General features: G+C 37.3%; 5 protein-coding genes, 5 long non-coding RNA genes and 1 pseudogene across 25 annotated transcripts in view; all 11 read left to right on the top strand.

The window, feature by feature from the left end:
* The window catches only part of LOC147480885 (uncharacterized), a 2,695-nt gene extending 2,258 nt beyond the window's left edge, over nt 1-437 (top strand). Inside the window, exon 5 of the mRNA XM_086578774.1 lies at nt 1-437. This exon is cut by the window's left edge and continues 146 nt beyond it. Within this exon, the coding sequence (XP_086434900.1) occupies nt 1-437 (437 nt within the window).
* A 1,142-nt stretch (nt 438-1,579) lies between these two features.
* On the top strand, nt 1,580-2,278 carry LOC147480886 (uncharacterized). The gene is made up of 3 exons (XR_015207018.1): nt 1,580-1,806; nt 1,894-1,965; nt 2,054-2,278. It is a non-coding gene; the product is annotated as an uncharacterized LOC147480886 (long non-coding RNA).
* A 1,376-nt stretch (nt 2,279-3,654) lies between these two features.
* LOC147480887 (uncharacterized) lies at nt 3,655-4,898 on the top strand. Its single transcript, XR_015206310.1, has 4 exons — nt 3,655-3,669; nt 4,281-4,415; nt 4,522-4,701; nt 4,805-4,898. It is a non-coding gene; the product is annotated as an uncharacterized LOC147480887 (long non-coding RNA).
* Nucleotides 4,899-4,979: 81 nt separating this feature from the next.
* On the top strand, nt 4,980-9,309 carry LOC147480888 (uncharacterized). Of its 4 annotated transcripts, none has more exons than XR_015206782.1 (6): nt 4,980-5,141; nt 5,290-5,634; nt 6,349-6,556; nt 6,729-7,230; nt 8,467-8,625; nt 8,823-9,172. It is a non-coding gene; the product is annotated as an uncharacterized LOC147480888 (long non-coding RNA). The 4 variants fall into 4 exon arrangements; XR_015206781.1 differs by lacking the exons at nt 4,980-5,141; nt 5,290-5,634 and adding exons at nt 5,661-6,256; nt 9,219-9,309 and having other exon boundaries at nt 8,823-8,969; XR_015206783.1 differs by lacking the exons at nt 4,980-5,141; nt 5,290-5,634 and adding an exon at nt 5,659-5,841 and having other exon boundaries at nt 8,823-9,154.
* Nucleotides 9,310-21,379: 12,070 nt separating this feature from the next.
* Nucleotides 21,380-33,907, top strand: LOC147480889 (putative general negative regulator of transcription C16C9.04c). 12 transcript variants are annotated; one of them, XM_086580566.1, is made up of 14 exons: nt 21,380-21,564; nt 21,695-21,724; nt 22,511-22,735; nt 23,245-23,325; nt 23,503-23,586; nt 23,678-23,726; nt 23,821-23,912; nt 24,774-24,878; nt 25,335-25,395; nt 25,484-25,539; nt 32,959-33,149; nt 33,301-33,606; nt 33,679-33,780; nt 33,883-33,907. In XM_086580566.1, the coding sequence occupies exons 3-7, from the start codon at nt 22,634-22,636 to the stop codon at nt 23,835-23,837; spliced, it is 333 nt and encodes a 110-aa protein (XP_086436692.1). In that variant the 5' UTR covers nt 21,380-21,564; nt 21,695-21,724; nt 22,511-22,633; the 3' UTR covers nt 23,838-23,912; nt 24,774-24,878; nt 25,335-25,395; nt 25,484-25,539; nt 32,959-33,149; nt 33,301-33,606; nt 33,679-33,780; nt 33,883-33,907. The 12 variants fall into 12 exon arrangements, with proteins under 12 accessions (XP_086436692.1, XP_086436691.1, XP_086436693.1 ...); XM_086580565.1 differs by having other exon boundaries at nt 24,774-25,395; XM_086580567.1 differs by having other exon boundaries at nt 22,526-22,735; nt 24,774-25,395.
* A 1,760-nt stretch (nt 33,908-35,667) lies between these two features.
* Nucleotides 35,668-37,918, top strand: LOC147480890 (uncharacterized). 2 transcript variants are annotated; one of them, XR_015206833.1, is made up of 4 exons: nt 35,668-35,747; nt 36,505-36,717; nt 37,147-37,730; nt 37,845-37,918. It is a non-coding gene; the product is annotated as an uncharacterized LOC147480890 (long non-coding RNA). The 2 variants fall into 2 exon arrangements; XR_015206832.1 differs by having other exon boundaries at nt 37,156-37,730.
* A 2,523-nt stretch (nt 37,919-40,441) lies between these two features.
* Nucleotides 40,442-41,757, top strand: LOC147480891 (uncharacterized). The gene is made up of 2 exons (XR_015204693.1): nt 40,442-40,886; nt 41,550-41,757. It is a non-coding gene; the product is annotated as an uncharacterized LOC147480891 (long non-coding RNA).
* Nucleotides 41,758-44,455: 2,698 nt separating this feature from the next.
* Nucleotides 44,456-46,109, top strand: LOC147480892 (aspartic proteinase nepenthesin-1-like). The gene has a single exon (XM_086580615.1). It carries the CDS (start codon nt 44,674-44,676, stop codon nt 46,072-46,074), a length of 1,401 nt encoding a protein of 466 aa, XP_086436741.1. The 5' UTR covers nt 44,456-44,673; the 3' UTR covers nt 46,075-46,109.
* Nucleotides 46,110-56,139: 10,030 nt separating this feature from the next.
* On the top strand, nt 56,140-58,459 carry LOC147480893 (putative aspartic protease At2g35615). Its single transcript, XM_086578775.1, has 2 exons — nt 56,140-57,463; nt 58,074-58,459. Exons 1-2 carry the CDS (start codon nt 56,140-56,142, stop codon nt 58,457-58,459), a joined length of 1,710 nt encoding a protein of 569 aa, XP_086434901.1.
* A 5,706-nt stretch (nt 58,460-64,165) lies between these two features.
* On the top strand, nt 64,166-74,281 carry LOC147480894 (exportin-2 pseudogene; annotated as a pseudogene).
* Nucleotides 74,282-75,870: 1,589 nt separating this feature from the next.
* LOC147480895 (uncharacterized) lies at nt 75,871-81,099 on the top strand. The gene is made up of 5 exons (XM_086578776.1): nt 75,871-75,943; nt 77,873-78,330; nt 78,525-78,770; nt 79,510-79,925; nt 80,301-81,099. Exons 1-5 carry the CDS (start codon nt 75,871-75,873, stop codon nt 81,097-81,099), a joined length of 1,992 nt encoding a protein of 663 aa, XP_086434902.1.
* Nucleotides 81,100-144,179: the final 63,080 nt, after the last annotated feature.

A 144,179-nucleotide genomic window follows, 5' to 3' on the forward strand; every position in this document is an offset into this window, starting at 1 on the left:
ATTTAGTTAGGGGACCTACACGCTTTGCTACAAAGTACCATAAGTATTGTGTTAATGGGTTTCTCTTCATCACCAAAGACTATCAGAAAAATAAAAGGAACCAAAACAGCGGTGTTACCACAAGTTGCCCTACAACTTTCCGTTCTAGTTCTAAGGATAAAAATCCAATTGATGAAGATGCAGATTACTATGGTGTTCTAACAAACATTGTTCAACTAAATTATCGTGAAGACTACAAGACTGTTTTGTTCAAGTATGATTGGGCTAAGTGCACACAACTTGGTGTGAAAGTGGATGAGGAAGCAAAGTTGAGGTTGGTCAACTTATCCAATCAACTCAGTTCGGACCATATATGTGATGAACCATTTATTCTTCTTGAGAGAAGGCTACTCAGGTTTTCTATTCCCAAGATCCCAAGAATCTTGAATGACATGTAGTGCTGGAGGTTCCAAGAAAAGTGTATTTTGATGAAGATGGACCGTGTCTCTCAGAGGAAAGAGTGGTGAATGATTCAAATATAGGGCCTAACAACCTCGACATTTCTATGGTGGATGAACCGATATTCAAATCGACCCGCATTTACATGTTTGAAGTTGTTGAGAGTAGTAGAAAAAGAAAGAGATCTAGAACATAGTCCATTTATATTTTGTGTTGACTTAGTGGTGGAGTTTTGTGGTATTAAAATTTTGGTAGTTCTTTGATTAAGTGCAACTTTTTGTTTGAAAAGGGTATGCCTGTACTTGAATCTTTTTATTTTCCGGCTGTATTTTTCATGTGTGCATAATAGGTCTTTTATGGAATGCTTTCTCTTGCTTGTTAAATAGAAATTTAAATAAAAAATTAACTGATCTTGATCTCTGCACCATGGACATGCATACTTGTTGTATTGTATTACATCTCTTTGCACATGGACGAGAGACAAACACATAGTAGCTCACATTTACTAAGTGACAGCCTTGGTGATGACTTAGGTAATGGAGATAAGTTTTAGTTTTCAGTTTTCCATACCATTGTTTTGATCTTACTAACAAATTTGGTTGATATATGCAGGTGAGACACACATTTCTGGTGCATCAACTTCCTCTTATAAGGAAACAAGAGGTCCTTCGATAGGTGTTTCGGAGGAGCTGCCCGAAGGCTATGAGAAGGTAATCATTAAGCTTAATGAGTGGGGTCAACCAGATGAGCCCAAAGAAGAGGTTGACCATTTCATCACCAAGCTTGGTCACATTGCTCGCCGTGACATCCCAATTCACTATGATAGCTGGAAACCAATTCGTTCGCATGAGATCATCATACCCAAAGCAATTAAAACTTTAGGAAGAATGTATGTGTTTGAAAACATTGATACTATTAACACGGATTGGACAATAAGCAAATTCCAGAAAGCGTGGAAGGAGTACAAGCATGAGTTGTTCAAAAAATACGTCAAAGATCAACCTCTTTCCTTTGTGAGGGAACATCCCAAACAAGGAATTTCTCTGCAAGATTGGCGACAATTTGTGGATAATTGCAATTCCGAGAAATTCAAGGTTAATGGGTTTTCTGTTTTATTTCATGGTGATTAAGTATATGTGTTTTGATATAAATTAAAGTGCACTATTACTAACTTTAACATGTGCAGGCTTCTAGTTTGAGGAACACAGAAAATCGTAAGCAACAAAAAAACTCTTCGTGTCTTGGGAGGAAATCTGCAGCTGTAGCTAAAGTTGAAATGGGGTCCCTGTGTCATCTATCACTAGGTTGGACCAATATATGCACAATCATAAAAGAAAGAATGGGGAACACCAAGACCCGGAGCTAGTTGTTAGTGTACTGACTTAATAAGAATTGAGATACTAAATTATTTTTAAGATAGTAATTTGAGATATTTTTGTTTATCCGATTTACTAGGAAAAGCTTAATGACTACACTGCTTTGCACCCGGAGTCACGAGAGACGTCGGTGAATGATGCCCTCACAAAGGTCTCATATTATTGAATCATAGTTATTGTAATTAATTGTTGTTTGACATGATTTTAAGGGTATTAAATCGATTGTCCATTAAGTACAGGTTCTTGGGCCAGATAGTAGGGGCTGTTTTCGAGGCTTGGGTGAAGGGGTCTGCAAAACATCGGTGAAGAAGATGAAAGTTGTGGCACAACAGAATTTAGCTTTGAAAGAGATGAACACGGACCTTGTGAAGAGGGTAGATGTGCTTCAGAATACAGTGTTGGAGAATTCAGCTTTGTTGAGAGAATTTATGAGCCAAGGAAGAATGCCTATGGCAGATGTTGAATCGCCACGTTCTAGTCAACTTCCCGGTAATTATTCGAGTTATTTTTGAAAAACATCTCTTATAAGGAAAGACCCGATAGCACAATTTAAATTTGTAGGTTGTCAATGAATATATTGGTAAAGAATGTGATCTGCGTGGTGGTTGGCCACTTAGAGTCGCGGGCGGCGAGAGGTATCGTGCAAGATATTGATCCTAATACCGAGTTTGGTAACGGGGAGATTGGAAGAGGGAAACTTCAAAGTTCATGTGAACGTGGTTTATGACGGAGGTGCTTGTACTACCATTACCTCATGATGATTGGAGATCAAAGCTTGGCGAGGTCGCTCAAGGGAGTGTTATCTGGCCCAAAGAACTGCTAATGTTGTAATCATTAGGTCACCTTCTTGAAACACTGCTCATTTACTTAAATGTTTTTATTGGCTTTTACCAGTGCCAAGTACTAAGTAAACTACTAGCTTTTTGTTATTTCCTTTTGGGTTTCGTGGTTGTGATGTATATTTTTTATCACTATTTAATATGGTTCTTAGGAAAGCAATAATTGAGTTGTGTTCTACCAACCCCCTTGGTAACTCCGCCTGTGCAAACTTATGGTCCCAAGCCCAGATAAAGGAGGAGGGAGAAGGATGGCAGATGTTTTGTTTTCTGGATTCACATACGTTAACTGAAGCTGCTGGTGCTATTATAGGTGTAAGTAATTCTTTTTCTTTCTTCTACGATTTCTACTTGTTTCTATTCATGGCGAGAAACTCATATTTTACTCCATCCTGTTTCTTAGGGCAATATGGAGCTTTTATATGTTTTGCATGGACAAGAAGGTGGAGTTACACATGTAAGTGAATATTATCATCCTTTCCCCCCTGATATTCATCATATATGTGTTGCCTATGTTTTTCTCTCTTCTGGTGGATGCATTTTTGAAATTTGATTGTAAAGTTTAGATTTCGTCTCAAATGTACTATTTCCACTTTTTCTGCATGGAATCTTACACGACTCTTATATCCTATGCAATTCTGCCACATGGGCATCCCATACCACCCACCAAGTTGGAAAGACAACATTTGGTATGAGAAAAGTGTACAGATGGTAGAGCAGAAGCCAAGTTTTAAGTGAATAGCTTACAAGGAGTGATTTGGACCTCATAAAATGTCTGGTCAGTGTGTTGACAGACCCTCAAAACCCTCTAAGAAGCTGCTTTGGATTCACTTTGTTGTAGTACTTGATTCAGTCTGGTCCACCCCGATTCCAGGAAAAGGCGAGAACTTCTTCTACAGTGTTTACCTGGGACGTTAGTGGTCACCATTAAGTGTGGAAACAATTTGAAGCAATCTGTTGGCAATGCTAGTGTCTACTGCAAAATCACACTTGGAAATACTCCGCCCAGGCAGACGCAGGTAAGAAAAAGTGCCAAGTCAATCTATTATTTTCTGTTGACATAAGCTTCTTTACAAACTTGCATTTTTAATATAGAAGGCCCTAGGACCATGCTTCCATGGTTTTGATTATGTTTGAAACTGAACTGTTGCTTAACAAGTCAAACCCCTAAGGCTAAGGTACTAGATTGAACAGATTTTGCTTATACAGGTTTTCTGTTTGCATTTAGTTGTTTTCTTCACTGATCTGTTTTAATTTTAAGCTGCATCTGATAATTATAGCTGTTGTTTAGAATCTATTTTAAAGAAGTTATGAACACCATTGGTTTTAAAAAGGCTTTTTTCAAGCCGAAATCTGCTTTTGGAAGCCGACTTTAGTTGTTTGGAGTTGGTATAGTTTTCAGTATTATGCCTAATGATGAGAAATTGAGTGTTGGGTTTAGATAAAGAATAAACTAGAATTTGAGTGATGGGGTCATTTAGGTGAAAATAATGATATTTTAGGCTTGATAGTAGTAAGTCAGTGATATTCTAAGTGAAGAGTAAAAATGATAAGTTGAGTGACGTTTTTCGAATTTGTTTCATTTCCATGTGGTATCTAAAATTGTTATGGGTTCATGAAACTAAAATAGGTACTTCGAGATGGAAAGTGGAACAAAGAAGATGCAGCAGTTCTTGTTCCTGGAGATGTCATCAGTATAAAACTTGGAGACATAGTACCAGCCGATGCTCGTCTCCTCGAGGGAGACCCGTTAAAAATTGACCAGGTGACTCTACTATCTAATGATCGTCCCTTTTTAAAACTCATTATGCAATCGAGAATACCCCTCCACCCTCTTAAAATTCTGATCTGTTCTCCTTTTGAATTTTCAGTCTTCTCTAACAGGGGAGTCCCTTCCTGTAACAAAGGGCCCAGGAGATGGTGTTTACTCTGGCTCTACATGCAAACAAGGTGAGCTTGAAGCTGTTGTGATCGCCACTGGTGTTCATACCTTCTTCGGAAAAGCTGCCCATCTTGTAGACTCCACAAATCAAGTTGGCCATTTCCAAAAGGTAAGTAATACAGAAAAAGAAAATTTCTTGTTGAAGTGATTTATTTATATTCCTATTCACTTTTCTGTGCTAGTTTTATATCTGTATATACACTACTTCTTAGGTCTTAACTGCTATTGGGAACTTCTGCATATGTTCCATTGCCGTGGGAATGATTATAGAGATCATCGTCATGTATCCCATACAAGACCGGAAGTCTACTTGATTTTATCGCTATCTGGATCAATTACTTGATTTTATTTATTTATTTTTGTTCTTTTTTTGACTTGTGTCAGGTGATCAGTTGGCAATAGCAAAGGAAACAGGTCGCCATCTGGGAATGGGAACGAATATGTACCCTTCATCTGCTCTACTAGGTCAGAACAAGGATGAATCAATTGCAGCCTTGCCTATTGATGATCTAATAGAGAAAGCTGATGGTTTTGCTGGTGTCTTCCCTGGTATTTTTATGCCATAGATAACATGTTAACTGCGGCATTCAAAGTTGAACGAGTTTAGGATGAAATTCCAACTGTTTATGATAAAAGTTGTACTTAATCACATACTAATAGTAGTTTCTCAATTTTATGTGTGGATTATTTGCATCAGGGCAGCAGGACTTGCCAAGTTGCGTTTTTTTGCCACATGTGGAGATTCTGAGATGAAAAGCTACACCAGATTCTCAGCTTATAATGCATTCTACTTTTTGGATGAAAAGGTCAGGTTGCATCGATGTGTTTTCCTTTTCCATCTATCCCAGTTTAACTCCTCATGGACAAATAAAATAAATTAAGAAAAAGAGAAAACTCGTCAAGACACCTCTGCACCATTTTCCCAACAGTAACCTCTGGAAAAACTTTGTTTCTACTACTTTCTTAGCAGTTATTTGGCTTTGTTTCATGTACATGGGTCCTGTCCTGCTCCAACAATTCGTTGCTTTCTCGTCCGACAAAGGTAATTCACCTTACGGAGGCTTCTATTCTTGTTGGTGCTCTCTTGGTAGCCAAAATCATTGAATTCCTATATTTCTTATTTAAAAAAATAAGAAGCTTCTTAAGTCGATCTATGAATTCCTGTTTTTGTTGGATGTGAAAAGACTGATTGGAGTCAACTTGCCCAAGCGAAGCTGTCCTTTCATCTACGCAGCATTTCTTTTAGAAGGTCTGGTAACATACAAAGGCCATTTGAAAGCTAGAACAACTAGAACTTAAACCTCATGAGTGTTAGTTTTCTCTGTTACTACCCTTTATTAGTTTTACTTCTTGTTTTGCTACTTCAAGGAAATTTTGCCCCAGGGTGAATAATGAAATATTTCCCTTGGTGGTTCTGAAGAGTAAGAGATTGTTTTGTGATTGGATTTCAAGCACAGTAGACTTTGGGGTGGTCATCTAATTCATACTTTGTACCCAGTAGGAATCAATTGGAAGAGGCCATGATATGGGCCAGCGTACACCGGGTCTAATATGGACTGTAGTAGTATAGGTAATGGTGATGGCAGTAGTAATACTGGTGGAATGGTGGTACTAGCAGTTAGGAAACTAAGATATTTATCGAAAGGGAGCACCACTTAAACTTGGTAACCAGGACTACTTTACTTCTTTTAAAGGTATTGTATCTCCATAGAAGCTTTCCACATGAATCTAACTGTAATACATGTTTGCTTTGTAGGAATGCGTGGTCTGGCTGCTTGTGTTGGTTTTTAATATTTTGTGAGTTCTGGTCATGTATTAGCTAGCTTGTTGGTCAGCTTGCTAAATAGAGCTTATGCATACATTTCTCCCCAAATGAAAAGACTAAGACTCCAAGAAAGCAAAACTGAGAAAATTTCAATATTGTTTGTCAAAGCTGAACGATGCTAGCAAAGCGCCACAGAAAGGTAGGCAGGTTTCCTCTATATCATATCAGTTTTGTTATATTTGCAATTAGCATTAGGTTCTGCTGCACAACTGTTAATATTGATATTATATCTAAACAATGTTATATAGATCATATGCATGCATTTCTTCCCAAATGTTAATGGAGGATTAAGACTCATATTGTTTGTTCAGGTTTGTTGCTGTCCGGATTCCAGCAAAGCAAAACTGAGCGGATTTCAATATGTCAGGATGATGCTGGCCATAGAAGATGAATCGAGTGAGAAAACTGAGAGCTATAAAGAAGAGACGGATAATGACTCAAGTGGGGGAGAAGTAGTATAGAGCAATACTAGGACTGCAAAGAGTGCCCCTGCAACTAGGCACTATGATGGAAAGATAAAAAAGCACCCACAAGTAAAACTCTCGTCGAAAGCGAGTCCTAACATCTTTGAATGGTCCTTTTTCCAAATTGGATGGTGTCCGACTTTGAGCATATCTGAAACTTTAATTAACTGCAGTTATAATCTGGATGCAAGTAAAATTGTTGGGTTCCCTGGGATGCATCAGTCTTGCGTAGCTTCAAAACAAATCCTTTTTCTTTCTTAGTGTTGCGTAGCTCCTGGTCTAGCATCCAAGTTCAATTCACCTGACACAATCCCAGCCATTGCACCACGCCCTCTTCTAATTTTGAATGGTATGACTTTCTCTTGTTTGTTTTTCTTTTTGTATCAAGCTTCAGTCATCAACATACATTTAGCTATATAATTAATCTGTCCTCATATCAAATTTTAACCATAAAAACATGATTATGCTCTCATATCAAATTTCAAATGGTTGATAACCATGGGAACTTTAGCCCCAATGGATTGTAGCTGCAACATCAGAACCGTGCATACTTTTTTCATTAGCCTGGTTATCTGTTGTTGCTCCATAGTTCGTGAGTCGTATGTTTGTAATTAAATTCCTGCGAAGGAAATTGAATATTGTTGTATAATACCCAGTTATCATAGTATAATTGCAATTAGGAAAATGCTACTGAGTATTGACTTTAAAGAGAACACTCACTATATATATACAACTGAGAAGATATTACTGGAAACATTTGTGATTATTATTTTCTTGCTGTGAAGTCGTAAATCAAAAGAGATGGTCAAGTGAGCTGTTACATCTTACATGTCCTCATGAACAGTACAACTTACTTGGTCTCGTAATTATTTCTAAAGGATTTCCTCTTGACCAACACTCTTTTGTATGCTGCCTTGAATGTTACTATGACTGTGCTGTTATTACTGAGTTTTTTTTTTTGAATTCTGAGTGTTGTATGTATTGGTCAGTGTGAAAGAGAAATTACAATTGTTTGCATGTTGAAACTTGTGTTGGGTTATCCCTATTTGCAGGGCTAATGCACAGCAACCAAAGCTCTTTGTGGGAATGATTCTCATCCTCATTTTTGCTGAAGCTCTTGCTCTTTATGGCCTCATTGTGGGTATCATTCTCTCATCCCGGGCTGGCCAATCTCGAGCTGACTGAAAGAAGACAGAGTTGAGGCATACTTGAACACTAATTATAGATTCGATTGGAAGTGGATGAACTGGATCAGTTGGTGTGCTTGAGAATGCTGCTCAGGTTTGTGCAATACTTGTAAATGATAAAGATAGCTTCATATGTTCTATGCAAATCTTATCTACTTCCCTTTTTGTACCAAACTGAATTCTCCATATACTTATATCTGAATTTTACTAAATTAGGTAATCATGTCTGGTCCTGTGTTAAATGAAAGGGAACTCGAGTCTTTGATGAAGGACCCCCGTTTGAATCCTCAAATATTGCCGACATTTTTTGATATTCGGAAAGGGGTTAATATAGTAATTCCATGAGCATTTCATTGAGCTGGTGATATAGCATTAACATTCTCCTTGTTTTGTTTCAGGAACCAACTCGACCTGCTATCCCAATACTGCTTGCTGTCGGTGCTGTTCACCAACATCTAATTCAAAACGGCTTGCGAATATCAGCTTCCATTGTAGCAGATACTGCTCAGTGCTTCAGCGACCCATCAGTTTGCTTGCCTGATTGGATATGGTGCCAGGTCTTTCCTTCAATCTTTTAAAAGATGACCTAGTTTTAGTTTCTTCTAATATATCTCCATTCCACTTTATTCTCTAGATCTTTCAATTCCATTTCACTCACATATCAGCAGAAAAAGCATTATACTGGCACCGTATCAACTTCATGATCATTCTTAAAAAATATTTAATGAATTTATTTCTATGGTATTTTTTTCAGTGCTGTATGTCCACACTTGGCACTTGAAACATGTCGGCAGTGGCGATTAAGCAACAAAACTGTGAATCTAATGCGGAATGGAAAAATGCCTACGGTCACAATTGAACAAGCACAAAGGAACTTTTCTAAGGTCAAAATGGCTGCTGTGTAAGATTAGATGTATATGTTATTATTGATACTCTACTTCGAACATCCATTTGAGGTTTTCAGCAGAAATTCTTGCAAGATTAACTTCTACTATCCAATATAAGTTTCATGAAGATTGCTCTCTTTAAAGTCTTACGATTTGATACAATTTCAGGCTGTAAAATCTGGTCTTAAAATACTTTCAAAAATGGGCATCTCATTATTTTGGCACCCTTCGATGTTCTTCTCTGACAAATTTGTTTTTATTAGTTATTGTGGAGCAGAAATATTTGAGATTTATGGTATAGGAAGAGACATTGTTGATCTTGCATTCTGTGGAAGTGTATCCAAGATTGGTGGGCTAAGTCTTGATGAGGTACAAAACACAGGAAAGCTGCTCCTTTCGATATCTTATTTTGTGGCATTATTTTTGTTTTTGGTATTTACAAAACAATGAGCTGCTTATTATCAATAGTTTTGTTGGCTTTCTTTAGCATGAGATTAGTCTTTTATCATACTAGATGAATTGTTTGTTGAAATTATAAATTTAAACATGAGAAAAAGTTATTACAACCGTTATGCGAAAAGGTTTGGACAAAAGAAAATTTCCGAAAGAAAGCTGTTATTGACGAGTAATGCCATATAATTGGTCTTACATTATTTGTAACTATTTACTCAACCATTTAACGGATGACCCTCTTCAGAGCTTTACCCTTGACTTCTCAATACTATAACCGGTCGAACCCTATTTTTTTCTTGCAAATGGCAAGGGAAACCATGTCTTTTTTTAGGTGAAAGCTTTCTCGGAGGACACAACAAAAAGAAAAGAAAACTTTGGGTTCATCCAGTTCGGACACTGAGGTAGCATTTCAAGTTGTTAAGCGTGTTTAGACTTTGGATTTTCTATTGCCATCACACTTAAATCAGCATTCCCTAGAGTTTATGATGCATAGTTTTCCCCAATTGAAAATTTCTTGGCGACTTTACCAACTTTATTACATCTATTTTATGTGGAGTATCTCTGTGACTAATGATTCTTCTTATTTTCCATAGGTGAATACCATGGAAATAATCCCGAAATGTCAAAACTGCTCCATAAAGCGGTTAAGCCAAAAGAATGAAAGTGCATTCACGGTTTATCGGCAGACACTTGGCTAATCGACTGTGAATGTGAGTTATCAAAGCTTCTTGTTTGACTGGCACATCATAGTATTGAGCTTGTTAAAATTCTCCTAAACTTAATTAAGGAATCTTGATAGATATATATTATCCGTTTTCTATATAGGTTCTTCGAGACTTACTTGAGTTCAAAAGTGACCGGCCTTCAATTCCAGTAGGGAAGGTTGAATCTGCAGCTTCCATTGTTCAACGCTTCTGCACTGGTGGAATGTCACTTGGAGCAATTTCAAGAGAAACTCATGAAGCAATTGCTATTGCAATGAATAGACTACGTGGAAAATCTAATTAACTCTGGAGAAGGTGGTGAGGTGTGTTATTCATTGCCAGAGATGAATGTATATTATGGCCAATTCTTAACTGCACTTCCTGCAGAATAGTGGTTAGCATAAATGTTATATCAAAATCTGAACTTCTTAATTGGCGTTTGTAGCATTTGAGTGGGCATTTGCAAGAATGTAATGTTGGGATACCTGAAACAATTATTATAAGATTTTTTTTTTTTAAAAATAAAGAACTAATACCCGACGGATAACAACTGTCTAGTAGCAAACTACCCGACTAGCTAGAAGTGGGCATATCCGACGGCTGGTGATAGGCTGGTCTAACCGACGGTTCATAACAGCAGAACTATCCGACGGTTTTTAACAGCAGCAACTATCCGACGGTTATTGACAGCCGGCATAACCGACGGTTATTAACAGCAGGAATGTCCGTCGGCAAAGATCCTCAACCCTGACGGCCTGTTTTGACCAATAAAAACCGTCGGAAGCCTATGCCGACCGAGCATTTTCCGACGGTCTTGCGGCAGTTTTGGTCTGTCGGGTAATACCTTTCGCGACAGCCATAGTCAGTCGGGTAAAGTCGTTCTTTTGGTAGTGAGTTGTTGTAGTTTTCTAAATCAATGATTTGAGCCAACATAGCAAGTTTGGCTGGTGGAATCTTGCCTTGATAGTTATGAGACATTCTATAATGACAGTCAATCCCCAAATGGCCAGTTTTACCACAAATCTGACACACAGGTCTATTGCTATGCTGAAATCCACCACCATTCTGATATTCACCACCATTCTGATAACCACCACTATTTTGTTAACCACCACCTCTACTAGCATTATTATAATTTGCTCTGCCTCTCCCTCTATTGGCATTATAATTGGGATCGTAATTGTTTCCTTTGTAGTTTCCACGACTAGTATTACCACATCCACGATTTGAGGTGTAGTTATGATTTGAATCCCTCATTGAAGCAAATGCGTGAACAGTTTGTTCACTGACCAAAATAGTTCTATGCATTTCTTCTATGTTTATTTCTTCACTCATAAGTAAACTATACAACTCATCAGATGAAGCTTCTTCTCTCCTAACTCTTATAGATGTTGCAAATGGTGCATAATCACTTGACAATCCTCTCAATATATGAAAAACAACATCTTGATCAAATAAAGGATTACCTGCAGCTGTAAGTACGTCAGACATTGTTTTAATTGTGTGAAGATATTGAGCCATGGTTTGATTTCCCTTCTTGATTGATTGCAACTGATTCTTCAATTGATTGATGTGAGATCGAGAGATAGTAGCAAAACGTCTTTCTAGCATAATCCAAAGATCCATTGAAGTAGGCATGCCAACAACATAGGCAAGTAAGTCAGGAGATATAGTGGCATTAAGCCAAATGAGAAGTGTTTGATCTCTTTTTATCCATTCTTGATAAGCAGGATTGAGATGAGTACTCAAATTTCCTCTTTCATCTGTGAGAAATTGAGGAGGACATGGTTCTTGACCAGTAACCAAATTGAGAAGATTGAAGCTTCGTAGAATAGGCAGAAAGATTGACTTCCAAAGAATATAATTATCTCTGTTAAGTTTGATTTGAACCAGATTCGTGATATTCTGTATTGCAAGATTTGGTGAATTTGATAAATTTGTCATCGAAGAAGATGAATTTGTTGTTGTTGTTTCAGTATTAATAGTTATTTGATTGAGGTTGTTTGATTGATTTGTAGTTTTAGGTGGTGCCATTTTTGTTTGATTGAAGTTTTGATGTTGGTTTTGAAGCTTTTGAAGAAGGTTTAATGGCGGATTTGAAGGTTTGATTGAAGGTTAATTTAATGGCGGAATTGAAGCTTTTAGCTTCTTGGATCAAGAAATAGATTACAACCGTTTGGTGTAATGCTCTGATACCATAAAGAATTGTGAAATGAGACAATGAAAATATTATTGAATCACTTGATGATTTACACAGTTCATGTTCTATTTATACCAAGTGTTCCTACAGTTAGTTACAGACATAACAGATTCAGTTAGAAACTGTTATAACAAACTTTGCTGACTCAGCAGTCTTCAACAAACTTTGCTGACTCAGCAGTCTTCAGTTTCAGTTCTTCAGTCATGTTGAGTTGTCTCTACCATTATAAAGCACCATTGCTTACCCACAAATAAAATAGTGACCCCACTTGTGATTCTTCAAGTCAATTTCCTGCAAATATATGTATCAGGTCACGTGTCTTCCAAAAAGTAAACAAAAGGATACTTTAAAAAAGAAGATAAAGACTGTACCCATGAATAACATCAAAATATGAAATAATACAGAGTCCAAGTACAAAATTACGCTGAATTAGTGCAAACGCATAACAGTAGAAAGCGTTAGATGGGCAAGCAGGAAGTTCATTTTATATACAGAAAGTTCAGCAAGAAACTTTTCATATCATATTTTGGCTCCAAAACACGGACACCTCTGAAATTCCACTGTGTTCGTATCGGATGCGGACACGGACACGGCTTGGACATATGTCTGACGCGGCACGTACGAGTCCCACGCACTAGGGTAGTTTGGATACGGTTTGGACAACGTTTGGACGCAGACATGACTTATGTAGTTATGTGAGATGTGTTTAAGACACCTTTTGTTGTAACTATGTATAGTTATGACTCTTGAATTATTATGATATGACTTAAAATCTAATGAATTATTTAATATCTGTGTTCTTGCTGTGTCCGCATCCTATTTTTTTAGGATATGATCGTGGTGTCCACATCTGCGTTGGTGTTGGTATCAGTGTCCGTGCTTCATTGTATTTTCTATGTTTACCGCAAAATGCAAGTTAAAAATCCGTGCCCCTGAACATATAGGAACTGAAGTCAACATACTCTCATAACGTGTCAAGTCAAAACAAGCTTAACCCCTCTACTGCATTCATCATTTGGCTGTAACATTAGCTTATGCATTCTCTAGTTACGACACACATGAGTTTTTTTAAACATTGGAAATAAATTATACCTGGGCTGGGTCAGGAGGATAAGTACACAACTTATACTTATCGTTAACATTAGCAATCCTCAAAATTTTAGGCTTTTCCTCAACCAAGGACCAAAATATCGCCGATATATCCTATATATCACCGATATATCAGTATTTTGGTACACCGACATCGATATTTCCGATATATATCCACCGAATATAGAACCTTTTTTTCCCGATATATATTGGAATTTTCGATATAAAACTTTATATCGAATATAATCGATATATCCGATATATATGACTTTTTGACCATTTTTTAATATAAATCCGATATTTCCAATATATTTCCGATATATTTCTGATATTTCCGATATTTTAAATAGTTTGGACTGGTCACCAAAAAAATGGATATATCCGATATATATCGGTTTTTGGATACACCGATATATTCATTGATATCGATATTTTGGGCCTTGTCGTCAACACCATGTTTCCGAATCGCGATAATTGTATCTTGCCTTATTGCCATTGGCAATACAGAATACCCCTCATAATCAATATGCTCTCCAATCAAATTCACTCTCCCTAAACACACATTAAACCAACAAGTCAACAACAACAACAACACCATCATCATCAAAATTTCAATAAAATATCGAAAAAAAATGTACCTGGAGATCTGGCGAAAAGATCAGGTTGGTGACCGAAATTTTTGAGGAATTTGGTTTTTAAAATGTCGAAACGTAATTGAGTTTCTTCTTGTTGTGATCCTTCTCCATACACAGGTTCTAGTGTGGAAAAAAATAGGAATGGGCAATTCATCGTGTGTTGCCATTTTTTCTTTTTAAGTGTTTGTTTTTTAAGGTTTTAAGGTAATAATAATGATAATGATAAGAGAGTGAAACCAAAAAAACACCAATCATATTTAGGAGCAACATCAAATTTTCGACATCAAATGACTTGGTTATAGATAAACCGCGTCATTTGGCTCATGCGGTTTTCGCAAAACTGCGCCATTGAAGCCCATATGACAAGCCCAAGCCCACGCGATTTCCAAAAACCGCGTGCTATAACCATTTAACCCTCTTGATCCTGCGAGGTTCTCTTCATTTTTCATGTTCCCTCTAATCCTAAACTCATCTCCTTAAGCCAAAAAAAAAAAAAAAACTACCAAAACTCTTGACAATTTTTCAATGGATCATTCATCTTCTTATGATTCATCTTCTGATTCTTATTCGAGCTCGAGTTCTTCAAATGATAACACTGCAATTTAAACTCGTAAATTAGTGGCTATTCCTTTACCTTTGGTTCGACATCGTCTGAATTTATTGCGTCAGCAAGAAGCAGAGTCTTCTTATAAACCACATTGTGGTGTGAAGAAAGAAAGAAAATGCAAGAATCGTCAGTACAAGACAGCATTGGCTCGTGTAAATGATAACTACTTTGGCGCAAACCCTATATTTCGTGACCACGACTTTCGACGTTGATTTCGTATAGGTCAGTCATTATTTACTCCTATTTTCAATCATCTCAACCATAATGTACTTTATTTCAACAAAAAGTTAATAGTGCGGGTAAGTTTGGGATTAACCCAAAAATCAAAGTAATTGCTACTATACGAATGCTTACTTATGGGTCTTCAACTGATCTAGTAGATGACATGTTACATGTTGCTGAGCCAACTGTTCATGAATGCATGCGCTATTTCTGTGATGGAATTATTAGAATTTTTGGAGGTGAATACTTGCGCAAACCAAATGCTATAGATATTCAGCGTTTGCTTGAAGAGTCTGAGGAACGTGGATGGCCTGGAATGCTAGGAAGCATTGATTGCATGCACTGGCAATGGAAGAATTGCCCATCCGCGTGGCAAGGGTCACACACTGGCCATGTGCATAAACCAATAGTGATTTTGGAGGCGGTTGCTTCTCGTGACACTTAGATTTGGCATGCTTTTTTTGGAATGGCGGGTTCTCACAATGATATTAATGTGCTTGACCGCTCACCAATATTTGATGATATAGCCAATGATGAAGTTATACCTTGTAACTACACTGTGAATGGCCATCATTATGATATGGGCTATTACTTGGCTAACGGTATTTATCCTAATTATGTCACCTTGATTCAAACGATTGCTAAACCGATTGTTGCACAAGACAAATATTTTGCAAAGAAGCAAGAAGCTGCTAGAAAAGACATAGAACAGGCATTTGGTATATTGAAGTCGCGTTGGGCTATTTTATCCAATTCGTGCAGGTTATGGTATTTGGAGACCATGGCTACTGTTATAAGAGCTTGCATCATTTTACACAATATGATTGTGGAAGATGAACGCGAAAAGGATATCCCGCAGTATATTCCTGAGTATGAAGTGCCATGTAGAAAAGGTGCATATGAAGATCAACACCACTTTGTTCCATCTCGTTGGGCATTTGGCGTCGAGAGGGTTCGTTCAAAAGTTGTTCATGATAGATTGAAGAATGACTTGGTCAAGCATTTGTGGAGTAGGCGTGGGCGGCGTGGTCAGACTTGATTTCTATTTCTATTTGCACTTCATTTGGACTTTGTGTTTATTTATCATTTCAATTTCTATGTATTTGTGTTCCAAGTTTATTTCTATGTATTTGTAGTTTTATGAAAGGATTTGTGTATATGAGAATTTTGAAAATACAAAGTAGACTCTGCCGAATTTTTTTTAGAATGATAAAAAGTATCAAATTAAAAGAAAATATTCAATTAAAGTACATTCTAATTAAAATCAAAATACAAACTCAAATTAAAGTACGTCATAAATTAAAAGACAAATTAAAAAACTCAAATTAAAAGACATACAAACTCAAATTAAAAGACATACAAACTCAAATTTAGACTATGCACTACTTTGACTACTACCAGTGATATTGCCAAGTTGATTATTCATTTTTTGTAAAATTTCTGCCCTTTTGAGTTGCCAAATTTCGTGCTCATCTTCGGATAATCCTTCTAATTTCATTCCTAGTATTTTCGCATCATTTTCATCTTCTCGAACTCGGAGCGCATCTTTCTTCAATTGAAGTTTTTCTTTTTGGATTTGGAGTTTCCAATCCATCGCACTTTTCTTCAACTGAAGGTTTTCGAATTCCATCTCATCTTTCTTCAATTGTTTTTGAGCTTCCAATTCATAGCCTTTTTTGGTGGTTTTAGAAAGTTCCACCAGAAAATCATCAAGTTTCTTAGCGGATTCCTCTACTTTAGAATCACCTTCTTCTTTCTCTTTTTGCCTTCTTATCTTTTCTTCTTTCTTTCCAACAGGCCTATCCTCAAGCCCATCAACTTGGTGTGGATCATAATCTATTGGTTGAGTTGTCGTAGTTGATATTGGAACTGATGAACCTCCTTCCCCACTGTTTGACTTCAACTTTTTGGTGGGTCACAAATCATTTCTCAATTGTAGCCTCTTCCATTTGGGTGAGTCTTTCACCATATTATAGCATTGCATCCACTTCCAAACATTATGCATCACATATGCACTTATTGCTTCCTCAACCTACCAATTAAGAAAAAACTAAATTACAATTGAAAAATGTATTTGTGAATCAAAACAACAAATAAAAAGTAAATACTTACAATCATATTGTCATTATAGCCACTTGGAGGAGATGCTTGAATCTTAGAAAGAATAGCATGAAACTTGTTGATATTAGCTTGAATGAGAGTCCAACGGTGTTTCATGCCCGTCAAGTTGTGTTCGGTCATTCTTCCTAAATTTACATGAAATGCATTTAGAATCCTACTACACCATCTTGACTAACTTGTAGCCAACTATTGGTGAGAGCAACATATTCTTCTTGTATCCATGAAGCCCCTCTAGATTTTGCTTTTGGTTCTTCACTAGCCATTGTTGTTTTAAGAGTAGAGAGTAGAGAATAGAGAGTAGAGAGTAGAAAAAAAGTGAGTGTAAAACTATTGTGTGAGTGTTTCAATTTATAGTGTTAGAAAGATATAGATGTTTTTTGCCCATTTCTTCATTAAGAGCACGCGGTTTTGGAAAAACCGCGCGGTGTTGTCAAAACCACGCCATAGAATCCCAATCAGTAGCCCAAACCCATGCGGTGTTGGAAAAACCGTACAATTTTGCCAAAACCGTGTGAGAGATTTGATATAGCACCAAAGCTGGAACCAAATTTTGGCCGATTTGGTGTTTGGTTTGGTGTTTTCATCAACATGTGTGTCACACCCCGAATTTCGACAAAATTCGGAAAAACAATATTTGTTCCCGACTCTTCGATTTTCAAGATGTGATGCACTCTCAACTTCCAAAAACCCATAAACAGTTTAAATATGCGGATAATTAAAAACCAATAAATTTTTTAACTTAAACAAAAGTCCTCTTCATTACAAAAATTCACAAATAAGATTAGGTTACAAATCTCTTTTCAATAACTCTTTATTTAAAAATTACAAATGAAAATACAAATATCATTGTCTCAACTGAAAATCTATTTCATCTCAAGGGAAAACAAAACCTATCTTGAAATGTGACGCTAACGCAAACCACAAGCAGCAACCAACCTTCTTCAACACTAAACCTGTCAAGACTTATCAACTATGTTCATTTAATGAACACACCCGATAAGCAAACATGCAAATCGGGTTAGCATTATAAACAATGCTGGTGTGAGTAGCCCTAAAATACAATATATACTTATACATATATTTACACACTAAATAAGGTAGTTAGTTCCTCAACCGAGGCGCCTTAACATCCAACGGATAATACAACATCATTAAGTACCATAATTAAGACAGGTAGTTCCTCCACTGAGGCCCTTAGCTTCCCGACAATAATACAAAGGCATTTAGTTCCTCCACGAGGCGGCTTAGGTTCTAACTAAACTAATAACCAGCCAAGCATATTCTATACTTACTGCATTTCATGCTCAACTACAGAGTGGGTCGTCTCTGCACAAGTAATTAGTTTGACCCACCTTTCTGCAAAACCATATACAATCATCTATCTAAAGATATATCATTAACCAACATATTACCATAATTATATTATTTAAGGTTTTCTTTGCGTGTCCCTAAAATCAAGTTGTATCTATGTCTTACCTAGTTTCCCTGGCTACCATAATCGCTTCCCAATGCCGAACATGTACATCCACATGCCTCCCCTCACATAATGAACTACTCCGTGCATAACTACCCTAAGCGGGATGCCGCACACCAGGTAACCCTCACATGAAAGTCATTATATAAGTACTGCCACTATTCGGCATAAAATATCGCGCATCTCGTTCTAATTTTGCAAATGGAATAATCAAGCCACTATTCGGCTACACCAGAGGGCCATTCAGATTCACTGAAACGCTAGAAGGGCCAAGCATATCACATACACCCATCACAAGGGCCAAATCACATGAGTTGTGGTAGCTAGGTTCTAGGATTTTCGTTACGTAATTTATTCAGGTGTCATACCTTCATGTCTCATAATAATTCTTATTCTATCCCATGCCAGTATACTTAATTGTACTGAAGCTCAACGTTTCTCGTTATAATACAATCCACATTATCACGTGCCAATACTATTCATTGCACGATATCCAAATATCTCTATATCAAATCTCGAAACTTATCATTTCACGTGCCAATTATATAGTACACTACACCATATGGAATATCTCAAGCCTTCATAAATACTACCATTCATTTAAGTAGCAACTCCTAATAGTAATCAATCATGTAATGTATTCGTTCCATATATTTATGTGAACTCAATACACCATCAAAGCCCAATACTAAAGTCCATGAATCTAAGTCCGTATATAAATTAATTCTCATAAAAACGTATATATCTAAGTCTTATAAGAATCCCCTTTTATGTACGTGCCAATATTTATATTCTTTACACATTACTCACGTCAAATCTTAATTAGATAATGACAAACAAAATTATACTCTTTTCGACAATATTTTATTACTACATTTGTCCATATTCTTAAATATGTGAAAATCTGGAAAAAGTCAACATTCCACAGTCAACGGTCAACAGTCAAAGTCAACACGTCATTCTCAAAGTCAAACTGTCGTTTCCATGTTCAACAGTTCATGGTCATAGCCATGGTTCATGGCTAAGGTCAAAGTTCATGTCATGGCTAAGGTAAAGGTGCATGGCTCATGGGCTCATGGCTAAAGTCATGGTTAAGGTCATGGTTCGGACCCAACTAGCCAAGCCTATGACTCAACCAAAGGTTCAAATAATGTTAGACGGATCCACATAACAATAATGACCCAGCCCACAAAATAAAAGAAAACCGGCCCATGTATCTAGAATTAGAACTGGCCCAAACAAAACTAAACTAATCTTTAGCCCAAAGCCCAAACACAGCAATAGTGTCATCTTCTCCATCAGCTCCCACCACCACCGGATCAACCACCGTCACTTCCACTCGTCCACCCATTTCAACCAACCGATTTTAATCCCCATAAAAACCCCTACAACTTTACCAAAACCAAAAACCTCAAATCATTCAATCCAAAACTCTTCATCAAATCTAGATCTCGAATTCGAGCCGCCATTAATGGCTTCTACAACTTCGACAGCACCTTACCACCCATCGAAACAACACTAACCAACCTCAAACTAACAAATCTAACATCACAACAAAAAGTTCAATCAAATCAAACAGTTCGAATTGTTTTACTGGAGGATGTCTGGGCGTGTCGCCATTAAAGCTTCTTCAAGCTTCAATCTTACCCCTTTCCAGCACCCACTCAACCATCAATAACCAAACATCAAAACCCACACTCTTCCCATACCACCCAACAGTGTAACATCACAACCAAACAGAGGTTCTGTTCCTTTGGCTGGGCGACGCCATTGACGCCCTTCAGAGCTTGAACAGCTCCCTAACAAGGTACCAAGCCTAAATCAATCTCAACCACGACAATAAAAGTTCAACCCACAACAATTAGGGCAAGGCGACGCCATGAAAAACCTGTTTCATAGCTTCGACAACCCCCACCAAACTTCAATACACGACATCAAACACTTGACCCCGACATCAGCCAACCCACACACAATAGTATAACAATTTCAACGATACTTATTGGGCGATTTCTTTATCTCGGGCTCGTGACGCCATTAACAAGCCCATTAAGCTTCCACACTCTATTTCTCAGAGTTCCCTAGTTCCGACAGTTTCAATAATAGCAAAATAATATACTCATATATAACCAGTTTAACAAATAACGACACATAATAGAACGAAGAAGAATGAATAGTAAAACTGAGTGAAAAGCCTGGACAGTAAAACTGTTTCTGTATACCGGTGAAGTAGAAAAACTAACTACTCACCTGTATTAAAAAAAGCACCACGAATCCCTCGTAGTCTGAACCGTTGCGCTCCACTCTCTAGCAAACGAGCCGCCTCAATTTTTATTTTATTTTTTTATCTCAAAACCCTATTCTCTAGAAAAATATGAATATATACTCGGGTTTGAAACCTAAGCCCAACACAGACTCGGGCCCAGAAATCAAGCCCACATATCCCAAATCCAATCCAATGAATTTTAAATAAATAAATAAAAATAAATAAATACATATTTTAAATACAAGTGTTACAATGTGATTCTCCTGAAGATGAAAAAACACCAAATTTGTTTGATGTTAGGAAAGTGTCTCTCCTAAAGATGTTCTAAGTTTTAAGGTTCTTATTAGTTGGAAGTGAAACACACAGAAGACAAGTGTTTGAAACATATTATCCTACCTACATTAATATCCATTCTGCCAAGATGCTCATAAAGAGCCACCTCAGCATATTTTTTTAAAAAAGTCCCTATTTGAAAAATAATTAATTGATTGATTACCAATTTAACCTTATTATTGGTATATTTTATAATTTTGATAAAAATGTTTTTGTCATTTCAAATATTTAGGAATTAAAAAAACCAAATACAAGCTTTGTTTTAATTATACGCCAGGGTAATTGAGTAATTAACCACCAAAACCCAATTGATCCGTGAAAATGTGAAATACTCCAAACTCTCTCACAAAAAAAAAACCATAGTGACAAAATCTCTCAAATCTATCTCTCTAAAGAAAAGAAGACAAGATCGATGAATCCTCCAATTGGGACAAGAGTATCAAAAGAAAGAAGAGTAATTGATCCCACCAAGCTGCAAAATGCTCAAATGCCCACTCTCTGAACACAGGTAGGACCGATGAATCCCGTGTCAGCTGAAGTTTTCTCATCCACGGTTTGGATGTTTTGTGGTCAATCGCTTGTTACTTTGTTAAATTCTTGGTATACATTTTTTATGCCGCTGCATCATTGTCTTGCAGGTTAAGAAGCGCCATATTCCTCTTCTAAAGGTCTGAATTACTCTCTTAAGTTCATCAGTTTAGCTTTACTTTATGCATAAGATTATCACTTCTACCAGCTTTTGTTATGATGCTTAGCTGCACTTTGCAAAATACTTTGTATTAAGTATTTAGATAGTCTACACCGACTACGCACTTAAATTTAAGTCATTACTGAATTGTGTTTTTACAAGTAGAGTCACCTTTTTTATTTGTCGGGGTTCTTCCTGAGTTCCTGGTACATGGATTCATATTTAGCCTTTAGTTGCTTTCCATTGCTACAAGCGGTAGAAAAGATTGTGTTTCCTGATAAAGTTCATCATCGTGTTCGCCACCTCTGTCAGAATAAATACATTGTATTAATTAATACATAAGGGTAACCGTGGAGACCTAATTCATTCCTTACTATACAATTTTTTTTTTTTAAACATACAAACTAAAATGAGCATTGTATATTGTATGGTATGGTATGGTATGATATAGACTCTGAAGGGAAGTAGCAATAACAATTTAACCAGCCTTACTCTATTTGTATGTGCACTGTGATTTTAATATGTATTTGCCAATTGCCACTGCTCAACTATTTGGTTCAGCAACTTATAACCTGTTTACATATAAGTTAATTGATCAACATGTAAAAGTGCATTATTGATGTATTTGGGCTTGGCTAAGGTGCCAGGAAATGGGGATGCATCTAAAGAATGAAAATCCAATATTCAGAAGTTTAAGTACTCAGTTCCTTTGTTTTTTTCACATGGTAACTCTATCCATATGAGCAATAAACTTGATATCTTCTAGGTATGTATGGTGTAGCCTAAATCAGAAATGGACCTCCAATTTGAGTCTACCAAGCTGATCACTCCATGAGGTTATGTCAGTGTAATACTCTTATCTGTTGCAACTTTTGGAACAATAGCTTTGATGAGTGGCTTCTTTCTAAAGCCAGATGCAACGTTTGATGACTACCTAGCTGATGTTGTCCCTCTCTTCGGTGGTTTTCTTTCGATTTTGGGTGTTTATGAGGTATGTCTCTACTGCATATCTAACAAAGTAGGTATGTAACTCTACTCCATATCTAACAAAATAGGCATGTAAATCTTAAGTGATTATGTCATTTTTTCAATTAGCTCTGATAAGTTTGTACAAGACAATGTGTAGTATCAAACAAGATTGTTGTCCAGTTCTCCGAAAGTTTCAAATATGAGACAATCGCTCAACCTGAAAGTGTTCGGGTGGTTCTAGAATCTAGAAGCTTTTAGGAAAACAACGGGTGATTCTCTCACTCACATATATAATTCTGATTTGTAGATAGTAGGGCATGTTACTGCTGTTGGCATTGTCTTCAGAAGAAACAATCCATTAGACCAAGATGCATTTTCATTTAGTCCAGGAGACTTTTACTTAGATATGTCAAGATGGGTTGATTCTTCATATACAAAAGATGGATTTTTCTTTGTGCTTCCCAATTTTTGAAAATTTCAATGCCCTAATAAATAGCTGAAGAGATACAACCAACTGTTGTATCTGAACAGAGTAGGAAAGCGGTTATCGGATATGTTCAGGGTTTAATTGAATGTGTTCAGAGCTTAACTGGTAGTTATCTCGGTAGTAAGGTGAGATTTTTGACTGCCCAAGTATTTATTTTTGTTTAAATTTGATTCCCACGTTCAACTACATAGCATAGCATAACATGTGTGATTTCGAATATATGTGGTAGAAAGCATGTGTTGTTACCTTTAACATTTCTATTAGTTGTGTAAATCTCAATTCTCTATTTCTTTATTCCGCAGATATATAACGTACTTGAGAGAGGAGGAAGCAGTTCGCTGTATTCAATCCGTACATGGCTACGTTTTAGACGGCAAACCTTTAAGGTAAACCATGTTCCCATTGTTTTTGTTATGAGAGACTCCTTAGTTCTCCCTTTCTTTTGTTTGTAATATTGTTTGTGGATGTCATTTGCAGAGCCTGCTTTGGAACCACAAAATATTGCCATGCGTGGTTGAGAAATATGGTACAGATTATATTTTGATTCTTTTCATTTAGACAAGATTTTTGTTTCTGATAGGCTATAATTTTTTATTAACAAAATGTATTTATTGTTCTAGTCTTGCAGCAATCCTGATTGTCTCTATTTGCATGAATTTGGCTCCCAAGATGATAGTTTTACTAAAGATGAGACAATTTCAAATTATACAAGGTATATCTTCATAGCTTGGGCTACTTTCCTTTCATAATTGTGTTACTGGGTTTTCATTGGATCAATATTAAGATGAGACATATCCTTATAAATTTGCCCACTTATTCATTTGCCCATTTTGCAATCGAACATTTTATTTCCTGAAATCACAAATTGAGTTTTTATAAGTCCCCCACCTACCTAATTTACGTCTTTCGTGATTTAAATATCGATAGTGTTGTTCTAACGTACTCAAATTTCATGGGTACCTAATTTAGTTTTGCATGCATGTCTAATACAATCTGGAACTTGCCCATTCTTAAACTACTTTTGAATGTTAAATGGCTAGAGATTACCCAATCATTTTATTTGAAAAAGTTGTGTGGTGTGATTCTCCAAATAGTTAAAGGTTGTTGTTTCACGTGGTCCTTTCGAATCTTCATTCAACAGTTACTACACTATCCATGTCCCAGTCTCCGTCTTTGTAGATTGTACTACTATCATAATTTTGTTTACATGATATGTACATTTCATTTATACTCCTACTTATTATTTCATTACATTAAATTCTACACTATTGGTATAAATCAATACTATGACACATACCTTTTCCCATTTGTATCTTCTTTTTTTAATAGTGATTTGTTTCAAATATAGATTGATCAAATTGATAGTTCCCTTATGACAAGCATGATTTGTTTTTCTTTATTTGAGTTTTATGTTGAGCTTGAGCATGTTTGTATCTTTGTCCCTGTCTTGAGAAGTCAATATTGTTTCCCTATTCCCACGTCAAAAGCCGTAAGGCTACCACCTTCTTCACCAAAGGCTACCCGCTATATGTTGAAAGAGATTTCTTATATATATATTTTTTAAATTGTGTAGTTGCTTGAGGCGGCTTGGTGCTTGATAGACATAGCGGCTAGAGAGTTCAAGCAAACAAAAGCTTTACTTCCTGCACATTACCTAAGCTTATTGCTCATCTAGGAGGTTTGTGGTTGCTTTTGGATTCTCTTTGAAAATTGCATGTTGTTTTATATAGTTTTAATTGCAAAGTTATTATTTCCTTTACACTACACCAAAACAGGATATTAGTAACGCTCCAGTTTTTTGCTTAGTAACGGTTTTAAAGTGTAACTAGGTTCCTAACGTTTTATAAGCGTTACAATTATATAAAAAGTGTTACCTTAATTTTGCCAAATATGAGAATTAATTTGTTACGTTTTAAAATTGTTTGTTTGGACTAAAAAGCGTAAATAAATCGTGAATATTAAATATAACATTAAAATAATAGCTAAATTAGAATTTAAGATTTCTAAATTAAAATTTTCGGTGAGAAGAAAGAAATTTCGGTGAGAGGGAAATACTAAAATTCTCGCGCTCTTCTCCCCTATTTAAGATTACTAATGAACAGCCCTATTTTCATCGCTTCTCTCGTTCAACAAGTTCATCGAATACCACTGCTGCTGCTGCCGCTGCTGCCGCTCGCCGCTTCTGCCGCTATTAGGTAACGTACTTTATGCGCCTTCTTCTTCTATGATTTTCTATGTTTCATCATCTCATATCTCTTTTTCAATTTTTCACACTACTACTAGGTGATATCACAACTGAAATTAACTTGGGTGTTGGTTGGCTACAGTTATAACCAAAGGTGCGATTTTTATTACTTGTGTTATTCATTAAAAAATTCAATTTTTGTGGTTTGATTTTGCTCTTCTATATGTAATTAGTAATTACTTATTTTAGTTATGTTATGATTTATATTTTTCCTGGTTTGTGGATTGTTAGATTAATATTCATGCTAGCAAACACACACACGGTCCTCATAATGAATACCACCAAATCTGATGATGACAAACCCAAACCCAAACTCAACTTCATACATACGTTTAAATATCAGACCCAAGAAAGATACGGGTGTGGACAAAAAGGCAACTAATAATAATGTTGCTCTTGAGTTGAAATTGTTGGAGAAATTTCGTGAAGATATAAAAAGTTTCCGGATGATAAAGGGTTGGAAGAGTTTATAGGTGTTCGGTTAATGGGTATGGGAAAGCGGTACTTTGCCGGGGTATGGGTGGTATAGGGAGAGGGATTGGGAAGAATGCGAACGAGATGTTAAGGTTGTTCAAGATAGAGGAGTGTTTGAAGGTAAAGCCGGTATAGGTTTTGTTCTTCAAACTAACTAATTAAGGTACAAGTTTACCAAAGAGTTTTATTATAACGCGTTATGAGTGCCAAAATGAACCCGAAAGTAACTCCTTTTCGACTTAAACCCTAGTTTTTGGTTTCTTCCCTCCTCCTCAAACAACGCGACGACAATGAAGCTCGTCGGGTTTTGATGAAGTTGAACAACGAGGCGATTGTCGATCGAGCTTAAGAACGGCACTATTGTTCATGGCACCATCATCGGGGTAGATATCGCGATGAATACTCATTTGAAGACGGTTAAACCGACATTTGAAAGGAAAGAATCCAATGACTCTTGATCATCCGGACCGCGGAGGGGCAGCAGTATTCGCTATTACATTCTCCCCGACAAAGATAAACCTTGAGACTTTACCGGTTGAGGAGACACCTAGGGTCAAGCCAAAGAAACCAACAAATTGGGAGGCCTATGGGGCGGTCGGTCGCGGCCGTGGCGCAGGATGGACGCTTGACGACGTGGCGGTGGTCGCTAGAAATGTTGGACTTCTGCAAATTTTTGCAGGATTTGCTTATGTACAAGAGTGGGCATATGGAGAGATTTGGTGGATGTTAAGGATAGCCAGATTTTCGTTTACCATTCTTACTTTGTTGAAATGTTTTTAGCTTAAGCCTACTTGGATGGATGCTTAGTAGAATTGTAGAATTGTTTGAACTCATTTCATGTGAATGCATAGTACAATTTGGTTCAGTACTGTTTATCTTTTGGCATTTGAGGATTATAACAATTAGAATTGACAGATTGGTGATAACCCACATTTCTCTTTTGGAGGGAAGGTTCATAGAATGGCCACCTTCTTTGTTTAATGACATTAAAATTCAGATTTGAAGAAAATAGGTGGCCATGGAGTTTCATTTTTCAAAAAAAAAAAATGAACCTGAGTAAGTTGTTATACTTTACTATATTGACCAAATGTCATCTGTTAGTGTCCTCCCCTTCACCGGTTGAATGATTCTAACACTGGGTCAATATCTCAGCTCTGTCTTGAGTGATTAACAAGGTATGCTCGAACTGAGCTAACAGACTCCCATCTGATGTAACAACCGGCCCAATTATCGCCTCACATAACAGATTAAAGCTACCCATTGTCGGCATTGGTTTGTGGATTGTTAGATTGTTAGCAAAGTGGTGGAGCTAGGGGGCGAGTGCATACGCTCACCCTCGGATTTTAGCAGAAAAATTAGTGTTATTTTTAGAGAGTACTAACTTTACTTATTTACTTTGTTTGGAGTACTCCTTTCCATATATTCAGCCCTAAAAAGCAGTGATTTGAAAAACAAACCCAGTTTCACCCTCCATAACTTCCCTCACTTATAGATAAGATAATTTTCATTTTCAGCAAAAATTTAATGGCGATATTGTGTTTGAGGGAGTAATTTGGTAGTGAATTAAAATGAACCCAAATGCTTCTCTAATCTAATCTAATTCCATTTCTTTAATTCAAACTCCCTAAACTCAATCAAACCTTACATTGAAATCCGAGAAAACCGGGAGGCATGTTTTAGAAATATTTTTTTCAATCAATCTCTCTCTTTTCTATGGAGTGACAACTGAATAAAAGAAAGAAAAAGATTGGACTGTGGAAATATTAATGAGAGGGGAGAATCAACAAACAAAGTGGTGGGTTATATAAGTATTTTCGTTTTATTTTGGTGGAACTCTCATTAACATCTATGTATTTATTATTTCCATCTTATTCATCCCTCTCAAATTTTTGAAATAATGGCGATAACTTGATTAAAAAGAGGTTGCCTTCGAAATTGAGAAATGTGACCTTTGGATCTTTCTGTGGTCATAGACACACCTTTAATTTCGGGGTTAATTGAGTTTATCATAAGAAGAGATCGAAATGCAAAATTAGAAAGAACTTTCAAAACAAAATAATTTCTTTGAAAAACAGAAAACAAAGATACGACGGAGAGACAGAAGAACGACGAGCTCTCTAATTTTTTGGCATTTTTTCATATTATTTTTGTATTCTTGTTCGTCTAATAGATGTGGTCTCTACGTAGATCGAACTAGCTAATCGTGATGCACACCATCCGACTCTAAACTGAGATAACTAGTAGCTGTGTGTCTATGAATTATGTTTCTACTTTCCTACAAGTTATCATCTCTGAAGTTGTAGCATTCATTGGCTCACCTCGAACAAAATCCCGCTCCGCCAATCGATTGTTAGTAGTATCTAACTCCTTTTTTTTTTAGTTTGATAGCGTGGATATGGTTTTCTAGAGTTCATGCTGGAATGGGTTGAATATTTAAACAAAGAATAACCCATGTCTTGTTTCTGGTAATTGTGGGTTTTAAAAGATAAAATCTGAACTAGTACACAAAGTATCTCTTTTTGAAATTCAGACTTATATTTGAAGCAAGTTCAAAATTTTCAAACTTGTATCGAAGTGATTTGACAGTCCGCATCCTATTGGCTGAGCCTTTGGAATAAAATCTACAATGAACTACATGAGTTTGTATATATGTGCAAACCGATAGCATATATTTATATTTTTTTAAGACTGAATTTCAGGCAATTATCTTGAGTAGAGTGTACGCATGTTGGGGGGAATGAGAAGTCTTTTATTTTGTGCTTATATGTTATAATGCCTTCAAAGTAAAGCATTTGAAATCAGTCCACACTTAATCCTTCCAGTGCCAAGTAGTTCGTATCTAATTGTGTTTACCAATTGAAGTACATCTGATCATGTTTAGCAATTTAATGGTTAAAATGTAGGCACCGTTTAGCTTGTTTACCGAGATAGTTCAATATTTATAGAACGTTATGCATCAAATTTTCATAAACAGATGGTGCTAAAAGCCAGGCTAGTAGGAAATGACATTGACCCTATCACTTGTTCCTTGTGTTTACTTGATGTGCTACTTGCAGAATGTCTCAACCGATTCCAAAAGATTGGATGAATGAAAATGACAGACTTGGGAGTGTGTATAGGTAGGGGTTTCGATTTTATTCTATTAAGCTAGTGGCAAAGACGAAAACGTCGACCACGTGTCCTTGCCCATGTAACAAATGTCGAAATAGGAAAAGGTTTGCATATGATATAGTTAGAAAACATTTGATTCATAATGGTATAGAATCAACATATCGTGTATGGGTTTTACATGGTGAGAACCCATATAAGGATCGAATGGTAAACCGAGTTGAAGAAGAAAATAGTGAGAAAGGACTAGGGATAGGGAATTTTGTTGATGTTGCTTATGGCATGCATGAAGAATTAGTGGGTGATTTGAGTGGAGGCGATGGAAGTCAAGCTGAAGATGTTGAACCACCTATTGTTCTAGAACCTGATTTGGGTAAGAGGTACAATGAATATAAGAAAAAGCGTAAGAAAAATTATTATACCTCATGTGAGGCTCTGTCCTGCCACAACCCTTTCAAAGAGTTGTGGACCTCCATAACTTGAAGAGGCAGATATAATTGGTCGAAATAGTGTGACCGCGCTTTTGTCTTTGTTGAAAACGGTTGCCGGATGGAAACACTTTGCCTTCTAAGTATCCCGCAATGAAGGCAATGTTGAAAGATCCGGGAATGAAAGCCGAAAGTGCATAGATGCATGTGAAAATAATTGTATGCTATATTATAAGATCTGAAGCTGATTTGACAAGCAGGTCCTCAATATGAAACGCCTAGGTACAAAGTAAAGGAGGGGAAATCGGAAAGAAAAAAAAAAAGAGGCGAAAAAGTATTGAGACATTTCCCTTTGATTCCTAGACTTAAAAGGTTGTACACTATATCATGGATGGCACGTGAAATGATGGCGGGCACATGAGAGCGACACCTTCTTGGAATTATATGAGGCATCCAATCGACTCGCTTCAAATGGAAGACATGTAAAGATGATTGGCCATTTTTGCTAAGGAAGGGCGTAATGTTTGGCTTGGAATTGCAACTGATGGATTCAATCCACGTGGTGTTCAATCCACCGGGTTATAGTTGTTGGCCTTGTTTTAAGTGGTGCCTTATAATCTGCCACCGCCTTTGTGCATGAAATCTGAGTTCCATATGATGTCGTTGTTAATACCTGGGCCGAAGGCACCGAGTCAAAACATCGATGTATTCCTTAGACCACTAGTTGATGAGTTACAACAGTTATGGAAAGAAGGGGTGGCGACTTATGACATGCACAAACAGGAGCATTTTACTTTGAGGGCTATGTTGATGTGGGGCATTCATGATTTACCAGCGTATGGCAATTTATCAGGCCGTGTAACACATGGTTTACAAAGCCCGCCCTATTTGTGGTGATGAAACTCCGTCTATGCATCTTCGAAACGCAAGGAAGATCGTTTATACAAATTACCGGATGTTTCTTAAATCTGATCACCCATTTAGGCAAGGCAAGTACTTAGGAGTTAAGACAAAAGAGTTAAACCCTCCTCCGCCAAGGTTAAAGGGAGAAGTAATTGAGAAAATGTTAAGTCGTGTCCATTATGTACCTGGGAAAGTATTAAAAGGTACCAAACGGAGTATAGATGATGTGGATGTGGTTGCTATTGGAGATGATGAAGATGATGAAGATTATGAAGTTACTGAAGCATGGTATAAGAGGTCTATTCTCTTTGAACTGGAATATTGGCCGAAGCATAAAATTCGACATGTTATTGACGTGATGCACGATGAGAAGAACGTGGCAGAACACATAATAAATGCGATTCTTGACAAGAAAGACAAAACAAAGGATACAGTTCAGGCACGAGAGGATTTGAAGAAAATGGGGATTCATAGTGGTCAATGGATGCAAATAGACCCAATCACAGGGAGATCTGTTAAACCAAAGGCCCCATTTGTTTTGAATAAAGATGAGAAGCTAGAGTTCTGCACAATTTTGAAGAATTTGAAGCTTCCTACAGGTTTTTCATCGAACTTAAAAAACATTGTCACTTTGAGTCCTCCTGGTTTGCTTACAATGAAATCACATGACTATCACGTGATTATGTGTTACTTGCTTCCAGTTTTGCTTCAGCACGCTTTTCCAAAACACCGCGATTTATGTAGAGCTATTCATCGATTAGCTTATTTTTAATCTTCTATGTTCGAAAAGTCTTAATCCGAAAGGAAATTCAAGATGCCAAATACATGGTTGCAGAGGCATTGTGTGTATTGGAAAAGTATTTTCCAACCGCTTTTGATTGATATCCGATCCACCTCTTGGTGCATTTGGTGATGAAGGGCTGATTTGTGGACCTGTGGTATCCTAGGTGGATGTATCCATTTGAATGGTATGTAAAATGCCTTTACTTTTTATTTTTATTTAGTGGCAATTATTATCAAATCTAAACTACAAAGTACAATTTTGGTTTTGTTTATTTTAATAGGGCAATGAAGGAGTGTAAAAATATTCCGAGCAATAAACGTTATGTTGAAGGCTCCATTCGGAGTCCTATATTGTTTCGAAGTCCGTTAGGGTATGCTATGGAGTACATGCCAAATTCTCGGGATGGAAATCACAAAGCTACTCGTGAGGCATTTCTAGATGAAGATGGAGAGTATAGTGATGAGGGGCCTATACTTGAGGGTAAAACTGTGATCCTAGGCAAGGAACAATGGATACAAATCCGTAGGTGGGTTCTTTTTTTCGACGACATCGAAAAGCTTGATGAACATTACAGGTTTGATTGTTTTTGATAGATTTGACTCAAACATTTACTAGTCTAAAAAGTCGTAATAAATAGTCATGTCAAACTGTATAAACAAATTGTAGTGAATATCGTGCCTTGCAAGCAACCGCGACGCGCGAGGAAGAAAAAGGTAGCAAAGAGGCGAGATGGAATCTGGTTTATTTTATTGTGTGGTTATATGACAAGGTATTGTTTTATATATAATTTAGTTTAGTAGGATATTACAATTAGTATTTTAATTTTATCTTTCTAATTGTCATTTTTTTTACTTCACAGTTGTTGGTTGCAAAAGACACAGATTGTGACTTATGGCGATTTGTCCAAGGACCATTGTTCAAAGCTAAAACATATAAAAAGTACCGTGTTAATGGTTTTGTGTTCTCTACTAGGTCGCATGACAAAACAGTTTCCACACAAGATAGTGGTGTTTGCATGAAAGCAATCACTACGTTTACGTCGAGTAGGAAAGACAAAAATCCTATTGATGCATCGACTAAGTGGTATGGGGTTATCGAACAGATAATAGAGTTGGACTATACGACCTTCCAGCATGTTGTCTTTTACTGCAATTGGGTGAGGGTGGAGGACAAGACCAATGGTTGTAAACTTTGTCCAGATTCTAATTTGGTGATGGTTAATCTCAATAGGCTAAAGAGTGTTGATCAATACTTTGATGAGCGGTGATTCTTGCTTCCGAGGCTAGTCGGGTGTTTTTACTTCTGAGGATTTGAGAAATCCTAACCGTGGGTAGTCATCATAAATTGCCTAGGCGATTGACAAGTCGAGTTGATGAACTAGATGCACCAACTTACTTCCAATCTATTCTTGAGGACCAACCTAATTTGCAGCCGTTGATGGAAAGTCTAACCTGATTGTAATAGTTGCACTCTCATATTGTGAGATTTTTTTAGTTGCATCACGAACTTCTCATTTTCTACTTTTAAATATATAAACTTTTTCTATTTTGAAGTTTGTCCGTGCAGTTAGGGTGAAAGGTGTGTTTGAGTTGTTTTTATCTTTTTTTTTAATCAGAATAGTCTCTATAAATGTATACTTTTGAACTTTGTCATTTTTTGTGGTATCCTAATTTTACCTATTTGTTCTAACATTTTTTTGTCATATAGTAGGCTATTTAATAATGGCACTAGGTCAATCTCAATCTATTGCTTCCCCACATCGAAGTTCATTCCCTTTCCATCTCATAATTCAACTTCAGACTCTCACACATCTCAGCCTACGGGAAACTCACCAACGATTACCAAGTTACCTATAGAGTTCGATGAGGATAAGCGTCATTGTGGGTCCTAACCATGCCAAATGGAATACCCGTTGGTATTTATGTTCGATCTCAGATTCCAATTCATTACAAGGATTGGAGGAAAATAGATGGAAGCTTCAAGGATAATGTCTGGAATAAATTAATGGTAAGATTTACATGTACTTTAATTTCGATGATAGCATCCATTATTCTTGAATATTAGTATGTTTTTCAAGTCCTATATCTACATGTTGTCCAGCCCTATGAATGGAAATTTACTTAATATGAAATAAACAAAAGTCACTTTGTTTATGTAGGAAGAATTTGAGCCTAATGTTCCCCAAGCAATGGCACGCTGAGAAGTTGAAAAGGACTTTCCCAAAAAGTTCAGATCAGCAAAGTATGCCCTGCGGAAAGAAATTTTGCGTAAGTGCGAGAGTGTGGAAGAAGCTATTGCAACATGCCCAGATGGTAAGGACCCAAATCATTGGGCTGCGTTTGTTAGAAATGAGAGTACCGCTGAAGTGAGAGCTAGAAACGCAAAGAATGCAGAGAATGCCAAAAAGAATATATATCGACATACTAATGGGCGGGACACATATGCCCATAAACTGGATAAAATGGTAGGTGTCTATTCTTGGACTAACGATTTCTTATCATGTTATGCTAACAACTATTAAGGATTTTTTTTGTAGGATAAAGAAGATCCTAGCAGAAAACATGGACGGGTAGATAGTTGGAAAAAAGGACATGAGCGTCGTGATGGAACTATATTAGCGAGTGCTCGGACCTATTATGTAAGTTTTAATAACATTGAAGCTTGAACTTACCTGTGTATTGGTATTGTATATAGACTATGTTGCATATTGTATTACTCATATCGGTGGTTAATATTGTAGGAACAAGTGGAGGCTTCTCATAAAAAGAAGAAAAGAAGCAAGCGGGTGGTGGAGGGGCAGGTAATGGAAGTAGACTTCGATAATGATGAGTTGTCCAAGTCTTTGGGTCCGACAAAGGGAGTAGAACTCGTGGAATCAGCTCCAACAAGTCTAAGAAGCAATTGCAACGTCATGTATTGCCAAGGCATTATTGCAAAGAAGCAAACTCTTCATCCAATTCGAGTTGAAGGGGAAATGAATGAGATGAAGTCTTCCTTAGTTAATGTCATGGGCGTGTTAAAGGTGAGTTTGCAGTTTGCACTTGTGCTTTATTGCATACAATATCATTATGTATAACTAATTGTTACTATAAATTGTGTCGATGTACTTAAAATTGTCAAAAGCAATGGAACACCGATTTGCTTAACCATCGTCGCGACAAACAACACCAGAAACCGAAGTCGGTTCCAGTTCTATTCGTCACTCGACTCAACAAAACTTGATGAATATGTTTGCAAATTTGAATCCTCCTTCTGGGACGCTTGGTTCTTCACCAAATGTATCTTTATTAGATAGGGATGGTGTAGTGGTTGCTAAATGGTATGTCATGACAGAGACAGTTGGAGATTGCAATGGCAGAAAAGTTCTCGCTGGTGAAAAAAAGGTCTACATAGAGGAAGTCTTGGTTGGTGATGCTCTTGTTTACGATGGGCCCCAAGATGGAGTTAGATTTTTGGATGGCTTTAGTGCAGGAGGTCCTTTAATTTGGCTCGAGTCAAGAATGCAGTTTTCTTAATAAGTTGTTTGGGATATGCAAACTTTCTGAACTTGGAATTTTTCAGTATGGTTTGGTTACTTTATGTTTTGAATGTCGTTTGTTTTTTATTTAATATGGATGTCATAGTGACTTGACAAACTTATGGTCTTTTTTTGGTATGGATGAGTATTGACTTTAATATGTTTGTACTATATCTATTTATTAAATTTGATTGCGATATATGTATGCTTGTTTGCTTAGCGAGGTTGAAGAAAGTACTAACCCATTTTTAACTCCTTTGTGCAAATCAATATAATTGGTTTGCACTGCCGGTCCCAAGCCCGGATAAAGGAGGAGGGAGGATGGTGGAGCCTTGGACTGTTTCCTGCAAACGCTATAAAGAGAAGAAGGAAGAAGTGGAGCCAGAGGGGTAGGTCTGATCCGTAACGAGATCAAAGGATCAGTATTTGCGTGTCGTACTTGGTTTATTTTCCAATTCATGTTTATGCTTATTTTTATCATTTTTTCTACTCAATTCTCAGAGTTTAAGCTTTGTTTGACAGATTTCTTTGAAGGCAGATGAAAAATACGTGTTTCAATTCTTTTCAAGGGCTGACAAGGTTAGTAGGGGTGCTCTTTTTTAGCATATCATATTGTGGAGACCTTCTTTCACTTGTGGCCACTTTAACTGGAGACCTTCTTTCACTTGTGGAGAACAACAATTTAACTGGAGACCTTCTTTCACTTGTCAACTGCTTCAGTCTAAATGTTCTGTAAGTTATCTTTTTGTCTGGGAACTCTATCAAATTTATTATTAGGTTGATTATAGGTGAAAATTGCAGTCCTCATAGTATCTTATTTGCATCTAAGCAGAAATGTGTCATACAACAACTTAGCTGGTGATATTCCTTTGGGAAAAAAGTTTTCAATGTTTCCTCCGAAAGCGGTGAGTGATTGTAAACATTTTTTCCTCAGTGGGAGAGCTTACCACTTCACTTTCTTGACATAGATGGTTCCGATTTAAGATTCTAGGTGGACTGCCTTCTCTGCGCAGCTTTGTTGGAAATCCCGGGGCTTTGCGGTCCTTGGGTTGATTCTCCTTGCCACAATTCTCACACTCCTGAATGAGGTACACATAAGTTCTTAGACGGATCTTTCTACTGTCACTATTCTCCAATTCGTTGCTCGTTGTAACAAATCTGTGTGGTCGTTGTGCACATAAATATCATTTTTTATATGGAATAGACGTCCTAGCTAAACTACCAAGGTTAATGAACATCAAAACCTGCAGTTTACACATACATGGTTATCTAATATTCGTCAAAACTGGTTCGTTGTGGGACAACGAATAAAATGGCTTCTGTTGCTCACTTGAGTGTCGTTGCTCAACACCATACGCACTATAAAAAATAGATACTCTTAATGAGTCATGAAAAGCTACATGAAATCCCCATCGTCTATTATCTTAGAAAAAGTAACTTTTACATAAATGACACTAGAATATGATTCATATTTTTGTTCTTGATAGGAACCTGAATGAGCTTCCTCCACCGAAACTTCGAAGGGCTTTAAGCAACACCATATACACGCACTCGGTTTCAACATAATAGCTTACTTGTGCCCTTAATTCAACTTGCCTTGCACACTGCTGAGTTGCACTCACTAGTCACTACATACCTCCATTCTTCTTTTATTGAAAATATGGTAACTTAGTCTACTAATTTTCTACTTGTTGCACTCCTTTTCTACGTTAATCCCAAAACATTTATAATTTTTAAATAGTTCTATACACATAACCATAGGTGATCAACTGATCATAGAGGCAGCATGTATAAAATTTATGTTTGCATAATGTTATGAACAATTAATATTTTTTTTTCCGGCAGAGCAATGAAGCGTCTCAGAAGAAACCAATATCTGTTGGGCCGTGGGGAGGACTAGATGGAGACCGTTGGGACGATGGAGTTTACACAACAATCAGGCAATTGGTTATAGCTCATAGAGCAGGAATTGACTCTTTTCAGGTTGAATATGATAAGAAAGGTAGTTCTATATGGTCGGGGAAGCATGGCGGAAGTGGTGGCATTAAAGTAGACAAGGTAATTAAGTGGTTGCCATGTATAAATTTTTCATGGACGAAGACAAAAAAAATATTTCATGGACGAACTCATTCATTTTCTTGAAAACCAAAATTAATGTGGTTATATTTGCGTTTAATTTTTTTTTTCTAGTTCTTGGTAATTTCATTATTTTCCTCCAATGTGGTCTTTGCAGCCTCAATATATAAAGCAGCTATCCTAGGAATTGCTTTAGGTTTCCTTCTCATGATCTTAGTGGCAGCATGCATACCGCACCCACCTCCAAATACAAACTGTTGTATCTACTCAAATAGTTGTTGTGGCCCAAATGGCTTGTTTACTCTCCGTCACCTAAATATGTTGTCCAATGTTTAGTGCGCACCAAGATGATTAAGAGTCTTAATTAGCTAATTGTCCGAAGCTTGTGGTCCTGCTTTTGATGAATATCAGTAATGGCAGCTTGTGGGTTGACCACTTGGGTAAACAGTGGGAGCTCAATTTGCAATACATATTTCACTGGAAGTAGGGAGCCATCAGCTGGGGTATCCAATGGATTTATTTTGAAAAAAGGAGATGCAGATAATCTATTGGATGCAATGGTTTCATATATGTGTGATGCTTCTGGGGATATTGCATCAGTTAGATCCAATAGTATCAGATCACCTACAAGATCCTCAAGACAGATTGCTGCTTCTTGCCAAACGCAACAGAGTCAATCCGAATGCAGTTAGTTGGGAGAAAATGATTTTAGGTCCATGGAGCTCAGTAAGAACTGGTTTTGTTTCCAGACAGGGGAAAGATCTTACAAAGTGTCCATCTAAATCTTCACTAAAAAGATCGAGAGCTAATTTGATTGCCAAAGAACAAGAAATGGGTTTTGGGTGTATTCTATCTAGGAAGGATACCAAGCCATGTCACATTGGCCAAAAGAAGGCCAAGAATAGTGATGTTCAAAAGCCAAGACCGAGGGACAGACAGTTGATCCAAGATCGAGTTAAGGAGCTACGAGAGCTTGTCCCAAATGGTGGAAAGGTGTATACTTGTTTTATAGTAGTATATCCTCTCGTTCTCTGCTGTGGTTTTACCGACTTTTTCTGCTTTTGCTTTCAAGTAATTCACATTTTTTTTTTCCGTGATGAAACGATTAGTAGCATTGATTCTTTGTTGGATCAAACCATAAAGCACATGTTGTTTCTAAGAAGTGTTACTAACCGAAATGGTAGAAGTTAAAGCGGTGTATATATCTGGATGTGTGTAAGTTGTCACGTCTAAAAAAAGCACTCTTCTTTTTTTCCCACCTAGGTGGAATGTAATTTATTAACTACGTATCAACTCCAAATCTGAAAACAACAATCTCTGCAGGCTTAATGGCAGCATGCAGACTGCACAATCCACCTCCATTTTCTGAAGGAGCTCTGGACAAACCAGGTTGGATATGACCCTGAAATCAACTCCTACCCAAAGTGGCCGGTTTCTCAGCCTTATTCACACATCTTTGCCTTACATGCAGCTCCTAGAACTTCAGTTGGCTCGATGAAAGAGGATGTTAGAGTGCAGTTTGGTATGTTATATGTTTTGAAGGCCGATGATATTGCAATATTCTAATAGAGAAAACTACTTGTCATTTTGAAAGTCATGAAATTAGAGAGTGAACATATTTGAACCAGTTTTCTTGATGCTATTAGGTTCTCTTAAGTGAATTTTGTGAAGCCAGTCATCTTTAGAAGTTTAGCAACTGCGGTCAACGTTACCTGGCGAGTCCTATTCTTTTCACTATTGCCTAAACTGATTTTCCATACCCAACATGGCGGGTTTTCCAAAAGAATGTGTTATCATGACAGGGGACAACAGATAGCATAAGCGCTTTTCTTGCAAAGATGTGCTACCTGACACCCGGGAAAGTCGTAAGACATTTTCAAAACTCATCTTTCTTTGTATTCCTCCTAGAAACTATAATGTATTCTTCAGCGAACATCACGGATATAATATCAACAGATTACACCAAATGCCCATTCCATCTCATTATTTTGGATGTTTTGAAATATTTGACCAACTATTCAAATTTTGTTTATAGAGCAGTTTTCGGGAACATTCATTCTATACTATAAACGTTTAATAGTGTGGGGTATCTTTCCCTTAAGTCCCTTGCATCTGCTTGGTTTTCCTTACGTTATGTAGCTACTAATGAACCATCAGTATACTTTGTTAGGTAACATCGTTAGGCTCAACGCTTTGTTAAACTCCTTAGCACCGGATAGTCGATGATTCACGATACGAGGTGTATAGTCATCGCCTCGATGATAGGTGGCTTGTTGGAGGTGCCTCAAATCTTTGGAGGAGCCGTTCTTAGGCAGATTTTCACGGATGACCAGTTGGGAAAATTGAGTCAGCAAATAGATCCCAAGAGATCTTCTCCTCATGACTACTACCCTCTCCCGCGGTTGGCTTAACGGTTTCTGTGGCGGATCCGAAATGCCACCCGTGGTATTACCCTCCTCCTAATTTGTTGAAAAGTTTTTCAGCTAAGGTTCTAGTTAGCAATCTTTTGGCGGTCGATAATAAAGCTCGAGTATTGTTTTAGCCCCAAGTCTTTGTACGGTTGCAAACAAGGACCGAGACCCCAAAGTGGTCCATGCCAAGGGTAGTCCTCGAAACTAATGAAGATCTAAATTCTCTTTGTTGTAGGTTTTCTATGATCTTTTATCATCGAAGTAAAACAGTTGTTGTTTTTATTAGGTTACATCCAAGACCAGCAAATGATGCAGAGTACCTACATGGCATTCTAGAATCCATTGCTTTCGATTGAGGTGAAAAAGACGCCGCTCTAAATAGTTTGTTTCGATAGCTACTAACAACTAATTTATATACGTTGGGTTTCAAGGTCTTACCAGCCAATGCTCATATCTGCAAAATCATTTCAAATTGCCTATTTACATGTGATTCGGGCAAAGGCTTATGGATTGTTAAAGGATCTAGGTGCAACTCCAGTGGAAAGAAGTGTTCACTTCTTTGGGGGAGCTAAAAATGAGAAATGGACAGCACTCTCTTGTTGGCTAGTACTAATCATACATGCACGTGGAATCATGGGAACAAAGGGTAGTACTCAATATATGGAAAACCTGTTTCCCCTTTATAGGTGACCCTTGATCTAATATTCTTATAAATTCCAATATGTCACACGTGCTCTCTTGAAAAATCGAAGAAATTTTTTTTCCTTGTCTCTTGTTAATCTTGAAATGTAAACTTCCTGCAGTTTATTTGGATTAGTTGTATAACACATGTTCATGTATCTTTGTCAACATATTCTTTTGGAGGCGTTATCGTGTCAATTATCCATTTATATTTGGTTTCAAGCAAGGAACGAGTTAGGATACTGAGAGAAGTCTTCCTCGTCGGCCTGACTTTGGCGACACTTGCTCTCGCAGCTGTGATGTCAAACTTGGACATGGAGATGGACCCCAAAACCAAAGATTACGAGGCGCTTACAGAGTTAATGCCTTTAGGATTAGTTACTGTAAGATTTGGAGCTAGACTTGTGCAGTTTATATAGTCGTTTACAAGTTATATCTTGTCGATATGTGTTACTTAATTAATCGGTGACTTTCCCCTGTGCAACTTGTACTTTTCATAACAATCGCCCATTTAACTTTATATACCGCTCAAGTCGTTTCTTCCTACTCCAATTGTCTATTCCATAGTATCTCATGCTCCTCTCTATAAGGTAAATATTGAACTAAACTTTAAATCAACAATTTCTACAACTCAAGCATTAGAAAGGATAATGAACATTACATTTTCATTTTTCCTTGATTTAGGTTACATTACCAGACTTTTTCTTGGCTGACCAGATTACTAGCTAGGTTCGGTTCAACAAGATGACATTAAATTTTATACACTGTGTTCTTCTCTAACTTGGGTATCTTATACACAGCAATGTGATCATCATCTTTTATGGTGGATAACAACATTACAGGGTCCTCTAGAAACGGAGTAACCAAGTGGCCTTGTGATCATCATCTTTTATGGTGGATAACAACATTACAGGTCCTTTTATGACTTTATTTAATTTGCTTGCAGGTCCTGCTTGGTATTGATTTACACACATGCAATGCTGGTGCATTTGGCTAGTTCGCCGATGGAATTGGAAACACCGATGCGGTTTTGTTATGGGTGCTGGAAAACTCCTTAAGGTATGTTCGTGATTTCTTTGTAGCTTATTCATATTACAATCCCATCCAGTCAAGCTATGTATGAAAGCATAAAAACCGTTTAAACCTAAGTAAGATGGACATTTCATATTCTTGAAACCCCCCCTCCCCCTTAAAAAAAAAATCTTCCCCGCTCCACTCATGCCCCCACTGCAATGCAGTATACTAGTGTATATAGTGTCCTTTTGATTCGAGGATTAGTTATTTGACTTAACTGGCATTGGTTGAGATGGTTAAGTAGCTGGTTCTACGAATCAATATATATTTGAGTAGTTAGGTTTACGACCGAGGTCTGAGGTTTTAATATATGATATGAAAGTATATTATTTGATTTTCAGGTTATGACGGGATTTATGTCTATGAAATGTAGAAAATACAAAGGAGATTTTGCCGAAATTTTTATGTCTTTCGTCAAGGTGTCTGACAAGGTTATAGGGTTTTGGGGCGTTACATAAACTTTCAATACTATGCTTCTGTTGCTACTAGTCTATTACCATTCTCTCTTTTCTGAATTTTGTAGTTTGAGTATAAGGAGCTACTACTTAAGAATAAGATATAATGATATAAGTATATATCTATACATATTTGTTTTATACTAGCCTGACTCCTTTTTATTTATTTCTATTGGTGTATATGATGAAAAAGACTTTTCTGATGATACCATCCCAAAGTCATCCCCTGATGCTTGCAACTATTGAAAGTGGGAGTTCTGTACAAATGACGTGAGAGCTTGAGTTTAGGTACAAGTCCCATTGATTTGGAAAACAATGTATATTTTATTCGTGACAAGTTTTATTTATGAAAAGACGTTTTGGTGATATTATTTTAATAAAAGATTATGTGATTAGATGTACTTGTGAGATTTTTTGTTTATGTTATGGATGATTGTAGAATACCCAATAAGTGGGGACATCTTTATGTAGGTTAGTAGTCTCCCAAAAAGAGTGGTTTTGGGGGAAATTATTTTTTTTTACATATGAAATAGTTTTGTAACGGTGGAAAACCGTAACTAAGCTTTGTAATAAGTAACACTTACAAAGCAACAAAACCGTTACCAAAATGTTACAAATTATATAAATCAGTTACATAAATAAACGTTACTAACTTTCTAAAACCGTTACTGTTGTTGGAAAAGAGTAACACACAAAAGCGTTACTAATACTATAAAACCGTTACTGTTGTTAAAAACGAGTAACGGTCAAAAAGCGTTACTAATGTTAGAAAAGAGTAACACAATTAAGCAAATAAAACCATTAGCAAATATTTTTAGTTACGGAAAAAACCGTTACAATAAATAATTATGTAACGGTTTTAAACCGTTACAAATATTAATAACACATTAGAAACGCCAAAACTATGATGCAAAAAAACCGTTACAAATATTTTTAGTAACGGTTTCTGACCGTTAGGAATGTCCTATTTTGGTATAGTGTTAATTGTTGTTGTTTTTGTGTCTTTGGTGATAACAAACCAGTAGCTACCTGCTTCTTCTAGCCTTGAGCCCAGTCTTTAAGACCTTGAAAAGTTTAGGGTCATTGATTGGTAGAGGAAAAAAAAAAGAAATGCCAAGACATATTTATTGCTCTATTAGCTAACATATATGAGGGATTGCATTCAATTAGTGAAATTTGATATCCAATCAAAGAGTCTAAAGTCGTCTAATTAGGATTCATATGTTATATTGGTTGTACTTGGTGAGTTGATGAGAAACTGAATTTGTATCCTACCACATGGTTGTTGTTGCAAGTAACATGTGGTGCACAATACTTTTTTTTGGAAAAAAAATAAAAAAATCAATTGTATCATGAAAATTTGATGGAGTCATTCTTCAAATCTATCATCTGTTTTATTTTTTAGCATGCTCTCTGTTATTATTCGTTGTTGTAAGTTGTGGATTAAATATTGAAATGGTAATATGTTGCAGAAAACATATATTTTGCATGAAATTGGAGATTCTTATATTTTTAGCAAGTTGTCAGTTGAAATTAAGACCCAAAGTATGAGTCTCGAAAAATAAGTAAGTGTCACATTTGGTTTTTCCATTGTTACTGAGGGTTTCACACGAGATGACGATAAGGGATGTGGATTAATAGCCACGACTTTGGCTACTAATTGGGTTATTCTCATCTCAACTAAAAGAGTCGAGTACTGGCCCGTAGGTTTGGCACTCTCAAGAAGGATCTTAGAAAATATGAAGAAACTCAAGTGACTAGGGCAAACTTAAACTCTTGCATGTTTCGTTTATTGGTGAATTCTTATTATGCAAAAGCTACTATTAGTTTTCTGGAATTTTCTAAGTGCTTCATCAAAGGTGAGTATCTTAATTCTGTTATTTTAGATGCATATGATATCAACAATGTAATGTGTGTGTATATATATATTTATATGTTGCACATAAGCTTAATGATTATGAACAATTCTTTTCTCCTTTTTTTTTATCCAAGAACAATTCTTTTGGAATTCCACCTCAGTAGTGAAGACATTAGCAGGTAAGATTTGGTTTTCTTTCTGATTTAGTTTTATATCTCATTAACCTCTATCTTCGTGTTTCTGTGAGCTAATCCAACTTATATCATGCCCATCATCTTTAAGAGTTAATGTGAAGGGAAGAGCTAAGTAGCTAACAAGCCAGGAAGAACTAGATAACAATGTCATTGCTACTGTATATAAGGACAAGTCAGAGTGGCCTACTACATATAGTGACTAAGGGGTGTACTTATGACCCTTTGTAATACTTGGTAACTAGGTAATATGCCTATGCTATTGTAACTCCTTTTTTTCGATGAATGATTGACCAACCAACTGACTATTATTGGAAATTTAAGAGATTTTATTTTCTATTTCAGTTTTACCGAATCCAAGTCCATGCCCAAGGTTTTTCCATTGTTACATAGATGCACTAACCTTTTTTCTTTCTCATCTACAACTACAATGTGCACTTGCTAGGATGAGTCTAACAAACATAATTGAAAGGCTCAAATTACGTGTAATTTGGAAATCAACTTATTAGTATATTACTTATATATATATTTCCTAGGTCATCAAATGGAATTGAAGTTCCACTGAGTAAAATTTTATATGCTCGAGCATAATTTGGCTATAAGTTTCTATTAGTTTTATTCATACCACTTTTTTTGTTTTCCCTCTTAACAACTCATTTGTACTTCATCTCTACATTGAATTGTTTGTACAGAGGCGCCTTTGCTCCCCTTTCTCAAGCTTTTTAATTTTAACATTTGCAGTACACCACAATACCACATTGCTGAATAACTTAGAAGTATCCAAATTAAACATCGCACGTTAAATTTACAAACTTAAATTAACAAGCCCAGCCATAGACGGGCAGAATAGCTAGTACTTTATTATTATTAGTTTAAAAACTAGTTTTCAAGATAAAGCTTACTTACTGTACACCCAGGCACTTTAACAGTTTAACCAAATTTTACCATATTGGTCAAAAGTGGAAAATCCCATTCGACAGTCAAATAGTTTTCGTAGTATTAATGACGACTTTTGAGAAATCTTTCTCTTGTAGAAAGTGAAGATGTTAAAACCCTGGAAATGGTAGAAAAGCCTTTTGTTTTGATTCATTTAGAGTATCAACTTGAAGATAGGAGCAATTGTTAACAATCCTTTATCCTTCCATCTGTTTTGATATCTATAGTAACAAATCGTTACATAATCGTCGTGCCTTGAGTTACAAATTTATATATATATATCGTTGTGCTCAATACCTGACAAATGCAATTCAGAACTATAACAAAGAAGTATGAGGAGTTTGTCTCAGTATCTTCTTTCATGCTTTCTCTTGTTACTACTACTAGACTGGGTCTTTGCAGGACGTGATGGGCTCACTATTAAGCTAATCCACAGGGATTCAATAGAGTCGCCGCTCTATCCTGGTAATCTCACCATGGAACAAAGAATTGTTAGACTTAACCAGCAGTCGAAGGCGCGTTTGGAACAGATGGCTTTGGTAGCAGCAATGACAAGGACAGCAGCGACACCAAACCAGACTATAGATCCTAATGGCATTATACATGCACCGGTAACACTACAAGGCATCTTTTACTTAGCATTGGTGGGCATTGGTACAACTAAGGTTGAGCCTTACCCATATTTTGAGTCATACTATTTTCTTGTTGACACTGGTAGTTCAGTCACATGGACTCAGTGCGAAGGATGCAATCCCTGTTTTTATCAAAAGCCACCGTTTTTTCCTTATAGGAAATCAACAACTTTTAGTGAGTCTCTTTGTGATAGTGAGGGTCAATGTGAATTTGGTACTTGCGAAGAAGGTAAATGCACTTATACTTTGGAGTATGGGAGTGGTGCTATAACAGAGGGTGGTCTTGGTTTCGAAAAGTTCACATTCAATTCAAATGATGGGGGTGTTGAAGCTTTTGATCAGTTGAGATTTGGATGTGGCTTCAAACAAAGCAATTTTGATTTTGAGCTCGCGGATCCAATGCAGAATGAGATAGTTGGGATTCTTGGATTAGGAAGGGGACCAACGTCATTACCAAACCAATTACAGTTTTCTGATTTCTCATACTGTCTACGGCCATGGTATAATGAAGGTGGAGTTCAAGAAATTAGTACGTTCTTGCGTATGGGCAATGACGCACGTTTCCAAGGTGGGGAAACAATACATACCACTCCACTAGCTCCACATGGATCGCATTACTTTGTGACTATGGTGGGAATTTCCTTTCAAGGAGTTCGACTCCCAATTGAGGCAAGTGCTTTTGCACGTACGCCAGATGGCAAAGGTGGGTGCTTACTCGATACTGGATCCCCGTGGACAGTGATTCAGCGAAAAGAATATGACATTGTTCGAGCTGCAATGCAAACATACTTCAGGGATTTTAATGTGGCACAACTACCTCTGGACCAGGGATTGTTTGATTTATGTTATATAAATCCAAATCAGGAAGAAATTCCATATCCGTCCATGACGTTCCATTTTCATCAGACGGATTTTGAAATTGATGAGAACCAGTTATTTGTGAACCTTGAAGACGGTTTCTGCTTAGCAGTTGGTCCCCACGATCATGATTATTTTTCTGTTCTCATTGGAAACCATATGCAAACCAACCGAAGGTTTATATATAATACTGAGTACAATTTCTTGGCCTTCGCTAGGGAAGATTGTAAGCTAGCTTCATGATCTGATCATTGGTTGAAAAACCCTGGATCCTTCAATCTCAAATATAGTTCCCGGCAATTATAAAAAAAGCGTCTTTATAATTTTGTCAATAATCTATAACGAATTATAAAAAAATGTTTTTATAATTTTGTCAATAATTTATAACGACACTCTTTGTTTTCCAATTCATCTATTTCTAGAAGATTTTGCTATCAAATTAGAATTTGAGAAAATAGGCCGGTAGTGTCCTAGCTTGTCCAGTCATATAGTGGTTGCGACAATAGTAAACTCTTATCAAATTTGAATGGTGGTGGCCGTGGAAGAGAAGTATATATGTGCATATATAAATTCCTATATTCCAATGAAACAAATAAACAGGTGGGATGATAGGGAATTTTTCAAAGGTTAAAATACATTTTATTGCATATTTATTTTGTAATTGGCTAATAAGACAATGAAATGGGAATTCTTCGTGTGTCGTCATGAATAGATTGTTTTTAGACTCCACCACTTCCATCTTGTCCATGAAGCCTTGTTTTTGCTGCTTGATCCACCTATCGTAGTAGCATCCTGTCTTTAGCCCGGAGGCTCACCTAGCCCAAAGGCCAATCACATAATTACACAAGAAAGAAATCTCAACCAACACTTTATAGAATTCAAACTTGCAATCTCTTTCGCGAGGAGAGGGATTGTAAGTACCTTATATTCATATCTAATGAATATATGACACGATTCCATCACATTCTATTATCAAGCGATCTCGTGCAGAACATGAATCTCAACTAGTGTTCTACACCATCAGCGACTTACGCTAGCTTATAAGAAGTATACCTACTCAAGTCGCTACTTCGCAGGTCGTTCATCCTAGCTCTATTACATTAATGACAGATGACAGTTACAGTCAAAGGGCATAAGAGAAGATCAAACACAAGGATAAGACGGAATTGATGACACACATTAAAGATATTAAAGGCGAATCCCAAGTCTTGAGCGGAAGACGCAGGAAGAGGAAGAGTCACGCAGAACACTATAAAAAGAAGAGACTCATCAAATCTGGGGGCTCTCTCCATCTTGAGGATGCTAGGCTAGATCTACTCCACCTCCATCTCTCATTCCATCTCTCAAACTGGATCTCCATGAACTATGTTTGGGTTGATTATAGTTCTATCATAATAGAATTAGAGGTGGGAATCAACAAAGGATAGAGTAGTCTATGGATTGAATCTGACTTAGTTGCAACAATAACTGCCTTTGGATCAGATCAACTTCCTTAATTGGGAGATTAGACCGCGATGGGAAAAATTAAATATAAGAATTAAACAATTACTTTTTTGCCAGCTCACAAATGCTTGGAGGGAAGCCAATTTCACGGCAGACCAACCAAGCATGCATGTAGTTTAGGGACTTTAGATCAAGTTTTGAACGAAGGGAGACCCAACTGGTTAAAACGTAGGGAATCACCGGATTCGGTTTACTTCAGATTCTGCTAAGGTATGTTGGGAACCATATAATCCCAACACAATGTATAGTAACAATCTTATTATACCAATATATTGCTAACTTAGGGGGAAAAAACAAGCTCTATAGAATAGATCGAGTGCAGCCACTTCTATCTTAATATGTTTTCTCCTTGTATTGTAGAAATAGAGTTTTTACCATTTACAAGGAAACACAACCAATTGAGCTAGAAGCTCTTGTGTACAACTACCTCTTTAAGTTTTACCTATGTTAGGTTTATCCATGTGTATAGGGAGAGTAATAAAGCTTCTGATTACCTTACTACTAAGTCAAATGTAAATGGTGTTAAATATTTTGTACCTCCCATCCAAAATGCTTTGTTCTCTATTAGGTAAAGTTAGTTTATATTATGTTAGAATTTAATGTAGGTTAAAATTTATTAAAAAAAAAAGTTTTAAGGTTCGAGTTGCAAGAGAAACATAATGAAGACAAGTGTTTGAGACATATTCAATCTTTTTACTTGATAACTTAATTCATGGGTAATCTTGGACACACCTATAAAAACACACCCGTACCCCAATTTTAAAATAAATAAATAAAATTATTTTAAACACATTTAGATTTCTAAATTGCTTTTATTTTTTATTAGATGTACCTAAGACAAAACAAGTTATTTATTTAATATACATAGTGGGACCCCACATTAAATCCTATATACTCTGCGTTTTTCACTTGTAATTGAAAAAGAACGTGTTCATCTTCTTCTTCTTTAAAAAAAAAAAAAAAATACTATTGATTTCTTTTTTCAAAAGAACGAATACCCAAAAGACATGTTGCTATTATTATTATTTTTTAATTATTTTTCCCCTATTGGAAATATCCCAAATTAATTTGGGAGATATTATTGGATTGAGGCGGTTATTGGGGTATGACAGAAACTTAAGTTAGTTATGGGGTTTTGGAATATTTTTATGGGTGTGTCCAAGATCACCCTAATTTATTGTTAGTTTAAACTAGTTTTGAAGATAAAGCTGACTTACTCTTACTGTACACCCGCAACTTTAACCAACTAACTAACCAATTTTACCGTAATAACTTGGTAGGTCAAATCATTAAATGGTTTTATCCTTGTTGGTGTCACAAAAGGAATGTTGTAATGTTAATATATATACTAGCCATGTAGCCTGACCTATGGTCGGGTCTGTTATTTTTAAACCCATCATGTCTGGGCATATATTTAAGGCCCGTTAATTTGGGTCTCGTTAATTTTTAAACCAACAATTGGGGTAAAAAATAATTAAATAAGCACTTGGAAGTTGAAGTTGTACAATATTCAATATCGTTTCTACTTTCTACTTTTTTCTGATAACCAATATCGTTTCAACTTTATCATGGAGTATCCAGCCCATCAATGAAACCGTACAATTTTTGAATGAAGGTTTCTGCTGTCGAAACTTGAAAAAAAACCTACCTTCTTTTCTAGCAAAAAGAGAAATCAATCATTCACAAATTTATCTATATTTCATCTAAATCTTGGCTAAGTGATGCCACAAAGCCAATCTATGCCAAAGAGTAGCAAAACAACAATATCTGCCTGGAATAGAGACCGACATCTTACAACCGTGCAGCTTCATCCCCTGGATATATGACAATAATGGAAATATTTTAGGTTGATATCATTACATTCTTAATAGCATCACTATTCCACCACAATTTTATACGATTCTTACACATAAAAATGAAATAAGTCTAATTAAAATAGGACAGATCCTTGCCTCTTTGGGCAGTTTGTAACAACATAGAGCTATCTCAAAGACATTAATCATTTCCCTACAAAACAACATGATAAACTCATTCACATTTGACATGCCTACAACTGAGCTTCTCAATTCTAGGCACAAAAGCAAGTTATGAACTACACTCCTCATTCAAATTATTCAAATGAATTCATCTCACCAAACGTAGCAAAAGGGCACAAAAGTCAGTGTCACATAAAAGGGTTCTCGCTTATGCTAATATCCTCCAAATTTCCCCTTCTCCATATTGTCCTAACTATCCATACATAATGTAAAACTGCCACAAATAAACCAACTGCTGCAAAGTCATAAATAAAAAAAATCATAAAGGGAGAATAGTAAAAAGCAACAAAGTAATGAAAATGATGCATTAAAAGGTTAGTTTTTATCAAAATTATGTTTTAAATCCATCCAATGTAGTAGAATAATCTATATCAAACATAAGTTGCCTAATTTTAATGATATATAGTTCTTTGAAACAATTTATACAACAAAATACTTTAGGCAAATTTGGATGATTAATACCTTTTTTTAGTAGCTTGAACAACGGATGTCACTGTGAAGCTTTCTCTTCCATTTGTTTACACCAATTATGTCAAATAGACCATATTGGTTCATTAAAAAGAATAAAAACCCATCGTTTGGCCACCACTGGAGTCATAAGTCCTATGAAAAACTGATAATCAATACAAATCTAACATGCTTCAATCGAAATGGTGTATAAAGAAGACATATCCATTGTTACAAATAGAGGAATGAAGACAGTGTTAAAATACATGAATCTGACAAAAAAATGAACTCAAATCTTACCGGAAGATTTCACAATAAGATATGAGCAAATGATGACAACCATGAAGAATTTACTAAAGTTGTAAGCCCCTACCTAATAAAGGATGGGAGTAAGATCAATGTTAGGGTGGGAGTTAAAGCTTTAGCGATCGCTGTGGTTGCTTGCTTCATTGGTATTATGCTATATAATAGAATATTACAGATTAAGTGAAAAAAAGAAAGAAATGTGAAAGAAATGGTAGGATCGAAACGATCTATTGCAAAGGAAGGAGAACCCTGTTGAAGAAGTAGCTACATCGGTTTCTTTCTCTTCCCTCCATACTGGGTTAAGGGCAACCCTTTCTATTAGTTGGATGTGCACGTATCCTAACGGGAATAGGAAATATAGTTCGGATACTATGCCACTAAACAAAACAACATTCACCGGTTGGAGAAGGTGTTTATGCCAAAAATGGAATGAGACGCTACTACAGAGATCAGTATGTCCAGCTGTCAGTACCTTATATTACAAAAACCCTTTGGCCATTTTTTTTTTTTTTTTTTTTTTTTATTGGTAAGCCTGTTTTAAATGAGATCAGTAACTCTTTGATGCTGGTAGGGTTCGAGCCCCAGACCTCTGGTATCATCACCCAAAGGTTTTACCGACTTTGCTAGTCGGCATCTGCTTTGGCCAGCTATTCGGCCTAACCACTTGGTCAAAGAATACATGCCTCTCACAAATAAGATCATTCATCTTTTATACTTCTTTTTTTATATATATGACTGGGCTTGTTAAATTTTGGTGCAAATAATTTGAGGTTCCATGAATCCCATCTTCCATTTACACTCCAAAAATGTACAGAAAAAGTATTTAGGTGCTACCAAAATATCTTTTACCAATTTTTAAATAATATTACAAATAATTTCCTTGTGCTAATCTGAACTACAATGAACTATTAAAATGGAAGCTTATAAGGAAAACAAACGTTGAGATGAAGAACAATTTTACTGTGCACGACTCCAAAAATCTATGGCTAACCTTTTCCACAAGGGTCCGATTCTAGGGACTCAACTCTTTTTTACTCAATTTTAACTCAAGTTTATGACCCTTATTGGTTCCATCTAAGGGTCTCGATTTTAACAAGAAAACCACTAAAACTGATGACGTTATGAAATTTATACTCTATTTTTTCCTCCAAATTTCTCTCTCCCATCGTGTTCTTTTCTCCTTCGATCGCAACCTTTACAAAGAAAAACATAAAAAAATAATAATAAAAAAAAAATACATTGTAAAAGGAATCAGTGAGTTATTCTTCTTCATTACGTTTTTTCCATATTCTATATTATAAAAGAAGATGCATAACTCATTATCAAAAAACAAAAAAAAAAACAAAGAGAAGAATATGCATAAGTAAAACAGATCAATCTTCTTTCTCTTCTCTTATTGTTTTAAGTTTTACAATTTTTTTCTAGATAGAGAACACTAACAACAACGAAAACATTGGTTTAATAAAAATCAACCTAGTTCATTCTTAATGCAAAATTTTAACATTTTTTATTTTTATTGTTTAAATCTCATTTTTATGGTTTCATATTGGGTAAAGAGGAATGTGAATTGCAAAGATATGAATCTGGGCATTGTACTTTGAAACATCACGAAGGAGAGAAAGAAGTGGGAGGAAAATTAGAGTAGAGGATTAATTCATGATGTCATCAATTTAAAATGTTTTCTTGTTAAAATCTAGACCCTTAGATGGAACCAATCTAAGGGTCATAAACTTGAGTCAAAATTGAGTAAAAAAAAGTTGAGCCTCTAGAACCGGACCCTTTCCACAAAATCAATATTATTATAGCTGCCTTCAATACAACACGGTGGACTACACTATAAACTATGGTATGATAATATTTAAGTTTACATTTATCAAATTCAATTCTAATTAGCAACTCGGCCCACTAATATCATATCCCTCGTTATGCAACATATCAACCGCTTGGTATTGTCTAAAGCCTACATCCTCCTGTTGCCTCCATGTATCCCCTTGAAAACCACCTGCATAAAAAAAGAATCACTATGCATAAATTATTTATTCATAAACCAACGCATAGTTTTAACAACATAGTTTGCACGGAAGCTCCACTCCCTTGAACAAAAGAAAAGGAAGAGAATAGAATCAAACACTACATATGATGTGTGTTGTCTAGCACTACACCTATGCCAATATATAAGAAGTAGATAGACTCGGTCCAACCCCATAAATCCTCTCTGTATAATCTTTTCAACTAAAGTTACTAAACCTCACTAATTACATATTTTGATCCTTTGAGGATGTTATTTTGTGGCAATTAATCACTTGTTAAAGAATTTGCATAATCTAGGCAGCACAAAGTTAATGAAAATTGATTGCATAGGAGAAAAAGTGTTTAAGTGTTACCATGTAAGACAGAGTGTAAGCTACCACTTTCATTCTAAAATCCACAGTATACGGTCCTCTCCGTAGATACTCACCAACTTTCCTTGCATACCTGATATTAAGACTTGTTTCCAACCGAAGCATCATGAAACAAAGATAATATGTTGTAGAACAGTATAATAACATAAATCTATTGTACAAAAAGAAAAATCAAATGTACAGAAAACTAATACCTATTTAACATGTTAAAAATGTGTTGGCCTCCTCATAAAACTTGTTCGAAAAACAAAGTCTTTCATGAGATTGTACGAACACCTATTGGTTTTTATTCAGGTTTTGCATACCAAAGTTGGTAGTTAACTAATGCTCAACCTTTAACTTGTGCTGACTTCTCATGTGGTTTTGAATTTCTTTATAGCCACCCCATTTATTCCAGGTTCCTTCTTCCATTGTTGGCGAAAACACCTCATCACCTATTAAAGCCATGTACTGTGAGGGAACTACTTTGATTACACTTACCAAGTAGGCAAGTATCGGAGACATTATCCTTGAGCCCTTAGTTTCCATGTATTCCTTAAGTCCTTACAAAGTTGCCTGCAAGATCAAATTATACAAAATAATGAGACAACACAAAATCACCATTAATATGCAAGTTGATAAATACAAATTTTTTTATATTAACTACTTACTTGAAGAAGTCGGTGTTGTGAACCCCAAAAGGCTTTATCTATAAAACTTCTATTTCGCTCATAATCTTACCGGTGTTTAGTGCTACTAATATTGTCTGAAGACCTTTCTTCAAAATATCCAAGCACAATATTACGAAAACTGACCAATCCTCATTGGTACTGGAAATTTGCCAATTAATAGGAGTAGAATGAAGTGCTTATGCACTTGAGGAGTAAATAATCCTACAAGAATATAAAATTAATTTTTGAAAATGAGAAAAATAAAAATAAAAACACTCACTAACAAATATATTTATTACTAATTAGTACTTATAATCTTACACAATAATCCCTTCGAATCCATGCTATCATGACTTGTTAGGTTATGATGTAAACGCCAGAATATCAAAACTGATACAAATGGAAGACATGAAGCGAGGGAAATTCAAATGGTCTTACTTGATGGGAAACGGTCTTGGGCTATGTGGAGTCAACATTTAGCATGGAAAAACAGTATTGTGACCTTAGTGATTAGGGAATTTTGCTTTGGTTAGTGCGCGCATTGCTAAAGAATCATGAGGTGGAGTTTGTATGCTCTCCTTTTTGGGGATTGTTTGTTTGTAGCAACCGAAAAAAGTGACACTATAAATCACTAACTGGAAATTAGATATAGTCGCTATCTAAGAAGCCAGAAAGAAGTCTTATTAAACATTCTTCTCAATGACAAATATACCAATATTTGGCTAGCTAATTCCTCAAATCTAGCATTATTAGAATGTTTTTTCGTATGTTTGTTAATTTGCTTTGTACTCTTATCACATGCATCAATTGTACAACTCTTGTATCTAAGACACTTTCCATAGCTAAGGGTACTTATTTTACGTCAACCAAACCAAACGTAATTTAAAAGTAAAGATTCTAATGACAATATTCTAGAAATGAACAAGGTGATGTTTTAATTCTACAAATTACTTTGTTTATTGGACTATAAATTTAAATTTAGAAATTAGTAAAAAGAAAATAAATCCAAATTTTGTGAAAAAATAAATTAATAAAAAAAAAAACTTACAAATCAATGGCTTCCTTCTTCGTCTTCTTCTTGAATGCGAGTTCCTTCTTCATCAGTGAGAGATCTTCAAATTTTTAAGAGAAATCGTGATTTTTTATTTTTATTTTTTCAAACGATCATTCAAAATCATTTTGTTTGGTTTTTCATAGCAAAATAGATCGAAAAAAAGATTTCGACTTTGGAGGAAGGAGATGATTTTTTTTGGAGAGAATAGGGTTTCCAAGAGACGGATGGGGTGCGATTTGTCGAAGGTTTTTCTCTCTAAACCCTTGTGTTCTCTTTTTTCTCTATTCTCTTGCTTGCCGAAGCTTTGGAAATTGGGGGGTTTTTTTTTCTAACGAAGGGTTGGGTTCTTTTTTTATTTGTTAATTACTAAAATAGCCCATACGTACAATTGATATAATGGCGTAGATTTGTTTTTCGTTTTTACATAACACATGAAAAGACAATTTTGACTTATATTAAATTAGAAAGCAAGCCAAATTCAGAGTTAGTTTGGTAAGAAGGTGAGTAATTATTTTTCAAGTAGAGACTATTTTAAAAACTTGGCTGATGTGGCTCACTATGAGCATCCTGGGAGAATAGATATTAATGTAGGTAAGATTATTAGTACAAGTGTATAGGGCCTATCTAGTAGGAAAGATATACTATCTACAATGGTAATGTATTAATGATGGCAGTCCGTCCCTTACTAACCTGAAATCAGGGGTGGATATTTCACTCCCAGAAACACATTATTAGTTAAAATTTGTCTAACAACCCCACTTGATTGAAAATCCTGGATCCGCCCCTGCCTGAAATGTAACTGTATTTTGTATATTTACATTATCAATACAACTTGCTCACCTGGCAAAAAAAAAAAAAAATTATAACTAGGGATGTAAATTAAATATTACCCATGGGTACGAGGCTCCATAGGGATCCGACTTAATGGGACGGGTATGGGGGCCGGGGCACTAAATGGGTATGGGGGCGGGTACGAGGAATCCCCGGCTGGTCTCAAGCGGGGAGGGGGCTGGGACAGGGAATTGAAGGGGGTCTCATACTTGATTATGTATGTATGTAATATAGTTTTTTTTTTTTTTTTTTTTTTTTTTTTTTTTTTCACTTGTATACAAGTCGAACAACAAGACCCCTCTTATAGAAAAGTAACCCTCAAACTACTAGACCGAAGCCACTTTATGTTATATGAAAGATATTATTGGTTAGATATTTAGACTTAGATATTATTGAGCTAGAATATAGTTTTTGTACTTGCAAATTTAATATATTACTTAAACTATTGTTAAAACTTATTAGTTTTTATTAAATGATCTAAATTTTTAGAGTACAATTAGTTAGTTAGGTGAGTATGATGAGTAGAAGTTATGATTTTTTTTTTTTTTTTTTTTTTTGTTTCAAAGTAGGCTAATGGGAAATGGGGCGGGTATGGACCCGGTACTCATACGGGGCGAGGATGGAGAATCCAGGACTACTCTCTAGTGGGGATTGCAGGAAGGTATGGGGAATAAATCAAAGTCGGGGATGGAGATGACAAACCCGCCCCTGACCCACCCCCATTTACACCCCTAATTATAACTCTTTGCTACTTTGCTACCTGTTGCGGAATATTACTTGGTTATCAAATGCTAAACAGTTTTTATAGCCATTAATTGTGTTTTAAAGCAATATTTCTCTTTGTAGAAAGTAGAGATATTACAATGCTAGAAATGGTATCCTTAAATTGATGCTTTCAGAATTTAGAGTTATTCCAGCCATTTGCCATCATATAGAGTACCAACTTAAGGATGGTAAGAAATCATTACGTAATCGTCGCGCGCCTTGAGTTACAAATCAATATATATCGTTGCTCTATATCTTACAATTGCAATTCACAACTATAACAAAGAAGTAAAGTACACGGTATGATTCTGAGTATGAGGAGTTTGTCTCAGCATCTTCTTTGCTTTCTCTTGTTATTACTACTAGACTTGGTCATTGCAGGAGGTGATGGGCTCACTATTAAGCTAATCCACAGGGATTCAATAGAGTCGCCACTCTATCCTGGTAATCTCACCATGGAACAAAGAATTGTTAGACTTAACCAGCAGTCGAAGACGCGTTTGGAACAGATGGCTTTGGTAGCAGCAATGACAAGGACAGCAGCGACGCCAAACCAGACTATAGATCCTAATGGCATTATACATGTACCGGTAACACTAGAAGGCACCTTTTACTTAGCATTGGTGGGCATTGGTACAACTAAGGTTGAGCCTGAACCATATTTTGAGTCCTATTATTTTATTGTTGACACTGGTAGTTCAGTCACATGGATTCAGTGCGAAGGATGCAATCCTTGTTTTTATCAGAAGGCACCCTTGTTTCCTTATAGGAAATCAACAACTTGTAGTGAGTCTCTTTGTGATAGTAAGGGTCAATGTGAATTCGGTATTTGCGAAGATAGTAAATGCACTTATACCGTGGAGTATGTGAATGCTATTACAAAGGGTGATTTTGGTTTCGAAAAGTTCACATTCAATTCAGATGATGGGGGTATTGAAGCTTTTGATCATTTGAGATTTGGTTGCGGCCTCAAACAAAGCAATTTTGATTTTGGTCTTGTGGATCCAATGCAGAATGAGATAGCTGGGATTCTTGGATTAGGAAGGGGACCAACGTCATTTCCAAACCAATTACAGCTTTCTGACTTCTCATACTGTCTACGGCCATGGTATCATGAAGGTGGAGTTCAAGAAGTTAGTACATTTTTACGAATGGGCAATGACGCACGTTTCCAAGATGGGCAAACAGTATATACCACTCCCTTAGATCCACGCGATTCGCATTACTTAGTGACTCTGGAGGGAATTTCCTTTCAAGGAGTTCGACTCCCAATTGAGGCAAGTGCTTTTGCACGTACGCCAGATGGCAAAGGTGGGTGCTTACTCGATACTGGATCCCCGTGGACAGTGATTCAGCGAAAAGAATATGACATTGTTAAATCTGCAATGCGAACATACTTTTTGGATTTTAATGTGGCGCTAATACCTCTGGGACAGGGATTGCTCGATTTATGTTATATAAATCCGAATCAGCAGGGAATTCCATATCCGTCCATGACGTTCCATTTTCAGGGGGCGGATTTCGAAATTGGGCCTAACCAGTTATTTCTGAACCTTGTAGACGGTTTCTGCTTAGCTGTTCTCCCCCATGATCTGGATCTGTTCTCTGTTCTCATTGGAAACCATATGCAAACCAACCGTAGGTTTGTATATAATACAGACTTAAATTCCCTAGCTTTTGCTAGGGAGGATTATAAGCTAGCTTCATGACCTGAAGAATGGTTGAAAAACCCTGGATCCTTCAATCTCATATATAGTTCTCGGTCATTATGAAAAGATGTCTTTATAATTTGTCAATTTTTATAATAAAATGTCCTAGTTTTCCAATTCATCAATTTCTAGAAGATTTTGCTATCATATTAGAATATATGTAAAGTAGGTTGTATCCCTAGCTTGTCCAGTTACTCCAGTCATATAGTGGTTATGACAATAGACTCTTATCAAAGTTTGAATGGTGGTCGTCGTGGAAGAGAAGTTCCAATGAAACAAACAGGTGGGGCTTTAAATACATTTTATTCAACTTTATTTTGTAATTGGTAATAAGACAATGAGTGCTAGGACACGTCTAAGTGCTCTAGTTTTATCAATTTATCGTCATACATCATACGTCTTCTTATACTCAATGTCCAACTTAGCACAACAAGAACGGGCCAGAACTGATATCGAGATGTGATGCTGCCTATACATTTACGAGTACAAATGGAGAAGTTCGAATATATTTGGAAACAAAGTTTAACAAAGTAAGACAGGTGGAAATGGTAGTGACTACCCATCAGTTAGGATTCCACAAAAAGCTTTTGAAAAGGGGCTGGATTACTGCAAGTTCTGCCTTTTTGGTAGAACTGATCTAAACAAAGTCTCAATTGATCAAATTAGGGAAATTGCTCATGACCTCTGGAAACCCAAGGGAGATTGGGTTATTACTCCAGTTGGGAAGGGGTACTTGTTCATTCGTTTCTCAAATGTCGAAGATCTTAACAGAGCGAGTGTGGGCTGGTGGCTCATGGAATTTCAACAACACTCCTCTTTGGCTCTCCCCATGGACACCAAACTTCAATCCCAACAGCCAAAAGCAAACTCATGCTCTTGTTTGGTTCCAGGCTTGGGCAAGAATACTGGGATCAAGAAGTGCTAATGGCCATTGCGAAAGGCCTTAGCAGACCAATGCAAGACGATGAAAAAACCATTAAGAGAGAATATGGATACTATGCAAGGGTCCTCTAATGGTGCATAACAACCTCTGAAGGTTCTAGAAGAATCCAAGTCAGCAAGTCAGCTTGAGTCAACATTAGTTGATTAGAAGTTTGTTAAAAGTTGTTAGAAGTTTGTTAGTAGTGTGTAACTAATTGTTCCACGTAGGCAGAGTTTGTTGTAACTAACTCAGATGAGTATAAATACAAGTGTAACAAAGAACACTGATTCATTCAATAAATTTTAGATTCATTTCAATCATTCTTCATGGTATCGGAGCTAAATGCTCAAAAGAGATTGATCCTCAAATCTGATTTTTTTTTTCCTTCTTCAATCTTCTTCAAATCATTCCGTTGTTTCATTAGTTTTCATTGGTGTAAACCATCAAAACCTAACAATCAATTGAGTGGTGTTCTATAATCTTCAACAAGTTGTGTTCTTCAAGATTCAACAATGAAGAGAAGCAATCAGATTCAACTACCTTCGATTCAAAACAACAATCAGCATAATCATGCTACAACTAGTAATCAAACTAGTCATACTCCAACCAACAATCAGTTCAATGTTTTTCCAACAATGGCGGCATATGATTCTTCGTGCATTGCTCAACATCAAAATCCAGTATAAGCTTGTTTCATAATCTTTCCTTTCAAAATATATGTAATCTAGTTCCAATAAAATTAGATAGAGAAAATTACATATTGTGGAAATCGTTGTTCAAGCCTATTCTTCGCAACTTCAATCTTTTAGATTTAGTTAGTGGAAGAGAGTTATGTCCGATCAATTTTTAATTGATGCTAGAGGTGTTGTCACAAATCATGTTAATCCGGCATATCTTGATTGGTTAAGAAGAGACCAAACACTACTCATCTGGTTAAATGCAACGTGGTCTATTGAGGTGTTACCATATGTAGTTGGAATCTCTTCTTCACATGAGCTATGGTCTACTTTAGAAAGACGCTTTGCTACAATATCTACTGCACATGTAATGCAATTGAAAGCAAGACTTCAAGTATTGAAAAAGGAATTTGAGCATTGTTGCAGATCTTCAAAATCTCAAACAAGCAAATGATGCACTAGTCACTTTGATCACCTATAACGATGAAGATTTAGTTTTTCATATGTTAAGAGGTTTAACTACTGAATACAAACCATTTGTTACAAGTTACTTCGATGAGTTACATGGTCCGTTATTAAGTGAGGAATTATCGATTTGAAGAAGCTCACAATGCACAAGTAGTAGCCGATGTCCAAATTCCATGCTTTTTCAAGCACAAGAGATTATCAAGGTCATTTTCCATCTAATAGAGGTTCATTTAGAGGCAATAGTCGGGAAATAGAGGCTATTACAGAGGTCACAAGCTTTAATCATCCTTCAAATTATGGAATACTGAAACGCCTTCAAGACAAGAGGAAACTATGGCTATTCTAGAGGAAACTATATGCCTGAAGGTCCGAAACTTCGAGGCAATAGTAATATGCATGGAGCCTCTCTGAATCAAGGACAAGGACCAAGTGTGTCGTGTGTGGGAAAACAGGCATTTAGCCATTGATTGCCATCATAGAATGAGCCATGCTTATGCAGAAAAATTCCACCGCAAAGTTAGCTATGTTAGCTAACATTCATGATTCTCAGAATGCTTGTGAAGATTCTAGTTTCATTCTAGTTCAAACAATGGGAGTTTTGATCAAAGTAACTTCAAGCAGATTCAAATATGGCTAACTTTGATCAATATAATTGTGGTTATGATCAATTTGTTGGTACTTATGATCGAATAACTATGGTCAATATGTTAGTGAGCGTAATAATAGTAATCCCGATGTCTTTGAATATGATCACAATTCTTCTCACTGGTCCTTATGAATCCTCAAGTTATCGAATTCGTGATTCCCCGCTAACTATGCATCTTCAAGTAATCGAATTCGAGATTCCCTGCTAACTATGCATCTTCCAAAGAATCGAATTTAGGATTTCCTACTCGCTTATTATGCATCCTCAAGCTCTCAACCGTCGACAATTATTCAACAAATCTCAGCAATAATCATACTCCGGTTGCAAATTTTGTATCTCAAAATCAATCTACTCCAAGTCGGTATCGTCGATATCGGTGCTTCACACCATATCACACCTGATCCGAAAGCAATATTGGCTCTCATTCATCCTATAAAGGCAAAGACAAAGTTCTCGTGGGAAATGGTCAAGGTTTGGCAATTCTAAACACTGGATCATCTTTACTCTATCCTAAAAATGCCTCATCATGCTTTAATATGAACAATATCTTACATGTTCCACAAATGACACATAATATCTTATCTGTGCATAAATTTGTCATTGATAATCATTGCTCACTCACATTTCACTCTTGTGGATTTATTGTCAAGGACAATGCAACCTAGAAGATTCTTTTTCAAGGGAAATGTGAGAAAGGACTTTATCCATTCACATTCACCAAAACTTCAAACAATCACCTTCACCCTATTCAAAGAACAAAGCCTCCTTTTCTACATGGCATCAACGACCGGGTCATCCTTCTACTTCCACTTTACATCATGTTCTCATAAAAAATAAGTTGGTTGTACAACATAGTTCTAAGTATACTTGCTTTTTGTAATGACTGTCAATTAGCAAAAAGTCATAGACTCCCTTTTTCTTCTTCGTCAAAAAAAGTACTTCTCTTCAACTTGTTCATATTGACTTGTGGGGACCTTCTTCGGTGTGTTCAATAAATGGATGCCGATACTTTGTTACTATTGTAGATGATTTTACCAGATATTGTTGGATTTTTCCTATTACTCTCAAATCTGATTTCTACACAACATTTGTTCAATTCAAAATCTATATTGAAAACAGTCTTGAGTGTAACATCAAAAATATATAAGAACTGATGGGAGGGGAATTTACTAGCTCAAAATTTCAGTCATTCCTATCTCTTTCTCGGTATTAGTCATCAATTTAGTTAAGCTCATACTCGAAACGAATGGCATTGTTGAGCTAAAAGCACGCATTTTATTAGAAAATGACTAGAACACTTCTCTCTCAATCTGAAATTCCTACTCAATATTGGCTGGAAGTGGTTCATATACGCATCGTTTCTCATAAACCGACTACCATCATCTTCAATTCATAACTCTTTTCCTTATGAAAAAATGTTCAAACAAATCTCCAAATTATTCTTTCTTAAAAGTTTATGGTTGCACCGCTTTCCTTGGCTAAGACCATACTCAAGGTAAACTAGATATGAGAAGCAAACACCGTGGTCTTCATAGGTTATAGCCTCAATCACAAGGGGTTATAAATGCTTGGATCCTCAAACCGAAAGATTTATTTGTCTAGACATGTCATTTTTAATGAGTCCGAAGTTTCCTTGCAAATCTAATATGTTTTTTTTTCGCAGCCTCTAACATGTTTACTCCTTTTGTTAAATTTCCTCTTACTCATACTCATAGTTCGACTCAATGCAAACTTCTGATTTCATTCAAAAGAATATTCTTGCATCTTCTACCTCTAATTCATCACTTCCAGTTTCCTTCTAATGACTCTATCCCCGTCAAGATCCAACTCTCACCATATGACTACAAGAGCCAAAAATGGTATTACAAAACCTAAAGCTTGCACTGCAACTAAACATCCACTGCCTATTGCTCTTACCACATCCTTACAAAATTTGCCCAAAACTCCAACAACCTATACTCAAGCAAGAAAGGATTCTAATTGAGATCAGCCATGGCTGCGAGTATAATGCTTTAATTCAAAATCATACATGGATATTAGTTCCTCCCGATGCAAGTCAAAATCTTGTTAAAAACAAATGGGTTTTAGGATCAAGCAAAAGGCTAATGGAAGTCTTGATAAATTCAAAGCTAGGCTTGTGGCAAAGTGTTTCAATCAACAAGTTGGAGTTGATTTCAATCGATACATTTAGTCCCAGTGGCAAAGCCTTCTACTATAAGGATGATATTGGCGTGTGATTGCAAAAAATGATTGGGATATTAAACAATTAGATGTTTCTAATGCATTTCTACATGGCCATTTAAAGGAGGATGTTTACATGGTATAGCCACAAGGTTTTGTCGATCTAGAGAAACCTCATTATGTGTGTAAGTTGCGAGAGATTTCTTTATGGTTTAAGACAGGCACCTCGAGCACGGTATGAAGAACTAGTAAAAGCTTTACTATCTCTTGGCTTTAATCTTTCAAAGGCAGATCCTTCTCTTTTGTCGAATAATGCATCATACAACTACTTATGTTCTTATATATGTTGATGATATTCTCGTCAATTTGTGATTCTTCAAGGTACTATACTTCTCTTATCCAACAGACTAAGTTCTAAATTTGCAATGAAAGATCTTGGTTCCATTCATTTCTTCTTAGGTATGGAAGTTCGAGAAGCAAGAAAGGGCTATTTCTCTCTCAAACAAAGTATACATATGATTTACTAGATAAAACAAAGATGTTGGATGCTAAACCCTGCTCTACTCCATGTTCTACATCAAGAAAACTTGAACCTAATTCGGTGATGCCTTAACCGATCCTCAAGAATACATATCGGTGGTTGGTGCTCTTCAATACTTAGCTTGGTCTAGACCAGATATATCATTCTCGACCAATCGCCTAGGACAATTTATGCATGCTCCTACTTCCATTCACATGACTGCTGCAAAGAGGGTTCTTAGATATCTAAAAGGTACACTTACAAAAAGGTATCTATTTCAATAAAGGATCTGGTCATTATCGCTTATTCAGATGCCGATTGGGCTAGATGTCCATCGACAGAGATCCACTCTGAGGGTTTTGTATTTACTATGGCAACAATTTGATCTCTTAGTGTGCTAAGAAGCAACCAATAGTTGCAAGATCGAAGTAATTGAATCTGAATATTGAAGTCTTGCCTATACTTTAAGCAGAAACTCTACCGGGTTATGTATTCTACTCAAAGATTTACAAATTCCATCGACACAACAACCACTGTTATGGTGTGACAATATCGATGCTATTTCACTTTCCAATAATCCAGTTTTCATGCTCGCACAAAACATTTGGAGGTGGATTATCATTATGTCGAGAATTGGTCAACAATAAATTGCTTCATATTCAATGTGTGTGCACTCACGATCAAATAGCTGATGTGTTTACCAAAGGACTTGCCACTCAACGATTTCAAGATTTAATATTCAAGCTCAAAGTGAGAGATTCTCCCTTTAGCTTGAGGGAGGGTAATGGTGCATAACAACCTCCGAAGGTTCTAGAATAATCCAAGTCGACAAGTCAGCTTGAGTCAACATTAGTTGATTAGAAGTTTGTTAAAAGTTGTTAGAAGTTTGTTAGTAGTGTGTAACTAATTGTTCCACGTAGGCAGAGTTTGTTGTAACTAACTCAGATGAGTATAAATACAAGTGTAACAAAGAACACTGATTCATTCAATAAATTTTAGATTCATTTCAATCATTCTTCATCCTCGTCGACATTGACTTCTCGAAGCCAATTCCAGATCAAATTCATGTCAAGTCACTCAACAATGAGTTATGGTAGAATGTCGAGATTGGGAAGCTTCCCAAGATGTGCAACCATTGTAAAATTATTGGTCACCTCATTAGCGAGTGCAAGAAACTTAAAGATGTGATGACAAATAATGAGAAGCACCAAGCAAAAATGGTAGATAACACCCCACCACCAGACCATGGAGGAAGAATAGGAGGAATAGAAACAAGCAAAAGGATACAAATGCAGCAGAAACCTCTAAAGCTGCATGGGTCCAAAAGACAGTGCCATGCCAACTCAGGTGGAAATGGGCATGAACAGGTTTCAAGTGCTTTCCGATGACTCTGAACCGGTGTTTGTTGACAACATTGAAGAAAGAGTTACTGGAGCCAACATAACAGAGATAATAGATGTAGCCCCAACACAAAAGGAAGCTGATTAATTTGGGCTCAATCGCAGGTGTTGCTGCTGAAACAGTTGAGAAAATTATGGAACTAATGCCATAGATGAACCAAATGAGGTTGTTGCTATCTTAAATAATAACTTAGTCACCCATAGAACTGCCTTGCCCACTCATGTCGAATTGCTTGCAGTTCACGAGTCTGTGGAGAATAATGCAGTAGGATTACGACAAGTTTAAGGACTTACTACAGTTGCAAATGGAGAAGTCAGGTGTTTGAACCTAATTAACCATAGGCACAGATGTTGATGCTGTCGCTGAGGAACCGATAGAAACAGGGTTAGCAAGGGTTATAATTATCTGCAATCGCGTGGTAGAAAACTATTTCTACTAGTTTTCCTATGGCTGCCCATGACACTCCACAGAAAATTTTGTTAGGTAAGTAGCCCATCAAGAGTTATCAGATTTGGTAGCCATGCGGAGAATGACATTGTTATTTCAACTACCTCTTCTTCTGAGCGGAAGTGGATGCAAATACACCTGCAAGTTCTCCTACAAAAACATTGCTCTCTTGAAGCCGAAAGTGTGTTGAACTCCCCAAATTGGGATGATCAAACCGGAAGGGAAGAATGGCGGGAGGGTCGTGGAGAAAAGGGAGGTAAGCCCAAGAGGAAAGAGATGGATCCCATCCCTCTTCCACCCGTGGCTAGAAACACACACAGCAAGATTTAAATGAATTGCATTTACTAGAATGTAAGGGGGGTGAAGATTGCAACCTTCAACCTACCTTGTAATGTGGGACCTTACAAATGAGTATAAGCCGGACATTATTTGTTGGGGGCTTTAGTCCCACATTGGTTACTAAACTTAAGAGCATCTTTAGTAGAGCAACTAAAAACACCAAAATTTTGAACCCAAAACACCAAACCAAAAACACCAAGCAACTTTAGGAGCAACATAAAAAAACACCAAACAATCTGGCGGTTTTGCCAAAACCGCCGCCATATAGGCTACACGCTGGTTTGCCAAAACCGCCCATAGAAGCCCATCATCATAAAAGTTCAAGCCCACGCGGTTTTGCCAAAACCACGCGGTTTTCCAGAAACCGCGTGCTATAACCATTTAACTCTCGGTTTTGCGATGTTCTTTTCATTTTTCATGTTCCCTCTCATCTAAACTCATCTCCTTGAGCAAAAAAAAAAACCCTACCAAAACTCTTGAAGATTTTTTCAATGGATCATTCATCTTCTTCTGATTCTTCATCGAGCTCGAGCTCTTCAAATGATAACACTGCAGTTAAAACTCGCAAATTAGTGGCTATTGCTCTACCTTTAGTTCGACATCGTCTCGAAGTTTATTCAAGGTCGGCCAAGAAGCGGAGTCTTCTTATAGACCACATGGTAGTTCGAAGAAAGGAAGAAAATATAAGAATCGTCAGTACGAGGCAACACTGGCTTGTGTAAATGCTAACTACTTCGGCGCAAATCCTATATTTCGTAACCATGACTTTCGACGCCGATTTCGTATGGGTCAGTCATTATTTACTCGTATTTTCAATCATCTTAATCATAATGTACCATATTTTCAACAAAAAGTTAATTGTGCGGGTAAGTTTGGGATTAACCCAAAAATAAAAGTAATTGCTGCTATACGAATGCTTGCTTATGGGACTGCCGCTGATCTAGTAGATGATATGTTACATGTTGCTGAGCCAACTGTTCATGAATGCATGCGCTATTTCTGTGATGGAATTATTAGAATTTTTGAGATGAATACTTGCGCAAAACCAAATGTTGCGATATTCAACGCTTGCTTAAAGAGTCCGAGGAACGCGGATGGCCCGGAATGCTAGGAAGCATTGATTGCATGCACTGGCAATGGAAGAATTGCCCATCCGCATGGCAAGGGTCTCACACTGGCCATAAGCATAAAGCAACAAATGATTTTGGAGGCTGGCTTCTTGATCATGACGCATGGATTTGGCATGCTTTTTGGAATGGCGGGTTCTCACAATGATCTTAATGTGCTTGACCGCCACCAATATTTGATGATATAGTCAATGATGAAGCTATTCCTTGTAACTACACTGTGAATGACCATCATTATGATATGGGCTATTACTTGGCTGACGGTATTTATCCTAATTATTCCACCTTGATTCAAACGATTGCTAAACCGACTATTGCACAAGACAAACATTTTGCAAAGAACTTATAGGTTTGTTCTCTAGAACACTCATGAAACCCAGGAAGCTCATGGCTATAATGAAAGCACAACCGAGGGAACTCTATGATGATTTTGAAGTTATGTGTGTTACCTTGACTTGATTGCATATATGTTGAACAGTTCAAGACTAAGGTCACCGGGTCAACTAGTAATCCCGACGCACAAACACCAAGCGCGCAGTTCAAGTCGTATTATGACACCTTCACCCATTCATAACTTCTTCATACTCCGCACATTCTTGTTTTTGTTTCTTTCTTTATAATTTCATTCATGTGGGGATTGTTGGAATCTTGAATGAAATCAGGTCCTCATGGGTTTGAACCCATGACCTTATGTCTCTACTACTCTCTAATGTGGGGGGATTTAGTCCCACATTGGTTACTAAACTTAAGTCACTTGAGTTTATATTGCTTTGTGTCCTTATGGAGGGATAGTGTAGAGAGATATAAGGAGGTGCTCGCGTGCACACAAGGCCACCTTGGTTTGGGGGCTCTCGGGAGGTGGGAGCTCCATAAAATCTTAGTGCGCATGTGCCCACACACGTCGCGCGCAGGGGGTGCAAATCCACCCATTTGGGATTCGCGTGGAGTGCGAAGCACGGGCTTGTTTTTGCAAATCTCTTTTTGTTGGTTTCAAAAACAGCTGTTTCAAGAAAAACCAAATCACGCTTTTCTTGCCCTAGGATAGTGCGTGCGTGATTCTTGCCTTGCCTTCAGTTGCGACTTCAAGTTTCTATAAACCAAAACATTTTCCCGTTTTCAAAGGATGAAAAAATAGATCTGATTTCTCTTCTCAAAAAACCATGTCTAGAGTACTGAGAGTTCCAGGGGGTGCTAGTGACTTACCCTTCCACTGTTGTATCCTGGGAGGCGTGCGCTTGAGGCTGGCAGCTACGTTACCGGCGGCGTTTTTCATCTTAAAGAAATTGTGCCGAGCACAATTCTCAGTGATAAGTTTTATTTGAATTCTTATTACTTTTTTGCTTTACTAGGTAATACATGAGTAAGAGACTTGGAGCCGATCATATTTATTTTTTCTTGTGACTATGCATAATATTTTGTTGGTCCATGAATAATTTCTACTTTTGTTTGCTGTTTTTCTACTGCCTGTAAATTAGGATGGATTTGTTATTTTAAACATTTCTCAGTTCTTTACCACTTGATTTTCTCCTCTTCCTAGATGACTTTGTATGAATTAAACTACGTACTCTACCTCTATTACTGATAGACCCGTATTGTTGTGTTCTAATTGTAACGGCTATGATACTTGTTTGTATTTGTGCTATCTGTAAATATTAAGCCTGTAAGCCTGTTTCTCTGTGTTTGTCAAATGTGATCAAGTACTTCACCATGTTGAATATTATTAATGGAACAGGAACCACTAAGTTAAGTTAAACATCTCGCTAGCATCTAAGATTCTGAAGGAACTGAAATACGAGTAAGAAGACACTAAGTTAACCGACTAAATAGCATTGATTTCCGGTATCTAAGGGAGGGTGCAGTTCAAGCATTGAGCTACATGTTTTTCTTATTAAAGCTCAAAAGTTAATTTACGCTAGTGTTTAAACTGATGAAGAAGACGAGCATGCTTTTAAATCCCCAACTATGCTAATCGTAAGAAAACGTTTTAGAACTTGTTAAAATCAATCTTTTCTCAGTAATTAGTTAATCACCATTATGATTTTTCGTTGTCCTAGATTTGGATTAATATAATTTTAATTGTAAGTTAGTCCCTTTTTTTTTTGTTTAATTTACTGTAGTTGATACAGACTTTCTACGAATCTGGCAGTTAATTTGTAGTTGCGGTCTAATCTTTCAAAATTTTCCTGTTTTGATGATGGACTGCAGGCACATTTGTTGAATTTGACCAGCATAGAGTAGCACTCTCTTTAATAGAGAGATATAACCAAATTTTCGTAAGAGGAGAAAAGTTGTCACCGTACATTGTTAGAAAAATAGATTTGTATAAATTCATTGAGATATAAATGAGTAATTTGTCTCCCAAGTTATCCCACATTGACATGAAATGGATTTCTCTTGAAACAGTACGCAAAGTGAGAAAAACCTTTTCGAAAGGGCGCATCATGCGGAAAAAGTGTGATTTTTCGAAATAGGTACTGGTACAAAACAAATACATGCCGAAATAGTGTGTCATTTCAAACATGTGACTTTTCAAAGAGTTGCTTTACTTTTTTCTCAAGAGTCACTGTGTTGTTTCGAAGATGCACCACTCACCTATAAATAGTGGATGAATTTGGAGAGAAAGACACACCAGATCACACAGAGTTCTGATCTTTCTCTTCTCCCCATGCTCTTAGTCAAATACTATGTTGTGTTCGCTGATTCTATAAAATTGAAGTGCTAACTTTCTATAGAAGGAAATTCATTCTATTTTGGGAGACAGTTTCCCATAAACCTTCAAGTAATCGTGATATTCGCTTTTCCTTTACGTTAGAGATTAGAATCTCTAATTTGGTACAAAAAAGCAACTCAAAGTTCCTTACTCACGATTTTTTTTTAAGTAAAGCTAAAGTAAGGATTCAACCAACTAAAATCTAGGACAACTACAAATTAGTTATTACTCTTAGGGAACTAATGAGTAAGGTTATACTACTAATGCTAAGTTTTCTTTCCTACACAAACATTAAGAAAAACATTAAAGGTTGAAATCATGCACTTAATACAAAAAGACAAATTACTAAAGAAAGAAAAGTGGAGAGCTAATCCTCCTCATGTGAAACTAACATTTAGTTGTTGATTTGAAAAGGTTTATTGATTCTTCCTAGACTCATAGACAATCCCCTAATGGAAGAAAAAACTTGATCCCAAGCATGCATGGCTCACTTAAGAGCTCATACATGCTAGCAAGTCAGAACCAAGCAATGACTTATCTCTAAGCTCATTGCTTTGATTCCTAACTAGACACTACACCAACTATATTTTGGGATAAGATGTAGAGCTAGTTGTTCTTCCTAACAACCTACCAAACCAACAACAATTGTTTTTCCCTCACATGAGTTGGATTAACTCCCCAAAAGGGAAGTTAGCTCATGATCCTTGGGACAAGGAAATTACAACTAGAAAAACAAAAAGAGAGAGAAATAGGAAGAAGAAAAACAATCAAACTCACTTTTTTTTATTTTCTAGAAGAAAACAAATGTTTCCTCCATTAAAACTATTACAAGCTTCTTACCAAAACTAAAAACTAAACTAACTCTCCTCCTTCACTAAGGAACTAAAATAATACCATGTAAGAAAAATAAGTCAAGGGAGTAAATGGAGTGTCCCCCACCCTTGTCTAATTTCTTTTCCATTTGAGAGAAATCTCAATTCCTCCCACGTGAATCATCAAACCACATTAATTCATTTTTATCCACCACATTAAAACAAAGTGACACCTTGCCTTTTTTTCACTATTAACACCTAATCTAATTTATTACATGCAAGGTGTCAACTTTGCACCAATAATTTGTTATTTTTGTCTTGACATGCTCCATGATTGATGACTCATCCAATCTTGTGGCCCAAGATAGTGGGTCCATGTGCAGTCCAAGATGGCGGTCCGATTTGGTCGGTTTTTACAACTTCCCGCCTATGCGTAGAGTTCATCGCCTCGATTGTCCGAAAGCTCTCTTTGTCGATTCGAGTCCCCGATTCGGAGAGGTAGGAGCTTTGGAAGTTTGATGCTTCAATGCGCGGATTGAAGAATTCATATATATGCCGCTTCCTCGTGCTTTATCGCAGGTTTAACCAATATTTCCATGTTTATCGCAAAATACCGCAAAAAGTATGAAAACATATTTATTTCATGATTATTAAACACATAATTAACCAAATTTATATGTCTCAATGGGGTTTCATAATACACTTTTGGGTGCTTATCACACTACCCCCAAACAAAGACTTTGCTTGTCCTCAAGCAAAGAAGAGACACTAAAATAGATAAGTGGCAAAAAATGTGTAGTCCTAAGCTAATTCTCGTTTAGAAATGCGGTTGCATTGACCATATGCAACAAGGCCTTAAACCACTAGGAATTCCCTAGTGGACGAAGTTATAGCCTCGTGAGAGTTTTCCGAGAAGATACTCACAAACTTCATTTATACTACAACGACTCAGTGACAAAAACTCGTTTCCTAAATTAATCTCAGATATCCATACATCTCCTTAGCAGGGAACGAGGATTGATTTCTTTGAAACTCAAGTTAATATGTATTCAATAATTAAAACATCTACATATGATCATGCATGCAAAGGAACTTTTCATTGAAATGTACTAGCGTGGTCAAGTTTCGATCCCTCGAGAGCGTACCTAAATGGGTTCTCACAGGTATGTGTCGAAACACAATTCCACTCAAAATTTTTACCACTCAGGTTTTGTTAACTCCAGTATGCAATGGGCACACGTTTCCTCACATCTCAATGACAAGAGGAGCCGATGTCGATCAATCACGCCTACTACTTATTATCACACCATCCTACTCCTAATCGAGCTAGAGGTCTTTATCAGGTATTGTGGGGCTGAGGTGATAGTGTACAAGAAAGTGGAAATGGATAATCAAAATTTACGAGTATGAGAGAATAGGGTCTTCATATGTTTACACTAGAGAAATCCTTGTTTCCTTTCCTTCTTCTAACTGAGTTTTCCAACCTTGTTCTTAAGCCTCTGGATACTAATGATTTTTTTTTTTTTTTTTTTAAAGATAATCTTGCTTAAGACATGATTCTATTTTTCTTTCCTGAAGCAAATAACTGACTTTGATTTGGGACAAGTCTTTCTTTTATTCTTCCACATTTCATCCTATTCCTCATACTCATCACTTAGGTAGGTTCTTTTATTTGGTTTAATAGATGGGTAAGGAATTGTTGTGGTGAAAGTGAAAGGTTTGATGAAAGGTTCAAGTTAGAGTGACTAGCGGTAAAAGCTGTAATAGGTAAGAATTTTTTTAGCTATGTCGATCCAAAGAAGGCCTAAATTCTGGCCTAGGGTTCGGGTGGTAATCAAGTAAGTAGATGCGTGATTTCCTCTAATCGGAAAATCTACTCCTCTGTGTCATTACACACAAATCACTCATGTCAAGGCTTTTGGTTAGATTCTCACAGGATTGATAGTTAAAGTAACTAACCATTGGTTCCAGAAACTTACTGCCATGTACAATCGATGATACTCAGTACATGAATATTCATGAAAAGATGTATAAACTATTGCATGCGTATTATCTAAAGTTTCTTAAAAACAAATCCTAATTCGGATACTAATGTGAGATTTCTAGACAATTTTCATCATTGAAAAGGAAACAAGACTTTTTCATTAAGTACAATTATTAATATGAAAATAAAAACTATATACAGGCTACAAGATGCCTAATTTTTGCTACAGGTTTAAAGCACCCCCAAACAGAATGATGCTTAGTCCTCGAAGTATCCATAATTAAAGAGAAAAAGTACCTGAGAACCGTGAGCAAAATTAGGACTAGATTGCTGGAACTGAAGGGTTGGAGAACATAATATATTATTCAGAAAGAACAAGAAAATGTTCAATAACACACTAAAGATAGCACACGAAATAAAAAATAATAGCATACGAAACATGAAAAACAATAGCACACCAAACATAAGGTTTAGCTAGATATATGTACAATGGTAAACTCAAGTTATACTAGTTATGGATACTTACTCATATACTAGGCTTTCTTACTCATATACTAGTGTAAGATAGATGGTATTAGTTACAATGATACTTTGTTGATAACATTACAGCTATAATTTGTAGAGTCCATATCATTTTGATTTTGTGAGATCTGAAGATAACCTTGCAGATTCACATACCAAAGCTCTGACCAGAGATACAATGTGGATTGCTCTACTAGCATGGGACTTAAGCCAATTGAAAGATGAACATCTATGATGGAAACCCAACCTAGGGACTGGAGATCCCAAGAACTAGGTTCAAAGGGAAGAACAAGTCATAGAATGTTGGTTATGAGACATGCATTGTTACTTATCTGTCCCGTAGTTGGATAGTAAAATGTATGAAATCCTGCGGCGATAAATTGAGGTTGAGGTTTTCTAGGAAAAACTCTTAATGAAGTTCTATGGTCCTTATGGGCGGAGTGCATAGCTACAGGAGCACTCTTTATAGACTCACATAGTGAATGTGAAAGTAGAGGCCGCTTTCTATGAGAATGAGGGCTGATTCTCTAGATCATTCACGAATCCAGGAGAGCACAGGGCCTTTAATGTGCAGAACATGAAAGGAGAACACTAGATATGTTGTGCATGATTATAACTTATTGTATACTCAAGACCTAAGTTTAAGACTTAGTCACTTATGACTCTTATACTTTGAGTAATTTTCACTATGTAAAGGTTTAAGTCGTGGACACCATCATCTATGCATAACATATTGATACTGATATTGATTGCCCTTAAGTATATTTTCTATTTTATTTTTATCAAAAATAAGTAGGGGATTGTTGTGTTATTTTGAATAAAACAAGAGGTGAACTTGGGCTTGGGCTTGGGCTCTATGATCTCTTATCTTCTTTTTGGTAAACCATTTTCCTTAAACTGTTTCCGGATAAGTTTGAAAACAGAATTGGATTGGATTGGGAAACAGAAACGTGATAGACTTGTAGAATCCAATCCTTATCGGGAAACTGAAGCAGTTCCCTATAATCCGGATATACTAAGTGCTCCACATTTTTTCTCTATAAATACTCCTATAACAACAGCCTATGAGAGAAGCGAAAAACTATTTTCTATACTACGTTGAGGGCAATCATAAGATCAGTTTCGTGGTTCTTCATTTTCTTCTTTGGTTTATCTGCAATAAACAAAGAAGAGTATAACTGGCTGTTGTATCCTAGAGGTTCACGCACCTTGTCTGCATAAAGAGGAACAGACGCGAAACAACCTTAAAGAAAGTGTTTGATCTGTGCCTCAGCCAACCTTCTTTTTATTCACAGTTTGTTCTTGTTGCAGCAATTGTTACCAACAGTAGCGTTATAGAGAATCTTAGGCATGAAGTTATTTCACCCTATGTGGGGCATATCTGGACTGCTCTCTTTACACGGCTACAAAATCACCGCACAGTGAAGTTCAGAAGTCTCTTGTGATATTTATGTCGCTTTTTCTCATCAAGCACTGGTCTGCGAAGCTTGTGGATTCCATTAATGCAGCTAAGTAGAATGACAACTTATTTGTTGCCATTCTTGAGAAATTTTGTGTACCTAAGCTGAAGATGATAACAGGATCTACTGAAGCGAAGTTGGTTTCGGTTGCTTCCACCAAACTTATTTGTGAATCCTTAATTCTCTTGGATGGTTCAGCTGCAATTCTTTGGGGCAAAATGCTGGATAGTATTGTTCTTCTTTCCCCTCCAGAACAAGAATGAAAGACTTGTTGAAGAGCCATAAATACCAGATATAGGGGAGGCTGTGGGGTATACCGCCACTTTTGTCCATCTTCATAATGCTGGAAAAAAGGATGAAGATCCTGTCAAGGAAATAAAAGATCTGAAAGAGTTCTTGGTGAAATCACTGGCAAGACTTGCATGTACATCCCCTAGAAAGTATCCCGCAATCGTCCAAGAGTCTCTTGATCCGACTAATCAAGGGGCGTTGCTCCAGCTTTTTGCCATATATAACTGCTCCATTGTTTGAGTTGTTGGAATCTTGAATGAAACTGTGTCCTCATGGGTTTGAACCCATGACCTTATGTCTCTACTACTCTCTAATGTGGGGGGCTTTAGTCCCACATTGGTTACTAAACTTAAGAGCATCTTTAGTAGAGCAACTAAAAAAACACCAAAATTTTGAACCCAAAAAACACCAAACCAAAAAAACACCAAGCAACTTTAGGAGCAACATCAAAAAAACACCAAACAATCAAGGCGGTTTTGCCAAAACCGCGCATATATAAATATACACGGTTTTGCCAAAACCGCTCCATAGAAGCCCATCATACAGGTTCAAGCCCACGCGGTTTTGCCAAAACCACGCGGTTTTCCAGAAACCGCGTGCTATAACCATTTAACTCTCGGTTTTGCGATGTTCTTTTCATTTTTCATGTTCCCTCTCATCTAAACTCATCTCCTTGAGCAAAAAAAAAAACCCTACCAAAACTCTTGAAGATTTTTTCAATGGATCATTCATCTTCTTCTGATTCTTCATCGAGCTTGAGCTCTTCAAATGATAACACTGCAGTTAAAACTCGCAAATTAGTGGCTATTGCTCTACCTTTAGTTCGACATCGTCTGAGTTTATTGCGTCAGCAAGAAGCGGAGTCTTCTTATAGACCACATGGTAGTTCGAAGAAAGGAAGAAAATATAAGAATCGTCAGTACGAGGCAACACTGGCTTGTGTAAATGCTAACTACTTCGGCGCAAATCCTATATTTCGTAACCATGACTTTCGGCCTTGATTTTAGGTATGGGTCGATCATTATTTACTCGTATTTTCAATCATCTTAATCATAATGTACCATATTTTCAACAAAAAGTTAATTGTCGGGGTAAGTTTGGGATTAACCCAAAATAAAAGTAATTGCTTTATATCTAATGCTTGCTTATGGACCGCCAATGATCTAGTAGATGATATGTTACATGTTGCTTGCCAACTGCTCATGAATGCATCGCTATTTCGTGATGGAATTATTAGAATTTTTGGAGGTGAATACTTGCGCAAACCAAATGTTGCAGATATTCAACGTTTGCTTAAAGAGTCTGAGGAACGCGGATGGCCTGGAATGCTAGGAAGCATTGATTGCATGCACTGGCAATGGAAGAATTGCCCATCCGCATGGCAAGGGTCTCACACTGGCCATAAGCATAAAGCAACAGTGATTTTGGAGGCAGTTGTTGATCATGACGCATGGATTTGGCATGCTTTTTTTGGAATGGCGGGTTCTCACAATGATCTTAATGTGCTTGACCGCTCACCAATATTTGATGATATAGTCAATGATGAAGCTATTCCTTGTAACTACACTGTGAATGACCATCATTATGATATGGGCTATTACTTGGCTGACGGTATTTATCCTAATTATGCCACCTTGATTCAAACGATTGCTAAACCGACTATTGCACAAGACAAACATTTTGCAAAGAAGCAAGAAGCTGCTAGAAAAGATATAGAGCGGACGTTTGGTATATTACAGTCGCGTTGGGCTATTTTAGCGAATCCGTGCAGGTTATGGTATTTGGAGAACATGGCTACTGTTATGAGGGCTTGCATTATTTTACACAATATGATTGTGGAAGATGAACGTGAAACGGATATCCCGCAGTATATTCTTGATTTAGAAATACCAAGTAGAGAAGGTGCTCCTGAAGATGAACGCCACTTTGTTCTATCTCGTTGGGCATCTGGCGTCGAGAGGGTTCGTTCAAAAGTTGTTCATGATAGATTGAAGAATGACTTGGTCGAGCATTTGTGGAGTAGGCGTGGCCGGACTTGATTTCTATTTTTATTTGCACTTCATTTAGACTTTGTGTTTATTTATTGTTTTAATTTCTATGTATTTGTGTTCCAAGTTTATTTCTATGTATTTGTGGTTTTATGAAAAGATTTCTGTATATGAGAATTTTGAAAATACAAATTTTTTTTAGAATGATAAAAAGTATCAACTTTAAATTAAAAGAAAATATTCAATTAAAGTACATTCTAATTAAAATTAAATACAAACTTAAATTAAAGTACGTCATTAATTAAAAGACATAAATTAAAAGACAAATTAAAATACTCAAATTAAAAAACATACAAACTCAAATTAAAAGACATATAAACTCAAATTTAGACTATGCACTACTTTGACTACTACCAGTGATATTGCCAAGTCGATTCTTCATTTTTTGTAAAATTTCTGCCCTTTTGAGTTGCCAAATTTCGCGCTCGTCTTCGGGTAATCCTTTTAATTTCATTCCTAATATTTTCGCATCATTTTCATCTTCTCGAACTCGGAGCGCATCTTTCTTCAATTGAAGTTTTTCTTTTTGGATTTGAAGCTTCCAATCCATCGAACTTTTCTTCAATTGAAGTTTTTCGAATTCCATCTCATCTTTCTTCAACTGTCTTTGAGCTTCCAATTCATAGCTTTCTTTGGTGGTTTTAGAAAGTTCCATCAGAAAATCATCAAGTTTCTTAGCGGATTCCTCCACTTTAGAATTACATTCTTCTTTCTCTTTTTGCCTTCTTTTTTTGTCTTCTTTCTTTCCAAGAGGTCTATCCTCAATCCCATGAACTTGGTGTGGATCATAATCCATTGATTGAGTTGTCGCAGTTGATATTGGAATTGATGAACCTCCTTCCCCACTGTTTGACTTCGACTTTTTGGTAGGATGCAAATCATTTCTCAACTGTAGCCTCTTCCATTTGGGTGAGTCTTTCACCATATTATAGCATTGCATCCACTTCCAAACCCCATTATGCATCGCATATGCACTTATTGCTTCCTCAACCTACCAATTAAGCAAAAACTAAATTAGAATTGAAAAATGTATTTGTTAATCAAAATAACAAATAAAAAGTAAATACTTACCATCATATTGTCATTATAGCCACTTGGAGGAGATGCTTGAATTTTAGAAAGAATAGCATGAAACTTGTTGATATTAGCTTGAATAATAGACCAACGGTGTTTCATACCCGTCAAGTTGCGTTCGGTCATTCTTCCTAAATTTGCATGAAATGCATTTAGAATTCTAGCCTAAAAATCGTTTGACTTTTGCTCATTTCCTACTACACCATCTTGACTAACTTGTAGCCAACTATTGGTGAGAGCAATATCTTCTTCTTGTATCCATGAAGCCCCTCTTGATTTTGATTTTGGTTCTTGACTCATTATTGTTTTAAGAATAGAGAGTAAAGAGTAGAGAATAAAGAGTAGAGAGTAGAGAAAAGAAGTGAGTGTAAAAATATGGGGTGAGTGTTTCAATTTATAGGGTTAGAAAGATATAGCCGTTTTTTGCCCGTTGTTGTAATTGAGAGCACGCGGTTTTAGGAAAACCGCGCCATAGAATCCCATTTAGCAGCCCAAGCCCACGCGGTTTTCCCAAAACCACGTAAGTGATTTGATACAGCACCAAACCTGGAACCAAATATTGGTCGATTTGGTGTTTGGTTTGGTGTTTTTTTGGTGTTTTCATCAACATGTAGCTCTCCTGAAGTTGAAAAAACACCAAATTCTTATGTTAGGTTGATATCACTACTAAAGATGCTCTAAGTCACTTGAGTTTATAAAATCTGTATAGGTTTCCAGGTTGCTGCTATCATTAAGAAACTCCCTTCTTCGTGGAAGGAGTACAAAAACAGTCTTGAACATAAGAAGAAAGAGATGGCCTTAGAAGATCTGATCGTCAACCTTCGGATCGAGGAGGATAATAGGAAGGCTGAACTCATTGTGGAGACTTCAGAAATGAAGGCTACGGCTAACCTGGTTGAAGGTAACACTGCTAGTTCTTCTAAGTCTAAATCATCTAAATTCCAAGCCAAAAAGAAACCATATATGAACAAGAATAAACAGTCCCAACCTCACTTTAAAAAGAAACCTTACAATCTTGAAATTCATTGCTATGTGTGCAGATCACGAGGTCATATAGCCCCGTACTGTAAATTCAAAAAAGGTCCAAATGATGGGAAGAAAGATAAGGCACAAGCAAATGTAGTTCAGGATGGTAACTTTTCTGCTGTGGTTACTGAGGTTAACTTGGTGAGTAACATGACTAACTGGCCGGTGGGTAGACAGTGGGGCTACCAAACATATCTGTGGCACTAAAAGTGCATTTAAGTCCTTCACTCCTGGGAGAAGGAGAAAGTCCGTTCATGGGTAACTCATATGCTTCTAAAGTTGGAGGAAAAAGGACTTAATTTGAAGTTCACTTCTGAAATGTTCTTAATTTGAAGGATGTTCTTTATGTTCCTGATATTAGGAAAAATCTGGTTTATGGTTCCCTTTTAAGTAAGAAGGGGTTCAAACTTGTCTTTGAGTCAGACAAATTTGTTCTGACTAAGGGGGGAACTTTTGTGGGTAAAGGTTATTTAGATGAAGGCTTGTTTAAGCTCAATGTAACTGATTTTGAATTTAATAAAGCATCTTCTTCTTCTTATATGGTTGAGTCCTTTGATCTGTGGCATAGTAGACTTGGACACGTTAATAATATTTCGATTAAAAAACTGATGCATCTAGGCAACATATCCAAAAATACTATTTCTGAAAACAAGAGATGTGAAGTATGTATAAAATCTAAATATGCTAGGAAACCTTTTAAAAAGGTAGAAAGAAACACCGAAGTTGTTGGCATTGATTCACACCGACTTATGTGATCCTCGAAGGTTACATGACTAGAGGAGGTAATAAATATTTTGTTACATTCATTGATCCCTTCACGTTTCTGCCATGTTTATCTTCTTAAGAGTAAGGATGATAGCTTAGCTAGATTTATTTCCTTTAAAACTGAAGTTGAGAACCAAATGGACAAGAAAAAATAAAAATAGTTAGGTCCGGACAGAGGAGGTGAATATTCCGTCCTTTCAATAAATTTTGTGAAGATAATGGTATTGTACATGAGACCATTTGCCCTTATGCTCCCCAATCCAATGGGATAGCATAGAGGAAAAATAGGACTTTCAAAGATATGATCAATTCAATGATCAATAGCTCGGGGCTTCTATAAACCTATGGGGAGGCTTTGCTAACGGCCCATTATATTCTGAATAAGATACCTTTTAAAGACACGATAAAACTCCATATGAGATGTGGAAAAATAAGACACCGTCTTATAAATACTTTAAAGTGTGGGGGTGTTTGGCTAAGGTGTCTATACCAACACCCAAGAGGACTAAACTTGGCCCTAAAACTGTAGATTGTGTCTTTATTGGGTATGCACAGAATAGCAAATACTCTGAGGTTTTAGTTTTCAAATCTAAAAATAAATTTGTTGATGATAATACCATTATTGAGTCTAGGGATGCTGTCTTTTTTAAGGATAAATTTCCATTTATTGAGAGATCTGGAGGGACTCCGAGTTCTTCAAGACTTGCTCCTAGAGTTCGAGAAGATTCTTCTACTGAAGATGAAATTGAACTCAGGAGGAGCAAGAGACCTAGGACTAACACCTCTTTTGGACCTGATTTCCTTACTTTCTTGGTAGAGGATGATCCTCAAACCTATTCAGAGGCCATGTCATCTTCTGATGCTATATTTTGGAGGGAGGCCATTCTAAGTGAATATGAGTCCATTATAACCAATAACACTTGGGAGCTAGTTGAGTTGCCCCCTGGTTGTAAAACTATTGGAAATAAATGGTTATTTAGAAAGAAACTTAAGGCAGATGGATCCATTGATAAATATAAAGCGAGATTAGTAACAAAATGCTATAAACAGAGAGAAGGGTTTGATTTCTTTGATACTTACTCTCCTGTGACAAGGATTACATCTATCAGAATGTTAATAGCTTTTGCTTCTAGTCGTAATCTCGTAATTCACCAAATGGATATTAAAACGGCATTTCTAAATGGGGAATTACAAGAGGAGATATATATGGATCAGCCAGAAGGTTTTGTTTTAGAAGGCCTTGAGAGAAAAGTTTGTAGACTAAAGAAATCTCTTTACGGTCTCAAACAAGCTCCAAAATAGTGGCATGAGAAATTTGACAGTGTGTTAATCTCTAATGGTTTTAGTATTAATGAGGCAGATAAATGCATTTATTGTAAATTTGAGAAACAATCTGGTGTAATTATCTGTTTGTACGTGGATGACATGTTGATCATCGGAACCAGTTTAGAGACCGTCAATAAGACTAAATCTTTTTTGAGTAAGCATTTTGACATGAAAGATTTGGGTATTGCTGATGTCATTCTTGGCATTAAGATAGTGTATAATTCCGATGGAATTACTTTTACTCAATCTCCTTATGTAGAGAAAATGCTTAAAAGATGTAATCAATTTGACTGTGTACCTGCCATAACACCATATGATCCTAGTATACATTTGACAAAAAATATTGGATCAGGTGTATCTCCTTTAGAGTTTTCTAGGGTTATAGACAGTCTCGTGTATCTTATGAACTGCACTAGACCAGATATAGCTTACGCCGTAAGCAAACTTAGTAGATACACCATAAATCCCAGTAATGAGCATTGGGATGCTCTTATCAGAGTATTGAGATATTTGAAATATACTTCAAATTATGGTGTTCATTATGGCAGATATCCAGCTGTGCTTGAGGGGTACGGTGATGCCAATTGGATTGCTGATTCTCAGGAATCTAAATCCATTAGTGGCTATGTGTTCACTATGGCAGGGGGTGCAGTGTCTTGGAAATCATCTAAGCAAACTTGCATTGCCCGTTCCACTATGGAATCTGAGTTTATAGCTTTAGATAAAGCTAGTGTGGAAGCAGAGTGGATCAGGAATTTTTTGATGGATATCCCACTTTGGCCTAAACTTGCTCCTGTGATAGCCAAGCTGCTATCTTGAGGGCCAAAAATACTTCCTATAATGGGAAATCTCGACATATTCGTCGAAGACATAAGACTGTGCGACAGTTGTTAAGAGATGGGATCATAGCTATTGACTTTGTGAGGTCAAAAGAAAATTTAGCTGATCCTTTAATTAAAGGCCAAGCTAGAGAGCTGGTTTTTAGTACATCGAGGGGGATGGGGCTAAAGTCTATTAAAGACTAAGCATATTTATTTAAATCACCGATAACTAACACCCAACCTTTGTGAATGGAGATCCCAGGATCAAGGTTCAATGGGGAAACAAGTTATCTGCGTGATTTGTGGGGCTACTACACCTAGAGTGAAAACTCTGTACCCATCCCTATGATGTAGTAGTACCTTCTGTATCTTTTCAAGGATGAGTGAATACTCTTAATGCTTTCTATAGCTGGTTTTCCAAAGGGGTGTAATGATACAATTACACTCGATAGAGGCACCTATATGAGTGAGGAAGTAAAGCCGCTTCCTATAAGAACTTATAGGTTTGTTCTCTAGAACACTCATGAAACCCTCGAAGCTCATGGCTATCACGAGCAATAACCGAGGGAACTCTATGATGATTTTTGAAGTTATGTGTGTTACCTGTTGACTTGATTGCATATATGTTGAAATAGTTCAAGACTAAGGTCACTGGTCAACTAGTAATCCCGACAGACAAACACCAAGCGCAGGTTCAAGTCGTATGACACCTTCAGCCCATTCATAACTTCTTCATACTCCAGACATTCTTGTTTTTTGTTCTGTTTCTTTATAATTTCATTCATGTGGGGGATTGTTGGAATCTTGAATGAAACTGTGTCCTCATGGGTTTGAACCCATGACCTTATGTCTCTACTACTCTCTAATGTGGGGGGATTTAGTCCCACATTGGTTACTAAACTTAAGTCACTTGAGTTTATATTGCTTTGTGTCCTTATGGAGGGATAATGTAGAGAGATATAAGGAGGTGCTCGCGTGCACACAAGGCCACCTTGGTTTGGGGGCTCTCGGGAGGTGGGAGCTCCATAAAATCTTAGTGCGCATGTGCCCACACACGTCGCGCGCGGGGTGCAAATCCACCCATTTGGGATTCGCGTGGGTGCGAGTACTGGGCTTGTTTTTGCAAATCTCTTTTTGTTGGTTTCAAAAACAGCTGTTTCAAGAAAAACCAAATCACGCTTTTCTTGCCCTAGGATAGTGCGTGCGTGATTCTTGCCTTGCCTTCAGTTGCGACTTCAAGTTTCTATAAACCAAAACATTTTCCCGTTTTCAAAGGATGAAAAAATAGATCTGATTTCTCTTCTCAAAAAACCATGTCTAGAGTACTGAGAGTTCCAGGGGGTGCTAGTGACTTACCCTTCCAATTGTTGTATCACTCGAGGCGTATTGAGGTCGGCAGCTACATTACGGGCGTTTTTCATCTTAAAGAAATTGTGCGAAACACAATTCTCGATGATAAGTTTTATTTGAATTCTTATTACTTTTTGCTTTACTAGGTAATACATGAGTAAAGAGACTTGGAGCCGATCATATTTATTTTTCTTGTGACTATGCATAATATTTTGTTGGTCCATGAATAATTTCTACTTTTGTTTGTTTGTTTTTCTCTTTGCAGAAATTAGGATGGATTTGTTATTTTAAACATTTCTCAGTTCTTTACCACTTGATTTTCTCCTCTTCCTAGATGACTTTGTATGAATTAAACTACGACTCTACCTCTATTAATTGATAGACCCGTATTGTTGTGTTCTAATTGTAACGGCTATGATACTTGTTTGTATTTGTGCTATCTCAAAATATTAAGCCCGTAAGCTTTGTTTCTCTGTGTTTGTCAAATGTGATCAAGTACTTCACCATGTTGAATATTATTAATGGAACAGGAACCACTAAGTTAAGTTAAACATCTCGCTAGCATCTAAGATTCTCAAGGAACTGAAATACTGAGTAAGAAGACACTAAGTTAACCGACTAAATAGCATTGATTTCCGTATCTAAGGGGAGGGTGCAGTTCAAGCATTGAGCTACATGTTTTTCTTATTAAAGCTCAAAAAGTTAATTTTACGCTAGTGTTTAAACCGATGAAGAAGACGAGCATGCTTTTAAATCCCCAACTATGCTAATCGTGAAGAAAACGCGTTTTAGAACTTGTTAAAATCAATCTTTTCTCGGTAATTAGTTAATCACCATTATGATTTTTCGTTGTCCTAGATTTGGATTAATATAATTTTAATTGTAAGTTAGTCCCTTTTTTTGTTTAATTTATCAGAGTTGATACGACTTTCTACGAATCTGGCGCTAATTTGTAGTTCGCGGTCTAATCTTTCAAAATTTTCCCTGTTTTGATGATGGATCTGCAGGCATCTCGATGAATTTGACCAAAGATAGAAAAGACTCTCTTTAATAGAGATATATAACCAAATTTTGTAAGAGGAGAAAAGTTGTCACCGTACATTGTTAGAAAAAATAGATTTGTATAAATTCATTGAGATATGAATGAGTAATTTGTCTCCCAAGTTATCCCACATTGACATGAAATGGATTTCTCTTGAAACAAGATGCATAAAGTGAGAAAAACCTTTTCGAAGAGGGCATCATCTTGGAAAAAGTGTGATTTTTCGAAATAGGTAATTGGTACAAAAAAATTAACTTTATGCGAAATAGTGTGTCATTTCAAACATGTGACTTTTCAAAGAGTTGCTTACTTTTTCTCAAGAGTCACCAGTGTTGTTTTCAAGATGCACCACTCACCTATAAATAGTGGATGAATTTGGAGAGAAAGACACACCAGATCACACAGAGTTCTGATCTTTCTCTTCTCCCCATGCTCTTAGTCAAATACTATGTTGTGTTCGCTGATTCTATAAAATTGAAGTGCTAACTTTCTATAGAAGGAAATTCATTCTATTTTGGGAGACAGTTTCCCATAAACCTTCAAGTACCGTGATATTCGCTTTTCCTTACGTTAGAGATTAGAATCTCTAATTTGGTACAAAAGCAACTCAAAGTTCCTTACTCACGATTTTCGTTTTCGTAAAGCTAAAGTAAGGATTCGAACCAACTAAAATCTAGGACAACTACAAATTAGTTATTACTCTTAGGGAACTAATGAGTAAGGTTATACTACTAATGCTAAGTTTTCTTTCCTACACAAACATTAAGAAAAACATTAAAGGTTGAAATCATGCACTTAATACAAAAGACAAATTACTAAAGAAAGAAAAGTGGAGAGCTAATCCTCCTCAAGTGAAACTAACATTTAGTTGTTGATTTGAAAAGGTTTATTGATTCTTCCTAGACTCATAGACAATCCCCTAATGGAAGAAAACTTGATCCCTAGCATGCATGGCTCACTTAAGAGCTCATACATGCTAGCAAGTGGAACCAAGCAATGACTTATCTCTAAGCTCATTGCTTTGATTCCTAACTAGACACTACACCAACTATATTTTGGGATAGGATGTAGAGCTAGTTGTTTTTCCTAACAACCTACCAAACCAACAACAATTGTTTTTCCCTCACATGAGTTGGATTAACTCCCCAAAAGGGAAGTTAGCTCATGATCCTTGGGACAAGGAAATTACAACTAGAAAAACAAAAAGAGAGAGAAATAGGAAGAAGAAAAACAATCAAACTCATTTTTTTTTATTTTCTAGAAGAAAACAAATGTTTCCTCCATTAAAACTATTACAAGCTTCTTACCAAAACTAAAAACTAAACTAACTCTCCTCCTTCACTAAGGAACTAAAATAATACCATGTAAGGAAAATAAGTCAAGGGAGTAAATGGAGTGTCCCCCCCACCCTTGTCTAATTTCTTTTTCCATTTGAGAGAAATCTCAATTCCTCCCACGTGAATCATCAAACCACATTAATTCATTTTTATCCACCACATTAAAACAAAGTGACACCTTCCCTTTTTTTCACTATTAACACCTAATCTAATTTATTACATGCAAGGTGTCAACTTTGCACCAATAATTTGTTATTTTTATCTTGACATGCTCCATGATTGATGACTCATCCAATCTTGTGGCCTCGCATAGTGGGTCCATGTGCAGTCCAGTGGTGGTCCGGTATTTGGTCGGGCTTTACAACTTCCCCCTTTATCGATAGTTCATCGCCTGCGATTGTCCGAAAGACTCTGTTGTCGCGATTCGAGTCCCGATTCGAGAGGTAGGAGCTTTGGAAGTTTGATGCTTCTGTGCGGATTGGAAGAATTCATATATACGCCGTTCCTCGTGCTTTATCGCAGGTTTAACCAATATTTCCATGTTTACCGCAAATACCGCAAAAGTATGAAAACATATTTATTTCATGATTATTAAACACATAATTAACCAAATTTATATGTCTCAATGGGGTTTCATAATACACTTTTGGGTGCTTATCACACTACCCCCAAAGCAAAGACTTTGCTTGTCCTCAAGCAAAGAAGAGACACTAAAAATAGATAAGTGGCAAAAAAATGTAGTCCTAAGCTAATTCTCATTTCAGAGAGAGCGGTTGCATTGACCATATGCAACAAGGCCTTAAACCACTAGGAATTCCCTAGTGGACGAAGTTATAGCCTCGTGAGAGAGTTTTCCGTGAGAAGATACTCACAAACTTCATTTATACTATAACGACTTCGATGGAAAAACTTCGTTTCCTAAATTAATCTCGGATATCCATACATCTCCTTAGCAGGAACGAGGATTGATTTCTTTGAAACTCAAGTTAATATGTATTCAATAATTAAAACATCTACATATGATCATGCATGCAGTGAACTTTTTCATTGAAATGTACTAGCGGTCATTTTCGATCCCTTGGAGGCATCTAAATGGGTTCTCCACGGTATGTGTTGAAACACAATTCCACTCAAAATTTTTACCACTCAGGTTTTGTTAACTCCAGTATGCAGTGGGCACACGTTTCCTCACATCTCAATGACAGTCAGAGGAGCCGATGTCGATCAATCACGTCTACTACTTATTATCACACCATCCTACTCCTAATCGAGCTAGAGGTCTTTATCAGGTATTGTGGGGGTGAGGTGATAGTGTACAAGAAAGTGGAAATGGATAATCAAAATTTACAAGTATGAGAGAATAGGGTCTTTATATGTTTAAACTAGAGAAATCCTTGTTTCCTTTCCTTCTTCTAACTGAGTTTTCCAACCTTGTTCTTAAGCCTCTGGATACTAATGATTTTTTTTTTTTTTTTTTATAAGATAATCTTGCTTAAGACATGATTCTATTTTTCTTTCCTGAAGCAAATAACTGACTTTGATTTGGGACAAGTCTTTCTCTTTATTCTTCCACATTTCATCTTATTCCTCATACTCATCACTTAGGTAGGTTCTTTTATTTGGTTTAATAGATGGGTAAGGAATTGTTGTGGTGAAAGTGAAAGGTTTGATGAAAGGTTCAGTGGAGTGACTAGCGGTAAAAGCTGTAATAGGTAAGAATTTTTTTAGCTATGTCGATCCAAAGAAGGCCTAAATTCTGGCCTAGGGTTCGGGTGGTAATCAAGTAAGTAGATGCGTGATTTCCTCTAATCGGAAAATCTACTCCTCTGTGTCATTACACACAAATCACTCATGTCAATGCTTTTGGTTAGATTCTCACAGGATTGATAGTTAAAGTAACTAACCATTGGTTCGAAACTTCTTCGCCATGTACAATCGATGATACTCGATTACATGAATATTCATGAAAAGATGTATAAACTATTGCATCGATATTATCTAAAGTTTCTTAAAACAAATCCTAATTCGGATACTAATGTGAGATTTCTAGACAATTTTCATCATTGAAAAGGAAACAAGACTTTTTCACTAAGTACAATTATTAATATGAAAATAAAAACTATATACAGGGCTACAAGATGCCTAATTTTTTGCTCTGAGTTTTAAAGCACCCCCAAACAGAATGATGCTTAGTCCTCGAAGTATCCATAATTAAAGAGAGAAAGTACCTGAGAACCGTGAGCAAAATTAGGACTAGATTGCTAGAACAGAAGGGTTGGAGAACATAATATATTATTCAGAAAGAACAAGAAAATGTTTAATAGCACACTAAAGATAGCACACGAAATAAAAAATAATAGCATACGAAACATGAAAAACAATAGCACACCAAACATAAGGTTTAGCTAGATATATGTACAATGGCAAACTCAAGTTTACCATCTAGCAGGATGTGAAGGTCTGGCGTCCTCTTTAAGGAAATACATTTCCTTAGCATCGCGCCAATAGATAATAGTCTGCCAAATTTCGGCCCATTCTTTGTCTCCGGATTCCCTCAAATTGGTCTTCATCTTTTCGTCCATTGGGTAACATCGAACATGCCTCGTATCGCGGGGCGCTTCCATTGATGAAACCTCAATGAGCGAATGATTTTGTTTTGTTTGGGCACATGGAATCTACCTTGACCCGATCATGAAAAGTAGCTGCAAACCGTGGGAAATGTGTCTTCATGATCCGCAAGCGGTGGTAAAAGTATATCTTGATCCCGAAAAGTCGCGAGCTCGTTTCAGGTTGGAGACAACACAACCTAAAATGTTAAATAATGCATGACCCCGAAGCTAGTGCAATCAATACGACGCAAGCAGCCTCATTGGCGCGTTAGAAAAATGCCAATCTCCCATAATGATCGAGTACAAATAACATTGCAGTCCCCATGTTCATGGTCATGCTTGCTAATGGAATGGTGATGTTGCGCCATGGCACATGGCCATCTCCTTCTCGTTTGATCTCAAGACCATCACCATAAGAGTCGCGAAACGCTTGCCACTGAAAGGAACGGTAAGAATTATGATAGATGTAATGCCAAGATCAAAGCGGGTTCGTGGTATGGAAGGTCGAAAGTTAGGGCAAGTTGTTGTTCAGAAAAGATATGAGGTGTGTCACCAACTCGGATTGTGAACCCGTCTAAGTAGAAACCATGCGCATGGTTGAATGCTGGTGTGTCTTCCATATTAGCATAAAAGTATGCAGCTAGACTCGGAGAATAAGTTTGGTCAGGTTGAAGAATTAGGGAAGACCACCCAATGTTTGTGATGTAATCATGGAAGAGATGGCCATAGGCATTGGAATCCATCATAGACTGAAAGGATTGCTCAGGAATGAGTTTGGGAGGTACCATGGATGATGAAGATGCAATGTTTGATGAAGATGTCATGGTGGATGAAGTAAAGAAATGGGTAACGATATAGGCAAACTGGATGGAAAAATGAGTATGTAAGAAAATAGACCGTCCTGTAGCACATGTTAAAATTATATTAGTCACAACTAAAATGATGACAATCCTACTAAGCATTGCATACAAAAGAAAACAAAAAGATAAGACAAAATACATAGTATGACGGAAAAACGTAATAACATATATAATTACATACTTATTGACTTAGTAATATCATGGATTCTTATATTGATCTTGGAGATGCATATTTTGCACCAGACTGTTTAGGTCTTCTATTTGTTGGCCGAGCTGTATCTGAATGTCCCCTTGGTTGGCAGAGAGTACAGTTTGATTTTCCATTAGGAGAGCGTGATTTTGCAAGGATTGAGAATGATTTTCCAAGATCTCCTCCTGTTCAACATCACTGATGTGTTATCCTTCTGCCATGAACAATCTTGTGGTGGTCATTTTAGTGGTAAGAAAACTGCGGCCAAGGTTCTACAATGTGGTTTTTATTGGCCAACACTGTTTAGAGATGCACATGAGCATTGCAAAGCATGCAATCGCTGCCAGCAGTTAGGTCGCATTACTCAACGTAATATGATGCCCTTAAATCTCATTCTAATTGTGGAAATCTTTGATGTATGGGGCATCGACTTCATGGGTCCATTTCCAAATTCTCATGGCTTCCTATACATACTTGTAGCAGTTGACTATGTGTCAAAATGGATTGAGGCATTGGCATGTCGTGCTAACGATCATAAAACAGTCGTTTTGTTAAGTAAAAAAAATATTTTCTCTAGATTTGGTGTTCAAAGCTATAATTAGTGACGGGGGAAAACATTTCGCAATAAAATTTTTGAATCATTAGTAAAGAAATATGGAGTCACGCACAAAGTGGCAACTCCGTATCATCCTCAAACCGATTGGTAAGTAGAAGTCTCTAATCGAAAATCAAATCCATTTTGGAAAAAGCGTCAATCCATCTAGGAAAGATCGGTCTCTATGATTATCGATGCCTTGTGGGCATACGAGCATGACTTTTAAGACACCTATAGGGATGTCTCCGTATCGCCTCGTTTTTTAAAAACCTTGCCATCAGCCGGTTGAACTTGAGCACCGTGCTCTATGGGCCATCAAAAGCCTCAATTATAACACTAACGCGGGCGAAAAAAGAAAATTGCGTTTAAATGAGCTTGAGGAAATTCGAGATGATACATATGATCTCTCAAATCCTATAAAGCCAACATGAAAAGAGTGCATGACAAGCACATATTGAGAAAAGAATTCAAAGTCGGTCAAAAAGTTTTGATGTACAACTCAAGATTACACATTTTTCCGGAAAATTAAAAACTCTATGGTGCGTCCCTTTCATCTTCTCTCTGCTGTCACCCCATATGGGGCTATCTCTCTCGTGAAAAACGTAAATGATGGTAGCGAATTTCAAGTAAATGGCCAGCTTTAAACATTATCATGAGTTAAGCTTCCGGATGTCGAAGAGACTCTTCTAAATGATCCATCTACGGGACTAATAGATTCACTGGTGTACTTCTTTTCCATGTATTTAAATAGGAAAAGTATGCCATTCGGGTAGTCGGGCCCTCTTCTATTTTCTTTTCTAAAAATCCCTAGAGTGTGTGGTTGCAAGCGCCGGAACCTTAGTCCACAAAAACTCTATTGCAGAACTGAGTATAAATATCTTCTGATAATCGAGCAAACATGCCTCCTGAAAAACAATGGGTACCAAATATTTCAACTCCTTCTTTCTCCTCCCTTTTCTATTCTCTTCCTCGCGAACTCCAACTCATCATTTGGTGTAAATCTCACCCATCTCGAATTGGTAATGGTCGTAGTACTTTTGCTCGAAAGTGACGGGCGAAAAGGATGGGGTGGTGTATGAACTGTCAAACTCTTTTCTGTCCAGGTCTTGATCTTCTATCCGAGATGAGCCGGTATAAGGTATATTATTGTCTGACACCAGCTCAGCAGGATAAACTTCGTCGTCGTCCCGTTGCTCCCACAGGTTTACATTCGTCTTGAGGATCTGACGTTAAAAGACTCACATTCGTCTTGAGGATCTGACGTTAAAAGACTTAACATGTATATACTCATTTTTTTTATTAGCACCCAGCATGGTGCCCAAAAAGAGTCGTGATATGCACCATCGGACATTTCCTAGTTCGTACGGGAAATGGATTCCACCAGGCCAACCCCGATCAGTTTTCTATGTGACTGTTTCAGGGCGGTTTGAGGTTATACCATATGTACTAAGGGTAATATTATTATTAGACCATTGAACATTGGTCGTGGATGGTACCGCCCCGAACCCTGTAGCCCCAAACATGAAGGTTAAGCCACAGCCTAGCTGGATTGGGTTAAGCCCGAGCCGACATGAAAGTTGCGAGTTAAGCCTGTTGTTGATATGTTGTTTTATTTGGATTTCGGTGTTGTTGACACGTTCTTTCTCGACTTGTACATTTGTATATAAAAGTGTAAATAAATAAAAACCAAAGATTATGAAAAAAAAAAAAAAAAAACAAATGATGTTTGAATGTGATTTTTCATATTCTAGTGGATGGCATTTTTAATACTGATCGTTTCGATATCTCATCCGTTCAATTTGGAGTTGAAACGAATCAATTTCCACGCTTGAAATTTCGAACATTTCGGACATAAGAGGAATTTCTGTAATTCATTTGTACTTGGGCCAAAATTTTAACCCGACCCAAAAATCAAAATCCGGGTACAAAGCCCACTCAAGGGCACCCACGCGTCCACCCCTCATTTCTTCTTCCACCACAAAAATCGGATCTTGGTCCCCCATTAATCCACTTCGCGCGCCTACCACTGATGAATTCGACCAAGACGCTGGCAAAACTCCACCAACCTCAACCCCTTCCTCCAGCACCACCTCCTCCTCCACCTCCTCTTGCTATTTGCACCATCAAAGTTAATCTACAACGCCGCTATGGCAGCACGAAGGAGAATCACGGTTGAGAGAAATTTCACAAATCTCTACAATTTCGGATGTTTCACCCATTTTTCGATGAGGAAATTGCTAGTAGAGAGTGGGAATATCTATTGCACCAATTCCAGCTCAATATTCCAAAGAATTGGTGTTGAAATTATACAACAATGGAGGTTTCCGGGTGACGAATTTTGGATTACGGCGATGGGTTGGAACGTGAACTCACGCTGGAGTTGATTTCAATATCGCGCATTTCGACATTAACTCGATAGACCACTGTTATTGTCGGAGTATCTGACCACAAGGATTTGATGTTTGACACGCTTCGGTGGGGAGTACAACACCGCTCGAATCAAGGTGTACCAGCATTCGCCGGGCGTAACCAATTAGCCGTCCACTCGATGGTCGGGCGCGACAACGCCATTGAACTTCAAAGACGTTTGGCGTGAACAAGACTTTCTTGCACCTCTGTGGGATCCTACAGAGAGGAAGCACACTTTCTGTATGGTCCATTTCCGGGCCATATTCTTCTTTACGCGTCAAAGCGAGTCAGACTCCTCTTGTCAGAGTACTTGTTACTCGGCTTATGCTTAACTTAGGGTTCCAAATGCTACTCCTTTCATTGAAACAAGGTCTTTCGAGAATTTTGGAATTTTTGAGACTTGTGTTTTAGACCATTGGGACCCAGTAGCTAGAGATGACATTGAGCATGATAACGTACCTCCTCCTCCTCCTTCACCACCAAACTGTTTTAATGAAGATATTATGCGCCGAATCAATACTCCTATGGATGCCTTGAGGCACATGAATACTAGTATGCGCACGATGTTTCTTCGCCAGGAAGAGATGCTTACTTCCCAGAATGACTTCCAGCAAGAAATGAGAGATCGCCGAGGCTGTTTCCAGAGAATGATGATGGCAAATCAGCTGCAATTCCAAGATCGGTTGCTACAGTCTATAGGCCACATTCCAAACCAGTCATTTCGAAGTTCGTTAAATTGGCGTAAGAAGACGTAGAAACCCGGGTTCATCTTCTGCTAACCTAGAGGATTCCCAGTAGCTGTTTATTCCTTTGGTTTAGAAATGACTATGTCATTTATTTCCCTTATGCATTGTATTTTTATTTTTTTAGTGCTAAATTTTTATATATCGGTTGATTTCTCATAATTTTGTATCTCTAGACGGTTTGAATGAGAAATTATTTATGTTATGCGAATATAGTACTTTCAAAAATATGAGTTTGCTCCTTGATTCATTGGGCCTACTCTCGAGCCCAACGGTCGAACTCCAACGGATCGATCCAAACGGTCAGAAATCAAATTATAAATACAACTCTCCTTTCCACTTTCACTCATTCCCTTCTCTCACTCTTCACAAATTCTTCTCCACAAATTTTCAATTCCTTGAACATAATGAATCAAATAGAGCGATGGGAAAAGGAGCAACGCGAATGGGCTATCACATTAATCGCGGATAATGGTGTTTATCATTATTCTCTTGTCACTCATGCATAACATGATCCAGAACATCTAGATCTATGTAACTGTCTCTTTTTCTGATTTTCATTTTGTATATTAGTATGGTGTGTTAAATAATTCTCACCCATTTGTACGGGTTACGTATTAAATGGCGAAGTTTCGTATTAAATATTTGTGTATATTAGTTGTCTTTTCCTCTCTAAAAAAATAATAATAATAATAATAAATAATAAGTAAATAAATAAACAAACCATAACAAAGAAAGACCATCAAAAACTCACCAAAATAATTAATGGATACACATGGTGTTCAGAGAAAATCGCGCACACTACAAGGTACACATAACACTTGTCACACACGCAGCTCGATTATTCTATCCATATTCTATTACTGAGTTATGATCATCATTTTCTGGAAATTACGTGTAAGTCTAACTACCCCGCGGAAACTTTCCTCCGTATTTTTCTAACATTAAACCATCTCATTAATTATATTTGGATATCGACATGACAACGACTTACTGTGGATCCCCTATGATGCTGTTCATAATCACATGGGTCATTAACTACACTTGGACTCCAGCTTGGTATAGACTCATAGATTGGCTATAAATCTCTTCTTTTTCAGCCATTCTTATTCATACAATTTTCACTATCCTTCCCGCAATAATGGCTCAACCAAGAAAAATAACGGCGTAGAAAGACTACCGCAAACTTTTCAAGAGGGCGGTTTTCTCCTTATTTTGACACCGAAATCATACGTCGGCGGATGGACACCTCTTCTATGTCATTCAAAGACCGGTTATTCCACGAGAATTGGTTTTGATGTTCTACCAATTTAGCGGATATGAAGATGGAAAATTCTACTTCAATGCCTATGGACAACGATTGGAATTGACTAAGGAAATGATCTCCGACATACTTCAAAATCCCAATAAATACTCGAGTCCCTTTTCAAGAGTCATCATTTGATTCCGCAAAAACTTTACTCTGGCGCATCGTTATCTCATGGCGGCGTCGAAAATACACATCACATTGTTCTTCAACGCTCTTTGAAACGAGAATCAACGTGTTGTGCTCCACCGGGTTGGGACATAATGTGGTAGGTACATCACACCAATCAGAAGTCACAAAGCCTCAACTTCACCTACTTTGGATTTTGCAAACTCAAAGAGATGATTTTTGTATAATCCAACACCTCTCGAACGTAATCACCAAGAAAACAAAGAAGATCCACACCCCTACCCACTTTAGTAACGCGGATTATGATGTGTTGGGGTTATCCAATAATTTCTCCGAGACACCCCCCGAAAAACATATATAAAGGTACTCCAAACAGACTACTCGTTGGTTTTGGACCCCCGATACTCGATAGATGAGCGAACAACCCAAGCTCAAATTCTCGACCATTTATTTGATGAAAATGCCATCTTGAACATTATTAATCCCATGGAAGGCATTAAACTTCTTCATCGGGGTTTGAGGGAACTACACACGTCGGAATATCATCATCACAACTCTTTAGGATTTCCAAGATCGTCGAAACAACGATGATGTTAAACAGAAGAGATCTTGGAAAATCATTCTCAATCCTTGCAAAATCACGCTATCCTAATGGAAAATCAAACTGTACTCTCTGCCAGCCAAGGGGACATTCAGATGCAGCTCGGCCGACAAATAGAAGACCTAAACAGTCTGGTGCAAAATATGCATCTCCAAGATCAATATAAGATCCATGATATTACTAAGTCAATAAGTATATAATCATATATGTTATTACGTTTTTCCGTCGTACTATGTATTTTGTCTTATCTTTTTGTCTTCTTTTGTATGCAATGCTTAGTAGGATTGTCATCATTTCGTTATTGACTAATATAATTTTAACATGTGCTTCTGGGAGGGTCTATTTTCTTACATACTCATTTTTCCATCCAGTTTGCCTGTATCGTTACCCATTTCTTTACTTCATCCACCATGATATCTTCATCATCCATGGTACCTCCCAAACTTATTCCTGAGCAATCCTTTCAGTCTATGATGGATTCCAATGCCTATGGCCATCTCTTCCATGATTACATCACAAACATTGGGTGGTCTTCCCTAATTCTTCAACCCCGACCAAACTTATTCTCCGAGTTTGGCTGCATACTTTATGCTAATATGGAAGACACACCACGTTCAACCATCGCATGGTTTCTACTTAGACGGGTTCACAATCCGAGTTGGTGACACACCTCATATCTTTTACGAACAACAACTTGCCCTAACTTTGGACCTTCCATACCACGAACCTGCTGCATCTTGGCATTACATCTATCATAATTCTTACCGTTCCTTTCAATGGCAAGCGTTTCGCGACTCTTATGGTGATGGTCTTGAGATCAAACGAAAGGAGATGGCCATGTGCCATGGCTAATATCACCATTCCATTAGCAAGCATGACCATGAACATAGGAACCTGCAATGTTATTTGTACTCAAACATTATGGGAGATTGGCATTTTTCTCGACAATGAGGTCATTGGTCATTATTCAGTGCACTAGCTTCGAGGTCATGCATTATTTAACATTTTAGGTTGTGTTGTCTCCAACCTGAAACGAGCTCGCACTTTTTCAGGATCGATATATACTTTTACCGATCCGCAGCTTGCGGATCATGAAGACTCATTTCAGCGGTTTGCGGCTACTTTTCATGGTAGGGTCAAGGTGGATTCCATGTGCCCGAAGAAACGAATCATTCGGCTCATTGAGGTTTTAATCAATGGAAGTGTCCCACTTTCGATACGAGGCATGTTCGATGTTACCCAAAGGACGAAAAGATGAAAACCAATTTGAGGGAATCAGGAGACAAAGAATGGGCAGAAATTTGGCGGACTATTATCTATTGGTAGCGATGCTAAGGAAATGCATTTCCTTAAAGAGGATGCGGACCTTCATCGTCTCTGCTGGATGGTAAACTTGAGTTTGCCATTGTACATATATCTAGCTAAACCTTATGTTTGGTGTGCTATTGTTTTTCATGTTTAAGTATGCTATGGTTCATTATTTAGGTAGTGTCTATGTATCGTGTGCTATGTTTAGTGTGCTATTGAACATTTTCTTGTTCTTTCTGAATAATATATTATGATCTCCAACCTCTGTTCAGCAATCTAGCCCTAATTTTACTCCCACGGTTCTCGTACTTTCTCTCTTTAATTATTGATCCTTCGAGGACTAAGCATCATTTACGTTTGGGGGTGCTTTAAACCAGAAAGCAAAAATGAGGCATCTTGTAGCCTATATATAGTTTTTATTTTCAGTATTAATAATTGTACTTAGTGACAAAGTCTTGTTTCCTTTTCAATGATGAAAATTGTCTAGAAATCTCACATTAGTATCCGAATTAGGATTTGTTTTAAGAAACTTTAGATAATACACATGCAATAGTTTATACATCTTTTCATGAATATTCATGTATCGAGTATCATCGATTGTACATAACGATAGTTTCGGAACCAACGGTTAGTTACTTAAACTATAAATCCTGTGAGAATCTAACCAAAAGCCTTGACATGAGTGATTTGTGTGTGATGACCGCGGAGGAGTAGTTTTTTCGATTAGAGGAAATCAACGATCTACTTACTTGATCACCATCCTAACCCTAGCGAGAATTTAGGCCTTAGCCGGATCGACATAGCTAAAAATTCTTACATTTACAAATATTACCGCTAGTCATCCAATCCTTTGAACCTTTCATCAAACCTTTCACTTTCACCACAAAATTTCTTACCCATCTATTAAACCAAAATAAAAGAACCTACCTAAGTGATGAGTATGAGAAATAGGATGAAATGTGGAAGAATAAAGAAAAACTTGTCCTAAATATAAGTCGGGTTACTTGCTTCAGAAAGGAAAATAGAATCATGTTCTTAAGCCATATATATATATATATATATATATATATATATATATATATATATATATATATATATATATATATATGTAAATCCTTAGTATCCGAGGCTTAAGAACAAGGTTGGAAAAACTTCGGTTAGAAGAAGGAAAGGAAACAAGGATTTCTCTAGTGTAAATATATGAAGACCCTTCTCTCTCATACTCATAAATTTTGATTATCCATTTCCATTTTTCTTGTACACTATCACCTAAGCCCCCACAATACCTAATAAAGACCTCTCTAGCTCGATTAGGAGTAGGGTGGTGTGATAATAAGTAGTAGACGTGATTGATCGACATCGGCTCCTCATTTGTCATTGAGATGTAAGGAAACGTGTGTCCACCGCACACCTGGAGTTAACAAAACCTGAGTGGTAAAATTTTGAGTGGAATTGTGTTTCGACACATACCGTGAGAACCCATTTAGGCACGCTCTCAAGGGATCCGAAACAACCCTGCTAGTATATTTCAATGAAAAGTTCAACGCATGAATAATCATATGTAGATGTTTTAATTATTGAATACATATTAACTTGAGTTTCAAAGAAATCAATCCTCGTTCCACTGCTAAGGAGATGTATGGATATCTGAGATTAATTTAGGAAACGAGTTTTACGTATTTGAGTCGTTGTAGTATAAATGAAGTTTGTGAGTATCTTTTAAGAAAACTCTCACGAGACTATAACTTCGTCCACTAGGGAATTCCTAGTGGTTTAAGGCCTTGTTGCATATGGTCAATGCAACCCATTCTCTGTAAGCGAGAATTAGTTTAGGACTACACATTCTTGGCCACTTATCTATTTTATTGTCTCTTCTTTGCTCGAGGACAAACAAAGTCTGTTTTAGGGTAGTGTGATAAGCACCCAAAAGTGTATTATGAAACCCTATTGAGACATATAAATTTGGTTAATTATGTGTTTAATAATCATGAAATAATTATGTTTTCATACTTTTGCAGGTATTTGCAGTAAACATGGAAATATTGGTTAAACCTTGAAAAAAGCATGAGGAGAAACGGCGTATATATGAATTCTCCCAAATCCACACAGAAGCATCAAACTTCCAAAGCTCCTACCTCTCGAACCAGGACTTTGAATGTGACAAGAGAGCTGCTCAGACAATCAGGGCAATGAACTCTACGATAAGCGGGAAGTTATAAAACTCAAAATACCGGACCACCATGGATTGGACTATATGGACCCACTATCTTGGGCCACAAGATTGGATGAGTCATCAATCATGGAGCATGTCAAGACAAAAATAACAAATTATTGGTGCAAAGTTGACACCTTGCATGTAATAAATTAGATTAGGTGTTAATAGTGAAAAAAAAAGGCAAGGTGTCACTTTGTTTTAATGTGGTGGATAAAATGAATTAATGTGGTTTGATAATTCACGGGAGGAAATGAGATTTCTCTCAAATGGAGAAGAAATTAGACAAGGGTGGAGGATACTCCATTTACTCCCTTGACTTATTTTCCTCACATGGCATTATTTTTAGTTCCTTAGTGAAAAAAAAATCGAGTTAGTTTTTAGTTTTATTAGAAAGCTTGTAATAGTTTTAATGGAGGAACACTTGTTTCTTCTAAAAATAAATAGAAAGTTTGATTGTTTAGTTTCTCCTCTCTCTCTCTTGTTTCTCTCTGTTCTCTCTCTCTCTCTCTCTCCTCTCTCTCTCTCTCTTTTTTTTTTTTTTTGTTTATAAATCCTTGTCCCAAGGATCATGAGCTAACTTCCCTTTGGGGAGTTAATCCAACTCATGTGACGGTAAATCAATTTTTGTTGGTTTGATAGGTTGTTAGGAAGAACAACTAGCTCTACACTCTATCCCAAAATGATAGTTGGTGTAGTGTCTAGTTAGGAATCAAGGCAATGAGCTTAGAGATAAAGTCATTGTTTAGTTCCATTTGCTAGCATGTGTGAGCTCTTAAGTGAGCCATACATGCTAGGGATCAAGTCTTTTTCTTCCATTAGGGGCTTGTCTATGAGTCTAGGAAGGATCAAATAACATTTTTCAAATCAACAACTAATGATAGTTCACATGAAGAGGATTAACTCTCCACCTTGTCTTTAAAATCTCTACTTTGGTATTAAGTGCATGTTTTCAACGTTAATGTCTTTCTTAATGTTTGTGTAGGAAGGAAAACCTAGCATTAATAATTAATCCTTACTCCTTAGTTCCCTTTATTGTAACATACAATTTGTAGTTGTTCTAAACTTTAGGTAGTTCGAATCCTTATTCCAACTCTACGAAACGAAGATCGTGAGTAAGGAACCTTGAGTGCTTTTGCATCAATTTAGAGAATTCAAAACTCTAAGTAGTAGTAAAGAGCATATATCACATAAGCTGAGTAACAAGTACAGCAAGAGGAGCTGACCTGTTTGACGCGGTCGTAAGAATATGGCCCAGGAAATGGACCATCTGAAGTGGTCTTCCTCTCACGTAGGATCCACAAAGTGCAAGAAAGTGTTGTTCCGCGTCGGGGCGTCTTTGAAGCTCGATGGCGTTATGCGCCCGACCCGTTGGCCGGCACTTGGTTACGCCCTGAAAGCGAATCTTTGGTACCGCGCAGTTCAAGCCGGTTGTACTCTCCCTCGAGAAGCGTGTCAAACATCAAATCCCTTAAATCTCATTCTAATTGTGGAAATCTTTGATGTATGGGGCATCGACTTCATGGGTCCATTTCCAAATTCTCATGGCTTCCTATACATATTTGTAAAGAGTCGACTATGTGTCAAAATGGATCGAGGCATTGGCATGTCGCGGTTAACGATCATAAAACAGTCGCTTTGTTCGTAAAAGAAAATATTTTCTAGATTTGGTGTTCCGAAGCTATAATTAGTGACGGGAAAACATTTCTGCAATAAAATTTTGAATCATTAGTAAAGAAATATGGAGTCACGCGACAAAGCGGCAACTCCAGATCATCCTCAAACCAAATTTCAAGTAGAAGTCTCTAATCGAGAAATCAAATCCATTTTGGAAAACTGCCAATCCATCTAGGAAAGATCGGTTCTATGATTATCCGATGCCTTGTGGGCATACGTAACAGCTTTTAAGACACCTATAGGGATGTCTCCGTAGACGCCTCGCTTTTAAAAACCTTGCCATCAGCCGGTTGAACTTGAGCACCGTGGTTCTATGGGCCATCAAAAGCCTCAATTATAACACTAACGTGGCGGCAGAAAAGAGAAAATTGCGCTTAAATGAGCTTGAGGAAATTCGAGTGATACATATGATCTCTCGAAATCCTATAAAGCCAACATGAAAAGAGTGCATGACAAGCACATATTGAGAAAAGAATTCAAAGTCGGTCAAAAGTTTTTGATGTACAACTCAAGATTACACATTTTTCCGTGAAAATTAAAAACTCTATGGTCCGTCCTTTCATCGTCTCTCACTGTCACCCCATATGGGGCTATCTCAGTGAAAAACGTAAATGATGGTAGCGAATTTCAAGTAAATGGCCACTTTAAACATTATCATGAGTTGCGCTCTCCGTGATGTCGAAGAGACTCTTCTAAATGATCCGCCTACACACGACTAATAGATTCGGCGGTGTACTTTTTCCATGTATTTAAATAGGAAAAGTATGCCATTCGGGTAGTCGGCCCCTCTTCTATTTTCTTTCTTAAAAAATCCCTAGAGTGTGTGGTTGCAAGCCGAACCTTAGTCCACAAAAAACTCTATTGCAGAACCGAGTATAAATATCTTCCGATAATCGAGCAAACATGCCTCCCCAAAAAACAATGGGTACCAAATATTTCAACTCCTTCTTTCTCCTCCCTTTTCTATTCTCTCTTCCTCGCTAACTCCAACTCATCATTTGGTGTAAATCTCACCCATCTCGAATTGGTAATGGTCGTAGTACTTTTGCTCGAAGTGACGGGCTTAAAAAGGATGGGGTGGTGTATGAACCGGCCAAACTCTTTTCTCGTCCGTGTCTTGATCTTCTATCCGAGATGAGCCGGTATAAGGTATATTATTGTCCGACACCAAACTCAGAAGATAAACTTCGCCGCCGTCCCCGTTGTTCCCACAGTTCACATTCGCCTTGAGGATCCGACGTTAAAAGACTCACATTCGCCTTGAGGATCCGACGTTAAAAGACTTAACATGTATATACTCATTTTTTTATTAGCACCCAAAGATGGTGCCCAAAAAGAGTCGCGGATATGCACCATCGGACATTTCCTAGTTCAGACGGAAATGGATTCCACCTGTGCCAACCCCCGATCAGTTTTCTATGTGACTGCTTTTGGGGCGGTTTGAGGTTATACCCATATGTACTAAGGGTAATATTATTATTGCACCATTGAACATTGGTCGTGGATGGTACCGCCCCGAACCCTGGCCCCCAAACATGAAGGTTAAGCCACGCCTAGCCGGATTGGGTTCGCCTGCAGCCATACATGAAAGTTGCCCGAAGTTAAGCTTGTTGTGATATGTTGTTTTATTTGGATTTCCTGTTTGTTGACACGCTCTTCTCGACTTGTACATTTGTATATAAAAGTGTAAATAAATAAAACCAAAGATTATGAAAAAAAAAAAAAAAAAAATGTTTGAATGTGATTTTTCATATTCTAGGGATGGCATTTTTAATACCGATCGCTTCGATATCTCATCCGCTCAATTTGAGTTGAAACGAATCGAATTTCCACGCTTGAAATTTCGAAACATTTCGACATAAGAGGAATTTCTGTAATTCATTTGTACTTGGGCCAAAATTTTAACCCGACCCAAAAATCAAAAATCCGGGTACAAAGCCCACTCACGGGGCACCCACGCGTCCACCCCCCTCATTTCTTCTTCCACAAAATCGGATCTTGGTCCCCCATTAATCCACTCATACGCTGCCTACCACTGCTGAATTCGACCACAAGACGCTGGCCAAACTCCACCAACCTCAACCCCCTTCCTCCAGCACCACCTCCTCCACCTCCTCTTGCTATTTGCACCATCAAAAGTTAATCTACAACGCGCTATGGCAGCACGAAGGAGAATCACAGTTGAGAGAAATTTCACAAATCTCTACAATTTCGGGATGTTTCACCCATTTTTCGATGAGGAAATTGCTAGTAGAGAGTGGGAATATCTATTGCACCAAATTCCAGCTCAATATTCCAAAGAATTGGTGTTGAAATTTTACAACAATGGAGGTTTCCGGGGTGACGAATTTTGATTACGGCGGATGGGTTGGAACGTGAACTCACGCCGAGTTGATTTCAATATCGCTAGATTTCGATTAACTCGATAGCCCGACCCCTGTTATTGTCGAGTATCCGACCACGCGGATTTGATGTTTGACACGCTTCGGAGGGGAGTACAACACCGCTCGAATCCGTGGTACCAGCATTTGCTCGACGTAACCAATTAGCCGCCACTAATCGTCGGGCGATAACGCCATTGAACTTCAAAGACGCTTTGACGTGAACAAGACTTTCTTGCACCTGCCGTGGATCCTACAGAGAGGAAGCACACTTTCTGTATGGTCCATTTCCTCGGGCCATATTCTTACGACCAAGCAAACAGTCACCTCTTGCTGTACTTGTTACTTTCTTATGCTTAACTTAGGGTTCCAAATGCTACTCTTTCATTGAAACAAGGTCTTTCTCGAATTTTGGAATTTTTGAGACTTGTGTTTTAGACCATCGGGACCCAAAGAGCTAGAGATGACATTGAGCATGATAACGCATTCTCCTCCTCCTTCACCACCAAACTGTTTTTAATGAAGATATTATGCTCGCCGAATCAATACTCCTATGGATGCCTTGAGGCACATGAATACTAGTATGCGCATCGATGTTTCTTCGCCAGAAGAGATGCTTACTTCCCCGCATGACTTCCAAAGAAGAAATGAGATCGCCGGTATGTTTCCAGAGAATGATGATGGCAAATCAGCCGGCATTCCAAGATCGGTTGCTACAGCCTATAGGCCACATTCCAAACCAAACCAAATCGGCACCAAGTTCGTCGTGGGCGTAAGACGAGAAAACCGGGTTCATCTTCTCGCTAACCCGGAGGATTCCCGGAGTCGCTTATTCCTTTGGTTTAGAAATGACTATGTCATTTATTTCCTTTTATGCATTGTATTTTTATTTTTTAGTGCTAAATTTTATATATCGGTTGATTTCTCATAATTTTGTATCTCGTAGACGGTTTTGAATGAGAAATTATTTATGTTATGCTTAATATAGTACTTTCAAAAATATGAGTTTGTTCCTTGATTCATTGGGCCTACTCTCGAGCCCAACGGTCAACTCCAACGGATCGATCCAAACGGGTCGAATCAAATTATAAATACAACTCTCCTTTCCACTTTCACTCATTCCTTTCTCTCACTCTTCACAAATTCTTCTCCACAAATTTTCAATTCCTTGAACATAATGAATCAAATAGAGCGATGGGAAAAGGAGCAACGCTGAATGGGCTATCACATTAATCGTGATAATGTTGTTTATCATTATTCTCTTGTCACTATGCATAACATGATCCGTAACATCTAGATCTATGTAACCGCCTTTTTTCTGATTTTCATTTTGTATATTAGTATGGTGTGTTAAATAATTCTCACCCATTTGTAATGGGTTACGATTAAATGGCTAAGTTTCAGATTAAATATTTGTGTATATTAGTTGTCTTTTTCCTCTCTAAAAAAAATAAAATAATAATAATAATAAGTAAATAAATAAACAAACCATAACAAAGAAAGACCATCAAAACTCACCAAAATAATTAATGGATACACATGGTGTTCAGAGAAAAATCGCGACACTTACAAGGTACACATAACACTTGTCACACACGCACTGATTATTCTATCCATATTCTATTACTGAAGTTATGATCATCATTTCTGAAATTACGCGTAAGTCTAACTACCCCCCCGAAACTTTCTTCCGTATTTTCTAACATTAAACCATCTCATTAATTATATTTGGATATCCGACATGACAACGACTTTTCATCAGGGATCCCCTATGATGTCGCTCATAATCACATGGGTCATTAACTACACTTGGACTCCAGCTTGGTATAGACTCATAGATTGACTATAAATCTCTTCTTTTTCAGCCATTCTTATTCATACAATTTTCACTATCCTTCCCGCAGTAATGGCTCAACCAAGAAAAATAACGGCAGAGAAAGACTACCTGCAAAACTTTCGAAGAGGGCCGGTTTTCTCCTTATTTTGACACCGAAATCATACGTCGCGGATGGACACCTCTTCTATGTCATTCAGCAGCTGGTTATTCACGAGAATTGGTTTTGATGTTCTACCAATTTAGCGGATATGAAGATGGAAAATTCTACTTCAATGCCTATGGACAACGATTGAATTGACTAAAGGAAATGATCTCCCACATACTTCAAATCCCAATAAATACTCGAGTCCCTTTTTCAAGAGTCATCATTTGATTCCGCAAAAACTTTTACTACGAAATGACCAGATCTCATGGCGACGCCGAAAATACACATCACATTGTTCTTCAACGCTTTTTGAAAATGTAATCAACGTTGTTGTGCTCCAATCGGTTGGGACATAATGTGGTAGGTACATCACACCAATCAGAAGTCACAAAGCCTCAACTTCACCTACTTTGGATTTTGCAAACTCAAAGAGATGATTTTTGTATAATCCAACACCTCTGGAACGTAATCACCAAGAAAACAAGAAGATCCACACCCCTACCCACTTTAGTAACGCAGATTATGATGCGTTGGGGTTATCCAATAATTTCTCCAGAGACACCCCTTCAAAAAACATATATAAAGGTACTCAAAACAGACTACACCGCTTGGTTTTGGACCCCCGATACTCGATAGATGAGCGTAACAACCCAAGCTCAAATTCCACCATTTATTTGATGAAAATGCCATGCTGAACATTATTAATCCCATGGAAGGCATTAAACTTCTTCATCAGGGTTTGAGGGAACTACACGCTCGTCAGAATATCATCATCACAACTCTTTAGGATTTCCAAGATCGTCAAGCAACGCATGATGTTAAACAGGAAGAGATCTTGGAAAATCATTCTCAATCCTTGCAAAATCACGCTATCCTAATGGAAAATCAAACTGTACTCTCTGCCAGCCAAGGGGACATTCAGATGCAGCTCGGCCGACAAATAGAAGACCTAAACAGTCTGGTGCAAAATATGCATCTCCAAGATCAATATAAGATCCATGATATTACTAAGTCAATAAGTATATAATCATATATGTTATTACGTTTTTCCGTATCTATGTATTTTGTCTTATCTTTTGTCTTCTTTTGTGTATGCAATGCTTAGTAGGATTGTCATCATTCCGTTGTGACTAATATAATTTTAACATGTGCTACTGTGAGGGTCTATTTTCTTACATACTCATTTTTCCATCCAGTTTGCCAGATCGCTACCTATTTCTTTTACTTCATCCACCATGACATCTTCATCAAACATTGCATCTTCATCATCCATGGTACCTCCCAAACTTATTCCCGAAAGCAATCCTTTCGATTATGATGGATTCCAATGCCTATGGCCATCTCTTCCATGATTACATCACAAACATTGGGTGGTCTTCCCTAATTCTTCAACCTAACCAAACTTATTCTCCGAAAGTTAGGCTGCATACTTTTATGCTAATATGGAAGACACACCAGATTCAACCATGCATGGTTTCTACTTTAGACGGTTCACAATCCGAAGTTGGTGACACACCTCATATCTTTTCTCGGAACAACAACTTGCCCTAACTTTGGACCTTCCATACCACACGTAACCTCGCCGCATCTTGGCATTACATCTATCATAATTCTTACCGCTCCTTTCAATGGCAAGCGCTTTCCACTTTTATGGTGATGGTCTTGAGATCAAACGAGAAGGAGATGGCCATGTGCCATGGCTAATATCACCATTCCATTAGCAAGCATGACCATGAACATGGGACTGCAATGTTATTTGTACTCCCAACATTATGGGAGATTGGCATTTTTCTACCGCCAATGAGGTCGCTTGGTCGTGATTCGCACTAGCTCGTGGTCATGCATTATTTAACATTTTAGGTTGTGTTGTTCCAACCCTAAAACGAGCTCGCGACTTTTCGATCAGTATATACTTTTACCACCACCGCTTTGCCGGATCATGAAGACTCATTTCCCACGGTTTGCAGCTACTTTTCATGATCAATCAAGGTGGATTCCATGTGCCCAAAGAAACGAATCATTCGCCATTGAGGTTTCATTAATGGAAGTGTCCCACTCTCGATACCGAGGCATGTTCGATGTTACCCAAAGGACGAAAAGATGAAAACCAATTTGAGGGAATCCGAGACAAAGAATGGGCAGAAATTTGGCGACTATTATCTATTGGCGATGCTATGCTAAGAAATGCATTTCCTTAAAGAGGATGCCGACCTTCACGTCTTCTTTGGATGGTAAACTTGAGTTTGCCATTGTACATATATCTAGCTAAACCTTATGTTTGGTGTGCTATTGTTTTTCATGTTTCAGATGCTATGGTTCATTATTTAGTATGCTATGTATCGTGTGCTATTTTAGTGTGCTATTGAACATTTTCTTGTTCTTTCCAATAATATATTATGATCTCCAACCTCTCTCTCGTTCCAAAGAATCTAGCCCTAATTTTACTCACGGTTCTCGTGTACTTTCTCTCTTTAATTATTGATCCTTCGAGGACTAAGCATCATTCTGCTTTGGGGTGCTTTAAACCTCAGAAGAAAAATTAGGCATCTTGTAGCCTATATATAGTTTTTATTTTCAGATAATAATAATTGTACTTAGTGACAAAGTCTTGTTTCCTTTTCAATGATGAAAATTGTCTAGAAATCTCACATTAGTATCCTAATTAGGATTTGTTTTAAGAAACTTTAGATAATACGCATGCAATAGTTTATACATCTTTTCATGAATATTCATGTAATCGAGTATCATCGATTGTACATAATGATAAGTTTCGAACCAACGGTTAGTTACTTAAACTATAAATCCTGTGAGAATCTAACCAAAAGCCTTGACATGAGTGATTTGTGTGTGATGACACGTAGGGAGTAGTTTTTCCGATTAGAGGAAATCACGATCTACTTACTTGATCACCATCCTAACCCTAAAGCGAGAATTTAGGCCTTCTTCGGATCGACATAGCTAAAAATTCTTACCTGTTACAAATATTACCGCTAGTCACCCAATCGAACCTTTCATCAAACCTTTCACTTTCACCACAAAAATTCCTTACCCATCTATTAAACCAAAATAAAAGAACCTACCTAAGTGATGAGTATGAGAAATAGGATGAAATGTGGAAGAATAAAGAGAAAAACTTGTCCTAAATATAAGTCGGCCATTACTTGCTTCAGAAAGGAAAATAGAATCATGTTCTTAAGCCATATATATATATATATATATATATATATATATATATATATATATATATATATATATATATATCCTTAGTATCTAGAGGCTTAAGAACAAGGTTGGAAAAACTCGCCAGAAGAAGGAAAGGAAACAAGGATTTCTCTAGTGTAAATATATGAAGACCCTATTCTCTCATACTCATAAATTTTGATTATCCATTTCCATTTTCTTGTACACTATCACCTAAGCCCCACAATACCTAATAAAGACCTCTAGCTCAATTAGGAGTAGGTGGTGTGATAATAAGTAGTAGACGTGATTGATCGACATCGGCTCCTCTAACCGTCATTGAGATGTAAGGAAACGTGTGTCCACCGCACAATCGGAGTTAACAAAACCTGAGTGGTAAAAAATTTTGAGTGGAATTGTGTTTCGACACATACCGCGAGAACCCATTTAGGTACGCCTCCCAAGGGATCCAAACAACCCCGCTAGTATATTTCAATGAAAAGTTCACCGCATGAATAATCATATGTAGATGTTTTAATTATTGAATACATATTAACTTGAGTTTCAAAGAAATCAATCCTCGCTTCCTCGCTAAGGAGATGTATGGATATCCGAGATTAATTTAGGAAACGAAGTTTTTACACCGAAGTCGCCAGTAGTATAAATGAAGTTTGTGAGTATCTTTTCTGGAAAAACTCTCACGAGACTATAACTCGGCCCACTAGGGAATTCCTAGTGGTTTAAGGCCTTGTTGCATATGGTCAATGCAACCGCACTCTGCAAAACGAGAATTAGTTTAGGACTACACATTCTTGGCCACTTATCTATTTTATTGTCTCTTCTTTGCTTGAGGACAAGCAAAGTGCTGTTTGGGGGTAGTGTGATAAGCACCCAAAAGTGTATTATGAAACCCTATTGAGACATATAAATTTGGTTAATTATGTGTTTAATAATCATGAAATAATTATGTTTTCATACTTTTGCAGGTATTTGCAGTAAACATGGAAATATTGGTTAAACCTGCAATAAAGCATGAGGAAAGGGCGATATATGAATTCTCCCAAATCCACACAGAAGCATCAAACTTCCAAAGCTCCTACCTCTCGAACCTGGACTTTGAATGTGACAAGAGAGCTGCTCAGACAATCAAGGCAATGAACTCTACGCATAGGCGGGAAGTTATAAAACTGCTCAAAATACCGACCGCCACTGGACTGCATATGGACCCACTATGCGGGGCCACAAGATTGGATGAGTCATCAAACATGGAGCATGTCAAGACAAAAATAACAAATTATTGGTGCAAAGTTGACACCTTGCATGTAATAAATTAGATTAGGTGTTAATAGTGAAAAAAAGGCAAGGTGTCACTTTGTTTTAATGTGGTGGATAAAAATGAATTAATGTGGTTTGATAATTCACGTGGGAGGAAATGAGATTTCTCTCAAATGGAGAAGAAATTAGACAAGGGTGGAGGATACTCCATTTACTCCCTTGACTTATTTTCCTCACATGGCATTATTTTAGTTCCTTAGTGAAAAAAAAAATCAGAAGTTAGTTTTTAGTTTTTATTAGAAAGCTTGTAATAGTTTTAATGGAGGAACACTTGTTTCTTCTAAAAAATAAATAGAAGTGAGTTTGATTGTTTAGCTTTCTCCTCTCTCTCTCTCTCTCTTTTGTGTTTTTTTTTTTTTAGTTTATAAATCCTTGTCCCAAGGATCATGAGCTAACTTCCCCTTTGGGGAGTTAATCCAACTCATGTGACGGTAAATCAATTTTTGTTGGTTTGATAGGTTGTTAGGAAGAACAACTAGCTCTACACTCTATCCCAAAATGATAGTTGGTGTAGTGTCTAGTTAGGAATCAAGGCAATGAGCTTAGAGATAAGTCATTGTTTAGTTCCATTTGCTAGCATGTGTGAGCTCTTAAGTGAGCCATACATGCTAGGGATCAAGTCTTTTCTTCCATTAGGGGCTTGTCTATGAGTCTAGGAAGGATCAAATAACATTTTTCAAATCAACAACTAATGATAGTTCACATGAAGAGGATTAACTCTCCACCTTGTCTTTAAAATCTCTACTTTGGTATTAAGTGCATGTTTTCAACGTTAATGTCTTTCTTAATGTTTGTGTAGGAAGGAAAACCTAGCATTAATAATTAATCCTTACTCCTTAGTTCCCTTTATTGTAACATACAATTTGTAGTTGTTCTAAACTTTAGGTAGTTCGAATCCTTATTCCAACTCTACGAAACGAAGATCGTGAGTAAGGAACCTTGAGTGCTTTTGCATCAATTTAGAGAATTCAAAACTCTAAGTAGTAGTAAAGAGCATATATCACATAAGCCGAAAACAAGTACGCAAGAAGAGGAGTCGACTGCTTTGACGCCGTCGTAAGAATATGGCCCGTGAAATGGACCATACGAAAAGTGGTCTTCCTCTCCCCGTAGGATCCACAAAGCAGGTGCAAGAAAGTGTTGTTCACGCCGATGTCTTTGAAGTTCCAATGACGCTTGTCGCCAGCCATTGAGTGACGGCTAATTGGTTACGCCCGAAGCGAATGCGGGTACACGCAGCTCAAGCAAGCCAGTGTTGTACTCTCCCTCGAAAGCGTGTCAAACATCAAATCCCTCGTGGTCGGATACTCGACAATAAAAAAGTCGGACTATCGAGTTTATCGAATCTGTCGGCGTATTCAAATCAACTCCAGCGTGAGTTCACGCTCCAACCCATCCGCCCGTGATCCAAAAATTCGTCACCCCGAAAACCTCCATTGTTGTAAAATTTCAACACTAAATCTTCGAGTAATCGAAGCTGAATTCGGTGCAATAGATATTCCCACTCTCTACTAGCAATTTCTTCATCGAAAAAATGGGTGAAACATCCCGAATTGTAGAGATTTCCGGAATTTCGCTCAACTGTGATTCTCCTTCGTGCTGCCATAGCGCGGTGTAGATGATCTTTTGAGGGTGCAAATAGCAAGAGTATGTGGAGGAGATGGTGCTGGAGGAAGGGGGTTGAGTTTGGTGTACTTTGGCCCGCGTGCGTGGGTCGAATTCACATCTGCCTTGTCGCGCGCGCGAGTGATGTGTGGGGGGGACCAAGATCCGATTTTTGTGGAAGAAGAAATGAGAGGGGTGGACGCGTGGGTGCCTCGCGCGTGGGCTTGTACCCGATTTTTAATTTTGGGTCGGGTCAAAATTTTGGCCCAAGCCCAAATGAATATCATAAATTCCTTTTATGTCCTGAAATGTTCCGAAATTTTAAACGTGGAAATTCGATTCGTTTCAACTCCAAATTGAACGGATGAGATATCAAAACGATCGGCATTAAAAATGGCATCCACTAGAATATGAAAAAAATCACATTCAAACATTTTTTTTTTTTTTTTTACTTTGGTTTTTATTTATTTACACTTTTATATACAAATGTACAAGTCGAGAAGAACGTGTCAACAACACCGGAAATCCAAATAAAACAACACATCACAACAGCTTAACTTAGGCAACTTTCATGTCGGCTCTGGGCGAACCCAATCCAGCCAGACTATGGCTTAACCTTTATGTTTTGGGGGCCTAAGGTTCAGGACGGTATCATCCCTGACCAATGTGCAATGGTCTAATAATAATATTACCCTTAGTACATATGGTATAGCCTCAAACCACCCCGAAACAGTCACATAGAAAACTGATCGAGGTTGGCCAGGTGGAATCCATTGCCCGTACGAACTAGGAAATGTCCGATGGTGCATATCACGACTCTCTTTGGGCACCATGCTGGGTGCTAATAATAAAAAAAAAACGAGTTTATACATGTTGAGTCTTTTAACGTCAGATCCTCAAGACGAATGTGAGTCTTTTAACGTCAGATCCTCAAGACGAATCCCAACCTATGGGAGCAACGGGACGACGACGAAGTTTATCCCCACCGAGCTGGTGTCAGACAATAATATACCTTATACCAGCTCATCTCGGATAGAAGATCAAGACCTGGACAGAAAGGAGTTTGACAGTTCATACACCACCCCATCCTTTTCGCCCGTCGCTTTAGAGCAAAAGTACTATGACCATTACCTATTCGAGATGGGTGAGATTTGGACCAAATGATGAGTTGGAGTTGGAGAGAATAGAAAAGGGAGGAGAAAGAAGGAGTTGAAATTTTTGGTAAACGCTTGCTCGATTATCGGAGGAGACTATGGTTCCGCTTGAACCACACACACTCTAGGGATTTTTAGAAAAGAAAATAGAAGAGGGCCCGGCTACCCTAATGGCAAATTTTTCCTGTTTAAATACATGGAAAGAAGTACATCTATTAGTCAGATCGGATCATCGAGAAGAGTCTTTCGACATCCGAAAGCGCAACTCATGATTTTTAAAGCGCCATTTTTCGCTACCATCATTTACGTTTTCACGAGAGATAGCCCCATATGGGGTGACAGGAGACAAGAGCGATGAAAGGACCGTTATCGAATTTTAATTTTCCTCGAAAAATGTGTAATCTTGAGTTGTACATCAAAACTTTTTGACCGACTTTGAATTCTTTTCTCAATATGTGCTTGTCATGCACTCTTTTCATGTTAGCTTTATAGCACAATCCGAATTTCCTCAAGCTTTTTCAAGTTAGTGTTATAATTTGAGGCTTTGATGGCCCAAGGTTTTCAAAAATGACAAGGTTTTCCAAAAACGAGGAGACATCCCTATATGTGTCTTAAAAGTCGCTCTCAGATGCCCCCACAAGGCATCGATAATCGTAGAGACCACTCTTTCCTAGATGGATTGACAGTTTTTTCCAAAATGGATTTGATTTCTCGATTAGAGACTTCTACTTGACCACTGGTTTGAGGATGATACGGAGTTGCCACTTTGTGCGTGACTCCATATTTCTTTACTAATGATTCAAAAAATTTATTGCAGAAATGTTTTCCCCCGTCACTAATTATAGCTTTTGGAACACCAAATCGAGATAAAATATTTTCTTTTACGAACAAAATGACCGTTTTATGATCGCTAGCACGACATACCAATGCCTCAATCCATTTTGACACATAGTCAACTGCTACAAGTATGTATAGGAAGCCATGAGAATTTGGAAATGTACCCATGAAGTCGATGCCCCATACATCAAAGATTTCCATAATTAGAATGGGATTTAAGGGCATCATATTGCGTTGAGTAATGCGACCTAATCTGGCGGCAGATTGCATGATGCTTTGCAATGCTCATGTGCATCTCTAAATAATGTTGGCCAATAAAAACCATATTGTAGAACCTTGGCCGCAGTTTTCTTACCACTAAAATGACCACCACAAGATTGTTCATGGCAGAAGGATAACACATCGTTGTGTTCCCAGTCGGAAATGCAACGGCGGATTAGTTGGTCTGAACAATACTTGAAGAGGTAGGGATCATCCCAGAAATAGAATTTAACAGTGGATAAAAACTTTTTCCGGTCATTACGAGACCAAGATAAAGGGACTTCCTCGGTAACTAAGTAATTTACTATGTCGGCGTACTCAAGGGGACGAAAAAATAGAGTACAAGTATTCATCCGGAAAGGAATCACAGATAGGTTCGGTATCAGTATCACCATCACTGAAAAGTCTTGATAAATGGTCTGCAACCACATTTTCGCAACCTTTTTTATCTCTAATTTTGAGAGTAAACTCTTGCAAAAGGAGAATCCATCGGATCAACCTTTGTTTTGCATCTTTTTCGCTAATAGATAACGGCGCGATGGTCGGGCATAGACACTAGTTGGAGAACCCACTAGGTAAGGACGAAACTTATCCAACGATATACAACGGCGAAACTCTTTCTCAAGTAGTGGTATAGTTACGCTGAGCTTCATTAAGGGTTTTACTCGCATAGTAAATGACAACCGGCTTATCATCTCGGCGTTGCCCTAGTAGTATGTCCCAATAGCATAGTCGCCGCCGTCACACATTAATTCAAAAGGTTTAGACCAATCGGTGGTTGAATTATGGGAGCGTAGTAGTTAATGCGTTTTAATATCTCAAAGGCTTGTTTGCAACTGAAACTGAAATCAAAAGCGCATCTTTAAGCGGGGAGATTGGTTAAAGGTCTAGCAACCTTTGAGAAATCTTGAATAAATCTCCTATAGAAACCTCAAGGTGTCCTAAGAATGCGCCAAATGTCTCGAACTGTTTTTGGTATAGGAAGTGAAGCAATTTTTTCTATCTTAGCTTTGTCGACTGATAAGCACCCAAAAGTGTATTATGAAACCCCATTGAGACATATAAATTTGGTTCATTATGTGTTTAATAATCATGAAATAAATATGTTTTCATACTTTTGCAGGTATTTGCAGTAAACATGGAAATATTGGTTAAACCTGAAATAAAGCACGAGGAACGGCGTATATATAAATTCTCCCAAATCCACGTAGAAGCATCAAACTTCCAAAGCTCCTATTTCTCGAACCAGGACTCCGAATGCGACAAGAGAGCTGCTCGCACAATCGTATGATGAACTCTACGATAGGCGGAATTTGTAAAACCGCCCAAAATATCGGATCACATCGATCGCATATGGACCCACTATGCGGGACCACAAGATTGATGAGTCATCAATCATGGAGCATGTCAAGACAAAGATAACAAATTATTGGTGCAAAGTTGACACCTTGCATGTAATAAATTAGATTAGGTGTTAATAGTGAAAAAAATGCAAGGTGTCACTTTGTTTTAATGTGGTAGATAAAAATGAATCAATGTGGTTTGATAATTCACGTGGGAGGAAATGAGATTTCTCTCAAATGGAGAAGAAATTAGACAAGGGTGGGGGACACTCCATTTACTCCCTTGACTTATTTTCCTCACATGGCATTATTTTAGTTCCTTAGTGAAAATGAGAAGAGAGTTTTAGTTTGAAAAAAAAAAAAAAAGCTTGTAATAGTTTTAATGGAGGAACACTTGTTCTTCTAGAAATAAAAATAGAAGTGAGTTTTGGTTGTGGATATCTCTCTCTCTCTCTCTCTCTCTCTCTCTCTCTCTCTCTCTCTCTCTCTCTCTCTCTCTCTTTGTGTTTTTTCTTAGTTCATAAATCCTTGTCCCAAGGATCATGAGCTAACTTCCCTTTTGGGGAGTTAGTCTAACTCATGTGAGGGTAAACAAATTGTTGTTGGTTTGGTAGGTTTAGGAAGAACAACTAACTCTACATCCTATCCCAAAATGGTAGTTGGTGTAGAGTTTAGTTAGGAATCAAACAATGAGCTTAGAGATAAGTCATTGTTTGGTTTCACTTGCTAGCATGTATGAGCTCTTTAGTGAGCCATGCATGCTATGGATCAAATCTATTTTTCCGTTAGGGACTTGTCTATGAGTCTAGGAAAAATCAAAACCTATTTCAAATAAACACTAATGATAGTTTCACATGAGGAGGATTAACTCTCCAACTTCTCTTTCAAATCTCTATTTTTGTATCAAGTGCATGTTTTCAACTTAATGTCTTTCTTAATGTTTGTGTAGGAAGGAAAAATCTAACATTTATATTAGAACCTTACTCCTTAATTTCCCTTTATTGTAACATCTAATTTTTAGTTGTTCTAAGCTTTAGGTTAGTTCGAATCCTTATTCAAACTCTACGAAACGAAAATCGTGAGTAAGGAACCTTGATTGCTTTTGCATCAATTTAGAGAGTTCAAAACTCTAAGTGGTAGTAACAAGCTAATATCAAATGGCGCCGCTGCTGTTCTAAAGCTATAGAACTTGTGTTACAGATCGGAAGTTGCATCAAGGGGGAACCCCGCATTCTCTTCCTTCATTTATTTTTCGTTCGCTTTTTTTTTTTTTTTTTTTTTTTAAAATTTGTATTTTTCCCTCGAAATAGACCTGTAATCTCACAAATTTTTTGTTCCACTTCCAGGTACCAAAAGTTAGGACTGGGAAACTTCAAGGGCGAAAAAGCGGGAAGCTACAGGTTCCAAATTTTAAGTATTATTATAATTTTTTTTTTTATGTTTTTTTTCTGTATGTATGCCATGTATATAGTATTAGGAAAAATTTATGGATTATTATTTACGAATTAGCCTAGAATTATGCATGAATCATGTGAATATGTCTGTGAATATATATATGCGGTTAACTGGTCATGAATTACATATTAATGTATATATACATACAAATGGAACTGTTTTGCATGGTTATCTATATATCTATATCTAAGTCACATGTTTAGCATATATATTACCGAATGAGTGATTATTTGCATGTTAGCATCTATAACTTAGGAGTTATACATAGTAATTAGGATGTGTTTTGGTATTTTGGCCATAACTTTGGCTACAGTTCTCTGAACGCTGGGGTGAGCTCAATTCGAAAGATCTCAACGGCGCAAGACGCTGTCTCCACGAGGTCATTTTCGAGGTCAAAATCAATTGTTTTCCCCTCCAAAATCATCATTTTAGAAAACGGTGTTGTTTAATAAGTCGATTTTGTCAAGAAAGAGGAGAACATTCCAACGAGGGTTAAAATCTGAGTTGGGTAAGTTGTTTCTAAACCTACGGGTAAAGTCGCTCTCTATAGGACATTCGCAATCTCAATGAGTATTGTCGAAATCGATTTATTATGCAATACAAGAGTCGTATTTTAGTTTAGGTATAATACTTTGCATGTTTAGTTTTGTCATCTATTCTACATATGTATACTATATTCGTATGCTAAGGTATTTAAATACGTATGAGTGATTCAAATTACTTTATATCATTTGATATATCGCTTACGTAATATCGATTTACAAATTAGCGCATATATATCGTGATTTATTCGATGTATATTTGCCTGCACGCATGGAAATATTTATCGATGACACAAGCTTGCCTATTCGTATAGCTATACGTATGAGTAGAGTACCTTCACATGCTACTGCACCTAGTATTGTATGAGTAGATCGTATTTGTCTGTTTGTATTTTAAACCTGGCATAAATCTTTAAAAAAAAATAATAATAATAATAAATAATAAATAAATAAAAATAATAAATTAATTAATTAATTAAATTAAATTAAATTAAAATTAATTCCCTACCACCTTTGCATAAATTTTAATTCCATAAATCTTAAATCATATTCCAATGGTGTCTAGGAAACTTGACAGATTGAGGTTACTTAATTAGAACCGTGCTTGCACGGAAATCCTCCCTCATATCTCTCTTGTGACCTGGTTGTTGGTCTATGCACACGTATTCCTAGCTTCCCTGCTACGTTAGCAGCAGCTTAGGCATATGTTATTCAACCCTAATGCTTAAGATAATAATAAAATTCGAGTCCTCATAATTCCTTCTGTAAGTAAGATCTAATTTTATGCTTGCATGAGATTAAGGTCTGGTTCCACTAAAGAAATTGAACATACCTATCGTCGAAAAAAATACGATAAGCAATTGCGTAAGTTCTCACATAAAAATTGTTCTTCTTCTGCTAATTACCTTCATCACAATCCTTCGCCGCCATCAACTTCGGCCATTATGGCCGACGATCCTCCACCAGCAGAGAAGCCCCCTCGGATTTCTATATCTTGCATTATAGGAAGGACCTTCTTCCCCGTGATCAAACTTGAGGACATTGTCGGTGATTTTCAGATCCCACCAAACGCGTTTTCAGTTTGTTACCAATATATCATGGTTTGGAGCACGAAAACCGCATAATCATCTTCGTGAGCTTCAACAAGTGGCAACAACATTTCATCATCCAGCCAGCCTCTAAGGAACAACTCTTGCTTCGACCGCTTCCATTCACTTTAGCGAAAAAGCATCAATCCGCTAGCAGGACAACAATCACAATCCATAGACACATGGAATAAACTAGTTCAAGCTTTCATGCTTCAGTTTTACACTCGAAGAAAAAACAACCGAAATGCTTCGTAAAAATTCAATTCTTTCGTCAAAATCCTCATGAATCCTTTACGAAGCATGGAGTCGCTTTTTATCGATCTTCGTTAGAATGTCCTCACCACCAACTAGAAAAAGTCGTCCTTGTTCGCTCATTCTTTAATGGTCCATTCGATCATCAAAAAAGAAACTCTTGATATAATGAACGGAGGTTGCTTCATGGACAAAGGAGCTAATCGAAGCTTATACTTTTCTTGAAAAACAAGCCGAAAAAAGGTACACACCGGGTAACACCGAAGTCGCCTAAATCATCAAAGGATACCGTTACAAAAGCTACATCTATTTTTGAGGTAAAACCCGATCCCGAAAATAAAAATTTGATAGAATCCCTAACTAAAAAGTAGATGCCCTTGCGGTTCAAGTAAACGATCAACTACCAAAACCGGTCATGAACGCGTTGACACCGCCTCCTTGTGTCCTTTGTCTTAGTCCCGATCATCCCGATGCATATTGTCCCTTGTTATATACTTCCCCTACTCAACAAGCGGAGGAGGCATGTGCATTCAACATTCCCAATGCACCATGGAGACAACATCCGAATTTCGCCATTTCAAAAATAACCAACAAATGGGGGCTCCTCCCCGGTTTCGCTTAATCAACCCGCTCGACCTACCAATAATTTTATTCCATACCGCCAAGGAAATAATCAACAATACCAACAAGGTCAATTTCAAAATAATTCTAATGCTAATTATCGACCAACCGCAGCCTTGTTCCAAATTTAATCCTAATCCCAACTATAATCAACAACTTCTAAGCAATAATCGAGAACTACTACCTGTTGCACAACCTGGCGCTTAACCATTATGGATAGGACAAATGAGACTTTCTTGGCTTACATGAACCAACAGTCTCAAATTTTAACGTCTATCCAACAATCACTTCAGCAATTGGCGCAAGAAAAGAGTCAGAAAGGCGTGTTTCCTGCACAAGCAGTTTCAAACCCTAAACCAGCAAACACAGCCTTTGAACTCACCAATGCCCCTGGTACAAGCACCCCCAACCAAGGTGAGGTGCATGCAATCACTACTTTACGATCCGAAAAACTGTAGACAATCGATCATTATGCGGATGATCAACCAAAGGAAAAAGAGGGTTCCAAGGAATCTATTTCTACTAATGAACCTACGGAAGATTCCCCTGATACAACAAAGTCAACACCTCCGAATGTCGGAAACAAGCAAGTAGACCCTTTTGCCAAATTCATACTAAGGCACCGCTTTCCTTTCTGCGCTTTAGCAAAGAATAAACCTGATGAGAATTTTGCTGAAATTCGAGAGACTTTTCAAAATTTAACAATCAACTTACCTTTTCTCGATGCCTTAAAATTATTACCAAAACATGCAAAATTTCTGAAGATATGTGCACCACAAAAGGAGAACTAATGTTCTCAACAAGCGTTCCTCACCAACAATTTCCCTCCATCACCAACACAATGGTATAGTAAAATACAAGGACCGGGTAGACCAACGGTTCCATGCACCTTAGGTGACAAATACATGGCTACTGCACTACTAGACCTAGGAGCTAGTGTGAACTTACTTCCATATTATTTATTTAAACAACTAGGTCTTCATGAGCTCAAACCTACCACCATGACTCTACAGTTAGCAGATCGTTCCATAAAGTATCCAAAAGAAATTGTGGAAAACGTCCTTGTAAAAGTCCAAGATTTCTTCTATCCTGTAGACTTTGTTATTTTGGATAAAGAGGTTGCATGTGATTCCATTCCTATCATCTTAGGACGTCCGTTCCTTGCCACTGCTAATGCTCTTATTAACTGTAGAGATGGTTCCATGACCATGTCCTTCGGAAATCTTTCGGTCGAGGTGAATGTGTTCAAGTTGATGAAACAACTTCCGTGAGCGACATTGATGGTGAGGTCAACAGATTGACAACATTCCAAAGAGTATTTCACAAACTCTTTTCCGAAGATGAAGTATACCAATTTCTTTCCTTTAGCGACTCTGAATTTGAGGACGATGATTATACACAAGAAGTAAATGAGTTATTAGAGTCAGTACCATTATTTGACCCTACAACAGTGATATCAAGTAACTTGGATGATCATCAATCTGTTTACTACATGGATGATGACCTTCCTCAAGAATCTTTAATACCCACTCCGCCCACCCCTGAATTAAAACCTCTTCCTTCGGATTTAAAATACATACAACTTGATGCCGATGGTCGTCACCCAGTTATTATTTCTTCACAATTAACTGACGATCAAGAAGCTCGTTTAATTAATGTCATTCAACAACATCGTTCTGCTATTGGATGGTCCCTCGATGACATTAAAGGCATTGAACCTAATGTGTGCACCCATCGCATACACCTGGAAGAAAATGCTAGGACGTCGCGTGAACCACAGCGTCGCTTAAACCCTACCATGAAAGATGTGGTCCGAGAGGAGGTGTTAAAATTACTAGATGCGGTATTATTTACCCTATCTCGATAGTGTTTGGGTAAGTCCGCATACACGTAGTTCCAAAGAAATCGGCATTACAGTTGTGCGAAATGATAAAGATGAATGCATTTCCGCCAGATCCCAAAAAATGGCTAATATGCATTGACTATCGCAAACTTAATGCCGCCACCGTAAGGATCACTTTCCACTTCCATTCATCGATCGATGCTTTCGAACGCGTTTAGCCGGTCATGCCTATTACCGCTTTCTTGATGGTTATTCAGGTTATTTTTAGATAGTCATAGACCCTCGCGATCAAGAAAAGACAACGCTCACCTGTCCCATTTGGTACATTTGCATATAGACGAATGCCTTTCGGCTTTTGCAATGCACCTGTACTTTCCAACGCTGCATGCTTCATATTTTTCGATATGGTTGAACGGTTTATGGAGATATTCATGGGCTTACTTCTCAATTTATGGAGATTCTTTTCGATAGTTGTCTATCAAATCTTGAAAAGTATTTACACGCCAGGTGAAGAGAAAACCTTGTTCTTAATTGGGAAAAATGTCATTTCATGGTTACTAAAGGAATAATTTTAGGACATATCGCTTCAAAGGACCGGAATCGAAGTCGACAAAGCTAAGATAGAAAAAATTGCTTCACTTCCTATACCAAAAACTGTTCGAGACATTCGCGCATTCTTAGGACACGCAGGTTTCTATAGGAGATTTATTCAAGATTTCTCAAAGGTTGCTAGACCTTTAACCAATCTCCTGCTTAAAGATGCCACTTTTGATTTCAGTTTCAGTTGCAAACAAGCCTTTGAGGTATTAAAAACCGCATTAACTACCGCTCCCATAATTCAACCACCTGATTGGTCTAAACCTTTTGAATTAATGTGTGATGCGAGCGACTATGCTATTGGAGCTGTACTAGGGCAACGCCGAGAAGATAAGCCAGTTGTCATTTACTATGCGAGTAAAACCCTTAATGAAGCTCAACGTAACTATACCACCACTGAGAAAGAGTTTCTCGCCGTTGTATATGCGTTAGATAAGTTTCGTCCTTACCTAGTGGGTTCTCCAACTATTGTCTACACTGACCATGCGGCACTTCGTTATCTATTAGCGAAAAAAGATGCAAAACAAAGGTTGATCTGATGGATTCTCCTTTTGCAAGAGTTTACTCTCGAAATTAGAGATAAAAAAGGTAGCGAAAATGTGGTTGCAGACCATTTATCAAGACTTGTCAGTGATGTTGATATTGATACTGAACCTATCTGTGATTCCTTTCCAGATGAACACTTGTACTCTATTTTTTCGTCCCCTTGGTACGCAGACATAGTAAATTACTTAGTTACCGAGGAAGTTCCTTTATCTTGGTCTCGTAATGACCGGAAAAAGTTTTTATCCACTGTGAAATTCTATTTCTGGGATGATCCCTACCTCTTCAAGTATTGTTCAGACCAACTAATCCGCCAAGCATTCCCGACTAGGAACACAACGATGTGTTATCCTTTCGCCATGAACAATCTTGTGGTGGTCATTTTAGTGGTAAGAAAACCTGCGGCCAAGGTTCTACAATGTGGTTTTTATTGGCCAACACTGTTTAGAGATGCACATGAGCATTGCAAAGCATGTAATCGCTGCCAGCAATTAGGTCGCATTACTCAACGTAATATGATGCCCTTAAATCCTATTCTAATTGTGGAAATCTTTGATGTATGGGGCATCGACTTCATGGGTCCATTTCCAAATTCTCATGGCTTCCTATACATACTTGTAGCAGTTGACTATGTGTCAAAATGGATTGAGGCATTGGCATGTCGTGCTAACGATCATAAAACGGTCGTTTTGTTTGTAAAAGAAAATATTTTCTCTCGATTTGGTGTTCCAAAAGCTATAATTAGTGACGGGGGAAAACATTTCTGCAATAAAATTTTTGAATCATTAGTAAAGAAATATGGAGTCCACACAAAGTGGCAACTCCATATCATCCTCAAACCAGTGGTCAAGTAGAAGTCTCTAATCGAGAAATAAAATCCATTTTGGAAAAAACTGTCAATCCATCTAGGAAAGACTGGTCTCTACGATTATCTGATGCCTTGTGGGCATACAGAACAGTTTTTAAGACACCTATAGGGATGTCCCCGTATCGCCTCGTTTTTGGAAAACCCTGTCATCTGCCGGTTGAACTTGAGCACCGTGGCCTATGGGCCATCAAAAGCCTAAATTATAACACTAACGTGGCAGGCGAAAAGAGAAAATTGCAGTTAAATGAGCTTGAGGAAATTCGGAGTTATGCCTATGATCTCTCGAAATCCTATAAAGCCAACATGAAAAGAGTGCATGACAAGCACATATTGCGAAAAGAATTCAAAGTCGGTCAAAAAGTTTTGATGTACAACTCAAGATTACACATTTTTCCAGGAAAATTAAAAACTCGATGGTCTGGTCCTTTCACTGTCTCTGCTGTCACCCCTTATGGGGCTATCTCTGTGAAAAACGTAAATGATGGTAGCGAATTCCAAGTAAATGGCCGGTAGCCTTAAACATTATCATGAGTTGGCGCTCTCGGATGTCGAAGAGACTCTTTCTTAATGATCCAGTCCGCCGGACTAATAGTTTCATTGGTGTACTTTCTTTCCATGTATTTAAACAGAAAAGTATGCCATTAGGGTAGTCGGGCCCTCTTCTATTTTCTTTTCTAAAATTCCCTAGAGTGTGTGGTTGCAAGCGCCGGAACCTTAGTCCACAAAAACTCTACTTCAGAACTGAGTATAAATGTCTTCTGATAATCGAGCAAACATGCCTTCAGGAAAACAATGGGTACCAAAAATTTCAACTCCTTCTTTCTCCTCCCTTTTCTATTCTCTTCCTCGCGAACTCCAACTCATCATTTGGTCCAAATCCCACCCATCTCGAATTGGTAATGGTCGTAGTACTTTTGCTCGAAAGCGACGAGCGAAAAGGATGGGGTGGTGTATGAACTGTCAAACTCCTTTCGTCCAGGTCTTGATCTTTTATCCGAGATGAGCCGGGATAAGGTATATATTATTGTCTGACACCAGCTCAACAGGATAAACTTCGCCATCGTCCCGTTGCCCCTTGGGATTCGCCTGGCAGGATCCGACGTTAAAAGACTCACATTCGTCTTGAGGATCGGCGTTAAAACTAACATTCGCCTTGAGGATCCGACGTTAAAAGACTCACATTCGCCTTTGAGGATCGGACGTTAAAAGACTCAACATGTATATATACTGCTTTTGTTAGCACCCAAAGATGGTGCCCAAAGAGAGTCGTGATATGCACCATCGAAATTTCCTAGTTAAATGACGGGCAATGGATTCCACCGTGCCAACCCCCGATCGGTTTCTATGTGATCGTTTTTGCGGTTTGAGGCTATACCATATGTACTAAGGGTAATATTATTATTAGACCATTACACATTGGTCGTGGATGGTACCGCCCCTGAACCCTAGGCCCCCAAAACATAAAGGATAAGCCACACCGGCTGGATTGGGTTAAGCCGTGAGCCGACATGAAAGTTGCCTGAGTTAAGCTGTTTGTGATGTGTTGTTTTATTTGGATTTCCGGTGTTGTTGACACGTTCTTCTTGACTTGTACATTTGTATATACAAATATAAATAAATAAAAACCAAAGATGGTAAAAAAAAAAAATGTTTGAATGTGATTTTTCATATTCTAATGGATGGCATTTTTAATACTGATCGTTTTGATATCTCATCCGTTAAATTCGGAGTTGAAACGAATCGAATTTCCACGATTGAAATTTCGGAACATTTCGGGACATAAGAGGAATTTCTGTAATTCATTTGTACTTGGGCCAAAATTTTGACCCGACCCAAAACCAGAAACCGGGTTCATCTTCTGCTAACCCGGAGGATTCACAGTAGCTGTTTATTTCATTTGGTTTAGAAATGACTATGTCATTTATTTCCCTAATGCATTGCATTTTTATTTTTTTAGTGCTAAATTTTTATATATCGGTTGATTTCTCATAATTTTGTATCTCCAGACGGTTTGAATGAGAAATTATTTATGTTATGCAAATATAGTACTTTCAAAAATATGAGTTTGCTCCTTGATTCATTGGGCCTACTCTCAAAGCCCAACGGTCAGAACCCAACGGACTGATCCAAACGGTCAGATGCCCAACGGTCAGAAATCAAGTTATAAATACAACTCTCCTTTCCACTTTCACTCATTCCCTTCTCTCACTCTTCACAAAATCACTCTTCACAAATTCTTCTTAACAAATTTTCAATTTCTTGAACATAATGAATAAAATAGAGCGATGGGAAAAGGAGCAACGCGAATGGGCTATCACATTAATTGTGATAACAGTGTTTATCATTATTCTCTTGTCACTCATGCACAACATGATCCAGAACATCTAGATCTATGTAACCGTCTCTTTTTCTGATTTTCATTTTGTATATTAGTATGGTGTGTTAAATAATTCTCACACATTTGTACGGGTTACGTATTAAATGGAGAAGTTCCGTATTAATTATTTGTGTATATTAGTTGTTTTTTCCTCTCTAATAATAAAATATATATAAAATAATAATAATAATAATAATAAAATTTAAAAAAAATAATAATAATAATAAGTAACTAAATAAACAAACCATAACAAAGAAAGGCCATCCAAAACTCACCAGAATAATTAATGGATACACATGGTGTTCAGAGAAAATCGCGCACGCTACAAGGTACACATAACACTTGTCACACATGCCGCTCGATTATTCTATCCATATTCTATTACCGAAGTTATGATCATCATTTCTGAAATTACGTGTAAGTCTAACTACCCTGCGGAAACTTTCTTTCCTCCGTATTTTTCTAAACATTAAACCATCTCATTAATTGTATTTGGATATCTGACATGACAAAGACTTACTGTGGATCCCCTATGATGTTGTTCATAATCACATGGGTCATTAAATACACTTTGACTCCAGATTGGTATAGCCTCATAGATTGCCTATAAATCTCTTCTTTTTAAGCCATTCTTATTCATACAATTTTCACTATCCTTCCCTCAGTAATGGCTCAACCAAGAAAAATAACGGCAGAGAAAGACTACCTAAAAACTTTCGAAGAAGGCCGGTTTTCTCCTTATTTTGACACTGAAATCATCGTCGTCGGATGGGCGCCTCTTCTATATCATTCATTGAGCTAGTTATTCGAGAATTGGTTTTGATGTTCTACCAATTTAGCGGATATGAAGATGGAAAATTCTACTTCAATGCCTATGGACAACGATTGGAATTGAATAAGGAAATGATCTCCGACATACTTCAAATCCCAATAAAAACCCAGGAGTCCCTTGTTCAAGAGTCATCATTCGATTCCGCAAAAACTTTACTGCGAGCTACCGTATCTCATGGCGACGTCGAACATACACATCACATGGTTCTTCAACGCTTTTGAAACGAGAATCAACGTGTTGTGCTCCAATCGGGTTGGGACATAATGTGGTAGGTACATCACACCAAACTGAAGTCACAAAGCCTCAACTTCACCTACTTTGGATTTTGCAAACTCAAAGAGATGACTTTTGTCTGATCCAACACCTCTGGAACGTAATCACCAAGAAAACAAAAAGGTCAGCAGTTTTACCCACTTTGGTTACGCAGATTATGATACGTTGGGGTTATCCAATAATTTCTCCAGAGACACCTCTTCAAAGAGCATATATAAAGGTACTTCAAACAGACTACTCCGTTGGTTTTTGGACCCCTGATACTCTGATAGATGAGCAGAACACACCAAGCTCAAATTCTGACCATTTATTTTATGAAAATGCCATGCTAAACATTATTAATCCCATGGAAGGCATTAAGCTTCTTCATCAGGGTTTGAGGGAACTATACGCTCGTCAGAATATCATCATCACAACTCTTCAAGATTTCCAAGATCGTCAAGCAACGCATGATGTTGAACAGGAGGAGATCTTGGAAAATCATTCTCAATCCTTGCAAAATCAAGCTATCTTAATGGAAAATCAAACTGTACTCTCTGCCAGCCAAGGGGACATTCAGATGCAGCTCGGCCGACAAATAGAAGACCTAAACAGTCTGGTGCAAAATATGCATCTCCAAGATCAATTTAAGAATCCATGATATTACTAAGTCAATAAGTTTATAATCATATATGTTATTACATTTTTCCGTCGTACTATGTAATTTGTCTTATCTTTTTGTCTTCTTTTGTATGCAATGCTTAGTAGGATTGTCATCATTTCCGTTGTGACTAATATAATTTTAACATGTGCTACAGGAGGATCTATTTTCTTACATACTCATTTTTCCATCCAGTTTGACTCTATCGTTACCCATTTCTTTACTTCATCCACCATGACATCTTCATCAAACATTGCATCTTCATCATCCATGGTACCTCCCAAACTTCATTCCCCGAGCAATCCTTTTCAATCTATGATGGATTCCAATGCCTATGGCCATCTCTTCCCATGATTACATCACAAACATTGGGTGGTCTTCCCCTAATTCTTCAACGACCAAACTTATTCTCCGAGTTTGGGTGCATACTTTTATGCTAATATGGAAGACACACCGACATTCAACCATGCGCATGGTTTCTACTTAGACGGGTTTACAATCCGAAAGTTGGTGACACACCTCATATCTTTTCTGAACAACAACTTGCCCTAACTTTGGACCTTCCATACCACGAACCTGCTGCATCTTGGCATTACATCTATCATAATTCTTACCGTTCCTTTCAGTGGCAAGCATTTCGCGACTCTTATGGTGATGGTCTTGAGATCAAACGAGAAGGAGATGGCCATGTGCCATGGCGCAACATCACCATTCCATTAGCAAGCATGACCATGAATATGTGGACTGCAATGTTATTTGTACTCCTGAACATTATGGGAGATTGGCATTTTTCTACCGCCAATGAGGTCGCTTCGTATTATTCACTGCACTAGCTTCGGGGTCATGCATTATTTAACATTTTAGGTTGTGTTGTCTCAACCCGAAACGATCTCGCGACTTTTCGGGATCGATATATTTTTTTACCGGTCACCGCTTGCGGATCATGAAGACTCATTTCCCACAATTTGCAGCTACTTTTCATGACTGGGTTAAGGTGGATTCCATGTGCCCAGCAAACAGAATCATTCGCTCATTGAGGTTTCGTCAATGGAAGTGTCCCGCGATACGAAAGCATGTTCGATGTTACCTAAAGGACGAAAAGATGAAGACCAATTTGAGGAAATCCGGAGACAAAGAATGGGCAGAAATTTGGCAGACTATTATCTATTGGCGCGATGCTAAGGAAATGCATTTCCTTAAAGAGGGCCTTGAACCTTCACGTCTGCTGGATGGTAAACTTGAGTTTGCCATTGTACATATATCTAGCTAAACCTTCATTGGGTATGCTATTGTTTTCATGTTTCGTATGTTATGGTTCATTATTTAGGTGTGCTATGTATCGGTGTGCTATGTTTAGTGTGCTATTGAACATTTTCTTGTTCTTTCCTAATAATATATTATGATCTCCAACATCTCTGTTCCAAAGCAATCTAGCCCTAATTTTGCTCCGCGGTTCTCGTGTACTTTCTCTCTTTTAATTATTGATCCTTCGAGGACTAAGCATCATTCGTTTGGGGGTGCTTTAAACCTCAGAGCAAAAAATTAGGCATCTTGTAGCCTATATATAGTTTTATTTTCATATTAATAATTGTACTTAGTGACAAAGTCTTGTTTCCTTTTCAATGATGAAAATTTTCTAGAAATCTCACATTAGTATCTGAATTAGGATTTGTTTTAAGAAACTTTAGATAATCATTATGCAATAGTTTATACATCTTTTCATGAATATTCATGTACCGAGTATCATTGATTGTACATAGCAGTAAGTTTCTGGAACCAACGGTTAGTTACTTAAACTATAAATCCTGTGAGAATCTAACCAAAAGCCTTGATATGAGTGATTTGTGTGTGATGACACAGAGGAGTAGTTTTTCCGATTAGAGGAAATTACGCATCTACTTACTTGATCACCACCCGAACCCTAGGCGAGAATTTAGGCCTTCTTTGGATCGACATAGCTAAAAATTCTTACCTGTTACAAATTTTACCGCTAGTCACTCCACTGAACCATTCATCAAACCTTTCACTTTCACCAAAAATTCCTTACCCATTTATTAAACCAAATAAAAGAACCTACCTAAGTGATGAGTATGAGAAATAGGATGAAATGTGGAAAGAATAAAGAGAAATACTTGTCCCAAATATAAGTCATTTACTTGCTTCAGAAAAGGAAAATAGAATCATGTTCTTAAGCCTTATATAAAAAAAAAATCCTTAGTATCCAGAGGCTTAAGAAAAAGGTTGGAAAAACTCAGTTAGAAGAAGGAAAGGAAACAAGGATTTCTCTAGTGTAAATATATGAAGACCCTATTCTTCCATACTCGTAAATTTTGATTATCCATTCCCATTTTCTTGTACACTATCACCTAAGCCCCACAATACCTAATAAAGACCTCTAGCTTAATTAGGAGTAGGGTGGTGTGATAATAAGTAGTAGACGTGATTGATCGACATCGGCTCCTCGACCGTCATTGAGATGTAAGAAACGCGGTGCCCACCGCATTAACCGGAGTTAACAAAACCTGAGTGGAAAAATTTTGAGTGAATATGTGTTTCAACACACACCTGTAGAACCCATTTAGGTATGCTCTCCAAGGATCCAGAAACAACCCTGCTAGTATATTTCAATGAAAAGTTCACTGCATGAATAATCATATGTAGATGTTTTAATTATTGAATACATATTAACTTGAGTTTCAAAGAAATAAATCCTCGTTCCTGCTAAGGAGATGTATGGATATCTGAGATTAATTTAGGAAACAAGTTTACATCATTGAAGTCGTTGTAGTATAAATGAAGTTTGTGAGTATCTTTTACGGAAAACTCTCACGAGGCTATAACTCGTCCACTAGGGAATTCCTAGTGGTTTAAGGCCTTGTTGATATGGTCAATGCAATCGCGACTGCTAAACGAGAATTAGTTTAGGACTACACATTTTTGGCCTTATCTAAGTTAGTGTCTCTTCTTTGCTTGAGGACAAGCAAAGTCTTTGTTTTGGGGGTAGTGTGATAAGCACCCAAAAGTGTATTATGAAACCCCATTGAGACATATAAATTTGGTTCATTATGTGTTTAATAATCATGAAATAAATATGTTTTCATACTTTTGCAGGTATTTGCAGTAAACATGGAAATATTGGTTAAACCTGAAATAAAGCACGAGGAACGGTGTATATATAAATTCTCCCAAATCCACATAGAAGCATCAAACTTCCAAAGCTCCTATTTCTCGAACCAGGACTCCGAATGCGACAAGAGAGCTGCTCAGACAATCAGGGCGATGAACTCTACACATAGGCGGGAATTTGTAAAACTGCCCAAAATATCGGACTACCACTGGACTGCACATGGACCCACTATATGGGACCACAAGATTGGATGAGTCATCAATCATGGAGCATGTCAAGACAAAGATAACAAATTATTGGTGCAAAGTTGACACCTTGCATGTAATAAATTAGATTAGGTGTTAATAGTGAAAAAAAGGCAAGGTGTCACTTTGTTTTAATGTGGTAGATAAAAATGAATCAATGTGGTTTGATAATTCACGTGGGAGGAAATGAGATTTCTCTCAAATGGAGAAGAAATTAGACAAGGGTGGGGGACACTCCATTTACTCCCTTGACTTATTTTCCTCACATGGCATTATTTTAGTTCCTTAGTGAAAATGAGAAGAGAGTTTTAGTTTAAAAAAAAAAAAAGCTTGTAATAGTTTTAATGGAGGAACACTTGTTCTTCTAGAAATAAAAATAGAAGTGAGTTTTGGTTGTGGATCTCTCTCTCTCTCTCTCTCTCTCTCTCTCTCTCTCTCTTTTGTGTTTTTTCTTAGTTCATAAATCCTTGTCCCAAGGATCATGAGCTAACTTCCCTTTTGGGGAGTTAGTCTAACTCATGTGAGGGTAAACAAATTGTTGTTGGTTTGGTAGGTTTAGGAAGAACAACTAACTCTACATCCTATCCCAAAATGGTAGTTGGTGTAGAGTTTAGTTAGGAATCAAACAATGAGCTTAGAGATAAGTCATTGTTTGGTTTCACTTGCTAGCATGTATGAGCTCTTTAGTGAGCCATGCATGCTAGGGATCAAATCTATTTTTCCGTTAGGGACTTGTCTATGAGTCTAGGAAAAATCAAAACCTATTTCAAATAAACACTAATGATAGTTTCACATGAGGAGGATTAACTCTCCAACTTCTCTTTCAAATCTCTATTTTTTGTATCAAGTGCATGTTTTCAACTTAATGTCTTTCTTAATGTTTGTGTAGGAAGGAAAAATCTAACATTTATATTAGAACCTTACTCCTTAATTTCCCTTTATTGTAACATCTAATTTTTAGTTGTTCTAAGCTTTAGGTTAGTTCGAATCCTTATTCAAACTCTACGAAACGAAAATCGTGAGTAAGGAACCTTGATTGCTTTTGCATCAATTTAGAGAGTTCAAAACTCTAAGTGGTAGTAACAAGCTAATATCATCGACTTCGATTCTGTCCTTTGAAACGATGTGTCCTAAAACTATTCCTTTAGTAACCATGAAATGGCATTTTTCCCAATTAAGAACAAGGTTTTCTCTTCACAACGTGTAAAGACCTTTTCAAGATTTGATAGACAGCTATCGAAAGAATCTCCATATATTAAGAAGTCGTCCATGAATACTTCCATAAACCGTTCAACCATATCACTGAAAATATGAAGCATGCAGCGTTGGAAAGTACCAGGTGCATTGCAAAGGCCGAAAGGCATTCGTCTATATGCAAATGTACCAAATGGACAGGTGAACGTTGTCTTTTCTTGATCAGCAGGGTCTATGACTATCTGAAAATAACCTGAATAGCCATCAAGAAAACAGTAATAGGCATGACCGGCTAAACGTTCGAGCATCTGATCGATGAATGGAAGTGGAAAGTGATCCTTACGAGTGACGGCATTAAGTTTGCGATAGTCAATGCATATTCGCCATTTTACTGGGATACGAGCGGAAATGCATTCATCTTTATCATTTCGCACAACTGTAATGCCAGATTTCTTTGGAACCACATGTACAGGACTCACCCAAACACTATCAGAGATAGGGTAAATAATACCCGCATCTAGTAATTTTAACACTTCCTCTCAGGACCACATCTTTCATGGTAGGGTTTAGGCGACGGCCGCGGTTCACGCGGACGCCTTAGCATTTTCTTCGGTGTATCGATGGGGTGCACACATTAGGTTCAATGCCTTTAATGTCATCGAGGGACCATCCAATAGCGAACGATGTTGTTGAATGACATTAATTAAACTAGCTTCCCGATCGTCGATCCAATGTGAAGAAATAATAACCGGGTGGCGACCATCGCATCAAGTCATGCGTATTTTAATTCGAAGGAAGAGGTTTTAAATCGGGGGTGGGGGAGTGGGTATTAAAGATTCTTCGTGAAGGTCATCATCCATGCGATGAAACAGATTGATGATCATCCAGTTACTTGACATCACCGTTGTAGGGTCAAATAATGGTACCGACTCTAATAACTCATTTACTTCTTGTGTATAATCATCGTCCTCAAACTCAAATTAAGCTAAAGGAAAGAAATTGGTACACTTCATCTTCGGGAAAAGAGTTTGTGAAATACTCTTTGCGGAATGTTGTCAACCCCGGCTGACCTCACCATCAATGTCGCCTCGAAGTTGTTTCATCAACTTGAACACATTCACCTCGACCGAAAGATTTTCGGCGACATGGTCATGGAACCATCTCTACGAGTTAATAAGAGCATTAGCGATTGGCGAGGAACCGATGTCCTAAGATGATAGGAATGGAATCACATGCAACTTCAGTATCCAAAATAACAAAGTCTATAGGATAGAAGAAATATTGGACTTTACAAGGGCGTTTTCCACAATTCCTTTTGGATACTTTATGGAACAATCGGCTAACCGTAGAGTCATGGTGGTAGGTTTGAGCTCATGAAGACCTAGTTGTTTAAATAAATAATATGGAAGTAAGTTCACACTAGCTCCTAGGTCTAGTAGTCGCAAGATGGCCGCATGTATTTGTCACCTAAGGTGCATGGAACCGTTGGTCTACCAGTGGTCCTTGTATTTTACTATACCATTGTGTTCGTGATGGAGGAAACCGCTCAAATGAGGAACACTTGTTGAGGAACATTAGTTCTCCTTTTTGTGGTGCACATATCTTTTCGAAATTTTGCATGTTTTGGTAATAGTTTTAAGGCATCGAAAAAGGTAAGTTGATTGTTAAATTTTGAAAAGTCTCTCGAATTTGACAAAATTCTCATCAGTTTATTCTTTGCCAAAGCGTGTAGGAAACGGTGCCTTGGGCGAATTTGGCAAAAGGGGTCTACTTGCTTGTTTCCTACATTCGAGGTGTTGACTTTGTTGGATCCGGGGAATCTTTGGTTCATTATTAGAAATAGATTCCTTGGAACCCTGTTTTCCTTTGGTTGATCATTTGGCATCACGTGATTTTCTCAGATCGTAGAGTGGTGATTGCATGCACCTCACCTTGGTTGGGGGTGCTTGTACCAAGGGCATTGGTGAGTTCAAAGGTCAGGTTTTCCGGGTTTAGGGTTTGGAACCGCTTGTGCAGAAACACGCCTTTTCGACTCTTTTCTTGCGCCAATTGTTGAAGTGATTGTTGGATAGACGTTAAAATTTGAGACCGTTGGTTCATGTGCTAAGAAAGTCTCGTTTGTCCTATCCAAACGGGTTCGCGCAGGTTGTTGTGCAAATGTAGTAGTAGTCACGCGATTATTCTTGAGAAGTTGTTGATTATAGTTGGGATCGGATTAAAATTTGGAACAAGGCTGCGGTTGGTTTGATAGTTAGAGTTGGAATTATTTTGAAATTGACCTTGTTGGTATTGTTGATTATTTCCTTGGCGGTATGGAATAAAATTGTTGGTAGGTCGAACAGGTGGATTAGCGAAACCAGGAGGAGCCCCCATTTGTTGGTTATTTTGGCGCCAAGCGAAATTCGGATGTTGTCTCCACGGTGCATTGGGAATGTTGAATGCACATGCCTCCTCCGATTGTTGAGTAGGGGAAGCATATAACAAGGGACAATATGCATCAGGATGTTCAGGACTAAGACAAAGAACACAAGGGGCGGTGTCAACGTTCATGACTGGTTTTGGTAGTTGATCGTTTACTTGAACTGCAAGGGCATCTACTTTTTTAGTTAGGGATTCAATCAAATTTTTTATTTCGGGATCGGGTTTTACCTCAAAAATAGATGTGGCCTTTGTAACATTGTCCTTTGATGACCGAGACGACTCAGTGTTACCCCAGTGTGTACCTTTTTTCGCTTGTTTTTCAAGAAAAGTATAAGCTTCTGTAGCTCCTTTGTCCATGAAGCAACCGCCGGTCATTATATCAAGAGTTTCTTTTTGATGATCAGAAAGACCATTAAAGAATGAACGAACAAGGACAGCTTTGTCCAGTTGGTGATGAGGACATTCTAACAGAAGATCAGTAAAACGACTCCATGCTTGTGTAAAGGATCATGAGGATTTTGACGAAAGAATTGAATTTTCTGAAGCATTTCAGTTGTTTTCTTCTGAGTGTAAAATTGAAGCATGAAAGCTTGAACTAGTTTATTCCATGTGTCTATGGACTGTGGTTGTTGTCCTGCTAGCCAAATTGACGCTTTTTCCGCTAAAGTGAATGGAAACAAATGGGCAAGAGTTGTTCTTTAGAGACCACTTGGATGGTGAAATGTTGTTGCCACTTGTTGAAGCCTCACTGAAGATGATTGTAAGGTTTTTCATGCTCCAAACCATGATATATAGATAACAAACTGAAAACGTTTGGTGGGATACGAAAATCACCGACAATGTCCTCAAGTTTGATCGCGGGAAGAAGGTCCTTCCCTGTAATGCATATATAAGTCGAGAGAGGCTTCTCTGCTGGTGGGGAGGATCGTCGGCCATAATGACGAAGTTGATGGCGGCGAAAGGATTGTGATGAAGGTAATTAGCGTAAGAAGAACAATTTTTAGGTGAGAACTTACGCAATTGCTTATCGTTTATTTTTTCGACGATAGGTATGTTCAATTTCTTTAGTGGAACCGGACCTTAATCTCATGCAAGCATAAAATTAGATCTAACTTACGTAAGGAATTTAGTAGGACTCGAATTTTATTATTATCTTAAGCATTAGAGTTTAACAACATATGCCTAAGTTGTTTGTTGCTAGCGAGCGATGAAGCTAGGAATATGTGTGCATAAACCAACAGCCAGGTCACAAGAGAGATATCAGGGAGGCTTTCCGTGCAAGCACGGTTCTAATTAAATAACCTCAATCTTTCAAGTTTCCTAGACACCATTGGAATATGATTAAAATTTATGGAATTAAAATTTATGCAAAGGCGGTATTAGTTTTAATTTAATTTAATTTAATTAATTTTTTTTTTTTAAATTTATGCAAGGGTTAAAATACAAACATGCAAATACGATCTACTCATACAATACTAGGTGCAGTAGCATGTGAAGATACTCTACTCATACGTATAGCTATACGAATAGGCAAGCTTGTGTCATCGATAAATACTTCCATACGTACAGGCAAATATACATCAGTAATACGTATATGTACGCTAATTTGTAAATCGATATTACGTAAACATATATCAACAGTAACAGGCAAATTTGAATCACTCATACTTATCTAAATACATTAGCATGCGTAGATAGTATACATACGCAGATAAATACGACAAAACTAAACATGCAAGGTATTATACATAAACTAAAATACGACTCTTGTATTGCATAATAATTCGATTTCGACAATACTCATTGAGATTGTGAATGTCATATAGAGAGCAACTTTACCCCAGTAGGGTTTAGAAACAACTTACCCAACTCAGATTTTAACCCTCGTTGGAATGTTCTCCTTTTCTTGACAAAATCGACTTATTAGACAATACCGTGTACGTATACGTAGAGAAATATTAAACATGTAACAAGAAACATTTATATGTAGAAAGACATATACCCATGCAAAACAGTACCATTAATATGTAAATATACATTAATATGCAATTCATGTCCGTGTAATCGTATATAAATATTTACCGGTGTACGAACTTGATTCATGTATAATTCTAGGCTAAAACGTAAATAATAATCCATAAATTTTTCCTAATACTATATACATGGCATACATGCAGAAAAAACATAAAAAAAATTACAATAATACTGAAAATTTGGAACCTGTAGCTTCCCGCTTTTCCGCCCTTAAACTGAAACAAACGTTTTAATTTGTCGACGCGATTAATCCCAAAGGATTATCGAATTTTTAAGGTATAGGGCCAAATATTTAGGCCTGTGAATGGATCAAGGTAGATCAGTAGATGCTGGTGGTTGAACAGGGGCAGCAAACAAGCAATTTGACTCGCGAACGCGGGTCACACCTGCGCACGCGACTACACACACGCGCACGCGTGTCAAGTAATCCACAGTGAGTTCAATTTTTTATGGAAGTCTTATAATCTCTTGTTGTGTACGTTCCCAGTCCTAACTTTTGGTACCTGGAAGTGCAATGAAAAATCCGTGAGCTTACAGGTCTATTGCGAGACAAAAATACGAAATTTGACAAAAAACGTATGAACGAACGAAAAGGAAATGAAGGAAGAGAATGGTGGTTCCCCCTTGATGCAACTTCCGATCTGTAGCACAAGTCCTATGGCTTCGGCAGCAGCACCATTTTGATATTCGCTTTTCCTTACGTTAGAGATTAGAATCTCTAATTTTGTACAAAAGCAACTCAAAGTTCCTTACTCACGATTTTCGTTTTCGTAAAGCTAAAGTCACTACAACCAAACATCACTTTTGTGACGGCTAGGAGGCGTCAGAATTATTTTTTGTGACGCCTACAAGGCGTTGGAATTTAGGCGTCTGTGTTGGTGTCAGAAATATTTGTGACGCCAAACTACCGTCACAATTGACATATTTACTGACGCCTGTACGCCGTCACTAAATATGCATTACTAACGCCTGTACGCCGTCACTAAATTTGCATTACTAACGCCTATACGCCGTCAGTAATTATAAATTTGTTTTTTTTAATACTTCTTCGCGCTGTCGGCGTCAAATTATTATTTATTTTTTTAAAAAAAATATTTGTTTTTGGTTTCCATCCTAATATTTATATTTTTTTCCCCCTGAAATCGCCTGCATAAATACAACCACATAAACCCCAAACACATAATATAATTAAGACTTTACAAGCAATTATACACAAAGAAAATCTTAGTAATAACCATCACCAAAATTTGACTAAGTATATATATCACTTAATGAATAACATGTAAATTAAAAGATATAGATGTATGGATATAGCATAATCTACCAACATACTATTTCAATATAATTCCTATACAACAACTCAAGATCACATCTTAAGAAGCAAGAGCATGGGGTCCTTGACGATTCTCCTGGCGGTCTCGCTCTAAAACATACACCCTGGACCAAGCTGGAAGCTACAGATCTTCAGTGATGTTCATTTTTCCTTCATAAAAAGAAAAAAAATTTATTTCAACTAGACCTTAGTCAATACAAGCTAAGGAACCACTAAAACAAACTATTGACTAGTCAATATACACAATTTTCACTAACCGTGCAGTCGTAACATAATATGCTCTGCCACATGCACGATTTCACAAAAATAATGAAATTTACTAGCATTTAGACTGTTAAGAGTAGAACCTTTTTAGCATTCCTAAACCTCTAAAATTCTGACATGTGAACCATCTAAAACCAATAAATGAGCACGTCTAGACTAGGACAAGGTACTTAGGTACAGAAGCCACAAGGCCATACTACAAGAATTGACCATTTTATTTTAGGATAGCTATTTAACCAACTGCTCATATTACTTGAACTCATGTTTCATAACCACCCACTAAAAAGAACCCAGGATAGGATGCTAACCACAAATCTCTCCAGCACCGGCACAAGAACCTCCAAGTTGCAATCTGGGAGACAGCAAGTGATTGCTTCCCGTACATTTTTACTGACCGCAGTAGAAACTATTTTTAGTGGAATTATGAGATGCAAAATACCCTTGAAACAAATGAATGAATGTACAAACCTTTCTGTTGAAAGGAATGCAAGAAGCAGTGCTGCATAAGCTTCAATAATCATCTTCTCTGCTTCACACTCTCCTTGCAACAGAGCAGCCTCATCATCCTACATCACAATATCAAAACAGTTACTCTAAGAATCCTGCATGGGCGATTTTCGAAACAGAAGATATGTCTCCTTACAATGACAATCATACTACAAAAGTAGTTACTCCAACAAAATTACATACCATGGCAACAGCTTCCCCTCTCCAGATGTCTCACCAACTCCTTGGTTGGCCAAAAAGATGGAGCACAGGAGCGGTATTACATCCCTGCGACTCTTTTGTCTTTCAGATTCTCCAGAAGCAAGCACCAAACACTTTCGTAGGCGCAAGTCGTGATCCGTGAGAGAAGCCATAGAGAATTTTACTAACCAACAATTTGACAGATCCTTTCCTCGTATGAAATTTTAACTAATTAAAAATAAGTGATTAAAAAAATCTAATTGATTAAACCAAGTGGAAATAAATGAAGATAAATATAAAATTTAGAGCAAGCATACTTAATCCACAGATATCTATAATCTATATAAATTATCACAAACAGAAAACTACAAGTTTCAAACTGTGAAACACGAAGCTAAAAATAATTACTGTTTTTTATTCTTCAAACATCGTAACCTTCTCTCACTCACTTGACATTCAGTTTTATTCATTCATATCTAGGATATACTAGGGCTATGAAAGTAGACTGGAACGCCGTCTCCCTACTCACAATATATATGAAGGTTGCAAAAGGATTTCTCGCGCACTTCGATGGAGGGTCCTTGTGGGAAAAGTGGAAAACCAACAATAAGAAAGATTTTAGAGGCGCGACGGTTGTATTATACTCGGATGCCGATCCGGACACATGACCGATAGAATATAACCATAGGACACATTTCAGGAAATAGAATATATGTTTGAACCTCTAAGAAAACATTCCACCAAACAAAGATTTTTTCCAATGGAACTTTCACCATCAATGTTTCAAAGTGCTATTTTGGGACTGAGGTAATTTGCTTTCGCAATGAATCTCAAAACCAATTTATGTAGTAGTGTTAGCCTGGGATTATAGAGGGTATCGTTGAACATTCAAAAACAGATAAAATTCTACTGCAACCCAGCAACACTTCCCAACCAGTAAAATAATTGAGGCAAAAATCAACAATAAGAACTAACACCCAAATCAAAATAAAGCATACGATAACACTAAATACAGGATGCGATATGGGTGCTGAACCCAAGGATATAATTCAAATGTCAAAGAACTTGACACCAATACTTCGAATATACATGCTCTAAGCATGTGTTGTCAAGAGTTACAAGCAATATGCCGCATGACCAAGGAAGCTAGAAGTCTAACTTATCAACCATATTACGTTCAGTGCACACCCTCCAAATCATAACAAAGTAACAATTATATATGAAACAACTAATGAAAACCAATTCCATAGCTTTTAATTGCAATGAGTAAATACTAGATAAACTAAATTATTTATAATAAATTATAACAAGTCTATGATCTTTTAAGTAAAGAGTGTAGTAATTACTTATATAGTTCACTATGCAATCTAAGCTCATTGATTGCAATCTACTTGATGCAGCCCCTTGAAAAGATCACCTACCAGATCTCCTAATTGAATCACTTGAGTAATCATGTACTCCTCTTAATCAACTAAGCGAAGTTTCGCATAAAACAACTACCTCCTAGTTTATAGATACTTAGAGTATAGTTAAAGAAAAGGGTGAAGTGAGCATGCAACCAAACAATAAAGTATTTGTAAAGTGATAATAAAGGCATTGAAGTGCACCATAAACAATGTCACTATGAACTAACCATTAATGTTGAAACCCATAAAGGGAGCAAAGATCAAGTCAAGAAGAATACTATTACACCCAATGCCGAAACAATTTTCATTTTAGATAAAAAGAAAACATTGTGACTATCGACAAGGATACATGTTTGAACTTCTTATCATAAAGAATGTACATTGCCTCTCCCAAACGGTTAGACAATGTAACTTGGACAAGGAACCTGTCATTTAATGGAGCAAGAAGCTCAAGTTTGTTAGACATAAACAACGATGGAAGTTTTATTGATCATTTCTAGACAGTCTAACACAAAAACAACGGCAAGAACTGAATGCAATAGATCAACTCAAAGACCAATCAGGCCTAGACATTACATACAAACTATACTCATAGTGCATAGAGAAACTACATTTTACAAGAATCTGACCTTACTATATCTACAGCCAAAGGTTGGCACAATTCGTGGACCTGTGAGCAGCGTGGACCTGTGAATTATGGTAGACCTACTTAAGTAGTCGTTTGGTTCTGTTGGATTGCAGTGGCGCCAATAGTTGTGTAACAACTACCTAGCCTATGGTTTCAGCAAGTGCTATGTTTGATTAAACAAGAGGCTGCAAAAGATTATATAGATATTCATTAGAAAATGGACACGGTCAATTCGTGCTCACAAAGTGAGTTAAACAAGGCTTGCAGTACATATCAGTGCATTGTGATTGTAATGCTTCATTTGGCTATATGAGCACGCAACCGACAAGTAGGATAGATTATTCTCCAGCAAAGGATTAAATGTTTAGTATGCACTTATTGTTCGAATCCCATTCTGAAATGATGCACTTATCTTTTGATCAATCAAGACACTGGCCATTTGGCCAAAAACAATTTCAAAGGTTGTTTCACTTCATCAACATAGACAAACAAGATTGTTCACGAACAAAACTCGATTTCAACTGAATCATAAAAAAAAATATTTTTATGACAAATTAGTTGAAAAATTGGTGAACTCCAAAACTTGTTTGTTACCTAGAGAAACAGAGCCACTCCAAAAAATTCAAAACCAAATCCATCCAGAAATAAACAAACACCACTCAAAATACCCAACCATACAAAAAAGAAACAATTTTTATATGCAAATATAAAAAAAAAAAAAAAAAATCAATTGAATTTTTTTTTCAAAAATCCTCCATCCAATAACACGAAATTAAACATAAATTTACCGAATTCAATCAATCACACATGATAGTAAAGTTACAATTTTTTCACACCAAACATTAATGAATTCAAACTAGAATAACGAACTAAGTAAATTAGTAATTTGAATACCCTAACCTGATTTCAACAGTATGGCAGAAACAAAGTTCATACTAATCACAAACTTTCATGGCTTCAGTACCTTTCTCTATTAAATCAATAACATCTTCGAGTGTTTTTCCACACCCATCTCCTTCTTCAGCGTTTCACGGTGACTGACCAACCTTCATTTCAGAGAGCAGTGGTGGGAAGTTGAGAGGAAGAGTGGTAATGGAGATGAGATAGATGGGCACTTGGGCGAGAAAGCAGAGTTTGGGTCGTAATTTTTCCAAGAAAACATGGACCCTTAATTGTAATTTTCGTATTATTAAAATTGTTTGACGCTCTATTGCCGTCACTTTATTTAGTAAAATTCCACAACATTTAATTGAAATAATTATCTAATTATTGGTGATGGTTTTAGGCAGTTTAGTGACGCCAAAATGCCATCACAAAAATCCTGACACCAATTTGGCATCACAAACGAGAAAAACCTAGTGTCACAAAAACATTGTTATGGTGTAGTGAGTAAGGATTCGAACCAACTAAAATCTAGGACAACTACAAATTAGTTATTACTCTTAGAGAACTAATGAGTAAGGTTATACTACTAATGCTAAGTTTTCTTTCCTACACAAACATTAAGAAAAACATTAAAGGTTGAAATCATGCACTTAATACAAAAGACAAATTACTAAAGAAAGAAAAGTGGAGAGCTAATCCTCCTCATGTGAAACTAACATTTAGTTGTTGATTTGAAAAGGTTTATTGATTCTTCCTAGACTCATAGACAAGCCCCTAATGGAAGAAAACTTGATCCCTAGCATGCATGGCTCACTTAAGAGCTCATACATGCTAGCAAGTGGAACCAAGCAATGACTTATCTCTAAGCTCATTGCTTTGATTCCTAACTAGACACTACACCAACTATCATTTTGGGATAGGATGTAAAGCTAGTTGTTCTTCCTAACAACCTACCAAACCAACAACAATTGTTTTTCCCTCACATGAGTTGGATTAACTCCCCAAAAGGGAAGTCAGCTCATGATCCTTGGGACAAGGAAATTACAACTAGAAAAACAAAAAGAGAGAGAAAGAGGAAGAAGATAAACTATCAAACTCACTTCTTTTTATTTTCTAGACGAAAACAAATGTTTCCTCCATTAAAACTATTACAAGCTTCTTACCAAAACTAAAAACTAAACTAACTCTCCTCCTTCACTAAGGAACTAAAATAATACCATGTAAGAAAAATAAGTCAATGGAGTAAATGGAGTGTCCCTCACCCTTGTCTAATTTCTTCTCCATTTGAGAGAAATCTCAATTCCTCCCACGTGAATCATCAAACCACATTAATTTATTTTTATCCACCACATTAAAACAAAGTGACACTGTCACACCCCGAATTTCGACAGAATTCGGAAAAACATTATTTGTTCCCGACTCTTCAATCTCCGAGGTGTGACGCACTCTCCACTTCCAAAAACCCATAAACAGTTTAAATATGCGGATAATTAAAAACCAATAAAATTTTTAACTTAAACCAAAGTCCTCTTCATTACAAAAATTTACAAATGAAAATACAAAAATATTGTCTGGACTGAAAATCTATATCACCTCAAAGGAAAACAAAACATATCCTGAGATGCAACGCTAACGTAAGCCACAAGCAGCAACCAATCTTCTTCAACACTAAACCTGTCAAGACTTATCAACTGTGTTCATTTAATGAGCACACCCGATAAACAAAACATGAAATCGGTTCAACATTATAAAAATCTTTGGTGTGAGTAGCTCTAAAATATAAAATATAATTATACATATATATACACCATCCATACGGCAGTTAGTTCCTTCCCCGAGGCGCCGTAACTTTCAACAACTAATACAACGTCCTTAAGTAAAATAATCTAGGCAGGTAGTTCCTCCACTGAGGCGCCTTAACTTCCAACAACTAATACAACATACCATATGCATAATAAAAAGGCATTTAGTTCCTCCACGAGGCGCCTTAGGTTCTAACTAAATTACTAACCAGCCAAACATATACAATCATCTATCTAGAGATATATCATTTACCAACATATTACCATAATTATATTAGTTAAGGCTTTCTTTGTGTGTCCCTAAAATCACGTCAGTATCTATGTCTTACCTAGTTTCCACGGCTACCACAATCGCTACCCAACGAACAACATGTACATCCACATGCCTCCCCTTACATAATGAACCACTCCATGCGTAACCACCACACCCCGGCGGGATGCGCGACACCCGGTAAATTAAACCTCACACGGAAGCAATTATGTAAGTAATGCCACTATTCGCATAAAATATCGCTATTCTATTTTGCGAAACGGAATAATCAAGCCACTATTCGGCTCGCCCGGGGGGCCATTCAAATTTTATGAAACGCCGGGAGGGCCAATCACATTACTTACGCCCGAAGGCCATTCAGATTAACTGAAACGCCAGGAGGGCCAATCACATTACTTACACCCGAAGGCCATTCAGATTAACTGAAACGCCAGGAGGGCCAATCACATGAGTTGTGGTAGCTAGGTTCTAGGATTTTCGTTACGTAGTTTATTCAGGTGTCATACATTAATGACTCATAATCATTCTACTATATCACGTGCAGGTCAAATACCTTATTGCACTAAGCCACAATATTTAGAACTATCTCAATTATATCTCATAATTACTTTCCTTATTTCACGTGCCAATATATTATTGCACTACGCCACACTCCCGTGGGAAAATATCCACACATATTATACTATCTCATAGTAGCATCTCACATATAAAATAATGGAGCATTTATATAAATCTATGTCTCCAAAACTATTGCATTCAATATATATATCACAATATCAACGTCAAATCTTAATTAGATACTGACCACCAAATTTATACAAGCTTCCACAGCATTTTAGCATTTGATTTGTCCCTACAATTTACAACATAAAATGTAGCACAATTAAACAGTCCACAGTCCACAATCAAAGCCCAATATATATATGCTTTACACACTACTCACGTCAAATCTAAATTAGATAATGACAAACAACGTTATATAATTTCCGACAATATTTTATTACTATATTTGTCCATATAATCAAATATGAGAAAAACTGGAAAAAGTCAACATTCCACAGTCAACGGTCAAAGTCAAAGTCAATATTCAACGGTCAAAGTCAATTGTCAAAGTCAATGGGCAAAGGTCGACAGTCAAAGTCAACGGTCAATGTCAAAGTCCAAGGTCAAAGTCAACACGTCATGGTCGAAGTCAAATTGTCATTGTCAAAGTCAAACTGTCGTTTCCATGTCTAACAGGTTCATGGTCATAGCCATGGTTCATGGCTAAGGTCAAGGTGCATGGCTCATGGGCTCATGACCAAGGTAATGGTTCGGACCCAACTGGCCAAGCCCAAACCTTAGAACCCAAAAGTCTAAAACCAACTTATTTATTCTACCTGACCCAATTGGATCTATTTTAAGTTATATGAACCGGCCCCAAAACTAACTTGAAACTGGTCCAAAGAAAAGCAATTAAAACTGGCCCCAAGCAATATCATAAATTGGCCCAAACACTTATACTGAACTGGCCCAAAACATAACTGAGTTCGGCCCGAAAATAAAACAAAGAGAACTGTCCCAAAACTTAACTTAAACTGGGCCCAATCTAAACCAAAACTGGTTCACAACTTAATTTGGAACGGGCCCAACACTTTAATTGGGTCGGCCCAAAGAAACAAAGAGAACTGGCCCAACATAACAATCTAAGTTCTGGCCCAAAGACTTAAAAGAAAATGAACCAAACCAACTAAAACAAACCGGCCCAAACAAAACAAAACTAACCGGCCCAACCAAACAAAATAGCCGGCCCAAAACAAAACCAACCAGAGCCCAAGAGAAACCGACCCAGGCCCAAGCCCAAGTCGTCATCTCCTTCCTCCAGCAGCTCCACCAGCCACCAAAATCCGGCCACCACTCCTCCACACATTTCAACCTGGCGGTTTGACTCCAAATGAAAAACCTAATAACTTTACTAAAAACAAAATCCCCAAAACATTCAATCTATAATTTTTCTTCAACCTAGATCTAAAATCGCACCGCCATTAACGGCCATTACAACCTCCGATAGCACCATTAACATCCCCCACACCCAATCCAACATCAAACCAAGCAATACAAAGTCATAGCACAAGAGTTCAACCACCAAAATCGACCAAACATAGTTCAAACTATATTACTGCAGTGTTTGGGCAAGCCGCCATTAATGGACAGTGCAAGCTTTACCGCCACCCCCCAATATCCATCCCGACATTCTAACCACCGATATCAAACAACCCATTATCAATCACCCAACAAAACCAACCCAAAACAGTTCGACTAGTTTACTGGAGGATGGGTGTGCTACCATTAATGGCTTCTTGGAGCTTTCAACAGCACTCACACCCCTCCCCACGAATCTACACTCAATCATCAGTCCACAACC

Source organism: Coptis chinensis, chromosome 8 (assembly GCF_015680905.1).
Source record: "Coptis chinensis isolate HL-2020 chromosome 8, ASM1568090v1, whole genome shotgun sequence".
Lineage (NCBI taxonomy): Eukaryota > Viridiplantae > Streptophyta > Magnoliopsida > Ranunculales > Ranunculaceae > Coptis > Coptis chinensis.

Excerpts from the sequence above, each read along its gene's own strand:
- LOC147480889 (XM_086580565.1), top strand. The coding sequence starts at position 22,634 with ATGAGTGGCTTCTTTCTAAAGCCAGATGCAACGTTTGATGACTACCTA. Across the intron at positions 22,736-23,244 it reads CGATTTTGGGTGTTTATGAG|AGTAGGAAAGCGGTTATCGG; the intron begins GTATGTCTCTAC and ends GTATCTGAACAG. Across the intron at positions 23,326-23,502 it reads GTAGTTATCTCGGTAGTAAG|ATATATAACGTACTTGAGAG; the intron begins GTGAGATTTTTG and ends TTTATTCCGCAG.
- LOC147480892 (XM_086580615.1), top strand. The coding sequence starts at position 44,674 with ATGAGGAGTTTGTCTCAGTATCTTCTTTCATGCTTTCTCTTGTTACTA.
- LOC147480893 (XM_086578775.1), top strand. The coding sequence starts at position 56,140 with ATGAGGAGTTTGTCTCAGCATCTTCTTTGCTTTCTCTTGTTATTACTA. Across the intron at positions 57,464-58,073 it reads AAACCATATGCAAACCAACC|GTGGAAATGGTAGTGACTAC; the intron begins GTAGGTTTGTAT and ends AAAGTAAGACAG.
- LOC147480895 (XM_086578776.1), top strand. The coding sequence starts at position 75,871 with ATGATTGTGGAAGATGAACGTGAAACGGATATCCCGCAGTATATTCTT. Across the intron at positions 78,331-78,524 it reads TGGTTACTGAGGTTAACTTG|GATGTTCTTTATGTTCCTGA; the intron begins GTGAGTAACATG and ends CTTAATTTGAAG. Across the intron at positions 78,771-79,509 it reads GGCATAGTAGACTTGGACAC|AATAGCAAATACTCTGAGGT; the intron begins GTTAATAATATT and ends GGGTATGCACAG.